General features: G+C 40.7%; 3 protein-coding genes across 11 annotated transcripts; 2 read left to right on the top strand and 1 right to left on the bottom strand.

The window, feature by feature from the left end:
- The first annotated feature begins 12856 nt into the window (after positions 1–12856).
- HYCC1 (hyccin PI4KA lipid kinase complex subunit 1) lies at positions 12857–114418 on the top strand. Of its 9 annotated transcripts, none has more exons than XR_009154797.1 (12): positions 12857–13060; positions 28340–28416; positions 28983–29084; positions 29604–29783; positions 31811–31891; positions 34561–34676; positions 35474–35569; positions 40991–41107; positions 43252–43339; positions 48331–48490; positions 49548–51369; positions 114102–114418. XR_009154797.1 is itself a non-coding variant. In XM_058179739.1 (12 exons), exons 2-11 carry the CDS (start codon positions 28366–28368, stop codon positions 60304–60306), a joined length of 1257 nt encoding a protein of 418 aa, XP_058035722.1. In that variant the 5' UTR covers positions 12858–13060; positions 28340–28365; the 3' UTR covers positions 60307–60333; positions 61120–61256. The 9 variants fall into 9 exon arrangements, 6 of the variants coding, with proteins under 6 accessions (XP_058035722.1, XP_058035723.1, XP_058035718.1 ...); XR_009154798.1 differs by lacking the exons at positions 49548–51369; positions 114102–114418 and adding exons at positions 56227–56438; positions 59280–60183 and having other exon boundaries at positions 12858–13060; XR_009154799.1 differs by lacking the exons at positions 49548–51369; positions 114102–114418 and adding exons at positions 56227–56438; positions 60041–60172 and having other exon boundaries at positions 12858–13060.
- Positions 102551–110629, top strand: TOMM7 (translocase of outer mitochondrial membrane 7). Its single transcript, XM_058179742.1, has 3 exons — positions 102551–102803; positions 108514–108562; positions 110425–110629. The coding sequence occupies exons 1-3, from the start codon at positions 102701–102703 to the stop codon at positions 110438–110440; spliced, it is 168 nt and encodes a 55-aa protein (XP_058035725.1). The 5' UTR covers positions 102551–102700; the 3' UTR covers positions 110441–110629.
- Positions 114419–115481: 1063 nt separating the features above from the next.
- IL6 (interleukin 6) lies at positions 115482–121318 on the bottom strand. The gene is made up of 5 exons (XM_058181654.1): positions 121227–121318; positions 120940–121133; positions 119059–119172; positions 118495–118629; positions 115482–117550 (listed from the first exon to the last, which is right to left on the bottom strand). Exons 1-5 carry the CDS (start codon positions 121243–121245, stop codon positions 117383–117385), a joined length of 630 nt encoding a protein of 209 aa, XP_058037637.1. The 5' UTR covers positions 121246–121318; the 3' UTR covers positions 115482–117382.
- Between the last annotated feature and the right edge of the window lie 16123 nt (positions 121319–137441).

The raw sequence follows: 137441 nt of genomic DNA on the forward strand, positions 1-137441 counted from the left end.
TACAAGGGGACCCCTATATCATTTAGCCTAGATCCCCATGTTGCCCCTGTCCAACTAAAGCCGCGGTGAGTCCTTTTTGCTCTCAGGCCCAAAATAGATGAGCTAATTGTACAGGGAATTTTGGAGTCAATCAACCACACCAGGTGGGAGACCCCTATTGTCATGCCAATTAAGCCAGATGTCATGCCAATCTGCACTGATTATAAATGTACAATTAACAAAGCCTTGCAACAGAGTGCATATCCCGTGCCAGTGGTTCAGCATCTGTTGCATTCATTGGGCAAAGGCAAAATTTTCGCCAAACTCGACCTGGCCCAGGCGCACCGACAGTTACCAGTAGATGCTGCCACCACAGATGCCCAAACCATAGTGACACACAAGGGGGCATTCAATTGTAACAGTTTGCAATTAGGAGTTACTGTGACACCAGGGTTGTTGCAGAGTTTAATGGAGCACTTCCTGCAGGGCATCCCGGGAGTAGTTCCGTATTTCAGATAATACGCAGCAGATAATATGAAACAACTCAGCCACCAATTAAAAATAACCCTGAGCCGTTTCCAGGAAGCAGGGTTTAAAGTAAAGAGGGAAAAATGCCAGATAGCCATACCTCAGGTTGAGTTTCTGGGGTATCTCATAGACAAATCGGGCATTCACCCCACCAACAGCAAGCTGAAGGCGTTTAAGGAAGCCCCTACACCAAAATATAAGACAGAACTGCAGGCATTCTTAGGACTATTGAATTTTTATAGTATCTTCTTGCTGCAGAAAGCAACTGTTACTGAATCACTCCACAGGGTATTGGATAAGAAGGCAGCTTGGTACTGGGAATATAAAGAAGCTTCTGCCTTCACAGAAATAAAAGGACTTTTAATGTCAAACTGCGTATTAGTACAATACAATGACATTTTACCCCTCATCCTGACCTGTGATGCCTCCCCCTTTGGCGCTGTGCTCAGCCACCAACTACCAAACGTGTTGTGACCCAGGTTCCTGGACCCGGACTCCTGGACTCGGATGATTCAGAAAGTGAGGGAGAAGACCTGGCCAGCCCTGCTTCTCTTGAGCCCTTTCCCTCCCTGGCACCCACTCAAAGGGAGGATGAGGGGCCGGCAAGGCCTGATTCTCTGGAGCCTTCTTCTGATTTGGCAACGCCCCAAGAACAGTTTTGGAGTGATGCAAGATTACGTAGACGTGATCGGCGTGTGTAGCAGCGGAAGAGTTGGGACAAAGCCAAGTCATAATTGTCATGCAGTGACATCTGCAGAGACTATAAATAGGAGGCGGGACTTCCTGGTTTTTTGTCTTGGACAAAGCAATGAATTGGCGCGAGCTAACTGTCTCAATGGAGGGAAGAATATATTCGTGAGTAATTCTGGCCTTATCTATAATTTCCTCGTTATCTCCAGAAACTTGGCAGGCCCGTGGGTAGACGTGGCCAGGACATGTATCTATGTAAATAAAAGGAGAAAAGAAGGCCTCTGACTGACTCTTTGCTGAAGTATTAGGGGGAGGGAAACAGAACATTTTGTCCAAGACCTGACTAAAACATCTTCCACCAAAGATGGATCAGCAGCAGGTACAGCAGCAGTTAGAGCAGCTACAAGCGGCTAATCAACAGCTCCAGCAGCAAGTGGCTCACTTGGCAGGCCAACTTGCTGCCAGGAATGTGCCTGCAGCCCCCCCCATCCTCCCACTCCTCCTCCTCGTCGCAAGTGCCCGATAACCGTGTCGGATAAGTTTTCTGGGCAGCCTGAGATGTTCCCGACCTTCTTGGGACAGTGCCAGCTCTACATGGCTATGAGGCCAGAGGATTTCCCAGACGACTGGGCTAAGGTGGCCTTCGTGATTAACCTTCTTTCCGGCTCGGCTGCTCGATGGGCCACGCCCCTCTTGCTCCAGGACAGCCCCCTGCTGGCGGACCAACAGCGTTTTTGGCAGCACCTGCGCACCATGTATGAGGACCCCGTTCGAATGCTGACAGCAACCAGGCGCCTTAAGGAACTCCGTCAAGGGAAACGCCCCCTGCAGGAGTACATCGCCGAATTTCGTCTTTTGTGCCAGGACTCTGACTGGAATGATGCAGCACTGGTGGACGCGTTCCAGGAGGGACTCTCAGAGGAATTGCAAGACGAGCTGGCCCGCGTGGAGGCGCCGCGGACCCTCGACAACTTGGTGCCCCTTTGTCTCTGCCTCGATGCCCGTCTGCAATGGCGACCGTCCTGTCGCACCCCCCGGGACCCGCTGTCGACATCTGCACCCCACTTCCTGCACCACCAGCACCCAGGGTCGCCCCACGTTTTGTAACCGCTGCGGAAGAGCCCATGGAGTTGGGAGCGGCCAGACCTCGCCTGACAGCCCAGGAGTGGAACCGGAGGTGCCAAGGGGGATTGTGCCTGTACTGTGGGGAGCCCGGCCACTTCGCCGCTTCTTGCCCCAGAAAGCGAAGTGGGGCACGCACGCCGGTCCCCGAATCACAGCGTGACCAATCGGGAAACAGAGCAGGCCCGACCTCGGGGAAACCCTAGGTCGGGCACGTACTAAGCCCCCACTGGACATTGCAGAAGTAGACTCTGGGCCCCCTCGGCATCTGATTCTGGACACACGGATATGGTTGGGGAACCAGTCAGACGGGCTCCAGGCGCATGTGCTGGTGGACTCAGGGGCCACAACAAACTTTATGGACCAGGCCTTTGTGACCCAGTTTGCGGTCCCCGTGGTTCCGGTGGACCCTCCGATGCGGGTAGAGACAATTGATGGACGAGAACTGGTGTCCGGCCCCATTAAATTTGCCACCCAGCCTTTGCGCCTGGCTATTGGGGACCATGAGGAGGCGATCCAGTTTTATGTCACGGCGGACCTTCATTTTCCCTTGGTCCTTGGGTTGGCCTGGCTTCGGACCCATGATCCTCAGGTGGCCTGGTCGCGGAACGCCATCTCTTTCCCGAGTCTGCAGTGCGTCGATCACATCCGCCACACCTGTGCCGGCCAGAACGTCCCCACCGCTGCCATCACCTTGCCTCCTGAGCTGACGGACTTCGCCGACGTGTTCAGCGAGAAGGAGGCGGACCGACTACCCCCGCATCGGCCCTACGATTGCCCCGTGGACCTTCTGCCCAATGCACCACTGCCTGTGGGACGCCTGTATTCCATGTCGGAGCCCGAGCTGGCCGCCCTCAGGGACTTCCTGGACAAAAACCTGGCCCGAGGTTTCATCCGGCCTTCAAAGTCCCCTCTCTCGGCCCCGGTCCTCTTCGTGAAGAAGAAGACAGGGGACTTGCGCCTATGCTGTGATTACCGCCGGCTAAACGCCATTATGGTGCGGAATCGCTACCCCCTGCTGCTCGTCCCGGAGCTACTGGAGAGGTTGCGGGAGGCCACGATCTGCACCAAGCTCGATCTCCGGGGGGCCTACAACCTGGTGCGGATGCGAGAAGGAGACGAATGGAAGACGGCATTCGGCACCCGATACGGACACTACGAATACACTGTCATGCCATTTGGGTTGACCAACGCTCCCGCCGTTTTCCAGCACTTCATGAACGACGTGTTCCGAGACATGTTGGATCGGTTTGTGGTTATCTACCTGGGCGACATCCTGATTTACTCCCGGTCCAGGGAAAGCCACCTTCGACACGTCGGTCTGGTTCTGCAACGCTTGCGGGAGTAACAACTCAATACGAAGCTGGAGAAATGCGTCTTCTTCCGGACTTCCATAGAATTCCTCGGGCATATCATCTCGCCCGAGGGCATAGCCATGGACCCACGTAAAGTAGAAGCTTTGTGTAGCTGGGAAGCCCCTCGTCGGGTGAAGGATGTTCAGCGCCTGCTGGGCTTCGCCAACTACTACCGGACCTTCATCCCGGGCTTCGCCACACTGACGGCTCCACTTACCCAGCTCCTCAGGAAGAAGGTTGCGTTCCGGTGGGGTCCCCCGCAGCAAGAAGCATTCACAGCCCTCAAGAAAGCCTTCGTCACGGAATCCATCCTGAGGCATCCCGACCCACTCCGGCCTTTTGTGGTGGAAACGGACGCGTCCAATGTGGCTCTGGGAGCGGTGCTGCTACAGGCTCCGACGAATGGCGGCACACTCCTCTGGGTTCACCACGGTGCTGGTGGTGGTGGACATGCTCACCAAGATGGCACACTTCATCCCATGCCGCAGACTGCCCACAGCCGCAAAAATGGCCCGTTTCTTTCTGCAGCACATCTTCCGCCTCCATGGTCTACCGGACAGGGTGGTTTCGGACCGCGGAGTTCAGTTCACAGCCCGCTTCTGGAAGAGCCTGATGGCCACGTTGGAGGTGCAGGTGTGTTTGTTGTCATCGCACCATCTGGAGACCGACGGGGGTACAGAGAAGGTCATCGGTATACTGGAACAGTATTTCCGTTGCTTCATCAACCAGCAACAGGACAACTGGGCCGACTACCTGTCCTTGGAGGAGTTTGCTTTTAACAACTCTCAGCACACCTCTACTCAGATGACCCCGTTCTTTGCCAATGTGGGGTACCATCCGCGGCTCTTCCCTCTGGCACCACCGGACTCTCCTGTTCCCAAAACGCAGACCTTCCTGACGGAATTGCATGCGGTCCAACAGTTGGTACGTCAGCAGCTGAATCGGGCAAAGGAGGACTACAAACGGTCCGCCGACCGCTCCCGACGGGCAACGCCCCCGCTGGCAGTTGGAGACCGGGTGTGGCTCTCCACCAAACACCTCCCGTCCGACCGCCCGGTAAAGAAGTTGGACCACCGATTCATCGGCCCGTTCCCTGTCGAGGCAGTCATCAACCCAGTAGCCTACCGACTGATCCTGCCACGATCCATGCGGATCCACCCCGTTTTTCACCGGTCCCTTCTGGTTCCTGAGGCCACACCGAGTCCCCTTCGGTGCCCAACAGCACCCGTCACTGTCGCCGAGGACGGATCGGAGGAATACGAAGTCCACAGCGTACGAGACTCCCGCTGGCTGAAGGGTCGTTTCCAATATTTGATCGCGTGGAAGGGATATGGGACTGATTTCTCCTGGGTAGATGCCTCCGACGTTCATGCCCCTGACCTGGTGCAGGCCTTCCATGAGCAGAACCCAGCCCGACCGCATCCCGATCGTCAGCCCCGGGGGAAGGGCCCTGCGGTGAGGGATAGTGTTGTGACACAGGTTCCTGGACCCGGACTCCTGGACTCGGATGATTCAGAAAGTGAGGGAGAAGACCTGGCCAGCCCTGCTTCTTTTGAGCCCTTTCCCTCCCTGGCACCCACTCAAAGGGAGGAGGAGGGGCCGGCAAGGCCTGATTCTCTGGAGCCTTCTTCTGATTTGGCAACGTCCCAAGAACAGTTTTGGAGTGATGCAAGATTACGTAGACGTGATCGGCGTGCGCAGCAGCGGAAGAGTTGGGACAAAGCCAAGTCATAATTGTCATGCAGTGACATCTGCAGAGACTATAAATAGGAGGCGGGACTTCCTGGTTTTTTGTCTTGAACAAAGCAATGAATTGGCGCGAGCTAACTGTCTCAATGGAGGGAAGAATATATTTGTGAGTAATTCTGGCCTTATCTATAATTTCCTCGTTATCTCCAGAAACTTGGCAGGCCCGTGGGTAGACGTGGCCAGGACATGTATCTATGTAAATAAAAGGAGAAAAGAAGGCCTCTGACTGACTCTTTGCTGGGAGTATTAGGGGGAGGGAAACAGAACAAAACGGCAAGGAAGCTCTGATTGCATTTTATTCCAAGACACTGTCAAAAGCTGAACAAAAGTCTATAAATTTATAAGACTATAAATTGATTGGTTGCCATTGTACAGGAATAATGGTAGAATTAAACAAGTTGGAATGGTGTAATGTCGGGACTGCTCGGCAAACACTCCCGAAGGGAAAGGGTAAGGAAAGAGGAGTAAAGAAGGAAGAAAGTAGGTAGGTAGGTGGGTAGGGAGGAAAGAAGGGAGGGAGAAGAAAGGATAGGAGGAGGAGAAGAAGGAGAAGATAGAGGGTTAGAAAGGATGGTAGTGAGAAGTGGGAAAGAGGAGGGGAAGTAGGAAAGCGAGGAGAAGGTGGTGGGGGAAGTTTAAGAAGGATGAGAAAGGAAGAAAGGATTAAAGGGGGGAGTGGCAGTCGAGCAGCCCTGATTGAGTATAATTTGAGTATAGGACTGATTGTTGGATAAGTGATTGTATTGTACACTGGTCAAATTGTGGGAATTATTATGGAAAAATAAAAAAAAAAATTTGCAAAAAAAAAAAAAAGCTGAACAAAAGTACAGTCAAATAGATAAAGAAGCATTGGCTGCAGTCGCTGGATGAAAGGGTTTCACAACTACCTATACGGAAGGGAATTTGAACTCATCACAGACCATAAACTATTTCTAGGTATTCTTGCAGGAGACCGACCAACCCTGAACATATTGTCACCCAGGATGACAAGATGGACTGTTTTTTTGGCTCCATACAAATACTGTCTGATACATGACTCGGATAGACCATCAACCACGCAGACACCTTCAGCTGATGCCCACTCCTGGATCTGGTGGAGGACACTGCACCGGCATCATCAATATTCCAAATAGAAGAAATCCTGAAGGGTCCCATCACGGTGGCCAAAACAGCAAGGCAAATGGCAAAAGAAAGAACTTTAGGGCAAATTTTAAATTGGGCATGGAGGAGGTGGCCAGATGGAACATTGGGGGATTAATGTTCCATCTGGCCACCTCCAGGGGATTAAACCGTTTAAAATCCAGCTGATGGAAATGTCAGCAATGAAGGGGTGTTTGTTATGGGGGAATAGAGTTGTTATACCACAAACCTTAAGGGAAGCTGTGTTGAAAGCATTGCATGTGGGGCACCCAGGAATTGTGAGAATGAAAGCATTGGCTAGGAGCTATGTGTGGTGGCCAGGGATGGATAGAGAGATAGAGGCTTGGTTCGCCACATGTAAGCCATGTCAGAAAACCAGGCTGGCACCACCCATCACACCCACACAAGAATGGGACATAGCCAGGGTACCCTGGTTCCAATTACACATAGACTTCGCAGGGCTGATGCAAGGGAAAACATTCCTCATAGTAGAAGACACCTATTCCAAGTGGCTGGAAGTAACAATCATGGCCACAACTACAGCAGAAGCAGTTATTAAGGTACTAAGGGGACTATTTGCAACGCATGGATTACCAGATATAGTGGTTTCTGACAATGACCCCCAATTTACAGTCAATCTATTTGAGATGTTCTTAGCTGAACAACGGATCCGCCATGCCCTCTGTGCCAGGGCATCTCTGTGCCGCCATGCCCTCTCTGTACGAGGGCCACTAATGGTCAAGCAGAAGGGATGATGAGATCCACAAAAGAAACATTAACCAGGATGGGACTGGAAGATTGGCAAACAAAAATAGACACCTTACTATTAATTCAGCACATCACCCCCAGTGCAACGACACACAGAAGTCTTGCAGAACTACTGATGGATAGGAAATTAAGGTCAAAGTTAGACAGACTGCACCCCCAATACAGTGCAGAAGTACCTGTAGACTCCACTAGCAAATGCCAGTCATTCAACATGGAGACCCAGTGTATGCCCACAACTATACAGGGGGTAATATGTGAGTACTGGGAAGAGTAACCCAGATCACAGGTCCTCAGTCTTACTGAATAGAATTAGAGGATGGTAAGGTCTGGAGAAGGCACACTGACCAGCTCCAGGGACAAAGGACACACAGTGCCCATAAACAAACAGAGTCAGACCAGGCCCTGACAACTAGGAATACTAATTCATAATTAACTCACTTCCCCACACTATACTCAAGCTGAGAGGATGAACACAATAACTTTGATGAGGAAACAGAAATCGAATGAAGGGTCTCTTAGGAACTGGGGGTCCGAATAGGAGTCACAGAAATAATCCAAACCACTGAACCAGTCAGGCTTTCGGAATGGTTCAAGGCGGTTCCACAGGTGGAGGCGGGTGCAACAGGTTTGCCTGCTCAGACCGCCACCAGGTCAAATGAGCTGTGCAGGTCAGGGCGCACCTATAGAAGGCCCACCTACTTACATGACTACGTCTCATAATACATTTTGATGGGATAACTCTCATCCAGAAGGGAGGGGTGTTGAATATGCAAGTAGGAATGAGTCTTACATCAGCCTCATTCATTGGTTCATTTTCCCCGGCGGGAAAATGAAGAAGCATCAGTGGCTGACAGTCTGGACAGCTCCCTGTAAAAGGAGCTGCAGCATTGGGCAGCCCTCAATTCATAGCTACTTTTGTTGTTCCTGTTTCCTGAAATAAACGGTTGTTTTACTTCGCTATGATTGTCCTGCCTCTCTTTTCGTGTCCATAGTATTGTCAAGAGTCTTTTCCAACAACAAATTTTATATAAATTATACATATACACACCCCAAACACCCATACACCTACAAATGTATGTATTTATGTACTGATATATAGAACGTTGAGCTTGTCGATCGAAAGGTTGGCAGCTCGGCGGTTCAAATCCCTAGTGCTGCTGTGTAACGGGGTGAGATCCTGTTACTTGTCCCAGCTTCTGCCAACCTAGCAGTTTCGAAAGCACGTAATAATGCAAGTAGAAAAAAATAGGGACCACCTTTGGTGGGAAGGTAACAGTGTTCCATGCGCCTTTGGCGTTGAGTCATGCCAGCCACATGGCCATGGAGACATCTTTGGACAACGCTGGCTCTTCGGCTTTGAAACAGAGATGAACACTGCCCCCTAGAGTCGGCAATGACTAGCACGTATGTGTGAGGGGAACCTTTACCTTATATACTATATGTATATACCTCAATGTATGAGCTACCTAATTAGGTAATACATACCCAATTTCCCTTTCTTTTCCCCCCAAAACAATTCTGTGAGGGAATGGTTGGGTTAAGGGAGAATTATTGGCTGAAAGTCACCTAGCCAGTTTTCATGCCTAAGAGGGATGGTGATGTATAGAAGTCACAATCTCCTAATATCTAGGCTGGTACCTTAACCATTACACCAAATTGTCTCTTTCTTCTCTTTGAAATCTTGCCTAAATGCTCTTAATATTTTTATACTTACTGTTGCTTTTAATCTTTTATTTTATACTTTATTTTGACTAAAGACAGCAAGCTGCATGGGTTGATTTTGTGGAGAGTGGGAGGAAAGAAGTGAAATAAATGAACTCAAGAATGACTTCACCTGATAGCCTCCAAAACAACTGAAAACTATCAATTATTTAGAATGCAAGTATAATCTATTAGTAAATAAATAAATAAATAAATAAATATATATATTTTTTTGCATGAAGTGACATTGGAATAGGATTTGAAAACAAAGACTGAGGTCTGTTCTTTGATCTCAAAAGATCGCAAAATAATTTTACAACATAGTGCTCTCCCAAGGCTGCTGCTGTCCCTCCAGCAACTTTTGCTTTCCCTGGAACGGACAAGAATCTCAGAATGAGTGCGTCTTGGACTTTTTATCTAGGCAATTTAACAATACTGATAGTAATCTCTGTTTTTGACCACTTGCCAATTATAAATGACAATATGGATTCTTTAAAAAGTCTCTTGAGGCTTTTACACAACTATTAGATAACTAACTGCAATTATAGAAGCACAAACTAATGTTTAGAGAGAACAACCTGCACTTTAAACACCAGCTCAAATACCATAGAAGAGATGAAATGAAAAGAGAAGAGAAGAGAAGGGGATTAACTATATCTGGATTCTTCCAACAAACCAGATTGTCCTACATATTTACTGTAATAGAGATAATAAAGGTTTCTTTGTCTAATAAAGAGCTATTTCTTTGTCTTTAAGCCAAGTTTTCTATTGTCAACTCCACCTGATAAACTTACAGGCAGCCAAATGGCTACCCTGTGAAAGAGAATGTAAAAAGTTTTGCTGACATTGAAATACGCTCAATCCGTGGCATGCGGCTCAAAACAAGGCCTTATCTGACTACATTTCAAATATTCAAATATTTTCATTATGTATGGGTGATAAAATACATTCACTTTTCACTCCTCCACACAAGCCAAAGGTCTCTCTGTAAGCACTAAGAATAATAACCTGACAACTATAAACAGCTCTGAGAATTTAGCCTTGACCAAGAGCAATTCAAATAAACTCCTAGAGATAATTAATAACAAAGATTACAGATAAAGCTCTAGAAGTACAGATGATTCATTGTTTTGGGGTACTGCCAAATCATCATCCAGTTAAAATACTGAGGAAATTAAGGACGCAACAGCAGATACTGTTAACAACATATATAGCAGCAGAACCTCTGATTAATTTAACGGCAATTTCTCCTAATATACTCCTCTGGTTGTATTTTGACCTGAGGATTCTCAACAGTAAATTAAACAGAAGAAAGATGATATCTAGCTCTAATAGATGAATTACAGAAGACTATTTTCAATATTTTGGAAATATTTTCCAACCACCATGAATAGATCAGCAACTTCTTTGTTCTGGCCAAATATTGGGGCTTCTGTATCCTCAAGTACACAGAGCCTAAAATGGATGATCCAAGAACTGTCAGGTGAAAACTTATATGGACGCTAACGACAGAATATTAAACAAAAGGAAGTCAACTTTGTGATATGTTGCATAACCCTGGAAAGCTGTCAAAACCTGTAGTGACATTAAGAAGAAGAATCCAAGTGGCTGATCAGGTTATACCTCAGGTTCTTCTTATCTTTCAGGGGTGTCAAACTGGCAGTCCGCAGGCCAGATGCATCACTCACAGGCCATGCTGACCCCAACTCCATGAATTGGGGAAAACGTCATGAAACATCACATAATAGCAATGTGAGGCTGTGAGTTTGACTCCCGTGCCTTACATCTATAAATGAATGACTCCATAAGGTAGCTTAGACGCCATATCTCTTGTTCCACTCCTTCTGTTCTACAAGTTTACTAAACAATACAAATATTAACTTTGAATCTAGAAAGAAAGAACTAATGCCAATACAAAAGACCAATAGCTGAAGATGGACAGAGTTAGGGGTGGGCTGCTGGGGGTTCGCAGGAGTTCAGGATAACCTCTAGCTAAGATTCTGTGTAGTTTAGAGAACCCCCAAATCCACTCCTGGCTGGCGTCGCCCACCCCGCCCCTCCCAGGAGTCTCCGCATGACCCCTTTTGGATGCAGGCAAGTGCAGGGCGTACGCAGAGGCTCGGAAAGGATGAAAAATGGGCCAACCAGAAGTCCAGAAAGGCCAGAAATGGGCCTGTTTCTGGCCTCCAGAGGGCTTCCGGAGCCTGGGGAGACAGTTTTCACCCTCCCAGAGGCTTAAGGAAAGCCCCCGAGCCCGGGGAAGGCAAAACTCTCTCCCCCACCATGGTGCAGGAGCTGACTAGGCCCTACCCACCATGGCCACGCCCATCCAGCAACTGACCAGAGCACTCCTTGCTAAAATTTTTGAAGCCTGGACAGAGTTAAAAACTTGGATTTAAGTGCTGGCATGGCAAATAGAAGAGAAGGTATAGGCAAAAGGAGATTGACCCTATTGCTCAGTGAAGTTACCCAGAAAGAGTAGAAAACTGATGCTGGAGGTTTACAGACCTCTTCAAACATCTCACAAAAGAGCAGAATTGGAAGGGACTTTGGAGGTCTTCTAGTCCAACCCCCTGCTCAAAAAGAAAACCCAATACCACCTAATTAGTCTTCTAATATATGGATAGACACAGAACAAATCTTGATAATCACAAAAATTCAATCTGAGGCTGATGCCATTTACATAAGATCATATGAATAACAGCAATATTATTGAAGAATTCCATTCCATACGCTTCATGGTCATTTAGGGAACATAAAAGAAATCCTGCTGGTACACAGTTGTTAAACCAGATATGCAAAGTATAATCTGCAAATTGTAGGGGGCCATAAAGTGTCCCTTTTTCTTTCTGTTTAGGACAAAATGTTCTACAATTCTAATTTATACTAAGGATATTCCGCAGCTTATCACAAAGACAGACTGCTGAAAAGGAAAACAAAAAGCAAAACAAGTATATTGAAGAGAACTGCAGCTGTGAAATTTTAAAAGCATGTAAACCAGACTTCCTTGACCTAGTATTATTCAGACGTGCTGGATTACAGTTTACACATCTCTTGAGTAGCACTTTTAATAGCCCTACTGAATGGAATTAGTCCATTGGGCAATGATTTTCTAACAATTTAAATCCATTTGAAGAATTAGAAGTTATCAGTTCTTGCCTCAAAAACAGAACCTTTTCTAAACTCATTTCTAATAGCTCTAATTATTGTTTTAGTAAAGTTTTATACATAGTAAGAATCTGGAATACTTATATCTTGGAATATTTCCCATTAAACACAAAGTAGCCTCTATTTCGAAGTGCACATTGCACTGTTTCAAACATTTCGGTATACAATTGATATTTTTGTTTTCAAGAAGTCAAAGCGACTTTGGAATTAAAACTATAGTAATTAACGGAATATAGTACAGTAATAGGGAACCAGGCTAATAATTGCAAAACTTGAGGCCACAGAGAGGTGACGATGAGTTTCGCCCCAGCATGCCCTGATTCGCAGCAGCACGACGAGGAGAATGGAACTTTCACCTCTTTTAGCCTCCGAACCCAATTGTAGTCTTCTATTGTCAATCAGACGCTGACAGAACAAATAAAATCCCTCCCCTCGAGCACTATCTCCAACGACGCGTCACAATTCATCTCTCTTCATGAAGCGGCGGAATCTACCCACTTTGGGAAACCACAAAAAGAGAGAGAGAGAGAGAACAGAAAGAAAAAGGCGGGCCTCCCTGGAGTTCCCACCTCTCTAACGAATTTCTATTGGTGTCGTAACTCGTTGCGGTATTGCTATTGGCTCTCTTTGATGGCCACTCAAATAGCGGCTCTGCTGGGCGGGGCAGGCATCTGTCGTGCCCCGAGTCTCTCCGTCCATCAGCTCTTCTGTCTTCCTCACACTTCTGTCGGGATCTCTAAAGCGAGTCGCGCCGATATCGGCTAAGCCAAGGGGAGAAGCAGCGGGCCTGCAGGGGCCCCTGAGTGACACAGAGGAACAGGTTGCGCTCTGAAGGAACTTTTTTTTTTCCTGAGAAAAGGGTAAAAAAAAAAGAAGAAGGGGGGGGGGACCTCTTTCTTTGTGTGAGCGCTCGTCTGTGTGTGTGTGTGTGTTGGGATTTGGGATGGTTGGCTGAAACAGGCTCTGGAATAGCGGTTCTGTCAGCGGCGGGGTGTGTGTGGAAACAGCGGGTTTCTTTTCTCCTCACAGCGAGGTCGCAGCTTTGAACCCTCGTCCCCACCCGGGGAATTGGCTCTTTTCGCCGCGGCCCCTCTACCGCCCCGCCTTTGTGTTTCCTTCCCTCTCTGAGGAGAGAGTCGGGAGGCGGCGAGGAGCCAAGAAGCGGGGTTCAGGGCGTGCCGGTTACTGTCCTCCGGTCCCGATCTGGAGAGGCGACAAGTTATGGTGACGACGGGAGGTGGCCAAGCGAGTGACTGGCGTGGCTCGAGCCCCACGCGCCGAAGTGGGCTGTGAGGGAAGGCGGAGAGGAAGAAAAGGGTCCTGGTGCGAGGCTCGACTCTAGGCTCGTCCACGTCTAAAGGGTCAGGTCGGGATACTTGAAGCTTTTTAGACCCTCCCGGTCAGGCCTCCGAATCTGAGACGGTCCCATTCCGCTTGAGTCGCTGGTGAGGGAACTCCGGGAACTTAAGTTGGGCCAAGTTCTGACTCAAACAGGCGGCGTCGGGAGGTGTCAGGTCACCGTGCATGCCTGTGGTCGCCGCTTCTGCGAGTTTCTCTGCGGCTTAGCCAATTCAAGCAAGAATTAAAAGGGGGATAGAGGGAAGGATTCTCTGGCCCTTCATTATGGAGCGTTTTAAAACTTCCACCATAGCTCAGATAACACCCCTCCCCTTGCTAATTTTCAAGAGTGGTCCACAAAATGATCAAAGGAACATGAAATCAAACAGCTTTCTATATTTCATATTATATATGTGGGCATAATGCACTGCATGATTTGCAGTCCATCTCTGGGCACTTAATCCTAGTTATTGTTTTCATTTTAGACTTTGTTATATCCTTTTCTATATATAAACAATTAAGGAACGGTCTCAACATTTGTATAATTTTTATATGAGACCTACATTGAACACACACAGAAATCACAGACTACATGCATGATCCATCAGCCTGCAATGGACTATCATAAATGATTCAAAGATTTTTGTGCAAGTGGATTGGATAAATAGATAGTCCTCGACTTATGACCACAATTGAGCCCAAGATTTCTGTTAAGTGAGACATTTGTTAAATGAGTTTTATCCTTATGCACGGTCACTTATGCCCTCGTCACTTCCCGCCTGGACTACTGTAATGCTCTCTACATGGGGCTTCCCTTGAAGAGCACCCGGAGGCTCCAGTTGGTCCAGAACGCGGCTGCGCGGGTAATAGAGGGAGCGACTCTGAGGCTCCCATATAACACCTCTCCTGCGCAGGCTGTACTGGCTTCCTGTGGTCTTCCGGGTGCAATTCAAGTTGTTGGTTACCACCTTTAAAGCGCTCCATGGCATAGGACCGGGTTATTTACGGGACCGCCTACTGCCACCAATAGCCTCCCATCGACCTGTGCACTCCCATAGGGAGGGCCTCCTCAGGGTGCCTTCAGTCAAACAATGTCGACTGGCGACCCCCAGGGGGAGGGCCTTCTCTGTGGGGGCACTTGCCCTCTGGAATGAGCTGCCTCCAGGGTTAAGACAATTCCCTGACCTCCGGACCTTCCGTCATGAGTTGAAGACATTTTTGTTTAGCCGTGCAGGGCTGGCTTAAAGTAATAGTAATTTTAATAGGGGTTTATTATAGTTTTATTATTGTTTTAAAGTCTTATTTCGACCAAATTGAATCAGTTTTTTAACAGGTTTTTAAATTTTTGGGTTATATGTATATTGGGTTTTTATCTGGCTGTAAACTGCCCTGAGTCCTTCAGGAGAAGGGCGGTATAGAAATTAAATAATAATAATAATAATAATAATAATAATAATAATAATAATAATAATAATAATAATAATCCCATTTTATGACCGTTGTTGCCACAGATGTTAAGTGAATCATTGCAGTTGATAATTTAGTACCAAGTGACTCTGTCTTCCCCATTGATTTTGCTTGTGAAAGGTTGCAAAACATGATCACATGACATTGGAATACAGTATTGGTCATAAATATGAACCAGTTGCCAAGCATCTGAATTTTGATCTCTTGATCATAAGGATGCTACAAAGATTGTAAGTGTGAAAAATGGTTGTAAATCACCTTTTTTAGTGCTTCTGTATCTTTGAACAGCCACTAAATGAACTGTTGTAAATTGAGGACTACCTGTACCAAATCTAATTAATCGACATGATTTTTGCATGGGATCCTTATAGAGCAATGACGCTAATTATACATCACATCATTACTGATGTGTTACACTGTCATTTTCCAGACCAGTTAACCATTCTAGGATCATGCCCTTGAAGTCTCCCTTTCCAATATTAAGCAGATCTGCATGTTTCTACTTTTCTCCTGAGCCAAAGTTAAAGAGGTGCTGCCTCCTGCTGAAAGATATAAACAGCCTATAGAGTTCTAAACATCAAAACACTCAATGGAAATAGACTGTTAGCTTTGGAGATACAATTTTATGTTTAAGATAAGTTCCATCTTTTTAAAGACAGTTATTTTAAAAGAGCAACTATTCTGTCATCATGCAAGACCTAATGAATAAGAACAGGAGCACTTCTAACTATTATTGTGCTCAAAGATGATTGCATTGGAAGCAGTTAAGGGAAAACTGGGAAGAATGAACACAACAGCGAGATGGTATGGGAGAAAAATTGATCTCTGTGTTATGTAATTATATGTTGCTGATAACCTTGAGTTATGTCCTTCCTTGTTTGCTACAGCCTTTTCCCTGGTCCTTTTTCCCATTGCTCAGAGAATCCATTGCTCTGATATTTGTTCCATGTGGAAATATGAAGTTCTGAGACGTAGTTACTCATGATTTCATATGAGGTTAGAAGGAAGCCATATAAACTAAAACTAAACCTAAATCATGTATCACATCCATCTGCACAAAACTATCATGATTTTGGCTTTTTTGATGCTGCTAAAATTGATAGGTCTATGATTCATATGATTTATTTCTTCCAGATAGGTTTGTTCTGTGATTTGCTTCCATTTGGGATCTAAGGAAAAACCATCCTGACACGATAAATTCTGTAGATCCAAATTTTTGAGCAAGCAATACCAGAAAATGGTCCAATATGTAATTGTGTTGTCTCATTGAATGCAGATAGGTATGAGAGTGATTTCATATGCAACCTATGTAAAATTTGTGTAGACTCTTGCTTTAGGTTCCAATCTGGGTCAATCATTGAGATCAGAGGTTTAGTCTTCCAAGCTTTCAGAACTGTGCTGGAGCCCATCCTCTGGGAAGTTCTCTCTAATGGAACGTTAGATTCCATTAGTCTGAAAGCTTGAAAGACTAAACTTCTCATCCCAGTGACTGACCCAGATTGGATCCTGCAACATTATCTTGGGATGTATAGAATTGCTCTCTTGCCTTAGATCACAATTTTATACCATGATGATGAATAATAGAAATAGGTGGTTGGTCAATTAATTATTTTCTCATGTAAGAGTTATGTAAACATTGGATTTTAGCCAGATCTTGGGACTGGTTATAGATAGAAGAGAAGTAGTTACAGCCCAAAGAATTACCAGAGACATGCATGAATCTTAATTCAGATAAGATTCGCTTATTTTATTTGATATTATTAGATGCCTCTGTGGAATAGAATCTACTTCATAAAATGCATGAAGAAGGAAAAAAATGGATTTGGATAGCTAGTTGGTTTTATAATGTCCTATCCGTTATTGAATCAGTACATTCAGAACATGATGTTGGATGAGGGTTTTGTCAAAGGCACATAGATTTCTACTGTATAAAGATATTTTTATAGGCAAAGAAAATTAATTTTTTTCAAGGGAATCTGTGTTCACAAATTAATTTATATGCAACTAGATCTTCTGCCAGAAGAAATACACTGGAAATGCCAACAAAGGGTTTATCTTTTAGATTCTTCATTATTAATAAAGTGAGTAATTGTAAACGTATGTTATGAAAATAGTTTCTACAGTGATAATGCTTATATTTAGTTTCTGAAAGATACAAATTAGTTAGTTATTTTATTCTCATTCTTGTCATTAATAAGTATTTTGGCATGACTGTTCTTGCTGCTTTTATTTGATCATAACAATGCAATTATGACTTTTGATCTTTTTGATCTATTTTTCCATGAATCACTACCATGAATTAAAAAAAATCTATATCAAGAAGATATTTCTAAAATCATTTTTCCATTATTAAATGCAAAATGAAAATTGCCTTTGCTGTTTTTTTGTTATATTTCTTTATATGTAGAGCAAAGGCTGTCATTTGAAATGTTTAGATTTGATAGGTAGGCTACATTATATTCCACACATGTAGTTTTATGATTTAAAGATAGTTAGCAAATTTCTTAAAGGAATTTACAATATGCATAATAGGTAAAATATATATTCTGAATTATAGTCTTTAATTTTTAACTCTTTTGTGCTACAAGATTTTTTTTCTAGATCAAAAGGGTGTGGAGTAAAATTAATATGAATCAACTAGATAGAACCTCAGATTTTATGACTCATTAAAAAACTGAGTGACAAATAACACAGTTAGTTTAATAGATCTTGGCATCAGAGTATGTGTTCATTTGACATGTATACATAAGGAAATAGCATTTATAATTTAGAGTTCACGATAATGCTGATTTTCTGCCTAGTAATTGTGTGCCATGGTGATTTCTTTTGTAAAAGGATTCTGACAATATTTTTAAGTCAGTAACAAAGTTATTATATTATATTCAACTGTATAACTAGTCCAGCTGTTTTGGAGATATTCTGTAAAAATTCCAGAATATGCAGTTTCTCTTCTGCTTTTTAAAAATGTTTGAAAATTTATCCAAAATGTAAAATTAGAAATTTGCTAATACAGGCAGTTGGAATTGTATTACACTGATCCAACCAAGTGACTTTGCTATTGGTTTATTTCTAGGCCCAGTGTATTGTAATTAATTATGTTTATATACCAACTTCTTTCCCAAAGCTACTGGTGATATATACATTCATTCTTTCACATCCTTCTCCCTTATCCTGTTTTGAGCTGGTTATTCTAAATGTATTTCATGAACTTTGTGACTAAATCTGGATTTGAATGCTTTCCTTCTAAATACTAATCTTGTACTTCAGTGGTTGAGGTTTTATCATCATGCTGTTTTTTCTCTATTAGTGTCAGAATCAATCAAAAATCCTTAAGAATCTATGAGGTGGATCATATCTATCATCATAGGAAATAGCTGTTTCCAAATTGCTATAGAAATGGAATCATAGGGTTGGAAGGGACCTTGAGGCAGGAGTCCTTATACTATCCTGGACAACTTTGTCCAATTTCTTATTAAAAACCTCCAGGAATGGAGCACCCACAACTTTGGGAGGCAAACTGATGTATTGACTTATTGTTCTCACTATCAAGAAATTTCTCCTTAGTTCCAGGTTGGATCTCTCTCTGATGAGCTTCCACCCATTGCTTCTTGTCCTAACCTCAGGTGCTTTAGAGGATAAATCAACCTCTTCTTCTCTGTGACATCCTTTCAATTATTGGAAGAAGACTATCATGTCACCCTAAACTTTCTTTTCTTTAGGCTAAATATACCTAGTTCCCTTAGCTGTTCCTCATATAAAAACCTTTTAATTTTTAGGAGGTGAGGAACTAATATATTTATCAATTAATTTTGTGATTCTTTTTGTCAGCAGCTAGTACACCAGATATGCTAGCATAAAGTTACTATCAGAAAATTCAAAGCACAGAAATAACTAAAGAAACATGAGACAACTGAGCAACAGCTACAGATGTACCCACAGCATTCTTAGAAAGCTTGCTGCCACCCACCAATCACATAACTGTGTGATATAGCTTAATATGAGATAAATAATACAAATCTCACAATACTACTAATACTAATACTACTAATCTAACCAGTTCATATTTTGGTTTTCTGTTAGCCTCAAGTTTAGGATATAGAACAATACAATTGAATTTTAGGAAGAACTTCCTAATAATAAGAGCAGTTTGACAAAGTTCTGCTAATGTTGCCTTATCATGATAGAGTATTGTTCTTGTGAAAGAATGAGAGAAAAATGCCAGCAGTGTATGCCAAGAATATGTACTCTCATCATGGTCATTCATGGTGTGAAGCTTATCCTAGTTGTTCAGCTAAAGCAAGTAGAAACCTACATCAGGCAACAGTGATACAGAAGGATGTAGCGATGTAAAGACAAAAGCAAAGGCATCTTGTCATACTACGTCAGAAAAAGCAGTGGTAAATTATTCTTGAATTTACCAAGAAAACCACATGGAAAGACAAGATGAAGTGATTAATAATATTTTGAATGACACTCACCAAGCTATTGAAAAAGAGCTGAGGATTTTTTGGAGTATTAACTGGTATTTTCCACAAGGAAGAACTCAGGAGACCTCTATTGATAAATATCTCAATGAATCACACTTCAAACAGGATTTTACGATTTCCACATGGAATCAGGAACAGAACAAAAGGAGAGCACAGTCTACAATTGTTTTCCCAATGAAAAATTCATAGCAACTCATAATAAGAAGTGCAACAAATCAAGAATTGGTAACAACTGAAGTAGTGTATAAAGCTAGTAAAATAAATAAAGACATAATGTAATCAGTAAATATGGAAGAAGGTTTAAACATTATATCAGGTCTACTTGAGGTTGCTTAAGTTCCAAAGTTTCAACTCTCTTCTGAGTGGTGGCAGAGTGACATTTTAGAATGGCCATTCCAGGCAGCCTTGGAACCCAGGCTGCTCTTCGCATACAGATGCTCTTCATTAATTTGTACAGAACACAAGCAGAAAAGAAGCAAACAGGCACCAACTCTTGGTTATTGTAGCACAGATTTTTATCTATTGTTTTAAAAAATATTTTTCAATCCTTTAGGAAATGATAGTATCTCAGCCACCTTTGTAGTGAGAAATTGTGAAAGATTAGTTTTGTCTGACTTATGTACTACCAATACATAAAAATACTTGTTTGCCTCAGAAAAGCAAATACTTGTTTGCCCCAGCTCTTCTTAAAAACCTCCAGTGATAAAGCCCCTACAACTTCTCAAGGCAAGCTGGTTAATTGTCCTCACTTTATGAAGTTTCTCCTTAATTCCAGGTTGCTTCTCTCTTCATTAGTTTCTATCCATTGTTTCTTTTCTTGTCTTTTGGTGCTTTGAAAAATAAGTTGACCCCTCATCTTTGTCGCAGCCGCTCAAATACTGGAATACTGCTATCATGTCACCCCTAGGCCTTCTTTTCTCTAGACTAGCCATACCCAATTCCTACAACTGTTCTTCATATGTTTTTGTCTCCAGGCCTTTAATCATCTAGTTGTTCTTATTTGCACTCTTTCCAGGGTTTCAATATCTTTTTTGTAATGTGGTGATCAAAACTGATGTACTATTGCAGGTGTGGTCTTACTAAGGATTTATAAAGCAGTATTAATATTTAAGCGGTATTAGTACATCATGTGATTTTGATTCTATGCCTCTTTTTATACAATCAAGGATTACATTAGCTTTTTTGGCTGATGCCACACACTGGTGGTTCATGTTTAAGTGATCAACCACTGGACTCCCTCTTATAGTTATTGTTTTTGAGCCAGGTTTCACCTAATCTGTACTTGTACCTTTGGTTTTCCCTGCTTAGGTTTAAAACCTTGCTTTTCTCCATATTAAATTTCCTGTTGTTGGATAGAGCCCATTGTTCAGATCTGTCAAGATCTTTTGGATCCTGAGCTTGTCTTCTGGGATGTTGGCTCTTCTTGCCAGCTTAGTGTCATCTGCAAATTTGATGAGTTCTCCTTCTATTCCCTCATCTAAGTAATTTATGAAGATATTGAAGAGTACTGGGCTTAAGATGGAATCTTGTTGTACCCCACTGCCTTCTCTCCATTTAGCTCCATTTAGCTCATTGAGTATGGTTTGTCAGTCAATTACAAATCCATCTAGTGGTGATGCTGTCTGTCCCACAATTTTCTAGTTTACTAAGAAGTAGCTTGCGGTTTACTTTGTCGAATGCCTTGCTGCAGTCTAACTGTACTGTGTTGCTGGTCTACTAATTTAGTCACTTAGATTGGTTTGAAATGATCTGTTTTTAACAGGCTGGCTACTAGATTTAACTTTATTTGTTTCTAGATGGTCATAGATCTGTGGTTTATTATTATTGTTGTTGTTATTTTCTAACATGTTCCCAGGTATTGATGTCAGGCTGATTGGTCTGTTTTTTCTCCTTTTTTTTGAAGATGGGAACCACATCAGCTCTTTTTCAATCCTCTGATAGTTCCCCAGTGCTGCAGGATTTTTTAAAGATATGGTACAATGGTTCTGAGATAACATCTGCCAGCTCCTTCAGAACTCTGGGATATAATCCATCAGGTCCCAGTGATTCAGTAGTGGATTGCTATTGGTTCGCCCCAGTTCGGGTGAACCGGTAGTGGTGGTGGACATCTCTGCGTATGCGCAGAAGTATTGTGTGTGCGCGCACCCACCCACAAGCAAACTGGTAGCAAACGAAATTGAAACCCACTACTGCAGTGATTTATATTCATCAAGATCAGGCAGATGTTCTCTTACACTTAACTTAAATTTTAAAACCTTAAGCTTTGCTTTTAGTTCTTATTTGGATAATTCATAAAACAAACATATGGTATTTTGATAATATATTTTTTCTTGCCTGTTTCTCTTGATGGAAAAAAAATGCACTATAGTTTTCAGAATTACTTTGTACTGTTTAACTTGTGCCTTTGCCTCAAGAAAGAGACACTAGTGAACATTCAATAACATTCTAAAGAAATACTCAGGAAATTTAAATTGTTTCAATTTCCATCAAATAGTTACTTAATAGAAAAGGCATTCTAAAGACTACACTATTAAATGTTCTTAAATGAGTCACTTGTTCTCTGTAGTTATAAATACACTCCAGGGAAAAAAACTCTTGGTTTCTGTACGGTCTTGTCAGCTCAGGATAACGTACCCTGGATTTGTGGAAATAACATGTTATTCTTCCTCATGATTAACTGGCGTCCTATTGATAGAAATAGAAAAAAGAGACCTACAAACCTGTTAAGCTCTATGCCTACATCTATCAACATATAGCAGATGCCTTTTAGTGTTCATAAAACTTGACCTTCATTTATGAACTTATTAAAAATGTTTTTTTTACAAATTTCTGAAACTTAACTGCATAACTCTCCCATGATTTGGTAATTCTTATGATGTTTAATGACATTTTGATATTTTAATGTTATTTTGAAGTGGATTTTTCAGTAACTTATTTTATGAATGGACTATTGCACAAGACCTCATGTTTTCTCTTTAAAGCTTTCTCTGCAATCATGGATTACAGTGATTATATATGATGACCTGATTACTTCAAATTCAATGTTTGAGTGTAGAGATAAGCTAATATGTTTTGGTCAAACAACATCTGTTCTCACTAACCAAGAACCTGTATATATATTTGAAAAAATGTTCATCTCTCCTGCATTCTGAAAATAATTCTATCAGTGGTATGAATTGTCTAACAGCAGACAATTGTGGAAAATTATAACAGGCGGTCTTTGACTTAGCCCATTCGTTTCCACTATTGTCTGAAACTGTGATGGTCCTGAAAAAAGGATTCACAATCTGTATCCGAGGTTACAGCCACTGCAGTGCCCCCCATAGTTACCTGAATAAAATTTGGATGCTTAGCAATCTGTCTGCCCTTACAACTGACCATAGGGAAACTGCAGCTGTTTTCACCTGCCTATCTTCCCCACATCCTGTCCTTCTGGGTCCCTTGGCCACACCAGGCTGTGTCCCACACCCTTGAATCTCTCCTGCTCCATCACATCTTGCTCCACTTACTTCTTCCAAAGATTTCATTTTCCAAGGAGAAGTAGCTGATATGCTATACAACCTTCCTATACAGAAGCCAGATGGTGCAATCCCGAGCGCAGGTGCCATTTAAGAAGCATTTAGAATTCTGATTCTGAGAATTGTGGCCACTCCCAAAATTATGCCTGGAATGCCATTAAGAGGCTTCTTTATGGGAAGGCCATGTGGCAAATTGACTGCTTCTCCTTGGAAATATAATTTTTGGAAAAGGTAAACGGAGCAAGACTTACTGGAGAAGAAGGAAGCCCAAAAGTGTAGGACCCAGCAAGGTAAGAAATAGTGCCTCAGAAGGTCATGGAGGCCCTGAGAGGCCTTAGCTATGGAGGTGCTACAGTGCAGGTCTTCCTGCAGCTGGGAAAGGACTGTGGTCATTAAACTGTAGTTGCTTTGCTTAATGATCATAATTTTCATAAGTTGAGGACTACATGTATGATCTCATTCTTGGGTATACTGCTTTCCTCATTCTGAATATGACTGGGTTTACTCTGCTATTGTCAATTTATTGTTAATTTATTGTCAATTTACTCTGCTATTGTCAATTTAAGAGGCGGTGGTGAGGCCTCTCCTCAAGAGGCCTTTCCTGGACCCAGCTGTGTTAGGTAATTATCGTCCGGTCTCCAACCTTCGCTTCGCGGCGAAGGTTGTAGAGAGTGTGGTGGCATGTCAGCTGCCCCGGTACCTGGAGGAAACCGTCTATCTAGACCCATTCCAGTCCGGCTTCCGGCCCGGTTACAGCACTGAGACAGCTTTGGTCGCGTTGGTGGATGATCTCTGGAGGGCCAGGGACAGGGGTTATTCCTCTGCCTTGGTCCTATTAGACCTCTCAGCGGCTTTTGATACAATCGACCATGGTATCCTGCTGCACCGGTTGGAGGGATTGGGAGTGGGAGGCACCGTTTATCGGTGGTTCTCCTCCTATCTCTCCGATCGGTTGCAGACGGTGTTGATGGGGGGACAGAGGTCGGCCCCGAGACGCCTCACTTGTGGGGTGCCTCAGGGGTCGATTCTCTCGCCCCTCTTGTTCAACATCTATATGAAGCCGCTGGGTGAGATCATCAGTGGTTTCGGTGTGAGGTACCAACTGTACGCTGACGACACTCAGCTGTACTTTTCCACACCGGACCACCCCAATGAAGCTATCGAGGTGTTGTCCCGGTGTCTGGAGGCCGTACGGGTCTGGATGGGGAGAAACAGGCTCAAGCTCAATCCCTCCAAGACGGAGTGGCTGTGGATGCCGGCATCCCGGTACAGTCAGCTGCAGCCGCGGCTGACTGTTGGGGGCGAGTCATTGGCCCCAACAGTGCGCAATCTGGGTGTTCTCCTGGATGGACGGCTGTCTTTTGAAGACCATTTGACGGCTGTCTCCAGGAGAGCCTTCCACCAGGTTCGCCTGGTGCGCCAGTTGCGCCCCTTTCTAGACCGGGATGCCTTGTGCACGGTCACTCATGCTCTCGTGACATCTCGCCTGGACTACTGCAATGCTCTCTACATGGGGCTTCCCTTGAGGAGCACCCGGAGACTCCAGGTAGTTCAGAATGCAGCTGCGCGGGTGATAGAGGGAGCCCCCTGTGACTCCCATGTAACACCTCTCCTGCGCAGACTGCACTGGCTGCCTGTGGTTTTCCGGGTGCGCTTCAAGGTTTTGGTAATGATCTTCAAAGCGCTCCATGGCATAGTGCCGGGTTACTTACGGGACCGTCTGCTGCCACCGAATGCCTCCCACCGACCCGTGCGCTCTCACAGAGAGGGACTCCTCAGGGTGCCGTCGGCTAGGCAGTGCCGACTGGCAACACCCAGGGGAAGGGCCTTTTCTGTGGGGGCTCCCACCCTCTGGAACGAGCTTCCCCCAGGACTTCGTCAACTTCCTGACCTTCGGACCTTCCGCCGTGAGCTTAAGACACATCTATTCATTTGCGCAGGACTGGACTAGGGTTTTAAATTTTTAAATGATTAAATTTTAGCTTGGGTTTTAAATTGGGTTTTATTATTTATATCTTATTTTAAATATTTGGCCTTTATAATAAGTTTTTTAGTTGAATGTTTTTATTCTGTACATTTGTGTGTTTTTATATGGCTGTACACCGCCCTGAGTCCTTAGGGAGATAGGGCGGTATAGAAATACGAATAAATAAATAAATAAATAAATAAATTCTTTCCTCCTCATATTTATCCAATATGACAGCACTTTGTCAGATTAACAAATTTTATTAAAAGGTATGAGGCTTCATAAACTGTAAACATATACTTTTAATAAAATTTGTTAGTCTGACAAGAGGCTGCCAGATTTCTCCTGATTCTTGGCTATTTTAGATTAAGCCAGCATTCCTCGTTTTATTTAATTTAATACTTACAAATGTGGAGAAAAAATGTGATGCTCCGGCCCCATATCCAGGTCAGGGCGCAGTGGGATGGCACTTTTGCCCTTCCTGGCTGAAAAGCGCCCCTCACCTCTGACAGGCCTTCTCCATGATTGCAGCCGGAGCACCCCATTTCTGCTGGCGTGCTGAGCTGGACTGGCCAGATCCCGTCAGCGAGATGAGCATGCAGAAGAAAGGTTTCCCTCTGGACCTCGGGGGCAGCTTCACTGAGGACGTGCCCAGGCCACCAGTCAAGAGGGTCACCCTGTTTCTGCAGCCTGCCAGCCACGGCTTTTCGGCTGGGAAGGACAACGAAGGAAAAGCACGAAGCAGCTTCCTTCCCACTGGCTGACCAGAAAATTTTTTGGCATTGTTGCTGAGCTCTTGGAGAGCCACGGTCATGCTAGCCTATATGAGCGTGGAGACAGCTGGGGGTGAACTGGGCAGGCTAGGGGCAATGGCAACGGCAGAGTTCAGCACTCAGAGAGGGCAAGGTTAGCATGCTCCCAGCCACCCCCTCACTGGGCAGCAGACTCAGCTGCAGCCCAGACGAGCCAGGGAACCTCCTCTGTGTTGCACCCCCCAAGCGCTGTGGGCAGCAAAGGGAAACAGGTGCTTTTCTCTGCACAGAGCTTTTCGGATGAGATTTGGAGGAAAATGCAGCTCATGGCTGTTACATTTCGCTGTGCTGCGCCAAACGTTTTCCCATAAAGAGCAACAAAGGAGAGAAACAGCCGCTGACCTGGAGAACATGTGGACTGGAGCAGCTCTGTGTGCTTTCCGCTGGCTGTTTGTTCCTCTTCGCTAGTTCAGCACAGCAAAATGTAGCAGCCATGAGCTGCACTTTCCTCTAAGTCAAATCCGGAAAGTTCTTGCTGAGGAGGGATGCCTCCATCCGCTGGCTTAGGGCAGTGGGCTCAGCTGCAGCCCAGATGAGCTGAGGAACTGCAGGGAGCCTCTGTGCCATTTTTGGGCACCCAGCTTACTGGGCTGCCCCAGTCCCTGTCGCGGTTCCAATGGCGGCGGCTTCGGGAGATGCTGGTAGCATGGAGGTGCAGGTGAAGGCTGAGAGGGGGGTGCAACATGCAAGGAACCAGGTCCGCTCCCCTTCGCCTCCCCACACTTGTTTACCCATCCCACAGAGCTTGGGCTACATCTCCCTCCGACCCAGCCGCCCTCCTCACCAGTGTTGCTCCTGAGTGAACTCTTCTGTCCTCGGCTGTTGAGAAGAAGCAGCAGCTCTGGGTGCACCACTCCTGATTCGTTTTCTTGCAAGCAGTTTGCAAAGCTGCTCTCAAAGAGAACAAAGCGGGCGTGGCGCACCCAGAGCTGCTACTTCTTTGCAACAGCTGAGGACCAATTCCACTTGGAACTCCAAGCTGCGGGGAGGGGGGAGGTGGCTGCAATACCGGCAGCTTTGGGGGGCTCCTTCCTTCAGTGGTTCATTTTCTTTTACCTTGCCTAGGTGGCTATGCCGACTTTGTCCTTAAAGGCTGCTCCATGCCTTTTGATCTTTCTCGGGCCTGGAGAAAAGCGACCCTGTGAAGGGACCAAGCCTGCTGATGAACTTTGAAATCAAGAGGCTTCTTTTCCACCCAGCCGCTGGCGCAGGGCACCGAAAGATCTCCGGTCACTGCCGCCATCTTCGTACATGCGCAGCTTTCTTCTCACCGGCTGATTGACTTTTTGGCACCCTGAGGCCTGGCGGCTGAGAGGCTTCTTTGCCAGCCAGCTGCTTCCCAGCTCTGGTCAGCTTACTGTCTGACGGATGCGTTGGGTGGGCAAGCGAGCAGCAACCGGGGGATCAGTTTGGGGGTGTAGCCAGGCTGCCATTACTACCGGTTCAGAGAACTAGTCCCTAAAGTTACTACCTATTTGGTAGAACCGGGCCGAACCAGTAGGAACCCATCTGTGTTGTAGATGCATTTAAATGCAGCCTACGATCCGTTTAACATACTGACTTGTGCATAGAAAAAAAATAGATACAGGATTGTTAGCAAAAGTTCTTATTTTCCTTTTTTAAGTAATGAATACTTGATTATTTGTAATTATATAATACATTGCTTAACATTTAGATTATTAACATTTGTAATTACTAATTAACATTAATATTTTGCTATTTTAATATAAGGAGATATTGTGTTTGTAAATATATATTGTTACCTTTCCATGCATAGAACTGTTAGAAAATTGGCTCAGACTTAGGAAACACTAGTCGTTAGTTGTGTGTCCAACTTTGCTATATGATACTGTAGCATCTAAGATGAGAAAGAAGTTGCATTCATAACAAGTATATAATATGGGAGCAAAATGGATGCTTTTATTGTAATACTATACAGCTACAGTTCAGTTCCAGTGGCTACAATGTCTAAATCTTGGTTATGGCCTTTAGAGCCCCTCTCTTATTTGTTATTGACTTGAAAGGGAACCTTATAAGTTCAGTTTCTGTTCTGGTTCTCCTTTCTTTTCTACATCCATGCAAAGGGCAAGTGCAATTTTGTATTAAAAAATATTTTTTTTAAAAGTGAAATCTTGCAGGGGTGGTCCCAGTTTGTAGGAAAAACATATTAGAAAATTGACACTTCTTATGCCTATAATTTAAGGTTTAAGATTTAGAATACATTGAAATATGTTGGATGAAAATGGATAAATGATTTCTACTAATAGATATGAATGAGGAAGAACGGATTTATAACATTATATCCTCTGACATTTTCATTCCCAGTAGTATATGGTATAAATTCAGTAGATTTCATTTTCACAGTGGTAGGAGACAGAGCCTTTTTAAATTTTATCTCTGTACTTTGTTAGCAAGTTTGTGTTGATAAATGAAATGATAATATTGATATTGATAATATTGTATCAGTGTGAAATCTTGCAGGGGTAGTCCCAGTTTGTAGGAAAAACATATTAGAAAATTAACACTTACTTCTTATGCCCCACAATTTAAGGTTGAGAATTAAGAATACATTGAAATATGTTGGATGCGGATACAGGGATCGTAGAAGAATGGTTATCAGAATTCAAGGTAATCCATGGTTCTTGAATTATAAGAAAATTTGAAACTAAAGAAGTGAAAAATATTATTTTTTCTTAGAGATTACAATATCTCTATTGTATGGGCCGGAATAGCTCAGGCTGTTAAGAAGCCTGTTATTAGAACACAGTAGCCTGCAATTACTGCAGGTTCAAGCCCGGCCCAAGGTTGACTCAGCCTTCCATCCTTTATAAGGTAGGTAAAATGAGGACCCAGATTGTTGGGGGGGCAATAAGTTGACTAAGTTGACTTTGTAAAAAATATACAAATAGAATGAGACTATTACCTTATACACTGTAAGCCGCCCTGAGTCTTCAGAGAAGGGCGGGATATAAATGTAAACAAAAAAAAACAATATAAAATTTTAGAATTAATACTAATCTATTGTCCAAGAGTGATAATAGAAGAGGGCCATTGCCATCTTGCCAATGCTTGTAAGATTTTTGAATGATCAGTGTTTGATATAGAAGTATATATAATTTAACAGATTTTTTAAAAAATTAGAATGATATATATTAGATGAGCTCTTAAACTGTATATCTTAAATGTTTTGTTAGACAGTACCAGAAACATCTATAGCAAGTTATGCTAAAAATTTGAAAGACAAGATTTCCTTGGTTTCATCTCTATATAAAGTTATTCAAGATCTACAAAATGAGGTATGTAGATATTAATTAATTTATTGGAATTGGTTTGAACATTGAATAAATTGCATGTGTCATGACGAGAAGTAAAAAATAGAATATAAAATTCTGTTTCGCTCCTCAAAATATTCTTTTTAGATCTTAAATATTTTGTTGGTATTGTTCTATACAGACATGAAAATTAGAAATAATTTTTAAATTATGTTTTTTTTCTTGAGCTGTTGTGAAGTTGAATATAACTATAATGTGCATTGTTTCAAAAAAAGTAAAATCTTCAGGAAGGGTGATACTTATTACAATTTTAAACAACGAGGATTTAGTTCCATCTCTTCATTAGTTCCTAGTGAAAGGCACACATTAATAAGGGTTCCTGCTATCTTCTATGCAAAGTTTACATCTGTTAAATAAGATAAACAAATACTGGGAACCAATATAATACTTAACAAATGGAATCTTTTAAAATAGTGAGAAAATGCATCTTACAGTAACATATTTAAACATTGCCAAATATTTAATGTTTGTTTTTCCTTTCAGTTGCTGGAACCAGTCTGTCACCAGTTATTTGAATTTTATCGCAGTGGTGAGGAACTTCTTCTGCAGTTCACACTTCAGTTTCTTCCAGAATTGATATGGTGCTATCTTGCTGTTTCTTCTAGTAAAGACCTACAAAGCAGTGGCTGTATAGAAGCACTTTTACTAGGAGTTTACAATTTGGTTTGTATCTAGAAATTTAGAATTCATTCATTCAACAATTTATATGTTACTAAATCTCCCAAAAAGGCTATAGATGTCATTACATTTTGTTGCTTGATACATTGGGTTTCTTTAACCACAGCAATTTTTATTCATGTTGATATTGATATAAGTGACTACTTTTTATGACGAATATTAAACATCTGGAAGAGGAACATATCCTGAATAGTGTTCTCTATGATGGTAATTGCTCTTTTTAATTCTAATATTAGTTGGATGAAGGAACTAGCTTGAAATGGATGGTATCAAAAATGTGATTATTAACCATTCTTTCTTTACATCATTACCCATAAGATTTTCTTATGGTGGGATGGTTCACATGTGAAGTTGTTGAATATGCTTATGAGATGTAAACTTAGTCCAGAGTCCATGATAATGTTTGTATAAGAAAATGTGCTACATTCTGGAATGAATGAGTCTAGTCATAGGTTTTTTGCCTTTTTTAAATTTTACAGACTTTCTTTCTCAATTATCAATATTTTGGTTGTGTGAAAAAAAGACACAAAAGGAAAATTAGATATTTATGGGCACAGTACTTTAATAGGATGCATATACTTTTTTTTGCTTGCTTCAGAAATAGAGGACTCTCAAGTATATAGAATATGTCTTTTTCTTCAATGTGACAAAGTGGGTATGAATGCAGATGGGTATATATAAATGATAAGTGATTTCTACTAATAGATAAGAATGTGGAAGAATGGATTCATACCATTATATCTTCTGACATTTTCATTTGCTGAAGTATATGGTATAAATTCATTTCATTTCATTTTCAAAGTGGGAGGAGACAGAGCCTCTTTGCTGGTAATTAATTTTATCGCTGTACTTTGTTAGCAGGCTTATGTTGATAAACAAAAAGTATTATACTACTACTAATGATAACAGTATAATTTATATATATATTAGTATAATTACTTTTTGCTTATTGTATATGATGGTGTCTATGTTAATGTCCTGAAAACATCTGTGAGAGCAGTGTTAAAGGTATTCAATTTTTTACCAGTAATATTTGAGTATACCATTGCTGCAGGCATATATAAAATTTCAATGTGTAATGTTTTGATTCTATAAAAATAAGGAAATTTAACTTCTCTTTTCAAAACTTTTAGTTGCATTTAGAGCAGCATCTTACTATTAATGTAAAAGCTATCTTGAAACTTTCATTGGACTATATGCTTTCTTGGGCCAGAAGCTATTTTATCAAATGTATGAAGTTATTCTCTGTGTAGTAAATATATATCTCGAAAAGAAAACAAGTTCTCATAAAGTCTAAAGGTTCAAGAGACAATTGCATTAAATGCTAGGCAGAAAACAATAAGTTCCTGGAGCAGTGAGTTTAATTAATAAGTGCTAAATAGGCAGAGCAAAATCAATAATACCACTAAAAAAACCCCTAAAGAACATTTTATTAGAATATAATCTAATGCATTTAAATACTCTTTTAAATATGTGAATGGTCTCTGCAGTGATCTTACAGAACTAGATATACTGCTTTCAAAAACATTTTAAAGTAATAAACCCTAATTTTAAGTGATATATCTTGTAGCATTTTAATATTCTTTTTATAAATAAAGAAGTGAAAACATATATTGCGGCTACTCTCACTTTCATATTATTTCACACAAGATTGCCGTGCTATTGTTTTTAACAATTTCTTTCAAAGTAATAAAATACTATGACTCAAAGGGTGCATGGTAGTTAAATGCCCTGGAAGTAAAAAATTAAGATTTCACAATTACTCTGTGAACAAGATGGGCATTACATAATTGTGATTAAATAAATAAAACAAATTTAGATTTTGCTACATATAAATTATATATGTAATTATAGACATAATGTATAAATTTCCATCTTTGCTTATAATAATAAATATTATGGCATGATTTGGGAGCTTATGTTCTGCTTTATGTTTGTTGATGTGCTTTATGAATGAAACATATGATGTGTTTATGAAACACATATAAATAACTTGATTATTTTCCTCACAGGAAATAGTTGACAAACAAGGAAACAGTAGGATCCTAAGCTTTACAATTCCATCTTTATCTAAGCCTTCAGTATATCATGAAGTAAGTTTTAAAAGTATTCTTGTTTTATTTGATGTTTATAGCTTTGTTCTAATCTCCCTTAAAACAATATAATCTAAGCTTTTGACATCTAAATTAATAGTGGGCATTCTTTGGCTGCATTTACATTTTCAGGAAAGAACCAAAACTAGGTTGGCCATATGACATAGGTCATTTTAAAATGTGGGGACTTACACTATAATTTCCATTTCTAGTTGGGTAGGGAGGCAAATTCTTTCTGGGGCTAGGTTCTGGAACTTCTGCTGCTAAACAATTCAGTTGCTCAGTGAATCATCATGTGACTGTGCCTGATTTTATGATCTCTTTTGCTATGGTTCCTAAGTGAATCCAGCTTCCCACATTGACTTTCTTGTTTGAAGCTCTGTGGAGGTCAGAAATGGCAATCATGTGATCTCAGGATGCTACAACCATTGTAAATACATGCCAGTTGCCAAGCATCTGAATGATGATCATGTGACCGTGGCGATATTGCAAGTTATAGGTTTTTGTTATTTTCTTCTCTAAAACTTTTCAGTTTGCTTTTCAATGGAATTCTACTGCTTGCATGTTACAATGCATTCAGAAAGTATTCAAACCACTTTTGTCAATTTTGTTATTCTGCAGCCTGATTCTACAGTTGTTGAAATTCATTTTTTCTCATTAATTTACACTCAGTAGCCCATAATGACAAAGTGAAACAGAATTTTAGAAATGTCTGTAAGTTTATTAAAAATAAAAAACTGAAATATCACATTGGCATTAGACCCTTTAGGGTATTCAGGCTCTTCACTCAGTACTTTGTTGAAGCACCTTTGACAGCAATTACAGCCACAAATCTTTCTGGATATGACGCAACAAGTTTTGCACACCTGAATTAGGGGATTTTCTGCCATTCCTTGCAAATCCTCTCAAGCTCAGTGAGGTTAGATGGTGACCGTTGATGGACAGCCACTTTCAGGTCCCTCCAGAGATATTCAATAAGATTCAAGTCAAGGCTATGGCTGGGCCACTCTTGGACCGTGATGGTGAACATATGGCACGCGTGCCACAGGTGGCACACGGAGCCATATTGGTTAGTTCACGAGCTCAGCTCCTTTTCAGGCCTTCTGGGCCCACTGGAAGTAGAGAAACAGACCTTTCCTGCCTCCGGAGGGCCTAGGGGGAGTGAGGAAGATACGTTTTTTGTTCTTCCCAGGCTCCAGAGTTCGTAGGAGTTTGGGGAGGGCGAAAACGGCCTTCTTCACCCTCCTGGAGGCCCTCTGGAGACCAGAAACGGCCCGTTTGCTGACTTCTGGTGAGACTGGAAGTTGGCAAATGGGCCATTTCTGGCCTCCAGAGAGCCTTTGGGAGAGTGGGGAAGGCCATTTTCGACCTCCCCAAACTCCTAGAAAGGGTCTAGGAGCCTGGGAAGAACAAAAAACGTGCCTTCCTCACTCTGGTCCAGTCTGAGGTGCTGAGCTCTGGAACAGGTTTCATTGAGGATATCCCTGTACTTTGCTCCATTCAGTTTTCCCTCAACCCTAATCAGTCTCGCAGTCCCTGCTGCTGAAAAACACCCCCACAGCCACCACAACTAAATTTCTTGAACTAAAGAAATGAACTGAACTAAATTTCAAGTTTTGTTGCAAAGGGTCTGAATAATTATGCCAATGTGATATTTCAGTTTTTTGTTTTTAATAAATTTACAGACATTTCTAAAATTCTATTTTCACTTTGTCATTATGGAATACTGAGTATAGATTAATGAGAAAAAATGAATTTCAACAACTGTAGAATTTCAGGCTGCAGCATAACAAAATTGACAAAAGTGAAGGGGATCTGAATACTTTCTGAATGCACTGTATATTAAAGACAGGAAAAATCCTCAATGATTTATCGTGATCTGATTTTTTTACATCTCAAAAAACCAGGCATTTTAACAGTGATGTATAGACTTTTTATATCATTGTATTCACTGAAATTAAATATACATTGATAATTTATTATTTACCAAGATTTAAAAAAATTATATCCACATTACTTCCCAAGAAAATATTTGTACTGTATGGGCAAATATATTCAATTAGGTAATATTTAATATAGGAAAAAAGGCAAAACAAATTTGAATAAAATATTTTTAGAGAACAACTGCAGGTATTTGAAGGCTATTTGAAGGCTATATTTTCCTCACTGATATTTTTATGCTTTGAAATATGATCAGTTGAAATTAAGATATGCAGCAGTTTTTTGGAAATCTATAAACATAGATATAATGAAAATTTACTTTCTTGGGATAGTAAACAAAGATATAATAAAAATTTACTTGAAACACTTTCACCAAAATGAATAATTGAATGGGTACTATCCAAAATGGCAATGCACACCAATTTAATTGCACCAAAATGCTAAGAAGTTTCAATTAATGCAATTTCAGTGGGCTATATACTATCCATGGCATTGATTGATTATTTATTTATTCCTGCCTTTATTGTTTTAATAAATACCTCAGTGTGGCAACATAATACTCCTTCCTCTTCCCATTTTTCCCACAACTGTGTGAAGTGAATTGGGGTGACTTGCCTAAAGTCATTGATGATAAACTGCTTTTTGCTTTCTTTTTATTTTTGATTTTTTTTAAAAAAATTTCTAATGCCATGTTAAGTGATATATTGAAAAAAAACTATTTTGTTTAGCCTTCCAGTATTGGTTCAATGGCTCTTACTGAGGGTGCTTTATCTCAACACGGCTTATCCAGGGTTGTATATAGTGGACCTCATATGCAAAGAGAAATGTTGACAGCACAAAACAGGTAAAATGAACAATGTTGCTTTCAACTATAGTGATTAAAGAAGTAATCTGGGCATTTCCAAATTGTTAAGGGTAATCTGGGTTCACAATCAAGGTTTGTGGACCATTGAGCAGAGTACCCTACGCATGAAAATGACTGAGACTGGCCATAGACAATAACAGTCACTACACAGACGAACTGGGGTTTGATATTCTTTACTTTTAGGGAAAAGGCAGAGTCATAATCCAAAAACAATCCAGGTCATACACATATAAAGCCAGTCAGGGATGTTACAAATATCAAGTCTTCTTACCAAACATAGACTTGCACAGCAAACAAGGTCTTCTTTCAGTTTGGCAAAAAACAGTTCAATACAGTCAGTAAATATTGAGGAATCAGTAACTAGCCATGATCAAGCAACGATCATAAAGCTCAAATATACAGTTGCAGCATATCATCAGGTAACAATGCTGTAGCATCCCTGTAGATTCCCCACAAGCCATAATTTAGTTTTCCTTTTATACATTGGCTACAGAGCTCAGCCAATTAGGAAGCTTGCATGATGCAGCACAGCCTTAAAGCAATATCATGCTTTTCTACAAACATACATAGTTAGTTTATATATTGCCTGGCCAACTAGTTAGGCAAATAACAATTTCCTGACACAAATTATCCTTTTCTCATAAATTAATATTTAACAAATACAGTTTTTTTAAAAACATGGCTTATATCTATTGTTGATATGACTAATGAAGAGGAAATGTTTTGTTTGCGTGATTAATGATACTCTTGAATTAACCATAATTCTTGTTTTATAGATTTGAAGTATTGACATTCCTTTTGCTACGGTACAATGCTGCCTTAAGCTATATGCCTGCGGTTTCTCTTCAGTCTTTATGTCAAATCTGTTCAAGGTAATTTTTTCTGAAGAGATTGATAATAAATTATGGCTGTAATTATATAAGAATATATTTTACTAAAAAACAAAAGCTTATATAGGAGAGAAAAAAGGGTAATTTTGATATAACTGCAGCTTACCAAATCCCTGTTAAATAGATCATGTCAGAATTCAGATCTTCCTGGAGGCGTAAAACCTTTATATCCATATTATGATTCAATTTCATTTATCTACCATTTTGTTCTATTGTATTAATAAAATGTATTAATTACATTTTATTGCTTCATGAAAACTATTAATACTCAGTGATCCAGGAGTTGTAGTAATTTCTGTAACACATTGGAAGAGCTTTGCTTTGGCTCAGTACTGTTATTTTTGACAAATGAAATAGGGCACTGTTTCTCGTCCTTTCTCCCTCTCTCTCTCTCATGTTGGTTTGGATCAAAAAGTCCATATACATGGAGAAACTTACAAATGTGTCACTATTTTTCACAAAATACCTCATTGAATACGTAAAGTACAACACAGAATGAGTAAACTTCACCAGACTATATAATAATTATGCAAAATATGATATAAGAAATGGAAGAATTTTTATATATTTTGAAAGCTTATAGATGTTAATTACACTCAGACCTGAAAGCAAAAAAGAATGACATGTATTTACTGAACTTCCTAAATACGCTAATATTATTAATTAACACAACACAACAAAAGTACAGTTGATTGTTCGGTTCATAAATCAAATTTCCAATGCCAATGTTTAGAGGCTGCATTGTATATTATTCTTAGTAGTTCATACCTAGGACTTCTATGCAAGAACCTCCCCTAAAAAAGAAAAAAAATCCATAGAGAGTCTTTGATTATTGATCTCTCCATGTTTGAAAGAATGAAACTACTTGAGGTGCATGATTAATTAAAATTGCAATATAATTGTGATGGGACCATATTCCAAGATACCATAAGATCTCTGTCTCTGCCTCCCTCCCTCCCTCCCTCTCCATGTCTTCCTGTCTGTCTATCTATCTATCTTCTTGTTCATCTTGCCAGAAGCAACCCTACATGGTATATAGATATTGAACAAAATGCAGAACAAAACATTAAAATGATAAATATCTTACATTTAAAAATTCAATTAAAACTAAACAGGGTGGAGAGGGAGTGCACAAAGTGTGCACAGAGAGGAGATGGGTGTTCTCCATTAGCCATCTCTGCCACAATCTCATGAGAGTTCCAAGCTAGTTGACATATGCTTCAAGGCTTTTGGAAAGCCAAAAGGATGACAGTGAATTTGACCTTTATTATACTTTTATTGTTTTTCCTCCCAGCCTTCTACCATATACACTGTGATTGTGTTTGCTCTATGCTTCTCAGAGCAATTATAGGGTTGGACACCTTACAAATTTCTAAAACAAACAAATAAATAAAATACTTAGGTCTTTTAAACTTCACTGTGTGACACCCCTATGGAAGACATAGCTGAAATTGGATGTGATACAATAGAGTTGTAGATACAGTGGGATACCATTTTAACCCCAGGACTGTGCAGGTCATTAAGTAGGAAGATGTGGGAGTCCCAGGCAAGCAGGTTGACTGGTAGAGCTATGAGTAAGAGTTAAGCTAAAAGTTAAAATTGTAGTTGAAGTAATTGTATTAATATTTAGTCAGTCAGTCAGTTTTAGCTATTTTTAGTATTAAACAATTTATACTGGTATATGAAATTATACTAGTTTTAATATAAAAACAATTTATACAATACTATATTTATACAGTTTACAAAGGAACCACATTAATAATAATTTTTAAATGTACATGCTGCTTGACTCCCACAAATTGTTAAAACATAAAACAAACCAGAAAAGAGCAAAATTAGCTGAAATAACAAATATAGATGGGAATAAAGAAAAAGAAGAAAAGGGAGTTTCAATCACACTTACCAAAGGCCTGGAGAAAGAGCCAGTTCTTTAGGGCCCTTTGGAAAAGAAATAGGATACGGGCCATTTGAATCCAGAATCCAGCATCCAGAGAGCAAGTGATGCTACAGAGAAGGCATGCTTTATTTTTTTATTTTATTTTATTTTATTTTATTTGTTTGTTTGTTTATTTATTTGTCACAACAGTATATATAAGCATAAGCATGAAATAAGTATACGATATATAAGCATATATATAAGCATAAGCATGAAATAACTATATGAATTGGATACCATCAAAGGGAACATTAGGACAGGAATGGTAGGCATGCTGGTGCTCTTATGCACGCCCCTTACAGACCTCTTAGGAATGGGGTGAGGTCAATAGTAGATAGTCTTTGGTTAAAGCTTTGGGGATTTTGGGAAGAGACTACAGAGTCAGGTAGTGCATTTCAGGCATTAACAACTCTGTTACTGAAGTCATATTTTCTGCAATCAAGATTGGAATGGTTCACATTAAGCTTAAATCTATTGTGTGCTTGTATATTGTTGCGATTGAAGCTGAAGTAGTCTTCAACAGGAAGGACATTGTAACAGATGATTCTATGAGTTAAACTCAGGTCATGTCGAAGGCGGCGTAGTTCTAAATTTTCTAAACCCAGGATTTCAAGTCTGGTGGCATAAGGTATTTTGTTGTAATCAGAGGAGTGGACAACTCTTCTTGTAAAATATTTCTGGACACTCTCAATTGTATTTATGTCGGAAATGAGGTGTGGGTTCCAGACAGGCGAGCTGTATTCAAGAATTGGTCTAGTAGATGTTTTATATGTTCTGGTTAGTAGTGTAGTGTTTTTGGAGAAGAAACTACACAAGATTAAGTTTACAACTCTTAAAGCCTTTTTTGCGATGTAGTTGCAGTGGGCTTTGGTACTTAGCTCATTTGATATAAAAACTCCAAGGTCTTTAACGGGGCGAGGGTTATCAACAAGGTAATGTCCATCGAGCTTGTATTTAGTGGTCTGATTCTTTTTTCCAATGTGTAAGACAGAGCATTTGCTGGTTGAGATTTGGAGTTGCCAAGTTTTTGACCATTCCAACACAAAGTGAAGGGTAGTCATATTGTTGGTAGTGTTAAATAGTTTAACATCATCAGTAAAGAGAACACAATTACTTATAATATGGTCACATAGGTCGTTAATGTATAATATGAAGAGTGTTGGTCCTAGAATGCTGCCTTGTGGGATACTGCTATTGACAGGAGCAGGATTTGATAGGGCATTGCCTATTTTGACCATTTGTTGTCTGTTTGACAAATGGTTTGACAAATGGTTTGACAAACGCTATTATCCAATTATGGAGGGGTCCGGTAGGATTTTAGTTTTAGAAGAAGTTTGTCATGTACCACTGAGTCAAAAGCTTTACAGAAGTCTATGTAAATTGCATCTGTTGCTTTGCCCTGATCAAGATTTGTAGTCCATATGTTTTTGCAGTGAAGAAGTTGTAAATTACAGGATAATTTTTTTTCTGAAACCTGTATCCTGGCATTGTTTAATTAAAGGGACTCTAAGTTCACCAATTCTGACAGATCAGAAAGCTCAGGGAGCTAATGGGAGACAATACTATTACAGTTCCTCAAATATGCAGATACTATACCATATAGGGCTCTATGGGTAGTGACCAGCACCTTGAATTGTACTTGGAAACAAACTGGCAATCAGTTTGCAAACTATAAATGTTAAATGGCCATACTAATGGATGCTCTTCCTGCTGGTATTATGGCATTCTGAACTGGTTGAAGCTTCTGGAGATCTTCAAGGTATTCCCTTGAAGAGTGTGTTGTAGTAATAAGTCATGAGATGACCACGGCATGAGGGATTGAACGGCTCCCCCAATTTACCAAAGGGTGCAGCAGGCACACCAAATGAAGCTGTGCAAAGGACTTCTTGACCACAACTGTTAGGTGACCTATTAACAATGATGAAAGTAGCCTTTGAGAAATGAAAAGATTCACTGTAAAATGGTACCTCAACCCCCAACCTATGCAAGTAACTATCAGAAGGATATTTGGTTGACAATATTGAAAACCACAGGGAGAGATCAAGAAGTACAAGCATAATGCAACACAATCCCTGTTCCACAATAAGTCATTAACCAGAAATCTACCTGAAAGAGTGTTCCTCCAGAGTTCATAGAAAGGGAAGGTTGGAGATTGGTCAAAAGTTATTGAAAACCATTGGGTGCACTACATCCTTTTATCAAAGAGGTTGATACTGCAGCGATGACCTAGTTGTGGGTCACCTCCCTTTCACAACTTGGAGGAACCCAGAAGGAGTAAACAGATAGCTAAACTGTCTGTTTACTACTACTTGTCAATGATTATTTCAGCTTCAACCACAACAATAGATACAAATTTAAAGTGAACCGCTCCAAACTCGATTGCAGAAAATATGACTTCAGCAACAGAGTGGTCAATGCCTGGAATGCACTCTGTGGTTTCATCCCAAAACTCCCCAAATTTTAACCTAAGACTGTCTATTGTTGACCTCTCCCCATTCCTAAGAAGTCTGTAAGGGGCATAAGAGCTCTGGCATAAGAGCACCAGCGTGCCTATTGTCACTGTCCAAATGTTCCCTTTATTTGTATTCATTTTATGTATTCAATCCATGCTTATACTTATATATATTATCTAACATACCAAATAAATAAATAATAAATAAATACATAAATAAATCTAACAGAACAAAGAGCCCTGTCTACTTCCTCAAGTCACCAGGTAAAACACATACCAGACCATATGCCCCAGGCACTCAGCCTGCCTGCTTAGGTTCAGGAAAAGGAGAGACGAAAAGATTTCAGAAGAGTACTGTAAGCCGTTTGTGTAGCATACCTGCAGCTCCAAAGGCTCCTTGCACCTTATATTGTTTTAGTGTGTGGAAGAACAAATAGCTTACTCTCTTGCAATCCTTTTCTCTCCAATCTCCCCGCTCTGAGAGAAGGTCATAAATTGGTAATAGTTATTTTCTCAGCACTTGTGTAACTTTGAAAGGTTGCAGAACAAGAAGCAAGGACAGCCTGTTGTGACAAAAAAAAGTTTACTTAATGGTTTGGATCATTTTGAAGGATAATGAGATCATCAGAGATTACCTATTCCAGAGAATCTAAATTTTGGAAGTGCAGTATTGGGCAATCTACTAATTTTATTTTGGGGGTGTGGGATATACTACTACTTGTTAAGCATCTTTTCACTTTGGAAATTTTTCCCCCCAACTGTCATGATAGTGATATAAAATATGTTTTTAAACTTCATCACTAATAGTAAAAGATCTTATGTTACACTCTTAAATAGTATATGCCCTTTGCTGACCCACCTATTTGACCTACAGAAGAATTACTTGTTTCTTGATTGTTTTGGGAATAGTTCTTTTTCACTTTTGAAATCCATTATATTTTAAAGCTGTATTGGACAATACAATATAGGAATTTTAAAATAGTAATGATAATTTTAATATTTGTATTTCTTTTAGAATCTGTGTTTGTGGGTACCCTCGCCAACAAGCAAGAAAATACAGAGGCATAAACAGCAGAATTCCAGTCTCCTCTGAATTCATGGTGCAAATGTTAACAGGGATTTATTATGCTTTGTAAGTTCAGTAAATGTATGTCTTATATACATGTAATAGTGAATTTTAGAGCACATTATATATAAAATACAAAATGAAATGCTTATTTACATGATAGCTGAGGCAGAATTCAGAACTCTCACAGTTGATATTGTAAAGGTCAGAATTTTTCAACTTTCTTGCTATTGTTTTTATAAACTGTCCAGAGTGACTTCCTAACTGACAATCGGTAGTTGATTCTGACCCTATAAAATGGAAACAAAAAATCTGCTTATCACTTCTTGTAAGTAAAACCAAAACAAACATGTAGTTTCATGAGGGGAAAACTGCAAAATCTATAGTAATCTTGATTAGGACCAATCAGATGCTAAAAAAATATTTTTTAGAATCTGAAAGACTACCCTTCCTCTCCCTAAAATGCTGGTTTCACATAGGGCAGTGGTGGCAATGGAATTGGCAGAGCCAATTGTTAAACATTTATCATCAAACCACAATATATACATGACAATGATTAAATATCTTATGCCCATAGGGTGGTGATTCTGAAATTATTACAGATAATTCTTATTTAACAACCATCAACCATTTGAAGTTATGATGGTGCTAAAAGAATGGTTCTTTTGTCCTAAAGTAATGGCCCCATGGTCACGTAACCAAAATTTGAGTGATTGTCATCTTGCTCATACTTAGGACCACAGCAGTGCTCAACTCCACCCACATGCCCCCAATTCTTAGCCATCATAACTCAACTACCTGTAATGAAATCAACACTGGGTGAAAGGAAAAGTGTGCATGTTAAATGATAGAAACATATATGCTAAATATGCAAAATCTTGAATTTATAATTTTTGATGTTTTTAAATGTTCAAATTTCTTTTATAGATAGCGTTCTGTTTGAAAATTATCTAAGTTTTTAATTAGCAATTTTAGCAACTTCCTGATAGTTAAGATTTTGCTATTTTCCTGGTTTTAATAAAACCATATTGAGAAGGCAAACTTGCATTCTGGTACAATAATAGTCATGACAGAAACATTGTGATTGAGATACAGCATATATTTGTATTTTAAAAGTAGCAGCCCCTTATAACTGCTTTGAAGTAGTGATGTAGAGGCGATATTAATTTTTTCTGATCACTAATGCTTCCATGGAGAATCTGTCTGTCTGTCTATCTATCTATCTATCTCTGTCTCTCTCTTTCTCATCTGTCTATCCCCAATGTGTGTGTGTGTGTGTGTGTGCGCACACGCATGCATGAATATTCATATACAAGCCATTTAATTTCATATAGATATTAAATTACATTTAATTAGTTTCATAATAACAGATTCAAAATGTTAGAGATTTGAATTACATCAATGCTTTATCCCATCTCATTTGATACTTGGTATTACATGTTTGTAAGAAGGATTAATATTTTTTATAGGTGTTAGGACTTAAACTGTTGAATTCAGTTTGAGTTGAATTCATGGCCACCTTGAAATACAGACCAGAAGTGGATGTCAGATGGGTGAAATTTCATCATACATGTTGCAAGAAATTTTCAGGCTTTTTTCTGGTTTCAATAGAGTTGCAACATTTTTTTCTTTTTTGTTTTTTCCTGTATTATTATTCTTAAGATATATACTACTGCTCTTTGCTGATAATCACAGGAAACAAAGCTACTGAATTGCAGTAGTATGATTAGGGAGGTTTTTGGGCATAAAAAACGGGTATGGAGAAACAAATAATCGAGATATGATTTTTTTATAAAATGCTACCTTTAAGTACAATGAAACATCATATCCTTGTTCTATCATGACTGATCCATTTTGAATTCATTGTGGATATGAATGATATAACAAAAGATATAAAGAATCAATTGCCAATCTGATTTTCTAAAATACTATAGCAGTTGATATATTTTTTACCTAACATTACAGAAGGGAACAAAATAAGATGACCTAGACATAGTTAAATGGCTAAAAATAAAATATATTCTATAATCATTGAAATATTTCCCAATATTACTAATTTTTCTTGAATGTATAATTTTTGTATTTATAATATTATAAACCATTTACTAAATATCTGTTCATGACTAATATGCATGGCTGTGATAATGAAAGAATAATCATAGTATATTATAGCATGCGGTCAGTTTTCATTTTTTGGCTTAACATTCTAGTTATAATGGAGAATGGGATCTGGCTCGTAAAGCAATGGATGATGTTTTATACAGAGCACAATTGGAGTTATATCCAGAACCACTATTGGTAGGTGTTTTGTGTCGAATTTATTCTTCTTCAGGTTTTTAAATTTATTTTGAATATTTTTGTATATTTAACTCACATAATTAAAGTATCTTACAGAAACATAAAATGTTTCCGTCATCATCATCATCATCTCATCATCATTTATTCAGTCACAGACCAACTAAAATGCTTAAAATAATTTTTTAAAAAGCAAAAATGAGCCAGCAGTGTGCAGCAGCTACCAAAAAAGCCAACACAATTCTGGGCTACATAAACAGAGGGATAGAATCAAGATTATGTGAAGTGTTAATACCACTTTATAATACTTTGGTAAGGCCACACTTGGAATATTGCATTCAGTTTTGGTTGCCACGATGTAAGAGTGCAGAGAAGAGCAACGAAAATGATTAGGGGACTGGAGGCTAAAACTTATGAAGAACGGTTGCAGGAACTCGGTATGACTAGTTTAATGAAAAGAAGGACTAGGGGAGACATGATAGCAGTGTTCCAATATCTCAGGGGTTGCCACAAAGAAGAGGGAGTCAAACTATTCTCCAAAGCACCTGAGGGTAGAACATGAAGCAATGGGTGGAAACTAATCAAGAGAGAAGCAACCTAGAACTAAGGAGAAATTTCCTGACAGTTAGAACAATTAATAAGTGGAACGACTTGCCTGCAGAAGTTGTGAATGCTCCAACACTGGTAATTTTTAAGAAAATGTTGGATAACCATTTGTCTGAAATGGTGTAGGGTTTCCTGCCTGGGCAGGGGGTTGGACTAGAAGACCTCCAAGGTCCCTTCCAACTCTGATATTATTATTATTATTAAAATCTGAAAAGCATGTTCTCATAGACTGTGTAGAAGTTATAGCATTCTATAACAAGAAACAAAAACTAACAAAAACAGATTATTGAAGGTTGAATAATTTTTGTAATTAAGTATTCATGTAGTGAAAAATACAAGAACTAAATTGCTATCCTAAGATTGTGGAGTTTTGTAATAGACGTCACTACCAAACTATTTGTTTCTTGGCTTGCATTATCACTGTCAGAAAATCTAATGCACCACAATGTGTGAAGTACTTTTCCTAAAGATTTCAGTGGACAGGCTGTTTGTGTAGAAGCTTCCACTAATTTAGCAATCCTGATTATGTGCTATAGGGCAAGGGTCCCCAACCCCCAGGCAATGAACTGATATCAATCCATGGCCTGTTAGAAACCAAACTATACAATTGGAGGTAAGCAGTGGACAAATGAACAAAACTTCATCTGTATTTTAAGTTGCTCCCCAGTGCTAGCATCATCACCTCACCTCTACCTCAGATCATCAGGCATTAGATTCTCATATGAGCGCTAACCCTACTATAAACTACGCATGTGAATGATCTAGGTTGCGTGCTCCTCCTTTTCACTCCCCCCCCCCGCCATGGTCCATGGAAAAATTGTCTTCCATGAAACTGCTGCTGTAGGACACCTTAAGGCAATACTCACCATTTTAAAATTGGTCTTGAATTGACTGGAAGGTAACACTGAAAGTTTAGTATCCTGATTCTGTGCTATACAGATAGTCTTTTACTTAAGAGCAGTCACTTAGCGATTGTTCATAATTACAACAGACTTCTTCAGGACCACTTACAACCTGGTTTTGAAACTCTGATGGCTACCCCTCTCCCATGGTCACCTGAATACATTTTCATTAATAAAATTGTTTCTATGGTTTGAAAATCGACTTCATTGCATTGAAAATTGATTAGATAATTTTGTCGACAAGTTAAATAGCAAAGGAAGTTTCTAAATGCCAGGGCACTGTTGGTAGGAATTGTTTTTCATATAATTTCTCCAAAGAATGAAATAAAAATTTGTTAGATTACAAAACTAGTAAATTCTTTCAGTTCTTTAAGGAGGAAGGATCAGATGTCCTATTCATAAAACCCCCTTTTGATCATATTAGTACAGAGGTGGCAACATCCACATAGATCCTGCTGAGCATTTTTTGAAGATTCACTCCGGACTGCCCACAGTCTTAGTTTCTAAGATATTAAAGTTAATATTTATTTTATTTAGATTTAAAAATTCTATCTTTATTATTTTTATAAAAAACTCAAGATGGCAATACTCTTTCTTTCTACTATTTTGTCCATAACACCTTTGTGAGGTGGATTGGGCTGAAAGAGAGTCACCTGCCCAAAGTCACCCACTTTTTCATTTTTAAATTGGGACTAGAATTCATAGTCTCTTGGTTTCTAGTACAGTGTGCCTTAACTATTAGACTAAACTGGCTCGCAATTAGAGCAATAGAATTTTCAATACAGCAGCTTAGGCCTGGTAAAATGCCAGGAAGTAACTGTCAGAGTTATTTAAGAAAAATATTAAATGTAAATTCCATTTTTGCCTTCTGTCTTCATAGACATTGATAAGATGGGATACCCAATGATTGGGGTTTGAGTATTATAATTCCTCTTTTTGACAAAGGTATAAGAAATAAGTTGACAGTTACAGTCCAATCAATGTGTTGAGCAATATTTGCAAACTCTATGTCTGGCATTCTGGTTGGAACTTTCAGATTGAATAGAAAATGAGTCAGTTTCAGGTGAAGAGCAAATAGTGTTTAGGGTGTCCCCCAATATATTATCAAGATTGTGAAAAAACCTAATAAACAAATAGGAACTTAGTGTTGGCAGCATCCTCCTTTTGTGATGCATTCTTGGATTTTAGAAATGCTGTTGACTCTACAGCTATTCTCAATTCAGAGCCACAATTGAGCCCAGCATTTCTGTTACTAAACAAGGCAGTTTTTAAACATTTTTTCCTCCATTTTATAACATTTTTCCCCACAATTGTTAAGCAAATCATTATAGTTATTAAGTGAATCATGTGGTCTTAAAGTGAACCTGGTATCCCCCATTGACTTCGCTTTCTAGAAGTTGGTTGGGAACTTCACAAATGGTGTTTACATAATCCCAGGACAGTGCTACTGTCATAAATATTTGCCAGTTGCCAAGTTGTAAGTGTGAGAACTAGTTATAAGTCACTTTTTTCAATGCTGTTGTAACTTTGAACGGTTACTAAATAAATAGTTCTAAGGTTGAGGACTTTTGGTATATCCAGAGACAAATTTGGGGCAAACAGGTATACTGACATAGATAAATGATTTTCTCATTTATCAACACATTCCACAATAGCACCTATGTACGACTTAGTTGTAATCTGAATGGGACAAATTACAAAGTATATGCAAACGTTTGTAAGACAAGGTTATATTTTAGCATTTTACTTTTCAGTCTTACTTTTCAATCTTAATTCAAACTCTACCACTTAAAGTAGCTGATTTAAATACTCCAGTGTTATTGCATGCAATTGTAGTGTTGCTTTCAATAATGTTTATTTCACTTTAGGAAGGATTTGAGGGCATAAACCCATCATTTTAGTGAATAACACTTAGAGGTAAATTATCAGAAGACTTGACCAAAAAAGCAAAATTAGCTTTTTGTATGATACAGAACTGGGCCCTTATTTTAATTACAGAATGCTGAAATCTAGATTTCTCAGAGCAATTTGGGATTCCTGAAACATGTGCATCAAAGAAAACTTCATGATTAGAATCTGAAAGCAAAGCCTAGCTTATATTTAGCAAGTATTGGCCAAAAATAATTTTGTCTGGGTTAATCTAATTTTCTACCCAAAGTTAAATCTGCATTCTGAGGCCTTTCCTGATGTTACGAGTAAGTATCAGTCAATATCTGTCAGGCAATAATGTGAGGATAATGGTTTTCAGCAAGATGTTGCTTCTTATGTGATGGATTCTGAGATTGAGTCTTTGCATAGAGGAAACCTGTTTTGTATCTTCTGTTTGACATTACATAAACAAAGGACAGTATGTATGAAAGCACATTTTGATATGTTATAGTTCTGCAGGCAGATATAGGCATATTCAACACAGTGCTTTACCCTTGTGGCTCACAAAAATGGTTTCCATGTATTTTTATATTGCAATTTTCATAGACATAGTTTAAGTGCATCATTCAAATTCTATAAAAATTCCCAGGCTATATTTTTATCTGATAGTTGGAATATATTTTCCTCTTTTTTTTTTAAACCTTCAAGTCCATTTTAACTCTGCAATTTTCTGGACAAATCCATGCAGTTTAATTGACAACATTTTCAGAAACAGTTTGCCATTGCCTTCTTCCTAAGGCTGAGAGAGTCTAACTGGTTTACAGCCACCTGGTGGCTTCACTATGCCTAAGGCAGAACTGGATTCATGCTTTGGAGTGCAATGACCACGAACACAGCAGGTGCCTGCAACTTAAACCATTTTTCCCAATGTCTTAAAGACAGTTGTAGATAGATGTTGTTGTCATATCATTGTTTTGCATAGTCCAGGCCACATTTGTGTCTTCAAAATAGATGCTTTGCACAGTCCTACTATATATCTGCAACATTATATTAATCGGAAGTCATAAATATTCCATGCTACAGAGCACAGCAATTTTTTAGCAGGATCATTGAGCACTAAGAGGAAGTCTCACTAGTGAGAAAGCAACAATCTGTTTCTACTAGATTGTTCAATAAATAACTGGCAGAAAAATGCTTTTCTGGAGTGCATGCAAACACATATCTCCATCCTATAGTCCAAAGCACTGATTCATTATTTTTCTTAATCTGAAAGATTTCAGTTACTGAAAGAATGATTGCACAGAGGAAATAAATTGTCAGGGGAAAAAATCTATACACTGTTTAGTGGGTGGCTTAAAAAAAAAACAAGATGAGGAAATGTAATCATTAATGGGATTTGGCAATAGCTTTTAAAGTGAATGTTTTTTGTTTGAAGTCTTTAATCATCTGAACTAAAGCGGTAATTGTGAACAGATGGAAATCAAATTACTACCTCTCTTGATTTTTGTCATATCTGATGCAATTTTTGATGTATGATAAATATTGTTTCAATTCAAAATCTGATGTTAATGGGACAATCTCACCCACATTTTATTTAATTACTGTTATTTTCTTTAGGTAGCTAATGCAATAAAAGCTTCATTGCCTCAAGGTGCCATAAAATCTAACAAAGAAGGTACTAAATGTATTCAAGTTGAAATTACTCCTACAGCATCACGGATATCAAGAAATGCTGTGACCAGCATGTCTATTCGGGGCCATAGATGGAAAAGGCATGGTAAGAACTTTGGTTCTGAAAATATTAGTTATATCATAACAAAAAATTAATATTCCAAAACTGATTATCTAAAAATTGATATTCTTATTTATACTAATAAGAGATCCCATACATTATAAATGGCCAATTAACTTTTATGTTATTTTATTTCTCTAATATAAAGAGGTTTTATGTCTTTCTTTTTTTTGTTTTCATTAGCATAAGAAACCAGGCAATGCTTATTTTACAGTTCATCATACTTTATTTGTTGTCAATTAATATTATACATTATATTAAAATTCTGCTTTAACATATTCATTGCTCTTTTGATTTCAAGTATATCATTGTTTCAAAGTAATTATTTTTAAAAAAAATATTTTTAATATTTTACATTTTTAAAACTAAACACACAACAAAAGAAAACAAGAAAAAAAATCCAAAAACACATTCACTTACATCAAACTGTTTCAAAGTAATTATTGACATGATTGATTATTCATGTTATTCTTCTTAATCTAACATAAATTCCCTCAATTTTTTATTACAACAGTGTTTATAAGTATGCTGCCATTAATGAAAGTTTTATATTGATTATTGCACAGTGCTTTTGTTCTTCATGTACTATGTCTTATACATTACAGATATAGCAAACATAGTTGGAACTGCTAAGGTATTTCTATCTTTTGATATACATTCAGCACTAGAGAATGGATTCATAGACCCAATAATGATTTTGTGGCTTTAAAGTTGGATGCAGAATAGTAATAATAAATAAAATTATTAGTTTATTTGAACCATAAAGAAGATATAATTTTTAAAATAAACTACAAAGAGTTCTTTTCCTATATTTTTGATTAATGATAGGGTTAGTTGCTGTTTCTCTTTGCTATTCTGTTAAGAGCTTATAATAGAAATATTGATATATTGCTTAAAATCAATAACTAACCTGTAGTTTTGTTTTTGTATAGCTAATGTAGTTTCCAATATTTTATATAAATATAAATATACTGGAAGTCCAGAAAAGATACATATCTTGCACTTTTTAGACACTATTTTTACTACTGTTACCTTTCTGCAGGAGTCATGCTTGATGATACAGGTGCTGAAGTTCAAGAGGCAATGGTTAGGACAAGTGTTTGCTGCAGCAGATAAAAAATAAGGCAAGAGGCTTGGTAGTATTAGTAAAGCAACTGATTGCAATAGAGATGAAAGTTATTCTATTAAGAAGAAGGATAATTTGCAATGTATGCAAGCATTGCTGCAGATCCTTAAGTATCCAAATATATTGGATGCTCTTCCCTTCAGGAAAATAATTTCATAATGTAACAAAAAGAAGAGAAAATGAAGTACAGTTTTTCTCCTGGTGGAGGATTTGGGGGCTATTTTATAGATTAATTTTCTATGAAATTACCTTGATTTATTACAAATACATTTAAGAGCTTCTACATACTTCTAATTATTTCTGCTGGAAAGGAGCCTGCATCCAACAGTTAGAACCTGGCTTGTTAGGAGAACAAGTCTAGAATTTTAGTTTAGTTAAACAAATATTGACTTGTTCAATGTTCTGCTGGCAGAACAATAGTGGGAACAATAGAAAAATGTGTGCCAGGATATTTGTTTGATTATTGTATGACTAAATTTTGAATACTGTTAATTATCTGTGATATGTGAACCACAATATGAAAGGAAATGTGGAGATATCTTTTTTAAATGTTGATTGATAATTCAGAAGAAAGTAAAATTTTGTTCCAAGATAAACTATAATTCAAGAGATAAGTACTTTCACTTTTAGATTTGCTTTCCATATTTAGTATAATCATTTATTACTTTGAAAAGGGGTGGCATCTTCTTGGTTTTTCAATATTTCTATCTCAATTTTTGAAGTTGATTAGGACTTGAGTTCTTTGGATTACTGTATTTTTCGGTGTATAAAAAGAGGGTGAAAATCTGGGTGCGTCTTATACGCCGAATGCACCCCCACCTCCCCGCCACCCCCCCACCCTTCAGAGGTTGTTGGCCTAAAATCCCCGCTGCTGCATTTTCCTGAGGACACGCGGCTGTGCGAATTGCATCGGGGAGGAAAACACGATGTATGGAGGCAACACTCTTTTTCCTCCCAGATTGCCTGAAGCAATTTGCAAAGGTGTGCGTCCTCCTCCTCCTTTTCTGCAAATTGCTTCTGAGAACTGAGAAAAAACCCGCCGGAAAACACCATGCAGGGAGGCAACGCTTCGGGCAATCGGGGAGGAAGAAGAGCGTTGCCACCCTACATGGCGTTTTCCGGCGTTTTTTTCCTCAATTCTCAGAAGCAATTTGCAGAAGAGGACGGCATGCGGCTTTGTTGAACGTGACCCGGCCACGGCTCTCATCCACTGCATAGGGCAATGGGATGCGCAGGTGGTAGGCAGCAGAGCGCTGCGAGTTCAGCTGGAGTTCCTGGCCACAGATCTCCAACTGGGCCTGGGCAGCAGAACTGAGCAATGTCAGTTCAATGGTCATTACCAACTCGCGGGGGACCGGCTAGGCGCCGAGTCCTGGCTGTTGCAATAATCCTGAAGGTCCATGTAGGAGTGGTGCCAGAGACCCCACTGCGGAGTGGTGGCAGGCAGGGCTGGCTTGGGCGGAGGGGGTCTCGGAGCTTCGTACTGCGGGCTGGGCGGCGGACAGACGTAGGGCGAAGGGAAAGGCAGCATGAGGGAATTGTCTGGCTCTCCAGCCTCTTCTGGGGGCGGTTGACTCCTGCAACAGCGTCCGGAGCAGCGTGGCCTTCGGGATGCCCTTATACTTGATGCGGTTTTTTTTAAATTATTATTTGCATTTATATCCCGCCCTTCTCCGAAGACTCAGGGCGGCTTACACTATGTCAAGCAATAGTCTTCATCCATTTGTATATTACAGAGGTTCCCAATCTTTTTCGGTACATCCGATTTTTTTTAATTTTTGTCTGTTTTTCTGAATCTTTTTCTGAAAGCTGAAATCTTTCCTGTTAACTTTAAAATGTGCATATTGCCTCCTTGTAAAGAGATTCAACACATTCAACTTTTCAAAGATATCACATAGGTATGTGAGTTTAATCAAAAGTCTGTTTCTACAAAGTGTTTGGCATACTCATGTTTTGCTGATGGACGCCATCTCCTTTGATGGGAGCGGCCTCTGTGGAACTTTCCCAGGCGTGGGGTCCCTGCTTGGTCTCGGAGTTTGGCCTCTCGCGATCCCCTTGTTCCCTCGGGTCTCCGCCTTGTGGAGGAGGTGGCTGTTCTCGCCTCCAGCCTGGCTCACCTGGGAGGAACTAACGGGTGGTTTTGCTATTTTCGCGCAGCCCTCTTTCCCGATGCCGTCGGCGTGGTGGCGCGGCCGTGTTGGGCAGCGTGTCGGGTGGAATACGATGTCGCAGGGGCATGGCCCATGCAGCTGTTTGCGGCTCAGTTCCTGCGGCCCAGCTCTAAAGAGTGTGGCAGTAACCAGCAGGAACCTTCAGGATCTGGCCAAGCTCTGGCCTCCCGATTAGCTGGTTGCTGCAGATGTTGATGTAATAGCGCCTGGCTCTACCAGCCTGGCTCATGCGCAGGACCCAAGACATATGTATTTGATAATATGTATTTTAGGCTACCCAATCTGGGCTGCAAAAATTTGAACTGCTGAAATCTTTTATGTACTCCCTTCTGGGAGTCACTGAACTTTGAAAACACAGCTAGTGCAGCCCTTGGCTTTTGAGTTGTCTCGAGTTGCGTGTGCGAGTCCCTCGCTGCGGCCGTGTCCGGCTTTGTGCATCTGGGATCTCGCGGCACCGCATTATGGAGCGGACTGCTCTCTCATGCCCCTCAGGAGTGTGGCGCTGCTCCTGGGGAGCCGCTCACAGTTTGGGAATCATTGGTATATTATATACAAAGTTAACTTATTGCCCCCAACAATCTAGGTCCTCATTTTACCTACCTTATAAAGGATGGAAGGCTGAGTCAACCTTGGGCCTGGTGGGACTTGAACCTGCCGTAATTGCAAGCAGCTGCTGTTAATAACAGACTGCATTAGTCTGTTGAGCCACCAGAGGCCCTCTGGTGGTTGAGGGGGACGGCATTGGTGTGGTCCAGTTGTGGGGAGAAATTTTTCTCTATTGCCTTCAAGGCCATGTCGTTCACCAGGTGGCAGAATTGGGTCATGCGGCCAGCCAAGCTCAGGGTGTGCGGGTGGAATACGATGTCGCAGGGGGCATGGCCCATGCAGCTGTTTGCGGCTCAGTTCCTTGCGGCCCAGCTCTAAAGAGTGTGGCAGTAACCAGCAGGAACCTTCAGGATCTGGCCGAAGCTCTGGTCTCCCGATTAGCTGGTTGCTGCAGATGTTGATGTAATAGCGCCTGGCTCTACCAGCCTGGCTCATGCGCAGGACCCAAGACATATGTATTTGATAATATGTATTTTAGGCTACCCAATCTGGGCTGCAAAAATTTGAACTGCTGAAATCTTTTATGTACTCCCTTCTGGGGGGGTCACTGAACTTTGAAAACACAGCTAGTGCAGCCCTTGTGCTTTATTGTTTTTAAATAACTTGCAGGTTCTTCAAATATTTCTGAACTCCACTCCCCGTCAAATCCAACCAGCATTGATAGAGATAAACAAACTAGGAACTGCCTTTTTACATAATTAATATTAATCAGTTAAATATTAATTGATCTTAATTGTGAATAGCAATCATATTAATTAAATCAGTTTGGCACAAGATTTTACACACATTTTAAAAAACAAGAAAAAAAGAATTCTGCCTCTGCCTACCAGCATCAGGATCATGGTAGGCAGAGGCAGAATTCTTTTTTCTTGTTTCCTCCACACCAAAAAAAAATTAAGGTGCGTCTTATACTCTGGTGCGTCTTATACACTGGTGCGTCTTATACTCTGGTGCGTCTTATACTCTGGTGCGTCTTATACTCTGGTGCGTCTTATACTCTGGTGCGTCTTATACTCTGGTGCATCTGGGATCTCGCGGCACCGCATGTACATAACGTTTTTCTGCCCCTCAGGAGTGGCGCTGCTCCTGGGGAGCCGCGGCTCACAGTTTGGGAATCACTGGTATATTATATACAAAGTTAACTTATTGCCCCCAACAATCTAGGTCCTCATTTTACCTACCTTATAAAGGATGGAAGGCTGAGTCAACCTTGGGCCTGGTGGGACTTGAACCTGCCGTAATTGCAAGCAGCTGCTGTTAATAACAGACTGCATTAGTCTGTTGAGCCACCAGAGGCCCTCTGGTGGTTGAGGGGGACGGCATTGGTGTGGTCCAGTTGTGGGGAGAAATTTTTCTCTATTGCCTTCAAGGCCATGTCGTTCACCAGGTGGCAGAATTGGGTCATGCGGCCAGCCAAGCTCAGGGTGCGGGTGGAATACGATGTCGCAGGGGGCATGGCCCATGCAGCTGTTTGCGGCTCAGTTCCTTGCGGCCCAGCTCTAAAGAGTGTGGCAGTAACCAGCAGGAACCTTCAGGATCTGGCCGAAGCTCTGGCCTCCCGATTAGCTGGTTGCTGCAGATGTTGATGTAATAGCGCCTGGCTCTACCAGCCTGGCTCATGCGCAGGACCCAAGACATATGTATTTGATAATATGTATTTTAGGCTACCCAATCTGGGCTGCAAAAATTTGAACTGCTGAAATCTTTTATGTACTCCCTTCTGGGGGAGTCACTGAACTTTGAAAACACAGCTAGTGCAGCCCTTGTGCTTTATTGTTTTTAAATAACTTGCAGGTTCTTCAAATATTTCTGAACTCCACTCCCCGTCAAATCCAACCAGCATTGATAGAGATAAACAAACTAGGAACTGCCTTTTTACATAATTAATATTAATCAGTTAAATATTAATTGATCTTAATTGTGAATAGCCATCATATTAATTAAATCAGTTTGGCACAAGATTTTACACACATTTTAAAAAACAAGAAAAAAAGAATTCTGCCTCTGTCTACCAGCATCAGGATCATGGTAGGCAGAGGCAGAATTCTTTTTTTCTTGTTTTCCCTCCACACCAAAAAAAAATTAAGGTGCGTCTTATACTCTGGTGCGTCTTATACACTGAAAAATACGGTACATATCCCTTAAGATCTGGACTAAAAAGACCTGATTACCTATTCTAGCTTAATATACAATGCAATTGTGAGATGGAATTATTCATTGAACTGTATCATTGAGATCCAGACAAAATACCAAGAAGCATCTTTAAGAAAATCATGTGGAGAAATTATGTTTTGAGAAAATGATAGGTTTTTTTTTCCTGTTTTCAGAAACATGTTTTATGCTCTATCTTATTCAAAAGTACTGGTTTCTACTGATCTCTCTTCAATCAGTTGATTACATATATATCTATTTCAGAATTAGAAAGAATACTTGATTTGGTGTTTATTTTTCCTTATGGATTATAATAGAATATTAGAACCTCTAGGCCAGGGGTCACCAATCTTTCGGACCTCGGACCACTAAATCCATAATTTTAAATCCCACAGACCACTGATATGATTTGCATAATGACCGTCTGGGTGGGGGTGGCTAGGTGGTCATATGCCTGGGTGGGCGTGGCTTGGCCAACTTGATGTCACTCACATCGAGGGGCACCTCACCGGACTCTACTCACCCCTCTCCTGCTAGTTACTCCTTGCCTTCCCACCCAGGCTTCTTAAGGCCCCAACAGGAAGCAGTTGTTGGAACTAAGCAGCCACCACAAGGAACAGTTGGCAAAACAGCTCAGTTCAAATTGGATCTGACCGAGAAGGAGGCTCAGCAGAAGCATCTCACTGAGGACTAGGAGCAAAGGCTTTTCAAGCAGAGGGAAGACCTGCGGGAGTGCAAGGCCAGGTACCAGCGTCTGGAGGCTCAGTGGGCTGAGATGGTCAGCCAGTTCCAGACCATGATGCAGTCCCACTGGAACAAGGCCCTCAGGCTTTTTGCCATCGGCGGCACTTTCCTCCAGCCTTCGCCCAAAGTTCTGCACCAGGAGGCTGAAGCAGACCCCAAGTCGGAATTTCTTACCCCCCTCCAACCCGCACAAAAAGACCCTGAAAGGGGAGACTCTCTGCAGCAACACAAATATTCATTGCACATATCTGGCCCAGAGGTCCTGATTTAGTGCAGTATAAAAATGCAAATAATTCTTCTGCGGACCACCAAAATTTTCTTGCGGACCACCAGTGGTCCAGGGACCACCAGTTGGTGACCGCTGCTCTAGGCGGCTTAATTTTTTCTCTCTATAGTACAGCATCTGAACATTCACATTGTATTATAAGGTAAATTAATGCACATATTGGTAAGGACAAAATTGAACAGAACTCTTCAATTACCTAAAATTGATGCTTTGCCCTTAAACTGTGGTACTGTGACACAAAGTAAAGTTTGCAAGATGTGGAAATCAGACAAACTGTACTTAGATCATTAAAGTATAGACTAATGAGAATTTTGTGGTAAACAATGGTAATACTGATTGGAATCATTAATCCCTCTTTAAAATCCCTCTTTAACATTAATTCTGTATTAATGTTAAAGCAAAGAAACCAAAGAAAATTAAAAGAAAAATTGGAATTTCTTTCTTATTATTTAATTCCAGTGGAATCAGAGAATGAGTGAATGAATGTATGCATATATGCATCACTGGGAAAAAACAAGTTAAATATAAATACCATCTGAGGTTAGATGCTATAATTAAAAAAACCCAGGTAGATAATATTTTCCTTCTGCTATTTGGTATTCATACAGGTTTTTTTAAATTTTATTTCCATGTGCAGCTTCAGCTATCTTGTAAACTATGGCTTATGCAGAATGCCTGGATCAGTACAAGTACTGTATGTGACCTCACCATTGTTTTAAAGCAATTTTCACTTTGTGTGACATAGTTCAGTTATAGAAGAAGAAAAGCATCTTTCCTGTACATTTCATAACATTCTGCGAAAAAGAATGGAGTTGAGAATTTGCAACAGAAAATCACAACCCGTTACAGGTAGACTTCAGAGATAAACCCAGCTTTAATAGTGGTTGGAGAGTGCAGAGAAGAAAGAGGGTATCAAAAGGAGAAAGGCACCCTGTCTCAGGAAGATTGGAAAGATGTTTTTACTTTGTTCCTTAAAATATCAGGCATTTGGAATGCCATGGAAGTAATGGAAATTCCATGAATCCATATTTGACCTATAAGATAAAAACAGTATTGCTACGCTTCAGGTTCTATCATTATTACATAGTGCTATCTTGTGGAGCTTAAGGTCCAGATAGTAACAGCTTTGTTGATTCTCAAAAGACCTGACTTTTTGTTCAGATTTTGGGATTTTGGGATATTTATATTTATATAAATAAATGATAAGTAGCTTGCTGACAAGCAGCCTGATGTACTATGCACTATAAATTTTATTAAAAATAGCACCATTGCTAAATTTTATTAAATTTTTTATTAAAAATAGCACCATTGCTCCCAATTGTGGGCATGGGAGTTCTAGTCAAAACCGCTTAGAAACCTGGTGCAATACAGTAGGTTCAAAGCATTTTTTATTTTCCAGTAGCAGTCTTATTGAATGGCAATCAGTTACCAAAAGGGGATGTTTATATAGAGATATCTATTCTTATTTAATCAGTTAAATCCAGATTTGTAAACATCTTCTGAAAAGATCTTTCATAATTGAATTCTGTAATATGTTAAATCATTTTCCATTTGATAGTCAGGTGCTTACTTTGTAAAAAGGCTTATGATGACTCAATACTTTTCACTTCCCTTTTCCTTTTCCTTTAAAAAGTGGTTTTGACTGTGTTTATATAGCATCTACACATACTTTTTTAATTTGGCAGAGTGTTTCATTTTTAAAAGATTTATGTTCTTGCCACAACTTTCATTTATTAGAGCTTGCTTTTAGTCAAACTCACTGTCCCATTTATTCTTCAGCTATTTCACCTGAAACTATCCTATATACTCAGCTATCTTTTATACTCATGGATTGTTTTTACTTTTTTTCATCTTCCCATGTCCTTTTCTAATACATAATGACTTAGAAATCAATAAATAACAAGTACATTGACCCTTCATATACAGAAACAAAATCCTTCTAAAGTAATCTGAATTGAGTTGGAAGTATGATGTGGTCTGAAGCAATGTAGAGGGCATTTGCGCAAAAAAGAAAAGAAAAAGCAATGACTGTGCCCATTACATTTAATTTTCATTTCATGTAAAACCTTTGAGAAGCAGGAAGGAAAGAATAATAGAGAAGTTTGTATTCTAAGGAAATCTCTTTAGTAGTTCCCCGATTACCCTATATGTTTCAGTTTTGAATCCACCCATAGTCCATTGGAGTTGGGTGGCTACTAAATTCAAAAGAAGGAAAGGGAGGGAGAAGGGAGGTGTAAACTTGAATCACATTCTTTTTGTAGTCATCCATTTTGTCCCAAAAAAACAAACAAACTATAGGCCTCATTCTAAATCTCTTTAAAGAAGTTAGAGTGCCATTATCCAAAATTCTATCATGTATAAAATTGGATAATTTCATACCCTCAGAAGTGTCTATAGCTGTATATTTTTCTGTTAAAAAGCTATAGCTATTTGTGGATTTTCCAGGAAGTTAACAGAAAGTATGGAAATTTGATGACCTGGTCTATTTCCTGAATTGCCAAATCAGACCAAATCCAAATATGGTCAGTGCCCATCACTTATTCTGAATATTTCAGTTCAGTACATAACTATACAACTGTGAGGTCATTGTAACTAGTCAAATGTGTGCTGAAAGTATCAATCATCAAATACTGTAAAATAAGTGATATGTGAGTTATAGATCATATATCCAAAATGCAGAGTCTTCATGAATTAGGGCAATTGTGATAAAGGAATCCTGCTATTTATATTTCTTTTTCAATAGTACAATCTTTCTATAAATCAAACTCAATAACTTAGAGATTCATAAAGAAAAATATTTTTAATATGTAATATGTGTCCAAATGACACATTTACAATATTTATAATTTCTTATTGATATTTGCATTGGAAAGTGTGCTATCATTAGTTAAGATACTGTGCAGGTTTTATAATACAAGGGTATTAATAAAAAATAATTGCTACCAACCTGCCTTCCATTGAGCACCTGTATACTGCATGAATCAAGAGAGGGCTGTGAAAATATTTACAGATCCCTCACATCCTGTTTCAACTCCTACCATTAAAATGACGCTATAGAGCACTGCACACCAGAACAACTAGACACAAGAACAGTTTTTTCCCGAAGGCCATCACTCTGCTAAACAAATAATTCCCTCAACGCTGTCAAACTATTTACTAAATCTACACTACTATTAATCTTCTCATCGTTTCCATCACCAATTTCCACTTATGACTGTAACTTTGTTGTTGGCAATCCTTATGATTTATATTGATATATTGACCATCATTTATGTTGTAAATGTTGTACCTTGATGAAGGTATTTTTTTCTTTTTATGTGCTGAGAGCATATGCACCAAAACAAATTCCTTGTGTGTCCAATCACACTTGGCCAATAAATTCTATTCTATTCTATTCTATTCTATTCTATTCTATTCTATTCTATTCTATTCTATTCTATTCTATTTAAACTCTATTCTATTAGAAATAACTTTAGAATTCATTGAATAAAAACATAGTATTTTGGGAAATATTGTAACATTGATTTGATTAAAGCATTCATTTGTTTAATCTGCATTTTATCTTATTTGTTTAATTTTATGCATTTATTTGCTATAGAAATAGAAAGATAGAAGAGATGTGTGATATAAAGTATGCAGCCTTCACACTTTAGTCTTAATAAAGCCTTATTTGTCTTCCTTACTTCCCAGTGTATATACAGGCAATCCACAAAGAAAGTCTGGAAAATGGGAAGATTGATTGCATTGTCTCCTCTCTGCTGTATGCTACTAGTGATAACAAGATAAATGATATGGACATGAGTCCTTGTGAGGAAGCACCACACTGTAATACAGCGTAGATGGCAAGAAAGAGAGCTTTATAATCTGTTGGAATTCAGAAAGATAGAAACCTGTGAATTTTCAAAAAGAATATTTTTCTTTTATAATTTGAATCTGCACATTTTAGAAAATTGTCCTGCTGTAATAATGCAAAAATAATTTGAATATGACAAAATCACTAGTTTGGTTCTGAGATACTAATGTGGTTTACTTGGTTCTCAGAACCAAGTAAAATATTCCTTATACTGTTACTGGATATATTTAAAAAGTAACTGTAAAGTAAATGTTAATGTATTTATATACTGAACTACTTTGTATGTAGCAGGTACTTTTTTCAGTTGAGTTCGACTCCAAAGAGTTCATTTTTAATTTTATGATACTACAACCTATATTCCATCCCATTTTCAGAAACATTATATGACTTAGTATCTCTAGACATTAAGAGCTCCCTTTACTAATGACAGGCCAGGAAATTAAATCTCGACTTTGAAACCTTCAGATTATTAGGTTTTCTCTCCAGTTCGTGTCTTTTTGTTTGTCTCCATGGTTTTTGTTTCAGCCATCTTTTTTCTTTCTTTCTTTCTTTTTCTTTCTTTCTTTTTCTTTTTTGTCTTATTCATTTTTAATTCTAGAGCAACCAGATAATACTAATGACACTACTGAATCGGGCAACTTTGTTATACCCGAGATTAGTGTCACAAATGTGGCTGGAGAGAGAACCAGGAATGGGGAAAAAAACAGAATGCCAGGAGAGAGTGATCAACATATTCAGGGTGTACAGGAAATTCCTACAGAGCCTAGAGTTGACAGCAAAGGCTTGCCAGAGATCAGGAGGCAAAAATCTGTAAGAAAAATTATGGAGGATGGAGTAAGCTCACCTGGCAGAATGCAATTTTAGCAGAGCACTTGTAGCTACATTCAAAAGGTATCAATTGAAAGGTCATGACTGCATGTTTTGAAGATTTTAGTAATCAACAATAGACATTTGCATGTACTTTTAGTCAAACACAACTGCATGCTTTACACATAGAGCTGATCTGTGCTCCACATATTGATAGCATGCTGACAACAAATATATTTATCTTAGCTTGGGAAATCACAGTGAGAGATTTCAAATTTCATTAATGTTCAGCTTGGACTTTTCAGTTCTGAGTCATTCCAGCATTTTTATTTTACACATTTGAAAAAACCCTTTTTTTCAAGTGTACATAAACAATATCAATTCATTTTAATGTTTTCCCATTTGTTACATTATACGCTCCAGTGTGTTCAGTTTCCAGAATCATCACCAAATTTAACTCTTTTAGTACAGAATGTGACCATTCAGCCATTTAAATATGAAACACAACTGGATTTGCTAAAAATGTGAGCACCTGCAGTTGATGCCCTATTGGCTAGTCTGCTGTTCTGATTATCTATTTCCATGATTATTTTGCTGTCTGTAGTACATAGATGCCTTGCTCATAAATGGGTTTACTCCTCTTTCTAGCTGTTATAGATCTAACCTCTTCTGAATCTTGCATGAATAACAGGCGCTTTAAAAAAATCACACAATGAGATTGTAAGCATGCTTTCTGTTTCTTTATATTTTATTGTAATATATTACACTGATATAATAGATGAATTTCTTGTCTGCTCTTAAATCTTTTGCTTGAATAGAAAGCTCTATCAAGAACCAATGAAATATATACAGTGTTCTGTCTCCATGCAGGTAACGAATTAGGAATTCCAGAGGAAGAATTAATAGAAGCATCTGAAGTTGATGAAGGTTTTTACTCTAGAGCTACTTCTACTACAAGTCATTCTGTTTCATCAAAAAGTAGCAGCAACACCAGTAATAAAACAATAATGGGCAAGAGTCAACGAAGGCCTGGAGGAAACAAAGTTGGAGGAAAAGAAAAAGATATAAGTGCTGAATCCTACAAAGAACATTTATCTCACAAACAAAGTCAGAGGGCACTGAGTGAAAATCTAGAGCTTCTCTCTTTAAAAAGGCTGACCCTAACTAGCAGCCAATCCTTGCCAAAATCAGGGAGTCATAGCTTGGCTAGAACTAGCACTACTCTTTTTAGTAAATCCTTTGAGCAGGTCTGTGGTGGTGTGATCCCAAGTAATCATAATGGCACAGAAACAAACAGGCTTTCAGTGTGCAGCTTGCAAGAAGGAAATCTGATATTTGAAACTGAAAAAATAGACCTTACGGTTCCAAACAAACAATCTAATCAGCAGCGACTACCTACTATCAGCATTACTGTCTCAACAGACCAATAACCTCCTAACTAATGTTGCTGTGTAGAAGAGGGGCCATTCAATGATGGTACCACATATTAGGATCCCTCAAGCTCTTTTTTTAGTCAACTAAACTGCTTCAAGTTACTTTTGTTTTCCAATAGTAAAACCTAAATTCTTTCAATGATTTAATATTAAAATGGAATAATATGGATCATTCAAGTAAATACTTTATAATATTGATGTTTTAACATGTGGGAAAATTTAGAATTAATTTGCTCAGCAGGTAAGTTGTATTGGAGAATGATTGTGTGATTGGCCTAGCAGATGAAATCTTTAGTATCACTGTGCTATTTCTGGGTGCTGAACTTTATTTCAGTCATTATTAGATGTGGCCTAGAATTGGTTTGCCAGTTCCATACTTAAAAGCAAGAACCTTCTTTCTTAGGCACCCTGATACAGGTCAGTTTAAGTAGCAGCTGATATTTGAAAAACAATATTCAAATCTGTGTAGACAATCTGTTATTAAAAAAAATTAACATGTTATTATTGGGCCAATACTGAACAATGTGTGTTCAAGCCACTATTTTCAAATCGTAACTATGAAAATAGCTATAGTATTCCAGTATATGCAAATAGTTTCTGCCCTTAGTAACAGCAATGAATATTTTACAATATACAGCATGTACTGTACATATATTATTATTTTCTAATACTATTAAGATATTTTTTTAACCTTTTCCATCATCTCAGACCTAGACAGTTAATACTTTGTGCGGGTCTGTCTTGATATGATTGATCCAGCTGCCAAAAGTATATTGGCTGTCCCATTTAAACTATGACTAAAATGGGTGCAATTCATTGTTTGTATTACTTTATATGTACAGGCAGTAGTGGTATTGTAAAACTATTTTGGGCTTAGAACATGGATGTCAAACCCGTGATATCACATCATCACATGATTTGCCTCCCCTTCACTAAACCAGGTGTGGGTTTGGCCAGTGCGTGTCACATCTGGCCTGCAGGCCGCGAATTTGACACTCCTGGCTTAGAATATACAGTAGGTTTTGGCATAGTGCAGAAGAAGATCAGTTGAAAGAGTAAAAAGTTATCATCTTCATCTGGAACAGACTACAGTTCTACTTTTATAGTGCCAGTGAATTCAAAATGATTAGGGTGACACTTATTTTTTGGCGTTAAGAGTCTGTAAACCAACCCAAGAAACAATAGTACAATATTTTCTTCTGAAATTGAACAGATATATTAATCTAAAATATTTTAGTATTTTTAAAAGTAGTGTGGATTAGAATTATTTTTGATTTTACTCCTTACTTTCATCAAACTGGTTTTAAAATTGCATCACATTTAAATCATAAGCTTTACACTATATGTAAATTAGGTCATGATGATTAACAGATGATACAATATTTTGGAAGGGAAAAAAAAGTTTTATCTTCTTAAAATACAACCTGGCATTTTTATTTTTGCATAGCCATATTGATAATTTCTCCAAATTTGAACTCTCCTCCTCTGCTTTCAGCTAATTAGTTTATAACAACTTCTGGGAGATTAAAAAATGTATATGAACATTGGCATCAAATTCTAGTGCTTCCAACATGTTCATGAAACTTTGAATCCTTGTGCAAGAGTAACATTGCTTATTTTTATTCCTCCCACCCACTGCTTTTTGCAGTGTTGCTTTTCAACAAAACACTTTCTAACAAAAGATTTTATACTTCTGTTTTTAAGCAAGAAGCAGCTTGATAGACTGTTTTTATATTAACTGTACCATGTAGTTAGAAATTCTATTTGTATTCAAAGAGAGACTTCAAATTTCCAGAGACCCAATTTTTTAATAAATGGTAGCTTTTTTTTTTTTTTTTGCAATTGTTTATATTTAACATTTTTGGAAACTCCATTTTCTGAAATATCTGAAATTTAAAATGGACAAAACCTAACTAATTTTATGAAATCTCTGGGATGTTTATTATAACAGTATTAATTCATCCTTCTACAATTTTCTACATATTTTATGGCATTGTATTAAACATTTATTTTGAATAATTAGTTTCTGTGCAGGAATATACAGCCATTGTAGATGAAAGCTATTTGAATTTCTCTTATAGTTCATTATTTAAAATTCCAGAAGATACAAGTAAAATATTTATAGTACTAAAGTTTTAGGACTCTAGAAAACATTTTTGTTTGAGTAAAAACTACTTTTTTTAATACATTCAAATAATTTAGAATTTCCCCAACAGATGATGGAATAAAAAATCTATGAATTTAAGTTGCTCAAATATCTTTGAACAAGCATATGTGCAGCTAATATTCTACATGGTAATGATATATATAAATGTATTGTGCATTTGGATAGTTAATTACATTTATGCACAATCAACATTGAAAGAGTGAAAACCCAGAAAATATGAAATTCATATGCATAGTAGATTGTACTAATAAAATGTTTCTCATAACTTTGGAAAAGCACAATGTATTGAAATATTTTAGCAGAATATTAATGAGGTATTCATATTTTGATTGAGTGCAATATATGAATAATTTTTTGTGATTGACATTCTTGGTTTTCATATGTTAAGCTGAACATGAAGTAGATTTTTCTGTGGTACAGTAACTCTAGACTTTTGTAAAGATCCCTTTCTATTTATTGAATATATAAATTAGTTCTGTGAATTTTTCAACAATTTGCCATTTACAAGGATGAATACCACTTAATAAACTATTAACAGTATAAAACAACAAAATGTGCTATCCACTTTTGCAGTATACACTTGTGACCATATCTTGTTTTAATCAAGTGTTTTCTGTATTTTAATAAATAAACTGTTTAGTTAAAGTTTGTATTTCCATGATAAAGCTCTCACCTTTAACATTGATTTACTTAGTTTGTAAATATTGTTTTTAGTTACTGAAATAGTTTACATTGATGATGAGATGATGATGATGTAAGTACCTGTCATATTGGATTTGAGCAGTATTGGAATTGCAAATGGTGAGAGACTAACCCACTTACTCATGATCCCAATAAAAAACAGTCCTCTGTTTTTGTTTGCTTATTTTATCCATGGCTTACAGTTTATTGCTTATTTTATTCCTATCCCTCTTCAGGTGACAGAACAAAATAATAACTTAAAAGTAAATATTAAACTATAATCAACAATAAACTAACCTTATTTTTAAATATTAGATACAAAAAAATCAAGAATTCATTAAAGAAACAGAAACAAGAAGTAGGCAAATTGCAATAGTTATTCCATAAATCCCTGGTTAGGAGACAGCATCAAAAGCTCAATATAAATAATCTTTTTAATTATGTATGGGTGTGTGTAAGGATGGGTGGTGGAATGGTACTTACATATAAACTTAATAGAAAAGTAAAAACTGTCCCAGAATGCAGAAGACGGTATTATATCTGGGATGGAATGAAGGACAACATAGGTAAAATTCTCAGAAGAGTTAGAATCAGGCTAGAATGGAATGTTTTTCAGTTTACAATCTCAACTCGTAAGAAGCATGTGTATAATCTGAATGTCCCAGGATCATGTATTACTGCCACATATGTTGTCCTGAAAGAGAAACAATCATTGGAGTTGCTGAAAGATCCCATAAAAACAGAGTATATTTTTCCAAACAAACAAATCCATACATTGAGTGATTTTGAGAGAATGTTCAGGAAATCCTCATGCCTGCTTTTCATGGAGTATCGGACAATCCACTGGGTAGAAACAGGTGTTTAAAAAAACCCCATTCTCATCTGAATACTTTTGCTTGACTCATTTGAAATTGATGTTGCTTACCTGGATGTCCATTTTCGGTGTGCTGCGAGGATAATCCATGCATGGGTCATCTCTCATCTATTTGCCAAAGACTGAGTGTAGATTTTTTTCATTCTTTAACCATGCCTCCTCTGCTTGGCTGAGCTTCAGTTTTTTTTCGTGAAGGCATAGTCATCTAGTGAATCTAAGGAAACAAGAAACCCACCCTGGCCAAGATCAGGACGCCAAAAGGGCGGGTTGGATTATCCTCACAGTGCACCGAAAATGGACATTCAGGTAAACCAACATCTGTTTTCCAGTCTGCTGCTTGGATAATCCATGCATGGGAGACTGATCTCCGGGCCCTGGGTGGAGTGTACACTGCAACACACCCCGTCCAAAAGATGCCTCAGGCAAGGCATAACTCTCTAATTTGTAATGTCGAATAAATGGTGACAATGACGACCAGATGGCCACTGTACAAATGCCGCTGATGGAAGCCTGTGTAGCCCAAGCCACCGTCATGGCAGTTGTTCTGTCCCCCCACCTCAGTCCGGGAGACACGTGAACTGACTCAATTAGCTGGCAATTCAGTCCACGGCAGCTATCAGCTCTGGCAGCAAATCAGCGATCATCTGCCAAGGTTTTCTTTATCTTCCTTGATGCCGGCATCACAGAAGCTTGTTACCAGAGCAACCAGGAAGTCAGGAACAAACAGCAACCCAGGCCAAATGCTCAAATAGTTCAGCTCAAGTTTTCTCCAATCAGTTTGTTTTGTCCATCACTAAGTAGTACAGCAGCCCCTCCTGCTTTTATACCCTGTGGGTTGTGGCTCCGTGATTCAGCACTTTCTAGGCCTGCTCCACCCCTTCTTCTGTTGTTCCCACCTCTCTTGTCTACGAAATCGGGGATCTAACCAGGACTGATTGTCCACAGCTAGGTCTGGAAGCGTTGCCTGGGTGGGGGGAGATACAGGAGACAGAGGCCTCGTCACCTCCTCCACCTGGCCTGCCTCTGGCTCCTGGAGCTGAGCCAGAGAGGCCGGCCCTGCAGAGGGGAGCCCCAACGGCCCTTCCCCCTCACTCTCTGAGTCACTTTCTGGCAGGGGGCCAGGCCTGGGGGGGAGGGCTGGAGCCATAACAGCAGTGCTCTGAGTTGAATGGGCTAAAATCTGTCCAGGTAAAGACTTGGCCTTGATCTCATATGCTTTTGCAATACATGCCTTTAACCAACAGGCCACCGTAGAGGAGGAGACCTTCCTGCCCATCGATGAAAGGTGAAAGGACACAAAAAGAGCTTCAGTCTGTCAAAACAAGGCCGTTCTTTTAATGTACCTGTGGGGGGGCACTCCTGATGTCCAAGGTGTGCCACTTTTCTTCCAGCGGGTGCTTGGGAGCTAAACAGAAATCAGGCAGAATGAGCTCCTGGGTATGGTGGAATCAGGAGTTCACCTTGGGCAGAAAGGAGGGATCCATCCACAGAACAACTCTGCTAGAATGGAATGTTTTCAGTTTACAATCTCAACTCGTAAGAAGCATGTGTATAATCTGAATGTCCCAGGATCATGTATTACTGCCACATATGTTGTCCTGAAAGAGAAACAATCATTGGAGTTGCTGAAAGATCCCATAAAAACAGAGTATATTTTTCCAAACAAACAAATCCATACATTGAGTGATTTTGAGAGAATGTTCAGGAAATCCTCATGCCCGCTTTTCATGGAGTATCGGACAATCCACTGGGTAGAAACAGGTGTTTAAAAAAACCCCATTCTCATCTGAATACTTTTGCTTGACTCATTTGAAATTGATGTTGCTTACCTGGATGTCCATTTTCGGTGTGCTGCGAGGATAATCCATGCATGGGTCATCTCTCATCTATTTGCCAAAGACTGAGTGTAGATTTTTTTCATTCTTTAACCATGCCTCCTCTGCTTGGCTGAGCTTCAGTTTTTTTTCGTGAAGGCATAGTCATCTAGTGAATCTAAGGAAACAAGAAACCCACCCTGGCCAAGATCAGGACGCCAAAAGGGCGGGTTGGATTATCCTCACAGTGCACCGAAAATGGACATTCAGGTAAACCAACATCTGTTTTCCAGTCTGCTGCTTGGATAATCCATGCATGGGAGACTGATCTCCGGGCCCTGGGTGGAGTGTACACTGCAACACACCCCGTCCAAAAGATGCCTCAGGCAAGGCATAACTCTCTAATTTGTAATGTCGAATAAATGGTGACAATGACGACCAGATGGCCACTGTACAAATGCCGCTGATGGAAGCCTGTGTAGCCCAAGCCACCGTCATGGCAGTTGTTCTGTCCCCCCACCTCAGTCCGGGAGACACGTGAACTGACTCAATTAGCTGGCAATTCAGTCCACGGCAGCTATCAGCTCTGGCAGCAAATCAGCGATCATCTGCCAAGGTTTTCTTTATCTTCCTTGATGCCGGCATCACAGAAGCTTGTTACCAGAGCAACCAGGAAGTCAGGAACAAACAGCAACCCAGGCCAAATGCTCAAATAGTTCAGCTCAAGTTTTCCAATCAGTTTGTTTTGTCCATCACTAAGTAGTACAGCAGCCCCTCCTGCTTTTATACCCTGTGGGTTGTGGCTCCGTGATTCAGCACTTTCTAGGCCTGCTCCACCCCTTCTTCTGTTGTTCCCACCTCTCTTGTCTACGAAATCGGGGATCTAACCAGGACTGATTGTCCACAGCTAGGTCTGGGCGTTGCCTGGGTGGGGGGAGATACAGGAGACAGAGGCCTCGTCACCTCCTCCACCTGGCCTGCCTCTGGCTCCTGGAGCTGAGCCAGAGAGGCCGGCCCTGCAGAGGGGAGCCCCAACGGCCCTTCCCCCTCACTCTCTGAGTCACTTTCTGGCAGGGGGCCAGGCCTGGGGGGGAGGGCTGGAGCCATAACAGCAGTGCTCTGAGTTGAATGGGCTAAAATCTGTCCAGGTAAAGACTTGGCCTTGATCTCAAATGCTTTTGCAATACATGCCTTTAACCAACAGGCCACCGTAGAGGAGGAGACCTTCCTGCCCATCGATGAAAGGTGAAAGGACACAAAAAGAGCTTCAGTCTGTCAAAACAAGGCCGTTCTTTTAATGTACCTGTGGGGGGGCACTCCTGATGTCCAAGGTGTGCCACTTTTCTTCCAGCGGGTGCTTGGGAGCTAAACAGAAATCAGGCAGAATGAGCTCCTGGGTATGGTGGAATCAGGAGTTCACCTTGGGCAGAAAGGAGGGATCCATCCACAGAACAACTCTGTTTGAATGGAATATACAGAAATCCCCTCGGACGGAGAGAGCTGCCAGTTCAGATATCCTCCTGGAAGTTGTAATAGCCAGAAGGAAGGCAACTTTGAAGTCAGGAACCGGAGGGTGATGGAACTCAACGGTTCAAACAGTGAAGATGTAAGAGCTTGAAGGACTAATGGAAGGTTCCACGTGCGGTACCTATGTCCCACTGGGGGGTGAAGATTGGTAGCCTCTTTGAGAAAATTGTGGACCCTCAGATGTTGAGAGAGGGAACGGTGAAAGTCACAGGTAAGTACCATAGATAAGGCCACAACCTGCCGGTGTAGGGTGTTGGGGGCCAAGCCCTTGTCCAGTCATGCTTGCAGGAATTCTAGGACCTTGAGTACAGATGCCAAAGTTGGGTCGATGTGCTCCTTGGAGCACCAAAGACAGAAAGATTGCCAAGAGGCATCGTAAATCTGGTTCACCGATGCCCACCTGGAAGCCTGTATGGTTCAGATCACCTTCCCTGAAAGATTATCTTTCCTCAGGAGGATCCTCTCAAGTGCTAGACAGTCAACTGGAGCCACTGAGGCTCCAGATGGAGGATGACTCCCTGCCTGAGAGAAATCCTGTCCTGGGGATTCTTCCAGGGTCGGGACACAGAGAGGCTCACTAGGTTGGCATACCAGGGATGCCGTGGTCAATGCGGGGCTGTGAGAAGCACCTCTGCTCTTTCGGCTAACAGTTTTCAAATTACCCTCGGGATGAGTGGGAGGAGAGGGAATGCATAGAGCAGCCCCTAAGGCCATGCGCAGTGGAGACCATTATATCCTTCCGCCCCCGGGCTCAGAAACAGAGAAAAACCGCAGAAGTTCCGTGTTTTCTGGACGGGCAAACAAATCGATGACTGGCAGGCCGAATCTCCATGACAGTTCCTGAAAGAGCATCAAATGAAGATGCCACTCTGCAGAACCAGTTGTGCTCTGCTCAACCAGTCTGCTTGAATGTTGGATGAGCCGGAGATGGGTTCCGCTTTTAGGGAGAGTGTGTATCTTTTGGCCCAGCTCATCAGCCTCTCTGCCTTGGCCATGACAGACTTGGACCAGGTGCCCCTTTCTCGATTTATATGTGCTTTTGTGGCCACATTGTCCGTTAAGATCAGTACATGTTGACCTGTCACTGTGGTCCGAAATTGCTGGGGGGCAAGGTGTACTGCCCTCAGCTACAGCCAATTGATGCTGTTTTGTCATTCCACTGGGGTCCATTGTCCCTGAGCCACCTGAGAAAGTAGATGTGCCCCCCAGCCAAAGAGGCTCGCATCCAATGTCACTGTGATGCTCTTGGGTTCCTGGAATACACACCCCTTCTGAAGTGCCGCAGATGTCCACCATTGGAGGGATAGATGTACTGGAATGGCTACCTTGGCCTGGGAATTGCTGCGTCCTGTTCTCTGGAATGGTAGTGAGAACCACTGTAGTGAACGAGCATGCCATCATGCCAGGGCATGATCATAATACATGAGATCATTTTCCCAAGCAACTGAGACAGAAGGAGCAAGGGAACCGACCGTTGGGAGGTAATTTGTGTCACTAACACCTTGATGCTGTGTTGTCGAACTGGAGACAGATAAACCTGGCCTCTGAGCGAGTCTATCACTGTCCCTACATGGAACATGTGGGTGGTAGGCATCAGAGGACACTTTTTGAAGTTTATAGAGAAACTGTGTTGTTGTAGAGTGTGGATTACTGTCTCTAAATCCTTTGTAACTTGTGACTGGGAGGACAACAGGATTAATATGTTGTCCAAGTAGCATAGTATGTGTACATGAATCAATCAGACAGTCGCAGCCATCACTGATAACAATTTGGTAAATGTCCTGGGGGCTGATGATGGGCCAAACAGCATGGCCCGATATTGAAATGGCGATTGGCACACGCGAAGCGCAGGTACTTGCGATGTGCTGGATGGATCAGAATGTGTAAGTAGGCCTCTTTGAGGTCCACCGATGTCAAGTTATCACTATGCCATATGCATCCCAAGATCAATCTGAGGGATTGCATTTTGAATCGCTTGTACAGAATGTAATTGTTGAGTTCTTGAGATTCAAGATCCTTCTCCAGCCGCCGGAACACTTGGGCACCAGGAACAGAATGGAATAGAACCCAGTTCGTTCTTGCCCCACAGGCACCAGTTCGATGGCCTTTACGTCCAACAAATGTTGGATCTTGGCATCCATCAGACACTGAGACTCCCAGCATTAGCGGTAATGGTCGGGAGGGCTGGATTGGAATTCCAAAGTGAGGCCGAACCTCACCATTTGAGGAACTCAAGCGTCGGCTGTGGATAATTCCCATTGATGGTCGAAATGATGTAGACGGTCTCGGATAGGATGGGAGGACAGGGAGTCATTTACCACGTCTGAAGGGCCTCTTACCGCCCTCCCCCAAAATGGTCTCTTCACTGGGCATTGGCGTCTGCCCCTATCCTGAAAGACAAGTCTGTCTGTTGAATGGTCGAACTCTTGAGAGTAGAACCACCGAAAGTAGGACCACTGGGTCCAGAATCAGGCCGAAAGGGCTGCCATTGTGAATAAGGTAAATACCTGCAGTCTGGCCTCCTATAAGAGAAAGTTAACACCTTCCACTTGTCCTTGTTTTCGATCAAAATTGGATCTAACGCTTCTCCAAAAAGAGCAGATCCCTTGTACGGGGCCAAAGCAAGTTTCCACTTCGATTTTGTATCAGCTTTCCAATGGCATAGCCATAAGAGCCAGTGAGAGGTTACTGTAGAAGCCAAGGCTCAAGAAGCAAATTTTGCTGCATCCAAGGATGCGTCGGCCAAATATTCGGTAGCCGACACCAATTAATTAATGTCCTGGTGCAGCCTTGTAACATCAGATTACAGCCTCTACTGTAATTGGTAAAGCCGTATTAGAGATGCCCGATTAAAAAATGATGCCGATGTTGCGGCCCTAATGTCCCAAGTGGCTGCCTGATGGGTCTTATGGAAGGAAAGCTTGGCCTTCCTGTCCTCCATCTTAAGTCCTTCCACAATGTCATTGGAGAGGACAGTGGAAGATGTTAGACCAGCCATGAGGGCATCCACTCAGGGCAACATAAGAAGCTCCTCCAAATCAGTAGTGAACAGTAAAGTTTTTTATCATGCCCACTAGGCACGGCCAATGAACCAGGTTGACTCCATGACTTTTGGATCAACTCAGTAAAAAGCTTTGGGCAAGGAATAAACTCCTGTTCAGGTTTGGGTAACATGAAAAGGTCAACATGTGGGTTAGATGCTCCCGGGAGTTGGTCAGGTGGGCCCACTGTGACACCAATATTGGTTGTCACCTTAACTTTATGAAGCACCGACTTGAAGACAGAAGGACGGAAAAGGCCCGTGAACGCCGGCCTTTCTGGTAACATACCCTTGTTCTCAGAAAACTCCAAGTCTTCTTGGTAATCATTTCCATAGTAAGGAATCTGCACTGTGAATAGAATCCTGCTGACAGGGAGAACCCAGCATGGTAGTCATATGTGTCGGAATCTGTGACTGTGGACGGGCCGACATAGAGGGAACCTGAGTGCCCTGTTGAATCCCAGCTGCAATAACTTTTGAAATCGCATCAGAGATGAGGCCCTGAATGTCGAAAGGCTGGCCAGGATCATGTCCCTCCCCCACACGGAGTCCCACTGCTGTTGGGGTGAACGTTGCCTCTGGAGCCAGATGCCTAATAGTTGGCGCAAACTGCAATTCAGCCGCTGCCAGGCCAGGTAATGCAAAGGAATCCCTTTGTGCTACCCCAATCAAAGACTGGTGGTGGTTGCCAGTACCATCTGGAGTCCAACCTTGTAGACCCTCCACCATCTGGTGAGGTAGGGTAGCCAATGTATCAGGGCCAGACAAGATGGCTTCTGTGTTAGGAGCCTGCTGAGGCTCTATATTCTGGGCCTTGCATTGCGTCTTATTCAAATTGTCTCTCTAAGGCTTTGTGTCGCTGTTTAGCATCCTTGTCACAGACAGATGATCTTTTAGAAGGCAGAGATGTTGAAGACCTGGGCTTACTTGTTTTACTCCTGGTGGTTGCCTTAGAATCCTTGGAACCAGAATGTTTAGGCCTGTGGGCTTTGTGGGGGCTAACAGACTGTTCCATGTCTGAAGACAGAATTGAGTCCGCCATGTTATGCCCTGCCCTTATAACGGTTGTCTACAGGCAGAACTGTGGTGACAGTAAGTTCCAAGGTCTGATGCCTGACAGGCCAAGGGTAGACAACTCTGCAGCCCTGATGAGGAAAGGGGACAAAAAAACCCCTAAAGTTATCACTCCTATGCTGCTAGTGTTCTTAGCAGCTGGACTCAAAGCCTAGAAAATGCAGATCTGGTGCGAAAATTCAAACCTGTCTGTTCGCGTCTCTGTGCCCGTCTGTCTGTCAAATGGTGGTGTGAGAGCAAACTCGCCCTCCCAGTGCTGGCAGAGGCTGTGAGGCAGGTAATAATGGCGTGAGAGTAGAGACCGACTCCCTCAGTGATGCTTCACAAGTCTCCCTCACTTCTGTCCTCCGTTCAAGATCTCGCTGGTCCCCAAGCAAGTCTCTGGGTTGAATGGTAGCTCTCAGTAAAGGCCTCTCACAGTGCCTCCGTGGCCAGGCCATTAAGAAAAAAATGGTGCGTGAGTGGGAAACCACTCCCCAGCGCCACCACAGGTTGCCGAATACCGGCAAATTGGCACTAAAGCCAACTTTAGCTCTCAAAGCTAAACTCCAAGGACCAGCACCGCGAAGCGTTACCTGGTCCTCAGAGTTTGACCTGGCATGCAGGGCAGTGACTCTGGAGCTGCCCTTGTAGGTGGAGTTGCAATGGTGGTGGCGGTTGTGCCGGCGGACCGGGAAACCAGCTCATCCACCGGCAGCAAAGTCCAAGTCCAGAGATGCCCGGAGGGGACAGAACTCTGGAATGCTGCCTTTGGAAGTCCTGGGCAGTGGCAGGCGACCTTCACCGCCAGCAACGGTGAAGGCAATAGAAAAACCTCCCCCAACGTAATCACAGGTGCGCAGCTCTCACTGACAGCAAAAGTCCGGTCCAAAGTCAATTTCTGAAAAAAATCCAAGTTATGAGCGATCTGACAAATCTAGTTGCCAGAGGACTAATACCTATGTCTCTATAGCTAGACTGAGTGAAAAAAACTGAAGCTCAGTCGAGCAGAGGAGGCGTGGTTAAAGAATGAAAAAAATCTACACTCAGTCTCTGGCAAATAGATGAGAGATGATCCATGCACGGATTATCCAAGCAGCGCACTGGAAAACTATCCTGTTTCCCCCAAAATAGGACATCCCCTCATAATAAGCCCAATCAGGCTGTTGAGCGCACGGCAATAAGACCAAGCGCTTATTTCAGGCTTCAAAAAAATATAAGACAGGATCTTATTTTCAGGGAAACAAGGTATTCTCTTCAAGGGTATCTATCGTAAATTTGCAATTCTGCATTGGATGGAAGGCTCAACCTTGTGAGACAAATTGGACCTAATGATTCGGAGATAATGTTTCAACTCCATCTTTGTCCCTACTTATGCTTCATTCACAGATGAAAGAAAACTTAACAGCCACATTGCTTACCTGATAACTTTATGTAACAGCCTGTTCCATCACTGACCAAGGTCTGGAAAATAGTTTTTGGAGTACAACAATGTTGCTATCTATAGCAATGATGGATAAATTAGGCTTTGCTGACCTTTCCACTGGGCTTACATTCATTGTTTTTTTCATGCTTACCAGATTTTATCCTGTAATTTGTTCATTTCTTTCCCGCTATCTCACTGAGTAAATCTGTTTTTCCCAAATTAGTGTAAGCTCTGAATTGAATATGGAGAATGTGCATATTTATGCCAAGTCTTAAAGAACATTGTAGTAAAGTCTTTGGTAAGTATAAAGATTATATGAAAACATTTGGAATGTTCAAATTTCAAATTTTGAAGTTAATCAGGATTATAGAATAATAAAGAAAAGTTGTGCTACTTGGCTGATATTTATCTAGCAGTTCTCATAAGGAATGCAAAGCTCACTAGCACCCCACAAAAAACAAATGCAAGAATTAGGGATCAAACCAACAGGTTAATTTTGAAAACATGCCAAAACCTTGTTCTTCGTTTTAAAAATACGTATAAAAAAAGAGTAAGTATTTTTCCAACCCAAAGTTCTTACCACATCAACTGGTTTGAGCAAGGAACATCCCTGATCCACTGGGAGTCTTGAAAAAGATTTACTTCCAACATCTTTCAGCGGAGTAATCATTTCCTTCTTTAGATTTCTTTCTTTATAGCTTTGCAGCCACTGGATGTAACACTTCCAGTTACATTTATTTACTGAGAAAACTTTCAATGACCTACGGTAGATAGAAACAAAAAAGCAGAAATCAGGTGTAATTGCCATTTAGTTTGGTAGGATGAGATGGAAGTGAATGGAACAAGAAGAACGATATCTTTAATAAGTTATCTTAAGTGATTAATAACAAACAAAGTTTTTTCAGCTTGCTCACACATACAGTGCAATTGTATAAATCCGCGGCTGACCATCGATGGCGAGTCATTGGCCCCGATGGAAAGGGTCCGCAACTTAGGCGTCCTCCTGGATGAACGGCTGTCTCTAGAAGATCATCTGACGGCCGTCTCCAGGAGAGCGTTCTACCAGGTTCGCCTGGTACGCCAGTTGCGCCCCTTTCTGGACCGGGATGCCCTATGCACGGTCACTCACGCACTCGTGACGTCTCGCCTGGATTACTGCAATGCTCTCTACATGGGGCTCCCCTTGAAGGGCATCCGGAGGCTGCAGTTAGTCCAGAATGCGGCTGCGCGGGTGATAGATGGAGCCCCGTGGCTCCCCGTGATAACACCCATCCTCGCAGGCTGCACTGGCTACCTGTGGCTTTCCGGGTGCGCTTCAAGGTTCTGGTGACCACCTTTAAAGCGCTCCATGGCATTGGGCCGGGTTACTTACGGGACCGCCTACTGCTACCGAATATCTCTCACCGACCCGTGCGCTCTCACAGAGAGGGTCTCCTCAGGGTGCCGTCAGCGCGGCAATGTCGTCTGGCGACACCCAGGGGAAGGGCCTTCTCTGTGGGGGCCCACCTCTGGAATGAACTACCCCCCGGACTTCGTCAGCTTTCGGACCTTCCGCCGCGGGCTTAAAACATATTTATTTAACTGTGCAGGACTGAGCTAGATTTTAAATTATCGGTTTTAAATTGGGTTTTATTCTATATTTTTAATTCTAAATTAACGGGCTTTTTAGAATAAGTTTTTTAATTGTTTTTTATATTGTATTTATGTGTTTTTAAATGCCTGTACACCGCCCTGAGTCCTTCGGGAGATAGGGCGGTATATAAATTTGATTAAATAAATAAATAAATAAATGCATTTTACATAAAAAAGAATCATGAAAGATAATCTAATCCAACACACTCTAATGTGCAGGAAAACCAGTTAAAATGTCCTTGAGAGGTTACTGTCTTACCTCTTAAAAACCTCCAGACAGGCAAACCACAATTACCATAGGTAGGTTGTTCCACAATTGTGAGAAAGCTGGTCATTATATTTAAGAGACTTAAATAGTTGTATTTTGTGCCCTTGTGAAATGTCTCTCTTTCTGCTTCTGAAGCCACAACAGCTTGAGGAACAAAAACCCAGCTCCTCTTGTGTTTGTTATAAAAAGCCCTATTGAACTGTAAAGAGACTATGCAGGAGTGAACCAATATGTTTCAACCAGAAAATGAAATATGCCAGCCTTTGAGTACCATGTTATTGGGACTGAATTTGAAAGAGAGAGACAGAGACAGAGACAGAGACAGAGGGGGACAGAGGAAAAAACCCTCTCAAAATGCCATCATGTAATATACTTTCTTTCCTAGAAGTCCAACCTCTTCACCTTCAGTTGTATATATGCAAGCTATTTATTCAACCAAGGATAGACTTCAGCTCAGCATTCAATACCATCATTCCAGATATTATTCTAACTAAACTAAATCAGCTAGCTTACCTTAACCACATTTGTAAGTGGATCATAAGCTTCCAACAGACAGGAAGCAGCAGGTGAAGTTAAGCAAAATAACATCAGATACCTGTACAATTAGCACAGCCCCCTCCCCAGGGCTGTGTGCTCTCTCCACTTCTCTCATTATATACCAACGACTGACTCTCAAAAGATCCCTCTGTTAAAGTACTGAAGTTTGTAGATGATACAACAGTGATTGGTCTTATTCGACAGGTTGAACAACTAGCCTTGTGGTGCGACTGGAATAATCTTGAACTAACCCCACTCAAAACCATAGAAATGATGGTAGACTTTAGGAGAAACCCTCCTATACCTCTTACAACACAGTATCAACTGTAGAGACCTTCAAGTTTCTAGGTTCTATAATATCTCAAGACTTAAAATGGATACCTAACATCAAAAATGTCATCGAAAAATCATTTAAAAAAACATCAATTCTGGTCTTCCTCACACATTTGATAAATACCAGTTTGCATACAGATGAAATAGATCTACAGAGGATGCTATAGCCATCACTCTTCACACTGCTCTGACTCATTTGGAACAGCAGGGTGGGGGGGCTGTATGAGGACGCTTTTTGTAGATTTTAGCTCTCCATTTAACAGAATACTTCCACATAGACTAGTGTCTAAACTTATGGATCTTGGACTTTCTTATTCAATCTGCCTTTGGATTATGGATTTCCTGTCTGGCCACTCTCAGAAGGTTAGATTAGGTAATCATATCTCTTCAGCCCTTATTCTTAACACTGGTACACCACAGGGTTGCGTGTTGAGTTCCTTACTCTATACTCTTTGTGAATGACTGCATTCCCACTCATGCTAGTAATAATATTACTAAATTTGCTGATGATACAACAGTGGTGGGATCTCTGGGGGGGGGGGAATGAGTCTGCCTATTAAGATGAGGTGGACTGGTTGCTTTTGTGGTATGGAGACAATAACATGGTCCTTTACACCAGTAAGACCAAGGAGCTTATAATAGAAGGAATAGATCAGACATCCAGCACTTGCTTATCAATGGAGACTGAGTGGAGCATGTGGCCAGTTTTAAGTTTCTGGGTGTTATCATAAAAGAAGACCTGACCTGGGGCACTCTAATTGCAGCACTGGTCAAAAGGGCCTAGCAGAGATTATATTACCTGAGACTTCTCAGAAAACAATTAAAAACTGCTGGTGACCTTCTACCGCTGCACCACAGAGAGTATTTTAATTTACTGCATCTGTGTATGATTTGCCAATTGTACAGTGGCAGATAGGATAGCACTCCAGAGGGTTAACATCATTGCCCAGAGGATCCTTAGTTGCCCTTTCTCCCCTTTGGAAGAGCTTTCTAGTTCCCACTGCCTTAAGAAAGTTCAAGACATTCTTAAAGATCCATCTCATCGTGGGCACCCATTTTTTGAACTATTACCATATGGCAGACGGTATAGGATAATAAAAACAAGGACAAATAGGCTGAAAAACAGCTTTTATCCCAGGGCAGTAACTATACTGAATTCTACTGTATAGTGCAATATTAATGCAATATTAGGTTTTCAATTCAATTGTATAGAATGTGAAGGATGTGTGTTTGTGTTTTATTTTTATAGTTATAATGTACACTGAAGATGGCATTTAATTTCATTGTATGAGGTGCAATTACAATAAAGTAAACTTAAACTTAAATAGGCATGTCATCAACTACCTTCTGTAAGTAATTGCATGAGGTAGACTAAATGTTTCTAAGAAAATTTTTTTTTATAACTGGGACTCTGCCACTGACAAGGTCCCTTTTTTAGCTATCTGTACCAGCAAGACATAAATAGGGCTACTGTCTTACCTGGAAGCCATATTACCTTTGTATCAGGATGCAGGCCTGCCACAATCCTACCGTGGGAAATTGGGAGGAAGGTTTGCAAGAGTGAAGTAGATTTAGCCATAACAAAAAGTTCAAGGCCAAGGTGTCCCGGCAGCTGTGCAAGGAAGAAATTGGAGGACATCTTCTGTTCAAGAAAGAACTGACTGGAGCTGTGGTGGACATGTGGGAGATGTGGTCAAGGTCTTGAACTTTCTTTTGGGTGAGGAAAACCTGGAAACTCTCATATTTGGGTTTTCCCAGATGTGCCAATATGACATCTCTAATCAAAGTTAGCTTTGAGGAACTTCAAGCCTCGGAGTTTGATTTTGTTGGGGACATTACTTGGAACCCTGACAGCTACTTTTGCTTCGCTTAATCACATGTTCAGATAGTCCTTCATGTATGACTAAAATTGAGCCCCAAATTTCTATTGCTAAGCAAGACAGTTGTTAAGTGAGTTTTACCCCATTTTATGACCTTGTAACAGTTGTTAAGTGGATTACTACAGTTGTTAAGTTAGTAACATGGTTGATAAATGAATCTGGCTTCCCCATTAATTTTGCTAGTCAAAAGGTCGCAAAAGGTGATTACATGAGTCCGGGACACTGCAATTGTTATAAACACCTGCTTAGTTGCCAAGTGTGGTCACATGATATTCATAAGTATTTTTTTTCAGTGTCACTGTAATTGAATTATATAAATTATTATAAGTTGAGGACTACCTGTATTAGGAATATTATCTTTTAAACAGCTGGGTTTAAATGTTCTTTACCCTACCATCAACTATATAATAAAGACATAATCCAGTAATTATTTATTACTCAGCAGAAAGTTCAAAAGAAAAGTTGTGCTACTTGGCTGATATTTATCTAGCAGTTCTCATAAGGAATGCAAAGCTCACTAGCACCCCACAAAAAACAAATGCAAGAATTAGGGATCAAACCAACAGGTTAATTTTGAAAACATGCCAAAATCTTGTTCTTCGTTTTAAAAATACGTATAAAAAAAGAGTAAGTATTTTTTCCAACCCAAAGTTCTTACCACATCAACTGGTTTGAGCAAGGGACATCCCTGATCCACTGGGAGTCTTGAAAAAGATTTACTTCCAACATCTTTCAGCGGAGTAATCATTTCCTTCTTTAGATTTCTTTCTTTATAGCTTTGCAGCCACTGGATGTAACACTTCCAGTTACATTTATTTACTGAGAAAACTTTCAATGACCTACGGTAGATAGAAACAAAAAAGCAGAAATCAGATGTAATTGCCATTTAGTTTGGTAGGATGAGATGGAAGTGAATGGAACAAGAAGAACGATATCTTTAATAAGTTATCTTAAGTGATTAATAACAAACAAAGTTTTTTCAGCTTGCTCACACATACAGTGCAATTGCATGTTATGCATTTTACATAAAAAAGAATCATGAAAGATAATCTAATCCAACACACTCTAATGTGCAGGAAAACCAGTTAAAATGTCCTTGAGAGGTTACTGTCTTACCTCTTAAAAACCTCCAGACAGGCAAACCACAATTACCATAGGTAGGTTGTTCCACAATTGTGAGAAAGCTGGTCATTATATTTAAGAGACTTAAATAGTTGTATTTTGTGCCCTTGTGAAATGTCTCTCTTTCTGCTTCTGAAGCCACAACAGCTTGAGGAACAAAAACCCAGCTCCTCTTGTGTTTGTTATAAAAAGCCCTATTGAACTGTAAAGAGACTATGCAGGAGTGAACCAATATGTTTCAACCAGAAAATGAAATATGCCAGCCTTTGAGTACCATGTTATTGGGACTGAATTTGAAAGAGAGAGACAGAGACAGAGACAGAGACAGAGGGGGACAGAGGAAAAAACCCTCTCAAAATGCCATCATGTAATATACTTTCTTTCCTAGAAGTCCAACCTCTTCACCTTCAGTTGTATATATGCAAGCTATTTATTCAACCAAGGATAGACTTCAGCTCAGCATTCAATACCATCATTCCAGATATTATTCTAACTAAACTAAATCAGCTAGCTTACCTTAACCACATTTGTAAGTGGATCATAAGCTTCCAACAGACAGGAAGCAGCAGGTGAAGTTAAGCAAAATAACATCAGATACCTGTACAATTAGCACAGCCCCCTCCCCAGGGCTGTGTGCTCTCTCCACTTCCCTATTTCCTTCAACTTAGACCCCCAGGTAGCCCCCATTAGGCTTAAGGCGAGGAGAGTCCCTTTTGCCCTAAAACCAAAAATCGATAAGGAGCTGGATAAGCTCATAAATCAGGGGATTTTGGTGCCAGTCGATCACGCAAAGTGGGAGACGCCAATCGTCACCCCAATAAAACCGGACGGGTCAATTAGAATTTGCGCTGACTACAAGGCGACGCTCAACAAAGCCTTACAGAAAAGCGCTTACCCAGTTCCCGTGGTGCAACACTTATTGCACTCTTTGGGGCAAGGGCAAGTCTTTGCAAAGTTAGACTTGGCCCAAGCCTACCAACAACTGCCCGTGAGCGCCCGCACAGCGAAGCCCAAGCGATTGGTACGCACAGGGGGGCCTTCAAGTGCACCCGATTGCAATTTGGGGTGAGTGTGGCACCAGGGCTGTTCCAAAACCTAATGGAACGACTACTGCAGGGGCTCCCAGGGGTAGTACCCTACTTCGATGATGTCCTAATTTCAGGGGAAACATGGAGGAATTGGGGAGGCGTTTAAGAAAGGTTTTGGGCATTTTCGGACAGCGGATTAAAAGTCAAGGCAAACAAATGCCAGATAGGGGTCGAATCCGTCGATTTCTTGGGCTACCGGATAGACAAGAAAGGAATTCACCCTACTGAGAGCAAGGTCAAGGCAATTAGGAAGGCTCCAGCGCCCAAAAACAAAGCAGAGCTGCAGGCATTCCTGGGGTTGGTAAATTTTTACGCGGTCTTTCTAAAGAACAAAGCAACCATTGCCGAACCGCTGCATAGGCTTTTAGGGAAAAATACTGTCTGGTCTTGGGGGAAGTCGGAAAATAGGGCTTTTGAGGCAGTAAAGAACCTGCTCTCAAGTGATAGCCTGCTCATCCAATATCACAACTCATTGCCCCTAGTGCTGGTTTGCGATGCTTCCCCTTATGGGGTGGGGGCTGTACTCAGCCATAGACTTCCAAACGGCACAGAAGCCCCTATAGCTTTTTACTCTAGAACGATGTCCTCCCCAGAGAGAAACTACAGCCAATTAGATAAAGAAGCACTAGCCATTGTGTCAGGGGTTAAAAAATTCCACGAATATGTCTTTGGGCGGGATTTTGAAATCGTGACTGACCACAGACCGCTACTAGGGATACTGGCTGGCGACCGCCCAACGCCTGTGGCACTTTCGCCACGCTTGACCCGATGGACTATATTCTTAGCCGCTTATTCGTACAAGCTGCAGCATCGACCAGGAAAAGAAGTGGGGCATGCGGACGCGTTAAGCCGATGCCCACTACCAGGGGCAACTGAAGACCCCACTCCGGGAACGCCCATCCTACTTATTGACTCTTTGGACTCTGGCCCAGTCACATCTAAGGAAGTGGCTCGGGCATCATACCGGGACATTGTGTTAAGGACTGTACTCGGTTGGGTACAGAGAGGGTGGCCCGCTGCGCGGGCGAGCAGTTCAAAGAATTTGTTAAAAAACGAGATGAGCTCTCGGCTCAAGGGGGGTGCCTGTTATGGGGTGATCGTGTAATAATTCCTGATAAATTAAGGGGAAAGGTATTGGACCTCCTCCACGAGGGTCACCCAGGGATCGTAAGGATGAAGGGGTTAGCTAGAAGCTATGTGTGGTGGCCACTCATGGACGCAGAGATTGCTGAGAGGGTAGGGAAATGCCAGGCTTGCCAAGAGTCCAGACCTCTACCCCCAACGGCCCCAGTCAGGGAATGGGAAAAGCCCCAAGGGCCCTGGTCAAGAATCCACATTGATTTTGCTGGCCCTTTCCACGGCCAAACGTTCCTAGTGGTTGTTGATGCATTCTCTAAATGGTTGGAGATCATACTCATGAAATCCACTACGGCCGAAGCAGTAATCGCAGCCCTGCGCCACCTATTAGCAACTCACGGGTTGCCGGACACTCTGGTGTCCGACAATGGGCCTCAATTCACGGCAGCCCAATTTGAAGAATACCTGGCAGAGGAGAGCATCCGACATGCCCTCTCTGCGCCTTTCCACCCTGCGTCGAATGGCCTTGCAGAGCGTTCCGTCCGGAGCACTAAGGAGGCATTGTCCAGGCTCAAGCCAGGTGACTGGCAAACAAAGATAGATTTCTTCCTGGCCATTCAGCACAGAACCCCAAGCACGGCTTCAGGCAGAAGCCCAGCCGAATTATTGATGGGACGGAAACTCCGGTGCCCACTGGACCGTTTGAATCCCCATTACACACCAGAGGGTTACAAGGGGGAACTAGAAAAAACAAGGGAAATGGGCATAGGCGACCGGGTGTGGGCCCGAAACTATGGGGACGGCCCTAGTTGGCTCGCAGGACAAATCATAAAGACAACCGGCCCAAAATCGTATTTGGTAGAACTACAAGACAACCGAGTGTGGAGGCGCCACATAGATCAGATAAGGAAACGAATAACTGATCAAACCGAACCAAATAAAACTGATCATGACCAATATCCATTTGAATTCACAGCTGACAATGACCCGGGGGAGGCGCAAGACTTAGCTGTGGTCCCAGAGTTCCAGCGACGCCATCAGGTTCCCGAGGGAAACAGCAGGGAAAATTACAAAAGTAATCCAAGGCCGGATGGCCAAGAAAAAGAGGCTGCCAATAATCCAGGGCCCGTTGGCCCAGAGAAAGAGCTGGGAGGAGAAAACAGCCCCTCCGACCAGCTCAAAACACCACCCAGAACTGAACCGCGCAGGTCAGAAAGAACTAGGAGACGCCCAGGTTATTTGCGTGACTATGTCGAAAAATAACATGTAAATAAATATGTAAATAGAGGCAAAGTGTTTTCTGGGAGGGGAGGAGTGTTAGGTAATCATATCTCTTCAGCCCTTATTCTTAACACTGGTACACCACAGGGTTGCGTGTTGAGTCCTTACTCTATACTCTTTATGTGAATGACTGCATTCCCACTCATGCTAGTAATAATATTACTAAATTTGCAGATGATACAACAGTGGTGGGACTCATCTGGGGGAAATGAGTCTGCCTATTAAGATGAGGTGGACTGGTTGCTTTTGTGGTATGGAGACAATAACATGGTCCTTTACACCAATAAGACCAAGGAGCTTATAATAGAAGGAATAGATCAGACATCCAGCCCTTGCTTATCAATGGAGACTGAGTGGAGCATGTGGCCAGTTTTAAGTTTCTGGGTGTTATCATAAAGAGGACCTGACCTGGGGCACTCTAATTGCAGCACTGGTCAAAAGGGCCTAGCAGAGATTATATTACCTGAGACTTCTCAGAAAACAACAACTGAATGAAAACTGCTGGTGACCTTCTACCGCTGCACCACAGAGAGTATTTTAATTTACTGCATCTGTGTATGATTTGCCAATTGTACAGTGGCAGATAGGATAGCACTCCAGAGGGTTAACATCATTGCCCAGAGGATCCTTAGTTGCCCTTTCTCCCCTTTGGAAGAGCTTTCTAGTTCCCACTGCCTTAAGAAAGTTCAAAACATTCTTAAAGATCCATCTCATCGTGGGCACCCATTTTTTGAACTATTACCATATGGCAGACGGTATAGGATAATAAAAACAAGGACAAATAGGCTGAAAAACAGCTTTTATCCCAGGGCAGTAACTATACTGAATTCTACTGTATAGTGCAATATTAATGCAATATTAGGTTTTCAATTCAATTGTATAGAATGTGAAGGATGTGTGTTTGTGTTTTATTTTTATAGTTATAATGTACACTGAAGATGGCATTTAATTTCATTGTATGAGGTGCAATTACAATAAAGTAAACTTAAACTTAAATAGGCATGTCATCAACTACCTTCTGTAAGTAATTGCATGAGGTAGACTAAATGTTTCTAAGAAAATTTTTTTTTATAACTGGGACTCTGCCACTGACAAGGTCCCTTTTTTAGCTATCTGTACCAGCAAGACATAAATAGGGCTACTGTCTTACCTGGAAGCCATATTACCTTTGTATCAGGATGCAGGCCTGCCACAATCCTACCGTGGGAAATTGGGAGGAAGGTTTGCAAGAGTGAAGTAGATTTAGCCATAACAAAAAGTTCAAGGCCAAGGTGTCCCGGCAGCTGTGCAAGGAAGAAATTGGAGGACATCTTCTGTTCAAGAAAGAACTGACTGGAGCTGTGGTGGACATGTGGGAGATGTGGTCAAGGTCTTGAACTTTCTTTTGGGTGAGGAAAACCTGGAAACTCTCATATTTGGGTTTTCCCAGATGTGCCAATATGACATCTCTAATCAAAGTTAGCTTTGAGGAACTTCAAGCCTCGGAGTTTGATTTTGTTGGGGACATTACTTGGAACCCTGACAGCTACTTTTGCTTCGCTTAATCACATGTTCAGATAGTCCTTCATGTATGACTAAAATTGAGCCCCAAATTTCTATTGCTAAGCAAGACAGTTGTTAAGTGAGTTTTACCCCATTTTATGACCTTGTAACAGTTGTTAAGTGAATTACTACAGTTGTTAAGTTAGTAACATGGTTGATAAATGAATCTGGCTTCCCCATTAATTTTGCTAGTCAAAAGGTCGCAAAAGGTGATTACATGAGTCCGGGACACTGCAATTGTTATAAACACATGCTTAGTTGCCAAGTGTGGTCACATGATATTCATAAGTATTTTTTTTCAGTGTCACTGTAATTGAATTATATAAATTATTATAAGTTGAGGACTACCTGTATTAGGAATATTATCTTTTAAACAGCTGGGTTTAAATGTTCTTTACCCTACCATCAACTATATAATAAAGACATAATCCAGTAATTATTTATTACTCAGCAGAAAGTTCAAAAGAAAAGTTTGAGATCTATGTTAATTTATTGGATACATTTGATACAAAAGAAAATGAACTATGTTGCATAAGGTAATACTTCTAATATTGCTTCTCCTTTTATAAAATCTGAGGAATAATAAAATTACTCTCCCCATTCCAATTTATACATGTAATCTTGCATTTTTGTAGTTTTTATTGACTTTATTTTTTTTTACTGTAGTATACCATTGGTACACATACACACAAACAGACACCTTGAAATTTTCTATAATTATGAATTTAAGGAGTTCTTTGTAAAATTAATCAAAGTTGAATCAAGTCTGCCCTCCAGTGGCCCCAAAATAGTTATTACCTATTGCTTAGTGATATATAGAATTATAATTCTATCAAGAAGATCAACTGACCAACATTACATTCTAAATCTAAAATATCTGGTGTATACAATACTACAGTTAGAAGATATGTGTTAAAAATCTTTGCATTCCTTTATCAAAATTTCCAAATACTATAATTTCACTAGCTAAAAGTAACTGATGAACATTCAAAATTCTCAACTACAATGGATATAAGAAGTTTACACACCTGTTAAAATGCCAGGCATTTGAGATGTAAAAAAACAGACCAAGATAAATCACTTCAGACTTTTTTTTCCATCTTTCATATAATACATAAGCTATACGATTCAATTGAAAAACCAGGAAAAAAAAATAAAAATAAGAAACTTACAATAGCATTGTTCCATAAGTAGAGATCCTTAGAAATAGAGATGTGGCTGTGTTCAGAATTTAACCAATCATATTAGTACACCCCTATTGTCAATTAGTAACTAAATAAAACCATATAAAGTTCAGCTGTTCTACTAGGATTTTTCTGATATTTACTCAGTTGCCTTAGAGCAGTGGCCACCAACTGGTGGTCCGTGGACCACTGGTGGTCCATGAGAAAATTTTGGTGGTCCGCAGAAAAATCTTTCCATTTTTTATATTACACTAAGTGAGGGATCTTCAAACTATGGCCCCTGGGCCGGATACGGCCTGCCAAAGCAATTAATCCCACTTGCTGATAGGATGGGGTCCTTCAGGCATTTTAGCTTGGCTGCCTGTTTAATAGCTCCAGCTTCTCCCTCCCTCCGTGGGAGTCCAGATGCTTCAGTCAGTGGTGCATGAAACTTCAGCTGGGCTCCTCGAGAGACAGAGTTTGCGGGGGGGGGGGATCTAGCGCCTGGGTTGGCTACAAGACAAACGATCATTCTTGGTCATATTTGAGATTTCTAGCTGCAATGGACAGCAAAGCTAAGGTTGACCCCGGGTGCTTCTCTTTGCTAACAGGCGACCATGCTAAGTGCCTGTAGGACCCCGTCCCGTCACTAATTCATATTAGTGGTCCACGGGATTTAAAGTTATGAATTTAGTGGTCCCTGAGGTCTGAAAAGTTGGTGACCCCTGTCTGAGAGCAAAATCAATGGTCTGCTTACAAAGCATCAAAGGAATCTCACCGTTGGAAGGTATCCATTAGGAAAAAGGTACAAAACAGTTTCCAAGACATTGGATATACCATGGAACACAATGAAGACAGTCATCAACAAGTGCAGAAAATATGACATAACTGACATTACCAAGAACTGAATATCCCTCCAAAATTCATGAAAACTCCTCCCAAGAAAACTGGTCGAGAGCTGGCAAGACGCTTACAGCAACATTAAAGGAGTTGCAGGAATTTGCGGTAAGTACTGGTTGTGTACTATATGTAGCAACCTCCTGTGTTCTTCATATATTCAAACCTGGCTACATTTTAAAAAACCTACATCAAATCTGACAGAAGCATGTGGGAAAATGTGTTGTGGTCTGGTGAGACCAAGCTTGAACTTTTTGGCCATAACTCCAAAAAGTATGTTTAATGTAAAAACACTGTGCATCATCAAAAATACACCATACCCCCAGTGAAGCATGGTGGTGGAAGCTTAATTCTTTTGGGGGTGCTTTTCTTCATCTGGAACTGGACTTTAGTCAAGATGGAGGGAATTGGGAACAGTTCAGTTTCATTTCAGTCAATTTTGACTGAAAACCTCCAGGCCTTTGCTAAAATGTTGAAGATGAAGAGAAATTTCACCAACATGTCCCAAAGCACATCTCCATATCAACAAAAGAATGACTTTAACCTAAGATCAAAGTTTAGGAATGGCCCAGCCAGAGCAAGGACTGAATCCAATTGAAAATGTGGAGGGTGACTTGAAGAGGGCTGTGCATAGGAGATGCCCTTGCAATCTGACAAATCTGGAGCACTTTTGCAAGGAAGAGTGGGCAAAGATTCCCAACGCAAGATGTGCCATGTTGATAGGCTTCCAACAGACCTGTCTCCAATCTTCCCTTTTTGAGGAAGGTAGTTGAGAAGGTGGTTGCATGGCAGCTCCAGAGGTTTCTGGATGAAATGTATTATCTAGACCCCTACCAGTCATGATTCAGGCCTGGATATGGGACAGAAATGGTATTGGTCACGCTTTTTGATGAACTCTGGTGGGAGTGGGATGGGTGTAGTGCATCCATCCTTGCTCTACTTGACCTTTCATTGGCTTTTAATACTATTGTCCATGTTATCTTTCTGGAGCACCTTCAGGGGATAGGAGTGGAGAGCCCTGTGCTATCTTTGTTCACTTCCTCCCTCTGTGGCCCCCTCAGTCAGTGTTGATAGGAGGGGATCCAGCCCTCGTCCATTGCTTTGTGGGGACCTGCAAAGCTTGGTACTCTCTCCGCTCCTATTCAACATTTACACTGAAGCTGCTAGGTTAATCCATCATCATGAACTGAATATCATCAATATGCTGATGATTCTCAGCTGTATATCAGCCCATCCATGACCTCCCTCTTGCAGTGCTTGGAGGCTGTTAGGGGCTGGATGGGGAGCAATGGGTTGAAACTGAACACTGGCAAGACTGAGTGGCTCTGGGTTTGGGGTTTGTTGGCTCAGGGAGAATTGTCATCTTTGGTCTTGGATGGGATGGCACTATCCCAAACAGACCCCCTGTGTAATCTGGGGGTTCTCCTGGACTCATGACTCCTGCTCAAAGAGCAGGTGGCAGCCATGGCCAGGAGAGCCTTCGCACAACTGCAGGTTGTGCACTAGTTATGCCCTTCTCATGGTCACTCATGCCCTAGTCACCTCCCATCTTGACTATTGTATTGCACTCTACATGGGGCTCCCACTGAAGAGCATCTGGAAGATTCAGTTGGTACAAAATGCAGCAACCCGCATGGCTGCTCAATGTGCACATTTCACCTCTCCTGAGGGAACTGCATTGCTTGCCAATTTTGCTCCAGATGCAATTCAAGGTACTGGTTGTTACCTTTAAAGCCCTTCATGGCTTAGGACCAGGTTATCTGAGGGACTGTCTCTCGCCAGTTTCATCTACTCGACCCACTAGAGTGGGAAGGCAAGGAATGTTTTGAGTCCCATCCCCTAGGGAGATACATCAAGAAGGTCCAGAAGAAAGGCCTTCTCCGTGGTGACTCGCTCTTTCTGGAACATCATTCCCCCAGAGATTAGATTGGCCCCATTCTAACACTCTCCGGGAAGGTGCTGAAGACAAGCGGGCTTGGGGAACCCAGAGCGGGATGGAGCCCATTAAATGGCTTGTATGAATATGTGTTGTTGTAGGGAGGGGGTGGGTGGATGACTATTATTTTATTATGTTTATTTTTATAAGTGCTATTGTAATTTAGTGCTATTTATAAGTGCATATAAGCATTATGATGCTGACGTTGATGCCTGTTTGGTAGGCTAGTTTTTCTGAGAAGTTTGAGGATGTAGAGTGTGTGGAAATGTTCAGTGTCTCTGGTCAATTTGGTGGGCGGCCAGACATGTTTGTCCTAATTACCTGGCCAGCAGGAGAAACAGAAAAGCAGCAGCAGTCAAAGAAGTTGGCACAGTGGTGGAAGACCAAGTGGTGGAAGGGGCCATGTAGATTTCTATTGATGTCTTCCTGAGTGGCAAAAGAATGGCACTGCTTCAGGCAGTAACTTCTCCATTAGAGAGGCACCTTGTTGAATGGGTGGCAGCAGAGCTCAGAAGCGCTATGGATCAGCTGCCTTTGCTCCAGCTGATAGGTGATATGGAACAACTTCACACAGCATAGCAGGATAGCAGAATAAGTGGCAACAGACTAACACTTAGCCCATATTCTCCATCTATTCTCTGCTATTTTACAGAAAATGACAAGCTGGGCAGAAGGGGACAAGGACATGGCAGTCCCCATCTATTCTCTGCCTCCCGAGTCCCAGCTGATCAGGAGGAAATGGGGATTTTACAGTATCCTTCCCCTGTCATGCCCACCAAGCCACACCCAGAGAACCGGTAATAAAATTTTTTGAAACCCACCACTGTTTATAACATACCTGATGAAGTTATTGTGGTTTCTGAGGAAACTTGAGGTTTTTCACAAAGCTCTGACACACCATTTGGTTGATGCTCTCATTATTCCTTGGAATGAAAAGGCAATGGAATGCTGGACCAAATTTTGCCTATGTGGACTCTGTGCATATGGATCTTGCAGAGTGCCATGGTTTACTGAACTACTCTGAGAGATGAAGTGACACCAGAGATGCCTAGAGCACTGATGGAGGAAGACAAAAAATGAAGTTGACTGAACAAAAGAAAAAAGCCTATATTAAGATTTAACTTGTGGCCATGAGGGTGGCAAAGTGTACTAACTTCTCTATCCTTATTGCATCTGCAGATAGCTATTCAGTAGCTTTGTTTTTGTTTTTAGCAATCAGGCTCCACTTGGGTGAGGAGCTGCGGCAGCTCTTGCAGGGCTACAATGAGGATATTCTCAGTAACTGTCAGTCAGCATTCACTCAAAGTTTAACTCTGGCTGGGCAGATCCTTGGAAATGACAAACTTATATCTGAGCACTATTATTTGGGAAGAGTTTGAGCCAGATGATCCTAAGGGTTCTCCTGTCCCAGACTGAAAAGAGTTGACCCATCTTTCAGGAGGATTTAACCAAACATGTAGGGCATAGTTCCAAAACCCAAGTCCCTCTGTTTGGTTAAGTTCTTCTGGGACACGGGACAGTTCTTTTCTGTCTGGGTTCAGACCAGATATAATACTGAAATGGCATTGTTCATGTTTGCTGAATACTTTTGCAGGACTTGGGATGAGGCGATGCAATTGTGCTAGCTATCCTTGATCTTTTTAGCAGCTTTTGATACCATCAATCTTAATAGCCTTCTGAACTGACTCCAGAAGTTGTGAGTGGGAGGCACCATTTTGTGATGGTTCTCCTTCCTGTGACTGCTTCTAGTTGGTGTTGATGGGCAAGGAAAGATTGAACCCCTATCCCTGCAATGTTGGGTTTCTTAGGACTTTGATCTCTCCCCTTATATATGAAATTGCTGTTTGAGATCATCTAACAGTACAGGATGTGGTATGATCAGTACCCTGATGATACCAAGCTGGATATCTCTATCCCTGGCTGGGAAAGTGATAATACTGCAGTGTATCTAAGCATCTGGAAGTTATAAGGGTCTGGATAGGGATGAACCAACTTTGGATCAACTCTGGCAAGACAAAGTAGCTCCGGGGATTTGGTCCTCAGAGTTTGATGATTTGCCATCTTTGACTCTGGATAGGGTTGTTCTCTCCAGGATTAAAGTGGGGATTCTTCTGGATTCTCGGCTTCTGCTTACTGAGCAGTTAGCGGATTTAGTCACTTCAGTAATTTAGTCAATTTGAATTACTGCAATGCGCTTTACAAAGCATTGAAGACCACTTGGAAGTTACAAGTGATCCAGAATGCAGCAGCATGCACGAAAGTGGAACTTCACTGGTTTGCCCATGTAGTACTTCTGTTGTGTGAGTTACACTGACTCCCATTTTTCTTCTGGGTGAATGCATGGTGGGAAGAGGAAATTCTTCAGCAGGAACAGAAATCCTGCAGCCCCTTAAAAGTTTCCCTTCCCCTCTCAGCAAAGAGAACAAATCCTTCATGGATTTACATTTTATGACAGTTAGAAATGATTTATGTGCCATAAAGCACCCTTTCGCAGATTATTTTAACTCTGAATCTAACTTTGAATTATCAAATGACCAACCAATATTCAAGGACTATCTGTATTCTTGTAAGTATTATGGGATTTTTAAAAATAAATTATGTATCTGTCTACACTTGGAAAATTCAAAGATGATCTTTAGCAGCTCACATTAAACCAATAAGGTTACAGAAATTTGGAAAACCACATTCAGGTTTTTGTAACTGTTTTTTCTGTCTAGTTTTTTGCAGTCCAGATGTCTTAGTCTTAATCTAATCATCTGTGGCTGAATCTATTTGCTGAAGCTTGTTCAGTTACAGGAGATCTTCAGTTATGCTCTCCTGGCATTAGTGTAAATTGGCCTATAAAAAAGAAAAGGTTTTATTTAGATATTCAGACAATGTAATAGTGGCAAATATCTATAGCTTGGGTGTAGAAGAATGAAGATTCGTTCTCCAAACTTGTGGGTTGGTTTTCAAATATTTTGTTTCCAGGCTAGGTAATACTTTCAAAGGAGTATAGGGGGTTGTCAGTGTTCTTATGTTTGTAAGGGTGTGCGTGTGTCAAAAGAGGTTCTAGTGATAGGTCAGCTGTGAGTCATCAGTGTGTCTTGTGATGGCTCTTGTGATGATGAAATTATATTAGGTCAGGGTCATTGGGAGGTGAATTGCTGATGTGGAGGGTTGTGTGAGGGTTGGTGTTGTCTCTGGTTGGTTGTGGGTTGATTTGGATCCTGAGGGGTTCGTAGGCTGGTTGTAGATCAACGTGTCTGTTGATGGAATTGTTTGTGAAGTACCAGGCTTCGATGAACTCACAAGCGTGGCAGATGGTAGCATGGTTGATGATTTGTGTGTTGCTCCAACTGAACTGGTGCTGTTTGGTGTCAGTGTGGGTAGAGATTAAGGATTTGGAATCGTGGCATTTGATTGCCAGTCAATGTTTGTGGATCCTCATTACATTGTTACAGAAGGATGAAAGAAACAATGTACTCTACAAAAATCAACTTCAACCACTGCAACCAATTCTACGTGGGACAAAATGTCAATTAAAAACCAGGATCCATGAACGTTGGCTGGCAGTCAAATGCCACAATCTCAAATACTTAATCTCTTTCTACATTGACACCAAAAAGCACCAGTTTGATTGGAGTAACACAAAAATCATCGGCTACCATGCTACCACCCGCCACGCTTGTGAGTTCATCAAAACCTGGCACTCCACAAGCAATTCCATCAACAGACACATTGACCTACAACCAGCCTATGAACCCCTCAGAATTCAAATCAACCCACAACCAACCAGAGACAGCAACAACCCTCGACCAACCTACACAACACCAGAACCTCCCAATGACCCTGACCTGATGCAATCTTGTTATCACAAGATCCATCACAAGACTCACTGATGACTCACAGCTGACCCATCACAAGACCCTCACTTCACACACCCACACCTGAAACCTTTATAAACAGAAGAATACTGACAATGACATCACCTAAACTCCTCTGAAGATGTTACCTAGCCTGGTAATGAAATGTTTGGAAACCAAGCCACAAGCTCGGAGAACTAACCTTCACCCTCACAGTCAGACAATATTCTAGAAACAAATATTAGATAATTCTATTATGACATACTTTCATTTAGGAACAATATTCAAGTGGCCAGTTTTCTGGGCTTTATTTTATTTTACCACAAGTAATGAATGAATTTTTCACAAATGAAACATTCTAAATAAGTTTTGACACTCAGGATAAATTAATACCGTATATTAATTCTAAAACAAATTACATTTCTGAAACAAATTAAATTTCTTTAAGACTGATATACAAATCTACTTGTTATTTCCTTCTTTGCAAAATATAGCTTATTAAAAAATAAATAATTTAATTTTAATGGCATACAGTCAATAGTAAAGGTTTGCTTGTAGTTGTCCTATAAATTCTGCGCTAGGCAATTTGTTCTGAGTCCGGGACAACAACTCACTTTTCAACAAACCAGTAAAAAATGATAGCAATGTTCACTGAACAAGGCCATTTCTTTTTCCTCGACAATCTGTATAGCCTTTTTTAAAGGTAGAATTATATGTCAAGACTGGAAATTTGAAGAAGTAAATTACCACCTTTCCCATCTTTAACCCGCAATCCAATGGCTGCAGCAGGGCAGGTGTGAAGTCCTTGCCTAATAATGGTACAATCCTCATGTAACAACTGCAACCAGGATCACTAGAACTGCTGTTCACTATAAGTGGGGCACCATATAATGTTTTGCCTAATGACCACTTTGTGGGTAATAGACATTTTAGTCCCAGTTAAAACCATTAAGTTAGGACTTTGAGTATTGAGTTTAATAACTGTAATACCACTATTAACAGAATAACTATTCTTAAAACATAGTATTTTTTAACTGTAGTACTAAATAAACTATGTAGCTTATTTAGCATGTTTTTTTTATTTTTACCAAAGCTATGCAAACTAAAGTTTCTAGAATGCAAATTGTTAACAAATAAGTAGAATAACAATAAACATAGATATAAATATACATCTACTTCAGTTAACATTCTGGCCTCAGAAAATCCTTTAAGCCATCATATATGGTGCACACTATTCTACAGAAATAGTTCTTTCAGTTTACTAATTTCATCTTTGGCCAGATATTCTATTTATAGTAATATAGAATACAAATACTGGTATTTCAAATATAAATATTTATGTAATGTACCTTTGCCTGGAGTAAGAGATTATGGCATAAATCTTTTATTTTCTATTACAGAATCTACAAGAAAATAAAACAAACAAAATTGAAGGTCAATATTTTATAAGAAATCTTAATCTTAATACATGATGGCAAGTTGATGATCCTTAAGAGTTCAATTTCTTAAACTGATCTTTTCTTACCAAAATTTCAGATTTTTGTGCAAGAATTGATTTCAAGAAACAATTACTATTTTACTATTATAATAAAACTATCAGTGACATTATGAACTATATTTTTTTATTCACTTACTTCCTCTCTAATCGCTAGGGGAAGGAAATGTTACATGGCTTCTTTCAAATGAAAATTATGCAAGTAGCCCAAAATAGTAAACCAATCATCCTGAAGCATAACCTCCTTTTAGCAAATGCCAAAAATTAAGCAATGACTACTAGACAGTAAACAACTTGACACTTCTACATATACATTATAATGAAACAAGCCAGATTAATACCACTCTTTCCTTTCCTTTCCTTTCTTTTTTCTTTTCTCTCTTCTGTCTTCAATGCAATTTATGCTGCTAACCATTGGTGTCAGAATGTGTGAAACTGTGCACACCAGGACTATTGTGCTGTAAATATTATCTTTCTGATGTAGTTAAATGTTATCCTTCCAGCAACACAATTTTTTGGTAGCTTACTTATTCTTTGTGGGTTAGACATTTTTCTTGGCTACAGCTGTCATGTGGGAGGCTGTTTGAAAAGCTTCCAAATTAACGGAGCTCTAGAGCTGAATTATACAGCATGCATTAATAGAGAGGGAGCAGTATTGCATATGTGCATGTAGGTTTTATATATTTTATGGATCCTTCAATCTTTTAAGATATTTGTTAATTTAAACACAGTTGTTCAAATGTGAATCACTCTTCCAATCTTGTGTATAATCAGTATTCAATGGAATGGGCCACCAAGTTATTGTCACAAAATGAATAGCAAGTTACACAAGCCTCATACTGCAGTACCTGATTGTTATCCTATTTCCGAGGCTACATTATTAAGTACGCTTTCAACATAGAAGATATTTAATTATTAATTTATAATTTGGCACCCAAATTTATCTGTGATTTCCTATTACTTGGAGGAAAGTAAAAATTTTTATCAGATCATCCTTATCGGGAAAGAAATAGACAAGGAACTAAGGCTGCAATAGATTGCTCTACATCAGGGGTGTCAAACTCAAGGCCCGCGGGCCAGATCCGGCTTGCAGGGTGCTTAGATCTGGCCCATGAGGCTGCCCTGGAAACAGCAAAGGACCAGCCTGCAGTGTCTCTGCCAGCGAAAATGGAGCTCGGGGGGGGGGTGTAGCTTGTGGCTCTTCTGACCTCCATTTTTGCTGGTAGAGGTGCAGGAGGCCGTTGTGGCTGAAAATGTAGCCCATGAGGGCTGTGTGCAGCCCTCTTGAGCTCCCTTTTTGCTTTCAGAGGGTTGCAGTAAACCATCATGGCCAAAAACGGACCGCACAAGGACCGCGCATTGCCCTCCTGAGTTCTGTTTTCACTGGCAGAGTGCTGCAGGAGGCTGTTGCAGCCAAAAACGGAGCCCACAAGGGCTGCATGCGGCCGTCCCAAGCTGTTTTCGCTGGCAGAGTGCTAGAAAAACAAACTACTAGCAAAAGTGGCATTTGATCACAAGACAATGAGGCATCGAGAAATGTTTCCCTTTTTGCATTTGAGCGTCCAAGGGACAGGAAAGGAGAAAGGGAAAGGGAAAGGAAAGGCAAAGACAAAGACAAAGAAAAAGAAGGAAAGAAGAAAAGAGAATGAAGAGGGAAGGAAAAAGAAGAAAGGGGAAGAAGGAAGAAAGGAAGATTATAATGAGAGGGAGGGAGAGTTAATAGATCCCCCCCAGCCCCACCTGGGCCACCACGGTATCCCCCCGACATGAGTGATGTTGAGCTGGCCATGTCCCCCCAAAGTCAAACACAACCCTGATGTGGCCCTCAATGAAATAGAGTTTGACACCCCTGTTCTACATCATGATCCTATGCTTCTCCTAATATCATGATTGGAAACCTGTGCCACAAGTGTCACAGGTGGCATACAGAGTGGCACTCTCTGTGGGCGTGGGCGCTGTTATCAGCTGGTCTTTGCAGGTGCCAGAGCGCCAGAAAATGGCCCGAAAACCGACCAAAAATCAGGCATGTGCGTGCTGGCCAGCTGGTCTTTGGGTTTCCGGCGCTCCAGCATACGCATATGCACACATATTCCGGTTTGGGTACTCAATGCTGAAAAGATTCGCCATCACTGTCCTACTATCTCTTCTATTCACTGAGGATCTTTTTTATAGTGTGGTGACCAAAACTTACAGTATGTGATATGATGGCTTAGGGCCAGGGTACTTACAGGACCGCCTGCTGTTACCGAATGCCTCCCACCAACCTGTACGCTCGCACAGAGAGGGACTCCTTAGGGTGCCGTCCGCCAAGCAATGTTGGCTGGCGACCCCCAGGGGGAGGGCCTTATCTGTGGGGGCTCCCACCCTTTGGAGCGAACTTCCCCCTGGACTTCGTCAACTGCCGGACCTTCGGACTTTCCGCCGCGAGCTGAAGACCTATTTGTTTATTCGTGCAGGACTGGCATAGGATTTTAATAGTTTTAATGTTTTAATATTTCATAATTTTATGGGGTTTTATCATTTTAATATTTTAATTCGGCCATTTGTGTAATAAGTTTTTTAATTCATTGTTTTATGTGTATATTGTTGTCGTTTTTATCTTGGCTGTAAACTGCCCTGAGTCCCTCGGGAGAAGGGCGGTATAAAAATTCAATAAATAATAATAATAATAATAATAATAATAATAATAATAATAATAATAATAATGATGATGATGATGATATGATACATTGCTGAAATTATTAACTGGACACAAACTGAACTGGACAGCTTGGACTGAAAACAAGACTATTTTAATGACTATTCACTACACATTACATCCCCCATAGTGATATTAATAGATTATACCTGCACTACAGAAAAAGAGGCAGAGATTTACTTCAAGTCAAACAAACTGTCAAAGAAAAATGCATGCATTGATTGATTATGAAAAAGACAATCAAGAACAATTACTGATGCAAGTTAAAAAGCAGATCTTACTGAATGTACAGGAAACAAAACATTAATTCTGAAATAATGTAATAAAATCATTAACAGAATCTTAGCAAGGAAATTTATATGATCAATAAAAGGTAAAACCGTGGGATCTGGCAGGGTGAGAGCTGTGAACCATAAACACAAAGCTTTTACAGTGTCCCAGTATAACAGATATAGTGCCCTTGCTGACCTAAATAGGAACACTAAAGTGACAGATCAAGGTAGTTGTGATACTGATAACTCAAACAATCAAGGGATTATGGTTCAAGATGAAGAACTTACTTTGGAAAAGTGTGAACCTACTTTGGAAAAGTGTGTATCAAGTATTACAGATCGGTCACACAAGAAGAGCAAGGTATCCAAAAAGAGAAGCCACCTTCTGATTGGTGATTCAATTGTAAGGGATGTAAATTTAGGAAAGGATATGGAGGTTTTGAAAGACGTCAGGTGTCTACCTGGTGCTACTGCCAGCAGAGACAAGAGGCGTATTCTTAAGATAGTCAAGAATGCCAGTAAGGATTCTGATGTTGATGCTATTATACACCTTGGCACAAATGATCTGTCCCAAAAGGATGTGCTTTCTGTGCAGAATGATTTCCAGAGCTTAGGGTATGAACTTAATAGCATAGGTTGTAGGCTTAACTTTTCAGAGGTTTTACCAGTACATAAGGAACAAAAAGGTAAAGGCCAGCGTGTAGTGGAGTTTAATGTGTGGCTAAAGGAGTGGTGTAAAAGGGAAGGCTTTGGTTTTATTAGTCATGATGTCTGCAACTGGTCCAATGAAAATTGTACAAAGAGATGGATTGCATCCATCAAAGAAAGGGACTGAGTTACTTAGCAATACATTCACAGATTTTCTGGATAAACATTTAAACTGAACAGTGGGGACAGAGAATTAACTGATATAGAAAATTTCTGTCCCCAGCAATCGAAAACTAAAAGGGTTATCAGTGCATGTAACATAGATGTCTGTATGGGTAAGACTATCAACCATGCTATCAAGCAAAACCAAGCATTTAACAGTGAGTGCCATACCATGTGCACTAAACCAACAGGTGGCAAGAAAGTAGGGGCAGTCAACACAGGTTATGTAGACAGTAAACACAAGATCAATCCAAATGGACTCAAATGTCTATACACCAATGCACAGAGTATGAGGAATAAACAGGGTGAATTAGAAATCCAAGTAAATGAGGGTAGATATGATATTGTTGCCATTACGGAAACTTGGTGGGATGAAACTGACAAATGGAACATACAGCTAGAGGGATATAAATTATTTAAAAGAAATAGACCAAATAAAAGAGGAGGTGGAGTTGCACTATATATAAGAAATAACTACATCTCTACAGAAATAGAGCACAACAATGATGAAAATCATCTTGAATGTATTTGGGTCAATATAAAAGGGGTGAAAAACGATATTGCCATAGGTCTATACTATAGGCCACCCAACCAAACAGAGGAAGTAGATGAACTTTTTGCTAGTCAGCTAACTAAGGTATTTAGGAAGCACATCACAGTAGTAATGTGGGATTTTAACTACCCTGACATCAACTGGGAAACAAACTCTGCACCAAGTGGAAGATCCAACAGGTTCCTAACAAACCTAGCAGACAACTTTGTTTCCCAAAAAATAGAGAAGGCGACAAGGGGATCAGCCATATTGGACTTAATTCTCACTAACAGAGATGAAATGATAGAAGTTGTTGAAGCTACAGGAACCTTGGGGGCAAGTGACCACGCAATATTGGAATTCAACATTAAGCAAATACAAGTAGTAGAACAAAGTCAAACTAGAGTCTTGGACTTTAAGAGAGCTAATTTCAATAAACTTAGAGAGATCTTGAGAAGGATTCAATGGATGAGAATCCTCAGGGGGAAAACAACTCAAGAAGCTTGGGAAATTTTGAAAAGTGAGATTATAAAAGCACAGTCTAACACAATACCAATGAAGAAGAAAAATAGTAGATCACAAAAGAAACCAGCATGGATGCATAAAGAACTATCTGACAAATTGAAAGACAAAAGGACAAATATAAAAAGTGGAAAGAGGGGCAAATAACTAAGGCAGAATATCAGCAACAGCCCGAGCCTGTAAAGATGAAGTGAGGAAAGCTAAGGCTCACAATGAACAAAGGCTAGCGACAAAAGTAAAAATAATAAAAAGCTTCTTCCAACATGTTAAAAACAAGAAAAAGTCAAGGAAACAATTGGCCCATTGCTGGGAGAAAGTGGCAAGAAGATGACAAGCAACAGGAGAAAGCAGATCTACTTAACTCATATTTTGCATCTGTCTTTACACAAAAGGAAAAACAATCCAACCTATCAAAAACAGCACTACAAAAACAGATTAGAAACACAAGTTAAAATAGGGAAGAAAATGGTAAGTGAACACCTGTCTACCCTAGACGAGTTCAAATCACCAGGACCGGATGGATTACACCCCAAGGTTCTGAAGGAACTGGCAGACGTGATCTCAGAACCACTGAACTATATCTTTCAAAGATCCTGGAGCACAGGGAGCTGCCAGAGGACTGGAAAAGAGCTGATGTAGTTCCCATCTTCAAAAAGGAAAAACAGATCCAGGAAACTACAGACCTATCAGTCTGACCTCAATACCGGGAAGATTCTGGAAAAGATAATCAAGCAACGAATCACCGAACACCTAGAAGCAAACAAAGTAATAACCAAAAGCCAACATGGGTTTGTCAAAACAGATCATGCCAGACTAATCTTATCGCATTCTTTGACAAAATGACAAAATTAGTAGACCAGAGGAATGCTGTTGATATAATTTACTTGGACTTCAGTAAAGCATTTGATAAAGTAGACCATAACCTACTACTAGATAAAGTAGAAAATGTGGGTTAGACAGCACCACCACCAGATGGATTCGTAACTGGCTGACCAACCGCACTCAACGTGTAGTCCTCAACGGAACTACATCCACATGGAGGAAGTATGCAGTGGAGTACCCCAAGGCTCTGTTTTAGGCCCAGTACTCTTCAACATCTTCATCAATGACTTGGACGAGGGATAGATGGGAACTCATCAAATTTGCAGATGACACCAAGCTGGCAGGAATAGCCAACACTCCAGAAGATAGGCTCAAGTTACAGAAAGATCTTGACAGACTTGAACATTGGGCGCTATCTAACAAAATGAAATTCAACAGTGAAAAAGTAAGGTTCTACATTTAGGCCAAAAACAAAATGCACCAGTACCGTATATGTGGTACCTTGCTCAATAGTAGTACCTGTGAGAGGGATCTTGGAGTCCTAGTGGATAACCATCTAGATATGAGCCAGCAGTGCAGCAGCTGTTAAAAAGCCAACACAGTTCTGGGCTGCATAAACAGAGGATAGAATCAAGATCACGTGAAGTGCTAGTACCACTTTATAATGCCTTGGTAAGGCCACACTTGGAATATTGCATCCAGTTTTGGTCGCCACGATGTAAAAAGATGTTGAGACTCTAGAAAGAGTGCAGAGAAGAGCAACAAAGATGATTAGGGACTGGAGGATAAAACATATGAAGAACGGTTGCAGGAACTGGGTATGTCTAGTTTAACAAAAGAAGGACTAGGGAGACATGATAGCAGTGTTCCAATATCTCAGGGGCTGCCACAGAGAAGTGGGAGTTGGGCTGTTCTCCAGAGCACCTGAGGGTAGAACAAGAAGCAATGGGTGGAAACTGACCAAGGAAAGAAGCAACTTAGAACTAAGGAGAAATTTCCTGACAGTTAGAACAATTAATAAGTGGAACGACTTGCCTTCAGAAGTTGTGAATGCTCCAACACTGGAAATTTTTAAGAAAATGTTGGATAACCATCTGACTGAGATGGTGTAGGGTTTCCTGCCTGGGCAGGGGGTTGGACTAGAAGGCCTCCAAGGTCCCTTCCAACTCTGATGTTATGTTATGTTATGTTAAAAGGTAGAAGGGAAAGTAGATAAGATAAAACTTGGCAATGACTTTAAACTGGAAAACTAAAAAAAGAAATTAGTTTGATTTTGGCTGCAGAAGAGCAAGCTACGTGAACTAATGCAATCAAGATCAGATTGGAAAAATCAACAAATGATTCAAAGCGCAGATTGTATAAAATAACACAGGAAACAGTAGATAATATATTTCACTTGTGCAAGAAGATTGCACAAATAGATTTTAAACAATATAATGCATAAAAGTGATTCCATGGGCCATCTATAAAATTTGCGGTGTGCCGGAAGTAGAAAATAGATGGGAACATATATGGTAATTAAGAAAACAATCAAAATGAGCAAGTTAAAATATTATGAGATTTCTGAATATGAGCTTATAGACATCTTGGCATATGACAATGATTTAACTTTGGTTGAAAAAAATGTAAATAATTGATGTGGCAATCTGTCTCTGTCTGTCTCAGCCCAAACCTCCTCACAGGGTTGTTGTTGTAGGTTAACTAGGACAAAGGAGTATGTTCGCTGCCTTGAATTACTTATTTTTTTTAATTTTATTTTGTCACAACAGTATACACAAACATCAACATAAAACAACAACACATCATATAAACATATATATAAGCAAAAGTATGCAACAATTATATTAATTTGATATAATGAAAGGGAACAATAGGACAGGAACGGTAGGCACTTTTGTGCTCTTATGCATGCCCCTTATAGTCCTCTTAGGAATGGGGTGAGGTCAATAGTAGACAGTTTTATACAATAAATATTTAATAGTAATAAAGTAATATTAATATTAATATTACTAATATTAATATTAATAAAGTAATATAATAAAGTAATACCAAATTGGCCGGCCTAGAAATGTTCCGATCAACTTTCAAAAATATGTTTAGGTTATCATAAACGTCAGCTGCACGTGTTAAATCACGCACCAAGCAAGAAGGGGATCCATAACCACCGAGCATTACATCAGGAAATGCTTTGACGACACTTCCTGTAAACCCACTCAGGCCGTCACGTGGATTGACGCTTGATACACGGAGGGGGGCGGAATCTCCATGGCAGCGCGCGACTATTTACTCTCAGTTACTGTTAAGAGGCAGCGTCACTAATCCCGTAAGAGTACAGAATGACCATATACCAGAAAAGGACTTTTTTTACCTATTGTAACATTCATTCCTGATTCATGACCTCAACCGATATTACCGTCACCTTTCCTCTTCACCTTTATCGGCAAATTCTCCAGTTTTCTCCGACTCGGCGACGCTTCCTCCTCCCAACAGCCTTCAGGCCGCCTCAAAGCAAAACCCCGCCTCGAAGGCCGTCGCGCATGCGCTATAGGGCCAGCTGGGTTAAGGTTGAGCCTTTCTAATCGCCGCCATCGTGCTTCGGTTTTCTTTGAGTTGCCGCCGCAGCCATGCCGAAGCTGAGCAAGGAAGCTAAGCAGCGACTTCAGCACCTCTTCAAAGGTGGTCAGCTGGCCATCCGCTGGGGCTTCATCCCTGTCGTGCTTTATTTAGGTCAGTGCGGAGGGGGAGAGTCGGTCTTAAAGCGACGCCCTGCCAAAAATGACGAGGCTCTCCGTTACCTGCCTTCGCCACCTCTGTAGTCCGTGGCGGCTCAGGTGGGCCTCTGTAGTAAAAGGAGCCTTTTCCCCCGATGGTTGTTGTGGTCCCTTCAATTAAATTTGCAAGATAGGTAGCCCAGTCAGTTTCCTTCTAGGCAGCACTCGTTGACAGAGGCTTTTTAAAAGGAGAATGGCAACTTTGGGGTATGAAAGAATAGGAACTAAATGGTAACAAGTCCAGTTTATTCTCTCTTTGAAATGTAATGGAAACAATCTTAAAGACCAGCCAGATGATTAACAGAATTAGTGCCCAGGAAAAAAACCAGTCCTGATGCTTACACTTTAAAGGACGTCTCTCTATAAAAAGAAAATAGATCAAACAATGGAAGGATTTATAGCACATCTCTGAAGTATTGACTTTCTGTTGCCAGTAATAGTTTGAGGTAATATCCTGCCTTAACCAAATGTGCCATCCCAAGGTGCCATCCCAAGAATAGGTACTTGTGGAATAGATACCTTATTTGAGGTTGATGTAGAGAGGATGGTCTCTTTTGTACATCCCAAGAATAGGTACTTGTGGAATAGATACCTTATTTGAGGTTGATGTAGAGAGGATGGTCTCTTTTGTACATCTCTTCCAATTCTGCACATTTCTGGATTGACTTGAATTATTTTATTCTTACCATATTTGTTTTATTATATATGGAATGCCTATTGATCAAAATTGTGGTGAAATATGTAACCGGTTTATTATAAGATTTATGTCAATGTATCCATATATATAAAGGGGATGTGGTGGCTAACATGCTGAGCTCGTTGATTGAAAGGCCAGCAGTTCAGCTGTTCGAATCCCTAGTGCCGCATAACAGGGTGAGCTCCCATTACTTGTCCCAGCTTCTGCCAACCTAGCAGTTTGAAAGCACGTAAAAAATACAAGTAGAAAAATAGGGACCATCTTTGGGGGGAAGTTAACAGCATTCCGTGTACCTTTGGTGTTTAGTCATGCTGGTGACATGACTACGGAGACATCTTTGGACAGAGCTGGCTCTTCAGCTTTGAAATGGAGATGAGCACCACCCCCTAGAATCAGGAATGACTAGCACATATGTGCGAGGGGAACCTTTACTACCTTTATCCATAAATATGCCACATATATATAAAATAACATTTTCTACAAAGGTTTTCATCTTGTTTAAGATCTAGGCTTTTGAGAAAGATAGCATATGGAGATAATTCTTTTCATATATGCCTTTGCCCACAATCTTTCAAGGAATTGCTCAACAGTGGAATGGAGTACAATTATGAAAAACAGCTAATGGATAAACTAAAGTATGTTTTGCAGATATTCTGCAAGAAAAAAAATCATACAAATGAACTTTTGAATTTTTTTAAACTACACAGAGTAATTCAGAGTTTGAGTTTATTTTCTGAAAAAATAACTGAAAGATAGAGTGGCCTCTTGGATCTCAATAGAGGTCCTAATTTCTATGATTTGTTAGAATATTTTTTCACAAGCTGTGCCTGGGTTTACATAATATGCTAAGGTATACCATGATGTAGTTTTGTGAAAAAAAGAGCATTCAATAAACTGGTCTAGTGTCTGAACAAATCTAGCCAAACAAAATATCTGAATTAAAAGCCTTGCAAAAATATGAGTGAGACAGGAGTGGAAGATGGATGACAAATGAATGATGATAAAACAATCAAAAGAGTTGACTTTTCCTGCTGTTGCCCATATATGAAACGTGTGCATATAGAGTATACCATAATGGAAATGATATAACAGTTTGTGTCCCCATTTCACTGATTTACCTAGATTATTGTTGTTGTTAGTTGTAAAATCCCATCGCGACTCCATGGACAGCGTTCCTTCAGGCTTTCTATTCTCTACCATTCTCTGGAGTCCATTTAAGCTCACGCCTACTGCTTCAGTGACTCCATCCAGCCATCTCATTCTCTGTTTCCTTCTTTTGCCCTAGCATTAGGCTCTTCTCCAGTGATTCCTTCCTTCTCATAGGGTGGCCAAAGTATTTGCATTTCATCTTCAGGATCTGGCCTTCTAAAGAGCTGTCAGGGTTGATCTCCTTTAGGACTGACCAGTTTGATCGCCTTGCAGTCCAAGGGACTCGCAGGAGTCTTCTCCAGCACCAGAGTTCAAAGGCCTCAATTCTTTGGCACTCAGCCTTTCTTATAATCCAAGCTTCACAGCCATACATCACAACTGGGAAAACCATCGCCTTGACTATACACACTTTTGTTGGCAGGGTGATGTCTCTGCTTTTTAGTACGGTGTCTAGATTTGCTATAGGTTTCCTCCGCAGGAGCAAGCGTCTTTTAATTTCTTGGCTTCAATCCCCATCTGTGGTGATCTTGGAGCCCAGGAAAATAGAATTTGTCACTACCTCCATTTCTTCCCCATCTATTTGCCAGGAATTGAGAGTGCCAGATGCCATGATCTTAGATCTTAGTTTTCTTAATGTTGAGTTTCAAGCCAACTTTTGCACACTCCTTTTTCACCACATCAAGAGGCTCTTTAGTTCCTCTTCACTTTCTGCATTAGAGTGGTATCATCTGCATATTTGAGATTGTTGAGTTACTAAAAAATCACAGCTTATCTGTGCAAGATGGTCTGCTAATGCTTATAGAACACTACCATTTGCTGTTCTAACTTAATATTGCTTCCAGTTCTAGTTACACTTCATTCTTGTTATGTGTGGTAGTTATGTTCTATGAAATAAGAAATAGAGAATGAAAGTTGGAAGAAATATAGGACTGAGAGTATGAATGCTAAAACAAGAAGACAGAGCATAGAACAGAACAGAATAGAATAGAATTCTTTATTGGTCAAGTGTGATTGGATACACAAGGAATTTGTCTTGGTGCATATGCTCTTAGCGTACATAAAAGAAAAGATACGTTGATCAAGAATCATAAGGTACAACTCTTAGTGATAGTCATAAGTTGCAAATAAGCAATCAGGAAACAATATCAATATAAATTGTAAGGATACAAGCAACAAAGTTACAGTCATACCGTTGTAAGTAGAAAGAGATTGGTGATGGGAACAATGAGAAGATTAATAGTAATGCAGACTTAGTAAAAAGTTTGACACTGTTGAGGGAATTATTTATTTAGCAGAGTGATGGCGTTTGGGAAAAAAACTGTTCTTATGTCTAGTTGTTCTGGTATGCAGTGCTCTATAGCCTCATTTTGAGGATAGAAGTTGAAACAGTTTATGTCCAGGATATGAGGGGTCTGTAAATATTTCACAACCCTCTTTTTGACTCATGCAGTATACAGGTCCTCAATGGAAGGCAGGTTAGAAGCAGTTGTTTTTTCTGCAGTTCTAATTATCCTTCGAACCAAACCAGAACCAAACCAGAAAGTTATAGAGGTGCAGATGACAGACTCAATAATTCCTCTGTAGAATTGGATCAGCAGCTTCTTGGGCAGTTTGAGCTTTCTGAGTTGGCGCAGAAAGAACAGTCTTTGTTGTGCTTTTTTGATGATGTTTTTGATGTTAGCTGTCCATTTTAGATCTTGCAATATGGTAGAACCGAGAAATTTAAAGGTCTCTACTGTTGATACTGTGTTGTCTAGTATTGTGAGAGGTGGAAGTATGGAAGAGTTTCTATCACCATTTCTATGGTTTTGAGTGTTCAGTTCCAGATTGTTCCATTGCACCATGAGGCTAGTTGTTCAACCTGTCTGTATGCAGATTCATCAGTGTTTCGAATGAGACTAATCACTGTTATGTCATCTGCTAACTTCAGTTGTTTAACAGATGGATTGTTAGAGAGCAGTCATTGTTATAAAGAGAGAATTGGGGAGAGCACACAGCCTTGGGGAGGCCCTGTGCTAATTGTACAGGTATCTGATGTGATTCTGCTTAGCTTCACCTGCTGCTTCCTGTTTGTTAGGAAGCTTATGATCTACTTACAAGTGTGTTCAGGTACCAGTAGCTGGTTTAGCTTAGTTAGAAGAGTGTCTGGAATAATGGTATTGAATGCTGAACTAAAGTCTACAAAGAGGACCCTTTGGAGGTCTTTGGAGATTCAAGATGCTATAGGATGTGGTACAGAGCCATATTAACAGCATCATCTGTTGATCTATTTGCTTGGTATGCAAATTGCAAGGGATCTAACAGCGGATCTGTGATGGTTTTCAAGTGGGACAGCACTAGCCTTTCAAAGGTTTTCATGACTACAGGTGTTAGAGCAAACTGGTTTGTAGTCATTCAGTTCCTTGATGGTGGGCTTATTTGGCACTGGGATGATAGTAGAGCGATTGAATCAAGAAGGAACATAGCACATCTCTAGTGATTTATTGAATATACGGGTGAAGATGAGGGCCAATTGGTCTGCACAGACCTTTAAGCAAGAAGGAGTTATCTTGTCTGAGCCTGGAGCTTTTCCTGGCTTTTGTCTGTGAAATAGGTCTTGCACTTCCTTTTCTATGACCACTAGGGGTTGTGAACCCAATGGAATGGGGTCAGTTGTAGGAGGCTTAGCTGTTGTTGGTGTGTCTGAGATGGGGGTTGTGGAGATAGATTTGCCTAGTTTGACCTTAGCTGGGAACATGCACACTGGTGAATCAGATTTTTTTACCACTCTGAGCATGTCTGTAAATGACTGAAAGCACTGCAAATATTGATTTGGGGATTACAAATAATAATGAGGATTGATTATAGTGTACCTATTAGTAAGCAATTTTCTGAGATATTCTATAGAGTCTTTTTGCCCTAATAAATAAACATTCCATTTTTAATAGGAAAACTGAAATCCTAATCTAATAGTACTTTACGTTTAAATTAAGCTTATATCTGCTTCTGGGAGATAGGTGATAGTAGTGGGAATTATGAGGGAGAGAAGATTAAAGGAAAAAGCACAGTGAATGAGTATTTGCTCCTAAATGATTGCTAAGTTAATTATACATTTGTATAATACCTTTATAATTCATATTTAAATAATTAGGCATATTCTGAGTAGTGGTTTTATAATATACTTTAAAACTACTATGTTGTTGAATCTGGATACAGAATTACATTTGTCTAAAATACTTGTTTCATTCTTATTTTCATATGACTTGTTAATTGTTCATGAAAAACTTTTAATACTGGCTTGAGAAAAATATAATATGTTTTAACATGTTGCTAGAATATTCGAAGTTTTCAAATGAGAGGATAAAGCAAACAAATTTAATATTTTAATTTTGTTGGCAGTACATGGTTTTTCAGTCTTTCTAAGCAAATACCTTAACTTGCTAGTATTTAGGACAGCTCTTTTCTGCTTTTGCTCAACAGCAAATAAAATCCTATTTATTAGCAAAAACAGAATCTGTTCATGGCTATATATATATAATGCCAAGAAATTGACTTGACTAGATATCAGAGGTCTTTTAATATTCTTCCTTCCTATATAGATATGTATTGTTAAGCATATAATAGGAGGATTCATACAACAAGTAAGCCACAATATTTGAGTTTGATCACTTGTTAAATGCAGTATATGAACTTAATCTATGGAAGATGGAAAAGGTACAAGATAGTAATGCATTCAATATAATATGTGGTTAATTAATTAACCAACAAATGTATTTTATATTATGTAAAGAAGGCCAATAATATTTTCATAAAGTTCACAATTGGTTTTTATTATAAATAGGTTTTAAGAGAGGCGCAGATCCTGGAATGCCTGAGCCAACTCTTTTGAGGTATGTGATTATTTTTAACCTACCTGCAAAGTACTGTAGGCTGCAACATATATTGTCCATGGATTATTTTATGAAGTTCTGTTACGTTCTGTTAATTTTACGTTACATAAAATTCTGTCTTGGCACCTGCCCTTAGGAATGAGATGCCCTTGAAATCTCCCACCCTGATGGCATTCTGGAGAGCATTAAAGATCTGACCTTACTGCCAGACAGGTTTAGCGTAACTGAAGTCCCTTACCCGTTATAAATTTTTCCATATTGTTGGCCAGATTAACCATCTTGTTCATTTAGAGAATAGTTTTATTTTGTCTTTTTAGCAGCTGTTCTTCTACTAAAGCTACTCAGAGCCAATTTGGAATCAGTAATATCTATACTGGATAAATAAAATAAATAAATAAACTTAAAACTCTATACACCTGAATAGACATAAGACAAATAATCTGCAACTATTAATTTTACTGGTAAAAACTTTGCTGATTAAAAATTACTGATTTTAATAATAATAATAATAATATAAAATAAACACGTGATTACTAATCCTATTTTAAATGCTGGATTATAGAATTTCAGAAAAAGTATTTGATAACACTACTTCTATACTTATGATAGAAAGCATTACATTGTAAAGCTACTGATGTGAGCTGCATTTTCACCAGTACATAAAAGAATATTCACCTTTGAAATTATAAAAGTTATCCAAAGTCACTAAATTTTTTTTATCAATTTTTATTATTATAAAAACAATTTGCAATTTAGTACGGCTTATGGTCTAATTAATGTTTAAAACTACTGTAATTAAGTCACATTATTTCATTTACCTATTTAAAATAAATCTTCATATGCTAATCTATTCAGTTTTATATTTCGTCATTTGCCTGTGATATTTTAAATATGCTGCATATAATCTATTAAATTTGAAATGGCTGTTTCTATAGAACATTAATCTTACCTCAAATTTAAATGATTTAACAGACATGTAGTTTTTTTCTCTTTAAATTATCAATGACCAAATTGAGTCGTTAATTCAGAAAATGCTTCATTTAAATTAATACTAATATGCTTGTAGTTGTTTTCTTTTTAGATCTTAGAATAATTTGTGTAAGTTGAGTTTATATTTAAATTGGATATATAAGTATATCAGCATGTTTAAAGTATATTTGGCATTCAGTTTAAAAAATAATGGTTATCATAAATTTGTTTTTCCTTCTGTTTAATTATGTCTAATTATTTGAGACTGCAAAGACAAGTCTCTGTAGTTTTCTTGTTGAGGTTCTTCAGAAGTGGTTCCTAGAGTTGAGAGAAAGTGACTTCCTTTCAGAAACATATAAACTAGGTCACCATTCATCCAGTCAATTAAAGTGTAGATCAGTACAAAAAAAAAAGTTTAAAAGGTGCAGTTAAAAACAAGGCATGTTTAAATAAACAAGCAGCTGAGAGGAAAAGATGGAAGACCCAACCCTCCGATCGCTCCTACCTTGAATTGTGATCTTCAAGATCTCTCTTCTCGAAGATATTCAAGGTTTGTATTGGGTCATTCCTAATTGCTACCATTCAAATTTGGGAGGTGAGCAGCCAAATAGCCAGCTTTGGCGGCATAATCAAGTGTTTGTTGGCAGAAAAAAGAGATTGTCTGCCGCTTAGCACACAATCTTGGGGAAGTCTACATGTTTTATTATGCTCACTGTTTTAAGAGTAATAAAGGTTTGATAATATATATTCCCACCATTTTGAAACAAAATCAGTTGAAGTTACTTAGAAATCACATTATGCTACAGTGGTTAAGTTGCTGGATGTGGTATTTACATATTGTAGTTGTTTCAATCTCAACTGACCAAATTTATTCTTTTTTCCTCTTCTCCTAGTCTACTTTGGGGTTAAAGGAATTAATCAGTATATTTTGAGAATATGCTTTTGAAGATGGATACATTCCGGAGACTAGAAGAACACTTATGAAATGTTACTGTCCAGCTGTTTATCTGATAACATGTAAATGACATTTTTGTCAGTGTAATGTATTTATCACACTTTGTATATCTATTGGAATAAATATTTAGATTTTAAAAATAATATATTGGGGCAATCTAGTGGGTTTTTTTTACGGAATATAGCATGCAGTGTCTCTTTTATCTGTGTTTCAAGATGGATAGTCTTATTTATTTAATCAACTGTTACATTCACTGATGAATTTGATTGAGTCTTGCCTTAATTAGAATCTGAAGTGTTAATTCTTTTCTTAACATGAGTTAAACAAGATCTTATTTTTAATACCTGAGGGAAAATTATGCAATATATTATACTTTACATCTGTGCTTCCGAAACTTTAGTAAATTACCCCAAATTGGATAAAAGTGATTTTTCTTTAGGTAACACAGAAATTAATTACCCAATCATGACAGGAACATTTAAATTGATTTAAAGTATTTTACCTATATTAAATAGAAAGATGAGCATTACTGGGTAATAAAGGGAAAAGTTTGTGAAGCGCTATTTTAAACTAGAATAGAATAGAATAGAATAGAATATTTTTATTTATAGACAGCCCTTCTCCCGAAGGACTCAGGGCGGTGTACAGCCAAGAATAAAATACAGAAAGAAAACAACAATACAAAACTAAAAACAACCCTTAAAAAACCTATTTGATATGGCTACTTATAGATAAAATATTACCCTCTAAAATTTACAAAAAATTTAAAACCCATAAAATCAATTTGATAATTTAAAATTTAAGCGAGTCCAGCAAGACGAAATAAGTAGGTTTTAAGTTTGCGGCAGAAGGTCCTAAGGTCAGGTATTTGTCGGAGTCCAGGGGGAAGCTCGTTCCATAGGGTAGGAGCCCCCACAGAGAAGGCCCTCCCCCTGGGGGCCTCCAGCCGACATTGCTTGGCTGACGGCACTCTGAGGAGCCCCTCTCTGTGAGAGCGCACCGGTCGTTGGGAGATAGATGTTGGCAGTAGATGGTCCTGTAGGTATCCCAGTCCTAAGCCATGAAGCGCTTTAAAGGTAGTAACTAACACCTTGAAGCACACCCGGAAGACAACAGGCAGCCAGTGCAGTCTGCGCAGGATAGGTGTTACATGGGAGCTCCGAACTGCTCCCTCAATAACCCGCACAGCCGCATTCTGGACTAACTGGAGTCTCCAGGTGCTCTTCAAGGGGAGCCCCATGTAAAGAGCATTGCAATAGTCCAGACGAGAGGTAACAAGAGCATGAGTGACCGTGCATAGGGCATCCCGGTCCAGGAAGGGGCGCAACTGGCAGATCAGGCGAACCTGATAAAAAGCTCTCCTGGAGATGGCTGTCAAATGGTCTTCGAAAGACAACCGCCCATCCAGGAGCACGCCCAAGTTGCACACCCTCTCCATCGGGGCCAATGACTCACCCCCAACAGACAGCCGCGGCTGCAGCTGACTGTACCGGGGTGCTGGCATCCACAGCCACTCCATCTTGGAGGGATTAAGTTTGAGCCTGTTCCTCTCCATCCAGACCCATATGGCTTCCAGACACCGGGACAGTACTTGGATAGCTTCGTTGGGGTGGCCTGGGGTGGAAAAGTACAGCTGCGTGTCATCAGCGTACAGTTGGTATCTCACCCCAAAACCACTGATGATCTCACCCAGTGGCTTCATGTAGATGTTGAACAGGAGAGGCGAGAGAATCGATCCCTGCGGCACCCCACACATGAGGCGCCTCGGAGTCGATCTCTGCCCCCCTGTCAACACCGTCTGCGTCCGGTCAGAGAGGTAGGAGGAGAACCACCGATAAACGGTGCCTCCCACTCCCAACCCCTCTAACCGGCGCAGCAAGATACCATGGTCGATGGTATCGAAAGCCGCTGAGAGGTCTAATAGGACCAGGGCAGAGGAGTAACCCTTATCCCTGGCCCTCCAGAGATCATCCACCAACGCGACCAAAGCCGTCTCCGTACTGTACCCGGGCCGAAAGCCAGACTGGAACGGGTCCAGATAGACAGTTTCATCCAGGTACTGGGGTAGCTGACATGCCACCACACTCTCTACAACCTTCGCTGTAAAGCGAAGGTTGGAGACCGGACGATAATTTCCTAAAACAGCCGGGTCCAGGGAAGGCTTCTTGAGGAGAGGTCTCACCACCGCCTCTTTCAAGGCAGCGGGAAAGACCCCCTCCCGCAAAGAAGCATTTATAATCCCCTGGAGCCAGCCTCGTGTCACCTCCTGCGTGGCCAGCACCAACCAGGAGGGGCACGGGTCCAGTAAACATGTGGTGGCATTCAGTCTTCCCAGCAACCTGTCCATGTCCTCGGGAGTCACAGGGTCAAAACCATCCCAAACACTCTCAACAAGACGGGTCTCGAAACTCTCGTCCGGATCTACCCAATTTTGATCCAATCCGTCCCGAAGCTGAACGATTTTATCGTATAGATAACCGTTAAACTCCTCGGCACGCCCTTGTAATGGGTCCCTCCGCCCCTCCTGTTGAAGGAGAGAGCAGGTCACCCGAAATAGGGCGGCTGGGCGGTTATCTGCCGACGCAATGAGGGAGGAAACGTAAGAACGTTTCGCATCCCTCAATGCCACTAGGTAAGTCCTGATAAAGGACCTAACTAGTGTCCGGTCAGACTCAGAACGGCTGGATCTCCAGGCACTCTCTAGGCATCTTCTCCGGCGTTTCATCTCACTCAGCTTCTCAGAAAACCAAGGAGCTGGTTGAGACCAACGCCAGGTCAGAGGCCGCAAAGGCACGACACGGTCCAAAGCGCCAGCCGCGGCCTGGGAACCAGGCTGCGACTAGTTCTTCAGTCGTGCCATGGGCCAGGTTATCAGGAAACGGCCCAAGCTCCGTCAGGAACCTCTCAGGGTCCATCAAGCGCCTGGGACGAAACCAACATATTGGTTCCGTCTCCCTGTGGCGGTGGGTAGCGGTCTGAAAGTCCAGACGAAGGAGAAAATGATCTGACCATGACAAAGGTTCGATAACTAAATCATTTAAAATCAGATCATTCAGCCACTGGCCAGAGATAAAAACCAAGTCTAGGGTGCCACCCCCAATGTGAGTAGGGCCATCAATTAATTGAGTAAGATCCATGGCCGTCATGGAAGCCATGAACTCCTGAGCGATTGAGGATGCCACGCCAGTTGATGGCAAGTTGAAATCCCCCATGACCAACAGTCTAGGGGTTTCAACTGCCAACCCAGCCAGCAACTCCAACAGCTCGGGCAGGGCTGTTGTCATGCAGCAAGGAGCCAGGTACGTGATCAACAAGCCCACCTGAGTCCTACGACCCCACTTCACATAGAGGGTTTCACACCCAGCTATCTGAGGCACAGTGGTCTCTCTCGGTTCCAGACTCTCCCTAATAATAATTGCCACCCCGCTACCCCTACCTTGGGCCCTCTGCTGATGGAATGCTTGGAAACCTAGTGGGCACATCTCTACTAGGGGAACCTCCCCCTTCAGTGCCCAACCAGGTTTCCGTAATGCCCATAACGTCCGTGGTCCCTTCCTGAATTAGATCTGAAATCAGGGGGGCTTTATTAACCATGGATCTTGCATTACATCAGAGGTTCCCAATCTTTTTCGGTTTGCGGCTCCCATAACATTTCGGATTTTTTCCGCGGCTCCCTTAATAGGTACATCCGATTTTTTTTTTAATTTTTGTCTTTTTTTCTGAATTTTTTTCTGAAAGCTGAAATCTTTTCTGTTAACTTTAAAATGTGCATATTGCCTCCTTGTAAAGAGAGATTCAACACATTCAACTTTTCAAAGATATCACATAGGTATGTGAGTTTAATCAAAAAGTCTGTTTCTACAAAGTGTTTGGCATACTCATGTTTTGCTGATGGACGCGCCATCTCCTTTGATGGGAGCGGCCTCTTTGGAACTTTCCCAGGCGTGGGGTCCCTGCTTGGTCTCGGAGTTTGGCCTCGCGATCCCCTTGTTCCTCGGGTCTCCGCCTTGTGGAGGAGGTGGCTGTTCTCGCCTCCAGCCTGGCTCACCTGGGAGGAACTAACGGGTGGTTTTGCTATTTTCGCGCAGCCCTCTTTCCCGATGCCGCCGAGCGTGGTGGCCGCGCCGTGTTGGGCAGCGTGTCGGGTGGTCTGGGAGGCCAGTGGCGCCGCGGGCAGACTGGAGGAGGTGCGCCGCTGTTTCGCCAGGCGGCGGGTCTGGGCGGGCGCTGTGGTTCAGGCGGGCGGGCGGGGCCGGAGCTCGCGCTTCTCCTTTGGTCCGTCGTCGGCGTCTGCCGTCTTCCTGCCTGCTGTGGCCTGCCCTGCGGGTGTGTGGTGCGCTGCTGGGGTCCCTTGGCTTTTGGAGTTGTCTCGAGTTGCGGTGTGCGAGTCCCGGTCGCTGCGGCCGTGTCCGGCTTTGTGCATCTGGGATCTCGCGGCACCGCATGTGGAGCGGACGTTGCTTCTTCGCGGCTCCCTTGTGGCGGTGGCGCGGCTCCCTGGGGAGCCGCGGCTCACAGTTTGGGAATCACTGCATTACATAACATCAGCCGAAGGCCCAAGTCCCAGGTACTCTGGCCACTCGGGGAATGGGAAAATTCTGGGAGGGTGGAGCACGCGATCGCTCTTAAATAGTGAGGGCGTGCCCCCAAAACCTGATGTGGCCCCCCCCTTTCGCCATATCTGCCTCTCCCACATACCGTATTGATAACAGAACCCTGATAAACTTGAACGAGCCCCTCCCCCGCCACCCTCGGACCTATTAAATTATCGCCGCAAATACTTGCTGAACTCATCTCCCCCCCGACGGGTTCCCCCCCTACCCATCCTCCCTCCCACCCCCGACCCAAACCCCTCAATTTCCACCCTCCCCTTAAAATTCCCATTAAAACTCCCCTTAAAAAAACGATTAAAATAGTTAATTAAAAATCCCCTAAATCTCCTATTTTTGGCATGCCACCTCTCGGGGTTCCAAAACCCGTCCTCAAGATGGGCCCTCAGTGTGGGGGGCCAAACCTGCGAGAGAGGTTAATCACGCAGGACAAGAAGGTCAGCCGCTGTGAATGTCCGCATAGTAAGAGTCCGGCAAGCAGGCCCATCCTGGACCAGTCAAGATGGTAACTGACAACACCAGCAAATCCGGGTGAGCAACAGTTGAGGAATAGTTCTTAGGCAGTAGATGGATAAAACCGCCATGATTCAGTCAGTTCACCAACCCCTCATATACAGTCCCGATATTATATAACTTATGTAATTGATTTCAGTAATGTTAATAAGTCCACTGAATTCATTTGACAATCCTAACAGAATCCTTGGCACAATTATTAACTGTCTAAAAGGTCAAAAGAAATTTGATTTTCTGGAATATTGGAAGATATGGCATAAGTCTAAATAATTAAATTGCAAGAAAAGCTATTTTTTTCCTGATCTTTCTGCCTGCATAGCATTAGTGCAGGCCAGGCCTGAACAATTTAATGGAAAGAGGGCCACCCTGATAAATTAAAAATAATGGCAGGTCACAAAGAAATATCTAGCATGTTGATCTCCACATTTGGTGCCTAGCGAGGATGCAGTAACTAGTACTGAAGTTGACAGTAGACAAGAGGCCCAAAGGTCTTGTAGAAATTAGCTAATAATAACAAAAGCTTAAGCCAGATAAGTGGATAGTAATTTTTTTTTTTGTTTACATTTATATCCCGCCCTTCTCTGAAGACTCAGGGCGGCTTACAGTATATAAGGCAATAGTCTCATTCTATTTGTATATTTTTACAAAGTCAACTTATTGCCCCCCCAACAATCTGGGTCCTCATTTTACCCACCTTATAAAGGATGGAAGGCTGAGTCAACCTTGGGCCGGGCTTGAACCTGCAGTAATTGCAGGCTACTGTGTTCTAATAACAGGCTCTAACAGCCTGAGCTATTCTGGCCCCAATAAATTGGTTTATGAGCAGAAATGTGGCTGCAAAAAAGGGTAATTTTATTCTGCATTAATAGAAATATAATTGTTGGTTGCAAGAAGTAATTATTCCATTTTATTTTGTATTGGACAGAATAGTCTTATGTTCAGTACTGAGCAGTACATCCTGAGGCAGATTCAGTCTTGGAACATGTTCTGTGAATAGTAATGGAGCAGGGGACTAGAAATTAAAATCTATGAAAAAAGATTATGAGAAAGGATATTAGGATGATGGGATATAATAGTAGTCTTTAAATTGATAGGATGTCACATAGGAAAAGATCAGGACTAGCCTTTTCCCTTCTAGAATATAGTATTTGGGACAATGGATTTAAATTATAGGAAGGTAGATTCTGATAGAATGTTATAAGACAAAAAAGTGTAATTTCAAAGTGGAAACAGTTATCAAGACAGATAATATGTTGCTATCAATCAACTCTGTCGTTCTATGAAATCTGAAATATCTATTTAAATAGTTTCAGGATGGTTGAATGAAAACAGGTATGGCAAAAATTATTTATCTTAGATCGTTGGTGACTACAAGTTTTCCCTTTGAATGTCATTTTTGGAAGACAGTGTTGAATAAAGGACTTAATATTTAGAATTTCAAAGTAGAAATGTAATAAGTCTGTAATATAGTTGCTGTGCATGGAGATGAAGTTTGCTTCCATTATAAACTTGCAGGATTTTTTTTCTTTTAAAATATATTTTAATATATTAAATTTTCATAAAAATATAATTATACATTATTTAATAAAGTTAAATTAAGTTGAAGTAAAATTATTAAAATATGTAATAAATATATTAAATACCATAAATAAGTTATATCAATACTATAAATAAGTAAAAAAAATTCTCTCAGGAGAACAACCATTACATCTGTTTCAGATGTGGATATTTGATATGCCTGATTTAAAGCATTCAGGCATTACAGTTAACTCGTTATAGAAGGCGAATAACTCTTGAAGTGGTCTCCATAAATAAAGTAAAATCTTGAAGAATAAAGTGCTTGATCACTATCATATTCCAAGCTCTCTGTTCTCTTAACTTTGCAGCAAGAGTTTTCTGAGTGTCAGGAGATGGCATGCTCACAGTCTCAGGATTGTTCATCTGTTAAAGAGAGGGAAGAAGAAATAAAAGATTTCTTTTTCTGTGTTTTACACATTTAAACTATATATTACACTTGTTACAGGCAAGAAATTTCATTTTGGTATTTGGTAATTGTATCTTATCTACGTTTATCTTAATTGAGGTATACTCACTATATTCTTTAAAAAAGCCAATTAATGCCCCAGTGCAGTTAGGACACCAGGCTAGAAACGGGAGATTGTGAGTTCAAGTCCTGCCTTAGCCATGAAGCCAGCTGGATGACTTTGTGCCCAGTCATTTTCAGCCCGACCCACGTCACAGGGTGTTGTGGGGAAAATAGGAAGAGCAAGGTTGAATATGTTTACTGCCTAGTCTTATTTGTAAAAATAATAAAGTTGGGATACAAATAATTAATAATAAATTAATCTGAATTGTAACCAATGTAGCCCATTGTATGATTTGGCCAGCATTCCTGTGGCAGCGATTTTGAGAGTGATAAAAATCTACAATCCAAATTTGCCCATTAGAGATTTAATTAATTATTATAGCAACCATACAAAGCAAAAGTTAACAATGGATTTAAGTAATCATTAATTTAAAATATCCATAACTTTCGGTAGCCTGATAACATGCATGTTGATCAAAGTGATATATATTTTTTCCAGAATTTAAGATTTGTATATTAGACAATAACATTTCAATTCCAGACATTAAGAATGAACTGAAGAAATGTGGCCCTGCTGGTTGTGCCAGACATATTTTTAGTATCAATATCCTAACATCACCAGTTGAAGTGAGACACAGTTGCACCATTTATGATTGCTAAGGAGCTCCTGTACTTATTGATGCCATCAGAATGTTGAGGATTGAATTTCAATAAATCACTTTAATAAATCAATAAAAATGCACCTATTGCCATTATATAGCAGAACAAATGTACAAGGTCAAATGTAAATACTGCTTACCATTGACTTCAAGGTTTCTGCCAGGTTCTGTGCGCCTAGTGATACAGAAACACTTCTTTGTGTAGTTTCTTCTATATATTCCAAGAATGTTCTGAATGCGTAGAGGCCACTTGAAAGTTTTCTTAAACAACTTTCCTAAATGAATGAAGACAAGTTATTATTGTTTCCAAAAGATCATTAAATATTGCATTGTACATTTAATTATATCTAAATGTAATTAACTACTTATTAAATGAATAAAATAATAGTATCTCCAAGCTGAGGAAAGAAAGAAATCAGGTCTCGGAGAAACAGATCCATAGGTGTCCTCTTAAGCTGTGAGTAGATAAGGTTGCTTTGGATCTCCAGGATTCAAAGCCCTCTCTTCCACAAACATGGATCTGAAACAGTTGACTTACTAACTTCCATATATAATTTATTTTTGTTACTTTCATGTCCCTGTTATTCTGCTGGTTGCTGAATGAGACTGTTGTTTGAAGTATTTGCTCTGCTTATGTGCAAAATGTTTAAAAAGATATTACAAAAAGCATAAACCTTTCCAGTGTATATTGATACTGTACTTGCCTTTTGGAATCCAGGCTGGTAGCATCCATCTTCTTTAATTATCTTTGGAAGGTTGAGATTATTTTGTGCCATAATGTCCATTGTACCTTTACATGCATTTTGCTCCTTACACAGCTGGTAAAACATAAATATATAATTGATTGCAGGTGGTCCACTATAGTTTTATATGACTTTCTGACTCTTTCTATCAGTCTATATTAATCTCAAATCATTTTGGAACTATAATTCCTAAAATCGCTAGCCACCTTGACTATCTGGAGGTCTGATGGTGGTGCATCTAGTAAAGTAACATGTAATGTCACATTTCACAATGTTTAGCAGCAGGCAGAAATCTGGAACATTCTACCTACTTTACTTTCCAGCAATAAGGTTTAAAATTTGAAATGGTTTGCCATTTGTATTGCTAACGGTTGTGCTAAGTTTTAAACCTCACATAACTGGTTATTTAAAAGGGTTTTTCCTCCTTTTTTCTCACAGACCATGCAAATACGTTCTGCAATGGGGGAAAAAAAACCCTTAGAGATGATGTGCTGTTGCAAATAAATAACCAGCACTGATTATGGGAGGAGATGAAAAACCCAATCACTACATCACCTATTTTGAATTTAAAATTGGTTGCTCTATATCCTTATTGAAAATGCATCTGCTATTTTGCCCATACTACAAATGTTAAGAGCTTGAAAAACTAATGATATGTTCAGAAGAACATTAAGCTACTTCTTGTAGACCTGGAACAGATGTTTTGTGCTCAGAATGAGGTATTTCTGGCTGGAATAATTCCAGATTAGAGAAAAGTACAATGGATGTACAAATCCTCAGCTACACAATGACAATCTACATCACAAATATGTATGTAGGCTATATTGTTCACAAATTGTAATCTGCCGTTCAGTAGGAATGTTACGTCTAGCAATATGATGGGTATCTTCCTTTTCACAAATACATGGAAATAATTTCAGCTGATTGGAACTATTGTAGTATATAGTCAACTGTTCAAAATATATTTTCTCTGAGCCACTGAAATCCTGACTGAAAAAAACTAAAGGGGTCTATAAGGAATTTGCTTAATCCACAAGCAAATACTACCCAAATAAAGAATGGGCATCTGATAAACTGAGCAATTTAGAAGTGCTATGAAAAACAATCATGCCTTTAAAAATGAAAGTGAAAGCACATACAAGTGAACAATGCAGAAGGTAACTTCCTCTTGAATTCCTCTCCCATAAAATTCCCAGAATTGTCTTTGCTTACTTGAATATTAAAATTAATGTTTATTCAATTTTATTTTTAATTAGAAAAAAAAAGGATACAACCCTTTCTTATATGGGCAAACTGGACAATCTTGTAATGACTGCACTGCGGTATATCTAACAATCCAGCATATGAAAAAGTGCATAATTTATTCTTCCAGAAAGGACCGTGTTTGTTTTGTGCAGCTAAAATAGCAAATGATTTTGACTCACTTGAAAAACTAACGAATTTGTTTATATTATAATCCACTGGCTCAGATCCGTACATCTAAGGAAGTAGTCCATGAAATCTGTCCTGAAATGCTGTCCTAGGTAACTCACCAGCTTTTTTGACAAAGATCGGACTCTAACTGGCAATCCACATGAATACAAACCCCATCCCGAGCACCAGCAAGCTTCATACCGCAAGACTCAAAATCATCTAAGCACGGGAATCAAAACGACTCCCGGCCCTTCCAAGAAAAGGTGCAACCAGACACCCACTCCAAGAAACGGAGCAGCCTCCTAAGTCGAGGCAGACCTTCCCTTATTAAAAATCACAAGAGCTCAGGTCAGAAGAAGGGCCACACTCCGTTTTCGGCTGCCTATTAAGACCAACCTTTAGACTTCTTTACTGTGCGGCCGAACTTACCTCTTGATTCCACGTCGCTGCAGTACCTTGTAGCCAAAGAGCCAACTCTGTCGGAATGTTCACTTGGACGCGCCCGGCTGCCGAAGTTCTGGAGGAGGGATCTTCGCCAAATTCCTCTTCTCCGGAAGAATCTCCGATAGGGAAAGCCTGGGCTCCAAAGAGTAGCAGGAGGGCAGCAGCAGCCCAGGAACAGCCTGATGAAAGAGACAGAAAAGAGGAAATGCAGTGAGCAGGTCTTTTTCGGCCAAATTATAGACGCTCCCTTGTCCAGTTTGTTTTAAACTTACATCCCGATAGTGCAAGCATAATCTTTATAATTTAGATCTTTTTTTCTTTTTCTTTTTGAAATATGCAAGAAGCCTTGTAGTCTGCGTGGCTGAAGGGCTGAATGAGTGGTGCCACATTTCGAACCTATTGTATTTATTGAAAGGCTCTGGGAAACCCCATCCTTGGTTAATTTTCCTCACAGAGGAAGGAAACAGAAATACAGTAAATCGGAATTCTTAGTGGACTTAATTTATGAGATAATAAAAAAAAAATCTCATGGACATCCATTGTTTTTTTTTTATTCTGGGAGAAAGAGCAAGCTGTTGGGATAATATGGCAAAAATACTTATTTAAAAATCAAATTTATTTGAAGAAATGTTGATCTATCAGCCTCATGGAAAGTGTAGGGAGTTACTTTTAAAGAGACTTAAGAGTACTTCGTTGTTTAAAGTAGCTGATGATTTTACATGGGACAGAGAAGAATAATGACAGGATTCCTACCCCCCCCCCAAATAAAATATAATTACAAACCAAGGAAAATATTTGTTTAGTTTCATGAACCCAGACAATTGTGATTTATACATGAATTTAAAAAAAACCACAACTTCATGAGGGAATAGAATATTTTGCTAAGTCAGAGTTGGCTTTAAGATTGGTGTTAATGGGGCAGGGAAAAGGTTTAGCCCTGTGATTCAATGAAATCCACAGGAGTGTCTTGAATTTCTCTGTTCATTTATTACTGGCATTAATTACTTTAGGTTAAAATTTGTTTTGCAATTGAAAATATTAAATTATAAGCAAAATCTCTCTACATATTAAGCACCCTATCCTGTTTAAGTCTGCACATCACACTAAATGATATTATAAAGTAATTTATTTGGTTTGGCTTAGCACAGGGGTGTCAAACTCGTGTTGTCATGGCATTGTCATGTGATGCATTGTGACTTTTCCCCCCTTTACTAAATCAGACGTAGGCATGGCCAGTGCGTGATACATCTGGCTGCGGGCCGCGAGTTTGACAGCCCTGGTTTAGCATCTTATATGGATCCAGATCATTTGTGGATTGCAAATTATAGTATATGAATTTGCATTATGTGTTAATCAAGCTTGTTTAATGAACTATAGTCAGTTTATCATTCATCCCAATCTACACTTGTAACAGTGACAATAGTTCATGGATAAATTGCTGTATTTTGTTTTTGATATTCATTTCAACTTATTTATTATTGTGGAAGTTTTCTTTTTTAATGTTGTATGCCACCCAGAATCTTTTGGGATTAGGCTAGGTTATAACTACAATAAAATAAAATAAAATTCATCATCCATTATTTTGAAATCATGACACTCATTATTATCATTCCAACCTTTGACTCTTTTCTCTATTTAAAATTATGCTGACTTGATTAGAATCATTTTGCCTATCTGTGCCATTCCAAAATACAAATAATTGATGATACATTTTGGACCATAGTGGAACAGAGAATATATTCACATATTTTAGCATATTCTCAAGCATTGGTTATGCTTTGCTTCCAGTTTTGGAAAGAATCCTAATATAAATTGTCCAGTGATTCAATTCTGCCAGCAGACAGAATCAGCCCTGGCTAGTATTTTTGATGGGGGACTGCAAGAAACAAAACAAAACTATTTAGACTAGGAAAATCCCAGAAGAATACAATGATAAAGTAGAATAAAAGTCCATTGAGTTCAGCTTCGATCTTTGTGATTACAGAGACAACCTATGTAGTTTTCTTGGCAATAATATTTCAATGGTTTTCCATTATTTTTTTCCAGGATCTTCCCAGTCTAATTCAATTTTTTTTTGGCAGTCCCCCATCCAAAAACTAGCCAGATCTGATTCTGCTTAACTTTGTAAAATTACATAATATTGGCTAGTTGCCTTCTCAGAATAGTAGTCTTGGAATTTTGATTACTTTTGAAATCTTTTAGATCAAAATTATATGTTTGGTGCAATAATCTACAAATGTTAAGGTAATTGAACAGAAACCTGCACAAATAGTCTCCTGAAGGGAAATATTATGCCATAGTCAAATGCAAGTGGATTGCAAAAGCTTTCAGTCATAAATATTGCACCTGTTTTGGATTTCTATCTGTGTAAAAAGTCAGACTGATCTGTATATTGGAAGCTACCAGGCATGCAAGGAGGAGGAGGGATCAGGTTGGGAGTTAGTTTTGAGTGATGGCCCAGTTGCAAGAGGCCTACGACTGACTCCCACTTAAGTTCCAGAAACTTTACCTGTTCCGAAAGGAAGGCAAGCAGTCTAGGGAGTTTCTTATATTATAGAAAACAATAGAATAGGTAGTTTATTAACTTGAATCTTTCATGTGTGGATATGGTTATTTATGTCTGACTGTTTGTTTTTGTGTCCTTGAGTCATTGTGACTCCTGGTGATTTCCTGGACAAGGAACTTTTTTGGGTAGGATTTCAGAAGTGATTTTTGCCATTACCTCCTTCCTAAGATTGAGAGAGAGAGACTGGCCCAAAGTCCCTAGTTGGTGAGGACTAGACCTCAGATTTGTGATTTCTAGCCTGATGCCTTAACTGTTACACCAAATTTGCTCTTCAGATTGCCCTACTTTGTTCAAATGTAAAAAGCCACTTTTTCTCTAAAAAATCTTGCTGTTAGAGATCGACTCAAGCTTTCATAATCAATTACAACTTATGCAGTGGCTGTGGTAGAATTACTGGTTAAAGAAGAGGGGGTCCCTCTAGGGGGAGCAAAGAGACATTTCAGCTTAGAGTTGGTTAAGGGGAGGAGACACCTGAGATCAAACCCCTAGGTTTATATCTGCCATTTCCCAAGGGAAGTAAAACAGTCTCGCATGACTCTTGTAATATAGGTGATCAGTAATAAAATATCTACTTGGACCTATTCTACAATGCTATTATAAAGTAGTTGTTTGGCAGTCAACCATTGCCAATCAGTCCTGTTCACGCTTGTGTGCTATCCAGAGTATATCACTGGGGGGCAGATTAGCTCCATACTCATAGGACTTGAGGGCATTCTGCATCGTCATCTGGGGCTTTCCCCACCACCAATGACATGTCACATTTGGGTAGATTCAACACTGGTTGAATTTATACTGCCTCTTAAAGTGTGTTTTCCCCCACTGAAGTGGTACCTATTTATCTACTTGCATGTAACATGCTTTCAAACTGCTAGGTTGGCAGAATCTGAGGCAAGTGATGGGAGCTCACTCCATCATGCAGTGCTAGGATTTGAACCACTGGAGCAAAGACCATCTCCAGTTTCTTTAAGTTACTAAGCACCTAGCCTTATGAAAATGCTTGCTTATGCCTGTCATCTTATCATTACATCGTGTAGACCTCATTTACTTGAAAATTATCATATATAGAAGATACTTTGCTGCAGCCTACATAATGGACTAAGGCAGTTTTCCTCAACATGATCACATTCAAGTTGTATATGTTCCAGTTCCAGAGGCCCAACAAGAAAAATGTTGGCTGGGAGTTAAATCCACACATCTTGGGGGCACCATATTTGGGGAAGTTGCCCTAGGGCATTATTTATTTTAACCATCACTTAAACAAGCCTTAACATTTAGTTCATACATTCCAAATTACAGTGCAATCATAGTTCAGTACTGGAAAAAAAGTCATGACCCTATGACAATGTGATATAGCAATTTGTTAATCAAATTTCACTCACAATTGATTCTCTCTGTATGAATTAAGTATTTTAGTATAAACTAAATGATATTAAAAAAACCTTCAGTATCTAACATACATAATATTAAACCATACCAGATTTTAGGATATATTGCTTTTTAATTTAACAGAACTGATCTCTTAATTGGCTTATGAAAAGCTCCTGAAATATACTGTTTTAATCAGATTTTAATTGTTGCTTTAATTGTTATTTATTGCTTATTTTAATAGACTGATCTTAAATATATTTATTGTGAACTACCAAGAAAGTTAGTAGGTGATGCTATGATATGTTTAATAAATTCAGTATAAAAATAATATGATGGTCAGATGTCATAAAACTTAAAAAGGCATAATATATTTTATTTTGTTTTATTGTTATGTTTTATTTTTCCTTTGTATTTAATATTTTTAACGTTTATTAACCACCCTGCATCATCTGGTTGGTGAATGATTAAATAAATTGAATGAACATACAAATAATGCGATATGTTTGATTTTGATTGAGTTGCTGTGATTCGTTAACCATGATTTATAATTTAGTGTGTAATGCATATTCAGCAGATAGGAACCTCCAATGTTGCAGAGAGACACTTTAGGTAGATCTGGTCTTAGAGAATCTCAGCCAATAAAATTCCATCATTAGAGACATTCTGTGGGGTTTCATGGAATCAGGATAACTTATTCTTCCTGGCCATAGTACAAATAGGCCTAACTTGATTGCTTAGAGTGGACATACCTGGAGAGAGCTGGCATGTCATATTCAAATAGTGTTGCCCATTTTGCTTGTACCTATAATAATGCCTGAAAATATAATTATTGGATATATTTAATACCTACTGTACATTCTTAAATGTATTGTTTAAAGCAATCTGCCTTAATTTGATATCCTTCAGATATGTGACTTTGTTGGTTAGGATTAGGGTGAGTATTCTAAATATCTGTAAAGCAGAAAATTAGAAAAAGCTGTTCCAAAACCATTTTTATAGAAGGTACTGTTCTTCCCCTGTTGTTTGCAGGGGAAATAAGATTAGATAAAATGAGATACTTCTATATTTCCAATGTTGTATTTCATTCCTAATCTCTCAAAAGCAGTTTTAAAATGACCTTCAACACCATGCTAAAAATACTGAAAAATGAGTGGAAATCATTGTCGTGGACCCAGCCTCTGCACATCCTACATTAAAATCTCATCCTTTCTCCATGCAAAAATCCTCTTGACCTGAGCCTGTATTTCTTTTATGGGAGTTGCTATAAGGCCCAAATTGGGAGGATGTAGACTTTTCTTCTAATGGTGGGAGAAATTCTTTAGAATTCCAATGTTTCCAAATAAAGCCAGCCTTGGAACAGTTCTTCCTGCACTTCCCTGAGCCAGAAATAAATTGGCTCTGCTGCCAGACACAGTAATAATAACATTTTGTTAATTGTATGTCCATGACCCAAAGTGATCACGCATATCTACTTTGTTGATTAAAGACAGGGTTGCAAGCCCAATTCCAATCTTTGGTGCATCTTCTGAATTTGGATTCATATCACAACTGAACTCTCTATATTTTGGTCTTTCTGATGTAACAAAATAGGAGTTTTGCTTTTATTGCATGAAACATAGTTGGTTCCCCACTCTCGTCACTCAGCAGAAGAATGGAAATTTGTAAAATGCCCTTTTTCTTCCCCTTTTACTTTCATTTGATTAGATATCTAGTAGATGCTTTACAGCAATATAATACCAGTATGCAAATAAATCACACATACAGTGACTTAATGGGGAACTCTCTAGAGGAACTGCAAGGATTTGCTGCATATTGAATTAGCCAAATTAGAGTTAATTTGTATTTTTATCCCCCAAAATGGCAAAACCCCTGAATAATAATATCGAAGCTCTTGAAAGAAATCTCATGAAAGTTGGATTGTAATCAGTGTTGGAATTTTTTTTTGCCTCTGTCCTAAACAACACATTTAAAGAACCTGCCCATGCCTACCTTGTAGTTTCACAAAGGAAAGAAATCCACTGATCCAGGGTTGGGTGTAGGTATTAGTTGTATAAATGCTGTTTTATCCAGAATTGGTTCAATTTAAAGAAAAAGAACAAAAGTTCCTCAATGATACCAGCTCTTTTATTATGCATGCCATTCTTTTTTTTAAAAAAATTTTTTTTGCATTTTTTATTTGGGTTTCTAATTTATTTGGGTTTTTTCAGTGGTTTTATTATATTGTAATACTGCACTGTCAGGATAGGTGAGATCCATATGTGCTATGGGATCATAAATTAACCATCAATTTAATGATTAAAATCATATTTAAAACATTATTTTAATTTTAGTAAATTAAAAAAAATTAAATTTCTGCAGACGTCTAAGGAGTCAGGCATTACCCCCATCATAGACTTCCTTCTTTTGCTATTGTATTTATTTCTGATATTGCCATGTTTTCTTTAAGAAATATGCCTGAAATTCGTTGGTTGCATCAATGCTTAGCCTAAAAATAGATTGTCAGCAATTTTTAGGAGGAAGTTTCCACAGGTTTTTTTTTTCTGTGATAACATTCCAAAAAAGGTTTTCCCCAACAGAACTAGTGATCTATTTTTTTCAAAAATAGGACATTAAAAAACTATTATTAACACATCTAATTTCTGCCAAGTTTGTATTAATTAAAAGGAACAAAAAAAGTATCAATTTTAGTATACTTCAAATACTATCATTCTATATGAATTCAATTAAAAACATTTGGGATTTAAATAAAATGAAAAAGACTTGTGTAGACAGTATAACTGCAATTAAAACAAAATTGATTGATTTAACTGAAATTCTTTTCCTTGTTTGAAATAAAATCAATCTAGTCTTTTAGGGGGGAAACTAATCATTTGCTTCAGATCTTTAAAAATGGCTTCAGAAGAAATATTTTGGGATGCCCAATATATCTCCTTCAACACATCAAGGATTTATAAAGTTTTCGTCGATTAGGATCATTCATAACATAAATATGTAAGAAATTCTAGAGATAATATTCACCAGGACTGGCCTTATGTGAAAGCATACAGAATCCCTACCATTTTTCATCATTGATACAAACAGAAAGAGATATTTAACAGTTCACTAGACTAAATTATATTAAAAGGTACATTCATAAAACATAAAGCTAGTTTGAAAATAGCAACATTGCAGGAAGAAAATCACATGCATAGGTATAAGTCAGGAGATTCTGCTGTTTCACATCATGTGATAAGCTGCCCAGGAGTCAGAAATCTGACATGATTACAAAAAAATGCTAAAATTTTCATAAATCACATTGTTTCCAAGTTGTGAAGGCTTTATTTATTGCACCTGGGGCACTATCCCTTAAGGAGAGGATAAGTAGGGTCAGAGAAGGTCAACAAAGCAGGACATGAGAATAAAAACAGGTCTTATGGGGAAATACTGAAAATACTAATAGGGCTAGCCTATAGATAAAAAGATGGCATTCTTTGCATATTTGAACAACTATAACAGAAAACATCAGAAAATTTTGATTGCTTCTATTTTGACTTGTATGAATACCATATGTGTATGAGTATCCCTATATATGTTTTAGTTAGAGAAGATAAATTTTGACTGAATATTGGAAAAAGTATACAAGGAGCCAGATTTGATGGAAACAATCATCTGAAATAGAGCTGGTATTTCCCTTGCTGGAAATCTTTTCAATTATCTACTGTTGGTGCTGTAGATCTGGACTGATCGGGCAGATTTCAGACTTGTAGGACCTATTTTATATTTTTTAATTTCAATACTAATATCTACTAATTGGAACAGGTATATCAACTCACCCCTCCCACTTCAGTTCAACCATATCTAATTCTGGATCACTACCTGGACAAGTCCCAGCAGTTTTCTTGGCAAGGTTTTTCAGAAATAATAATAATAATAATAATAATAATAATAATAATAATAATAATAACAACAATAATAATAACAACAACAACAACAATAATAATAACAACAACAACAACAACAACAACAACAACAACAACAACAACAACAACATTATTTTAATATATAGACCGCCCTTCTCCCGAAGGACTCAGGGCGGTGAACAGCCAGTTAAAATACAAAGCAAACCCATACAATAATTAAAAACTACCCCTAAAAAACTTATTCAATTGGCAAGGCTAAAATACAATTACACCCTATAAAATCACTAAAATTTAAAAACCCCAATAAAACCATTTAAAAGTTTTTAAAAGTTAAGCCAGTCCAGCAAGATGAAACAAATAGGTTTTAAGTTCGCGGCAAAAGGTCCTAAGGTCGGGCAGTTGTCGGAGTCCAGGGGGAAGCTCGTTCCACAGGGTAGGAGCCCCCACAGAGAAGGCCCTCCCCCTGGGGACCGCCAGCCGACATTGTTTGGCAGACGGCACCTGAGGAGACCCTCTCTGTGAGAACGCACCAGTCGTTGGGAGATTGAAGCCGGCAGAAGACGGTCCCGTAAGTATCCCGGTCCTAAGCCATGAAGCGCTTTAAAGGTCATCACCAATACCTTGAAGCGCACCCGGAAGACCACAGGTAGCCAGTGCAGTCTGCGCAGGATAGGTGTTACGTGGGAGCTCTGTGATGCTCCCTCAATAATCCGCGCAGCTGCATCTGAACTAACTGGAATCTCCGAGTGCTCTTCAAGGGGAGCCCCATGTAGAGAGCATTGCAGTAGTCCAGACGAGAAGTAACGAGAGCATGAGTGACCGTGCATAGGGCATCCCGGTCCAGGAAGGGACGCAACTGGTGGATCAGGCGAACCTGATAAAAAGCTCTCCTGGAGACGGTCGTCAAATGTTCTTCAAAGGACAACCGACCATCCAGGAGCACGCCCAAGTTGCGTACCTTCTCCATCGGGGCCAACGACTCGCCCCCAATAGACAGCTGCATCTGCAGCTGACTGTACCGGGGTGCTGGCATCCACAGCCACTCCGTCTTGGAGGGATTAAGTTTGAGCCTGTTCCTCCCCAGCTACTTCGATAGCTTCGTTGGGGTGGCCTGGGGTGAAAAGTACAGCTGCGTGTCATCAGCGTACAGTTGGTATCTCACCCCAAAGCCACTGATGATCTCACCCAGCGGCTTCATATAGATGTTGAACAGGAGGGATGAGAGAATCGACCCCTGCGGCACCCCACAGAGGAGGCACTTCTGAGTCGATCTCTGCCCCCCTGTCAACACCGTCTGCATCCGGTCAGAGAGGTAGGAGGAGAACCACCGATAAACGGTGCCGTAAAGCAAAGGTTGGAGACTGGACGGTAATTTCCTAAAACAGCCGGGTCCAGGGAAGGCTTCTTGAGGAGAGGTCTCACCATCACCTCTTTCAAGGCAGTGGGAAAGACCCCCTCCTGCAAGGAAGCATTTGTAATCCCCTGGAGCCAGCCTCGTGTCACCTCCTGCGTGGCCAGCACCAGCCAGGAGGGGCACGGGTCCAGTAAACATGTGGTGGCATTCAACCTTCTCAGCAACCTGTCCATGTCCTCGGGAGTCACAGGATCAAAACTATCCCAAACAACCTCAACAAGATGGGCCTCAGAACTCTTGCTCGGATCTACCCAATTTTGATCCAATCCGTCCCGAAGCTGAACGATTTTATCGTATAGATAACCGTTAAACTCCTCGGCACGCCCTGATAATGGGTCCCCCTGCCCCTCCTGTTGAAGGAGAGAGCGGGTCACCCGAAACAGGGCGGCCGGGCGGTTATCTGCCGACGCAATGAGGGAGGAAACGTACGAACGCTTCGCATCCCTCAATGCCACTAGGTAGGTCTACTATAGGACCTAACTAGTGTCCGGTCAGTCTCAGAACGGCTGGATCTCCAGACACTCTCTAGGCGTCTTCTCCACCGTTTCATCTCCCTCAGCTCCTCAGAGAACCAAGGAGCTGGTTGAGATCGACGCCGGATCAGAGGCCGCAAAGGTATGACACGGTTCAAAGCTCCAGCTGCTGCCTGTTCCCAGGCCACCACTAGTTCTTCAGTCGTGTCATGGGCCAGGTTCTCGGGAAACGGCCCAAGCTCTGTCAGAAACCTCTCTTTTTTATTTATTTATTTATTTATTATTTAAATTTATATACCGCCCTATCTCCCAAAGGACTCAGGGCGGTTCACAGGCATATAAAACATCAATATACAAAATTAAAATAATCTTTAAAAAACTTATTCCAATGCCCTATTATTAAAAATAGAAATATAAATATTAAAATCAATTTAAAACCCCTATAAAAGTTAAAATCTAAGCCAGTCCTGCACAGATGAATAAATGTGTCTTGAGCTCATGACGGAAGGTTCAAGGTACGGAAGTGGACGGGGTCGGGGGGGGAGCCCGTCCCAGGGGGCGGGACCCCCCCCAGAGAAGGCCCTTCCCCTGGGCGCCGCCAGACGACACTGCCTAGCTGACGGCACCCTGAGGAGTCCCTCCCTGTGAGAGCGCACGGGTCGGTGAGAGGTATCTGGTCGCAGTAGGCGGTCCCAGATAACCCGGCCCTATGCCATGGAGCGCTTTAAAGGTGGTCACCAAAACCTTGAAGCGCACCCGAAGGCCACAGGTAGCCAGTGCAGCCTGCGCAGGATGGTGTTATGCGGGAGCCACGAGGGCTCCATCTATCACCCGCAGCCGCATTCTGACTAACTGTAGCCTCCGGATGCCCTTCAAGGGAGCCCCATGTAGAGAGCGTTGCAGTAATCCAGGCGAGACGTCACGAGGGCGTGAGTGACCGTGCATAGGGCCTCCCGGTCCAGAAAGGCGCAACTGGCGCACCAGGCGAACCTGGTAGAACGCTCTCCTGGAGACGGCCGTCAAATGATCTTCTAGAGACAGCCGCTCATCCAGGAGGACGCTTAAGTTGCGCACCCTCTCCATCGGGCCAGTGACTCGCCACCGATGGTCAGCCGCGGATTTAGCTGACTGTACCGGGATGCCGCATCCACAGCCACTCTGTCTTGGAGGGATTGAGCTTGAGCCTGTTTCTCCCCATCCAGACCCGACGGCCTCCAGACACCGGGACAGCACTTCGATAGCTTCGTTGGGGTGGTCCGTGTAGAAAAGTACAGCTGGGTGTCATCCGATACAGCTGGTACTTCACACCAAACCACTGATGATCTCACCCAGCGGCTTCATGTAGATGTTAAACAGAAGGGCGAGAGATCGACCCCCGCGGCACCCCACAAGTGAGGCGCCTCGGGCCGACCTCTGCCCCTGTCAACACCGACTGCGACCGGTCGGAGAGATAGGAGGAGAACCACCGATAAACGGTGCCTCCCACTCCCAATCCTCCAACCGGCGCAGCAGGATACCATGGTCGATGGTATCGAAAGCCGCTGAGAGGTCTAATAGGACCAGGGCAGAGGAACAACCCCTATCCCTGGCCCTCCAGAGATCATCCACCAACGCGACCAAAGCCGCCTCCGTGCTGTAACCGGGTCGGAAACCGGACTGGAACGGGTCTAGATAGACAGTTTCATCCAGGTGCAAGGGAAACTGATATGCCACCATATTTCTACAACCTTCGCCAAGCGAAGGTTGGAGACCGGACGATAATTACCTAAAACAGCCGGGTCCAGGAAGGCTTCTTGAGGAGGGGCCTCACCACCGCCTCTTTCAAGGCGGCCGGAAAGACACCTCCACCAAAGAAGCGCTGTAATCGCCTGAGCCAGCCTCGTGTCACCTCCTGCGTGGCCAGCACCAACCAGGAGGGGCACGGGTCCAGTAAACATGTGGTGGCATTCAGCCTCCCAACAACCTGTCCATGTCCTCGGAGCGACAGGGTCAAACTCATCCCATACAATGTCACCAAGACCACCCTCAGCCGCCTCACCAGATCACCGCAATCTTGGTCCAAACCATCCCGAAGCTGAACGATTTTATCGTATAGATAACCGTTAAACTCCTCAGCACGCCCCTGCAACGGGTCATCCCGCCCCTGGTGTAGGAGGGAGCGGGTCACCCAAACAGGGCGGCTGGGCGGTTATCTGCCGATGCAATGAGGGAGGAAGCGTGCAGGCAGCATCCCTCAATGCCACTAGGTAAGCCCTAGTATAGGACTTCACTAGTGTCCGATCAGCTTCTGAACGGCTAGACCTCCAGGAACTCTCTAGGCGCCTTCTCCGCGCTCATCCCCTCAGCTCCTCAGAGAACCAAGGAGCTGGTTGAGATCGGCCGGATCAGAGGCAAAGGTATGACACGGTTCAAAGCTCCAGCTGCTGCCTGTTCCCAGGCCACCACTAGTTCTTCAGTCGTGTCATGGGCCAGGTTCTCGGGAAACGGCCCAAGCTCTGTCAGAAACCTCTCTTTTTTATTTATTTATTTATTTATTATTTAAATTTATATACCGCCCTATCTCCCAAAGGACTCAGGGCGGTTCACAGGCATATAAAACATCAATATACAAAATTAAAATAATCTTTAAAAAACTTATTCCAATGCCCTATTATTAAAAATAGAAATATAAATATTAAAATCAATTTAAAACCCCTATAAAAGTTAAAATCTAAGCCAGTCCTGCACAGATGAATAAATGTGTCTTGAGCTCGCGACGGAAGGTTCGAAGGTCCGGAAGTTGGCGGAGTCCTGGGAGCCTCCAGAGGGCGGGAGCCCCACAGAGAAGGCCCTTCCTGGGCGTCGCCAGGCGACACTGCCTAGCTGGCGGCACCTGAGGAGTCCCTCCTGTGAGAGCGCACGGGTCGGTGAGAGGTATCTGGTCGCAGTAGGCGGTCCCGTAGATAACCCGGCCCTATGCCATGGGCGCTTTAAAGGTGGTCACCAAAACCTTGAGCGCACCGGAAGGCCACAGGTAGCCAGTGCAGCCTGCGCAGGATGGGTGTTATCACGGGAGCCACGAGGGCTCCATCTATCACCCGCAGCCGCATTCTGGACTAACTGTGCAGCCTCCGGATGCCCTTCAAGGAGCCCCATGTAGAGGCGTTGCAGTAATCCAGGCGAGGCGTCACGAGGCGTGGTGACCGTGCATAGGGCCTCCCGGTCCAGAAAGGCGCAACTGGCGCACCAAGGCGAACCTGGTAGAACGCTCTCCTGGAGCGGCCGTCAAATGATCTTCTAGAGACAGCCGTTCATCCAGGAGGCGCCTAAGTTGCGCACCCTCTCCATCGGGGCCAGTGACTCGCCACCGATGGTCAGCCGCGGATTTAGCTGACTGTACCGGGATGCGGCATCCACAGCCACTCTGTCTTGGAGGATTGAGCTTGAGCCTGTTTCTCCCCATCCAGACCCGACGGCCTCCAGACACCGGGACAGCACTTGATAACCGTTGGGGTGGTCCGGTGTAGAAGTACAGCTGGGTGTCATCCGCGATACAGCTGGTACTTCACACGAAACCACTGATGATCTCACCCAGCGGCTTCATGTAGATGTTAAACAGAAGGCGAGAGATCGACCCCCGCGGCACCCCACAAGTGAGGCGCCTCGGGCCGACCTCTGCCCCTGTCAACACCGACTGCGACCGGTCGGAGAGATAGGAGGAGAACCACCGATAAACGGTGCCTCCCACTCCCAATCCTCCAACCGGCGCAGCAGGATACCATGGTCGATGGTATCGAAAGCCGCTGAGAGGTCTAATAGGACCAGGGCAGAGGAACAACCCCTATCCCTGGCCCTCCAGAGATCATCCACCAACGCGACCAAAGCCGTCTCCGTGCTGTAACCGGGTGGAAACCGGACTGGAGCAGGTCTAGATAGACAGTTTCATCCAGGTGCAAGGAAACTGATATGCCACCATACTCTCTACAACCTTCGCGGCGGGTTGAAGAAATATTTTGGGATGCCCAATATATCTCCTTCAACACATCAAGGATTTATAAAGTTTTCGATTAGGATCATTCATAACATAAATATGTAAGAAATTCTAGAGATAATATTCACCAGGACTGGCCTTATGTGAAAGCATACAGAATCCCTACCATTTTTCATCATTGATACAAACAGAAAGAGATATTTAACAGTTCACTAGACTAAATTATATTAAAAGGTACATTCATAAAACATAAAGCTAGTTTGAAAATAGCAACATTGCAGGAAGAAAATCACATGCATAGGTATAAGTCAGGAGATTCTGCTGTTTCACATCATGTGATAAGCTGCCCAGGAGTCAGAAATCTGACATGATTACAAAAAAATGCTAAAATTTTCATAAATCACAATTGTTTCCAAGTTGTGAAGGCTTTATTTATTGCACCTGGGGCACTATCCCTTAAGGAGAGGATAAGTAGGGTCAGAGAAGGTCAACAAAGCAGGACATGAGAATAAAAACAGGTCTTATGGGGAAATACTGAAAATACTAATAGGGCTAGCCTATAGATAAAAAGATGGCATTCTTTGCATATTTGAACAACTATAACAGAAAACATCAGAAAATCTTGATTGCTTCTATTTTGACTTGTATGAATACCATATGTGTATGAGTATCCCTATATATGTTTTAGTTAGAGAAGATAAATTTTGACTGAATATTGGAAAAAGTATACAAGGAGCCAGATTTGATGGAAACAATCATCTGAAATAGAGCTGGTATTTCCCTTGCTGGAAATCTTTTCAATTATCTACTGTTGGTGCTGTAGATCTGGACTGATCGGGCAGATTTCAGACTTGTAGGACCTATTTTATATTTTTTAATTTCAATACTAATATCTACTAATTGGAACAGGTATATAAACTCACCCCTCCCACTTCAGTTCAACCATATCTAATTCTGGATCACTACCTGGACAAGTCCCAGCAGTTTTCTTGGCAAGGTTTTTCAGAAATAATAATAATAATAATAATAATAATAATAATAATAATAATAATAATAATAATAATAATAATAATAATAATAATAATATTTTAATTTATAGACCGCCCTTCTCCCGAAGGACTCAGGGCGGTGAACAGCCAGTTAAAATACAAAGCAAACCCATACAATAATTAAAAACTACCCCTAAAAAACTTATTCAATTGGCAAGGCTAAAATACAATTACACCCTATAAAATCACTAAAATTTAAAAACCCCAATAAAACCATTTAAAAGTTTTTAAAAGTTAAGCCAGTCCAGCAAGATGAAACAAATAGGTTTTAAGTTCGCGGCGAAAGGTCCTAAGGTCGGGCAGTTGTCGGAGTCCAGGGGGAAGCTCGTTCCACAGGGTAGGAGCCCCCACAGAGAAGGCCCTCCCCCTGGGGACCGCCAGCCGACATTGTTTGGCAGACGGCACCCTGAGGAGACCCTCTCTGTGAGAACGCACCGGTCGTTGGGAGATTGAAGCCGGCAGAAGACGGTCCCGTAAGTATCCCGGTCCTAAGCCATGAAGCGCTTTAAAGGTCATCACCAATACCTTGAAGCGCACCCGGAAGACCACAGGTAGCCAGTGCAGTCTGCGCAGGATAGGTGTTACGTGGGAGCTCCGTGATGCTCCCTCAATAACCCGCGCAGCTGCATTCTGAACTAACTGGAGTCTCCGAGTGCTCTTCAAGGGGAGCCCCATGTAGAGAGCATTGCAGTAGTCCAGGCGAGAAGTAACGAGAGCATGAGTGACCGTGCATAGGGCATCCCGGTCCAGGAAGGGACGCAACTGGCGGATCAGGCGAACCTGATAAAAAGCTCTCCTGGAGACGGTCGTCAAATGATCTTCAAAGGACAACCGACCATCCAGGAGCACGCCCAAGTTGCGTACCTTCTCCATCGGGGCCAATGACTCGCCCCCGATAGACAGCTGCATCTGCAGCTGACTGTACCGAGGTGCCGGCATCCACAGCCACTCCGTCTTGGAGGGATTGAGCTTGAGCCTGTTTCTCCCCATCCAGACCCGTACGGCTTCCAGACACCGGGACAGCACTTCGATAGCTTCGTTGGGATGGTCTGGGGTGGAAAAGTACAGCTGAGTGTCATCAGCGTACAGTTGGTATCTCACCCCAAAGCCACTGATGATCTCACCCAGCGGCTTCATATAGATGTTGAACAGGAGGGGTGAGAGAATCGACCCCTGCGGCACCCCACACAGGAGGCACTTCTGAGTCGATCTCTGCCCCCCTGTCAACACCGTCTGCGTCCGGTCAGAGAGGTAGGAGGAGAACCACCGATAAACGGTGCCTCCCACTCCCAACCCCTCTAACCAGCGCAGCAGGATACCATGGTCGATGGTATCAAAAGCCGCTGAGAGGTCTAATAGGACCAGGGCAGAGGAGTAACCCTTATCCCTGTCCCTCCAGAGATCATCCACCAACACGACCAAAGCCGTCTCAGTACTGTATCCTGGTCGGAAGCCGGACTGGAACGGGTCTAGATAGACAGTTTCATCCAGGTACTGGGGTAGCTGACATGCCACCACACTCTCTACAACCTTCGCCGTAAAGCGAAGGTTGGAGACTGGACGGTAATTTCCTAAAACAGCCGGGTCCAGGGAAGGCTTCTTGAGGAGAGGTCTCACCACCACCTCTTTCAAGGCAGTGGGAAAGACCCCCTCCTGCAAGGAAGCATTTGTAATCCCCTGGAGCCAGCCTCGTGTCACCTCCTGCGTGGCCAGCACCAGCCAGGAGGGGCACGGGTCCAGTAAACATG

The sequence above is a fragment of the Ahaetulla prasina genome, chromosome 4, assembly GCF_028640845.1.
Source record: "Ahaetulla prasina isolate Xishuangbanna chromosome 4, ASM2864084v1, whole genome shotgun sequence".
In the NCBI taxonomy this organism is placed as follows: domain Eukaryota; kingdom Metazoa; phylum Chordata; class Lepidosauria; order Squamata; family Colubridae; genus Ahaetulla; species Ahaetulla prasina.

What these genes read in the sequence shown, in the direction of transcription:
- TOMM7 (XM_058179742.1), top strand. Translation starts at nt 102,701, where the DNA reads ATGCCGAAGCTGAGCAAGGAAGCTAAGCAGCGACTTCAGCACCTCTTC. An exon ending in CCCTGTCGTGCTTTATTTAG is followed by an intron (nt 102,804 to 108,513) that starts GTCAGTGCGGAG and finishes TATTATAAATAG; the next exon opens with GTTTTAAGAGAGGCGCAGAT.
- IL6 (XM_058181654.1), bottom strand. An exon ending in ACCAGCCTGGATTCCAAAAG is followed by an intron (nt 118,630 to 119,058) that starts GCAAGTACAGTA and finishes TCATTCATTTAG; the next exon opens with GAAAGTTGTTTAAGAAAACT. An exon ending in CAGAAACCTTGAAGTCAATG is followed by an intron (nt 117,551 to 118,494) that starts GTAAGCAGTATT and finishes TCTCTTTAACAG; the next exon opens with ATGAACAATCCTGAGACTGT.
- HYCC1 (XM_058179735.1), top strand. Translation starts at nt 28,366, where the DNA reads ATGTTGGATGCGGATACAGGGATCGTAGAAGAATGGTTATCAGAATTC. An exon ending in TTCAAGATCTACAAAATGAG is followed by an intron (nt 29,085 to 29,603) that starts GTATGTAGATAT and finishes TTTTCCTTTCAG; the next exon opens with TTGCTGGAACCAGTCTGTCA. An exon ending in TTATGTCAAATCTGTTCAAG is followed by an intron (nt 35,570 to 40,990) that starts GTAATTTTTTCT and finishes TATTTCTTTTAG; the next exon opens with AATCTGTGTTTGTGGGTACC.